The sequence below is a fragment of the Microcaecilia unicolor genome, chromosome 2, assembly GCF_901765095.1.
Source record: "Microcaecilia unicolor chromosome 2, aMicUni1.1, whole genome shotgun sequence".
Taxonomy (NCBI): Eukaryota; Metazoa; Chordata; class Amphibia; order Gymnophiona; family Siphonopidae; genus Microcaecilia; species Microcaecilia unicolor.
Genome location: NC_044032.1, coordinates 583821562 through 583965740, shown reverse-complemented (window position 1 = coordinate 583965740; position 144179 = coordinate 583821562). Strand labels below are relative to the sequence as shown.

The 144179-nt window shown below is 45.3% G+C and overlaps 1 protein-coding gene across 2 annotated transcripts; it reads right to left on the bottom strand.

Moving 5' to 3' along the window:
• Positions 1 to 44444: 44444 nt before the first annotated feature.
• Positions 44445 to 137197, bottom strand: AGA (aspartylglucosaminidase). Of its 2 annotated transcripts, XM_030192663.1 has the most exons (9): positions 137027 to 137197; positions 134749 to 134902; positions 117191 to 117303; positions 104422 to 104534; positions 97107 to 97224; positions 96933 to 97008; positions 93086 to 93193; positions 73271 to 73404; positions 44445 to 45263 (listed from the first exon to the last, which is right to left on the bottom strand). In XM_030192663.1, exons 1-9 carry the CDS (start codon positions 137166 to 137168, stop codon positions 45163 to 45165), a joined length of 1059 nt encoding a protein of 352 aa, XP_030048523.1. In that variant the 5' UTR covers positions 137169 to 137197; the 3' UTR covers positions 44445 to 45162. The 2 variants fall into 2 exon arrangements, with proteins under 2 accessions (XP_030048523.1, XP_030048524.1); XM_030192664.1 differs by lacking the exon at positions 93086 to 93193.
• Positions 137198 to 144179: the final 6982 nt, after the last annotated feature.

Sequence of the window (144179 nt, the reverse complement as noted above, 5' to 3'; positions counted from 1 at the left end):
GGGCCCCTTTACTAAGCAGCGGAAAAAGTGTCCTGCGTTATTATAAGCGGGTGTATTGGGTATGAACCGGGCCAGTTTTTACCGCATCTACAAAAAAGTGCTTTTTTTAATGGGACGGGAAAATGGCCTGTGGTAAAAATGAAACCTGTGTGCCCAAAACTGGTCTGAGCCCTTAACGCCACCCTCTGTTGTAGCAGTAAAGACTCACGTGGTACACTTGCGGTGACCGGTTGACGCACACAAAGTGCTGATTACCGCCAGAACTGGCGTGCGTAGGAGGAAATAAGTAAATAATTCATCCATTTGTTATGGGCACATGCCAAATCTGAAATTACCGCCAGGAGTCCGTGCTGGCCTGGCGGTAGTCTCATTTGGACGCGTGCTACATGCGCATAGAGCCTACCGCAGCTTAGTATTTGCTCTGCCCAGTATTTGCTCTGCCCAGCCTCCACCCAAGTTCTACCCACAGACCACCCCTGAACTAACTGGACAGTGCAGGGGTAGTTAGAGCTGATATTCAGGAAGAGTTGATAAGCAGGAAGAAACTATTTAACCGGGAAGGAGGCTATCCTGAAGGTTAAATCACTTTGAATATTAGGCAGAGTGTGTCTGTTTGCTGGACATATGTGTGCAACTTGCATTGATGCAAACGTAAATGTACACCTTGCCCACGCTCTGTGCAGCACCTGCCCATATATACACTCACCTTGCAGCTACTACTCTGATGCTAGTATACATTATCAATGTTTTATTTTATTGTTGTTTTATTGTTGTTTAATGCTTTTTTTATCATATTGTACCATGCTCTGAGTTATCAATAGAAAGGAGTGAATAAATTAGAACAAGTACATAAGTAATTGTGTAGCAAATCCTACTGTGTTACTTAAAGCCAGAGTATTTTCACTGCTATCAAGTGGCACAGTACACACCTATCACAGTATGAACTTCGTAACTTAGCATAATAAGCACTGTAGAATTACATTGGAGCTTTATTTAAAAACTCGGGGAGTAGTGGTTGATAGGTATCTGGCTTTTGATATACAAATAAAAGCCATTACCAAGAAGGTTTTGGGATTCTAAAAAACTGAGACCTATTAGACACTGCTTTCAACAGGATAACATTAGATTAATAGTTCAGTCTCTAATTTTATCAAAGATTTATCACTATAATATACTGTATGTGGGATGTGGTGCTGATGCACATTTTAAATAAAAAAACATTTTTATGAATACATTTCAATTTTTGGCAGCCAAATGGTGGAACCAAATACTTTTAAAACTCAAGTAATTGATGCACTATGAACTATTTTGGAAGTTGCTTAAATCCTTCTTATACATTAAGGACCCCTTTTACTAAACCACACTAGTAATTCCCAGCGTGGCAAATGCAACACAGCCCATTTCAATTGGCTTTGTCGCATTTGCCATGCAAGAATCACTAGTGCAGTTTAGTAAAAACAGTCCTAAATTTGTAATGTCTAATATGTAGTTTATGTCTGATTTAATTATTTCTGTATATCCCTGGGAGTTGCCCAGCCTCTTAACATTCTGACTGCATTGAATCTCTAAATAGGAAGCTTGCTGGTTATAAGAAATGATGTAATGGTAATGGTAATATCTTACTATTTGGTAATATTGAGTTATACAACATACAACAGAGAAACAGAAAATAATTAAATATGAGACTGAAGAAGGAATTTGGCATTTAAACCTTTTCATTGAACCACACATTCACTCTTTTGCTATGTAATTACAAATTGTAAGGGATTATGAAATGCCTATGGGAAATTGAATGGGCTTGTTCACATTCAGCGCACTGCTAATCCATAGTGCCACTTTGCAAAAAAGAGCCCTTTAATTGCTGCTACAGTGATGTGAGTACAATGAGGAAGCATATATTAATCAAAAATACTCTGCGTTTATATCACTTGAGGCTATGGCCCTAGCACATCTCAGAAGCTCAGACTTACCCAGGTTACTCCAAGCAAGTTTGAATAGATTGTAAGCACTGTTGAACAAGGATTGTGTTTTATGTATTTTGTGCTCAGCAGTGTATGTGTCTAGTAGCGCTATAGAAATGATTAGTAGTAGTAATACGTTTTGAAGTGGGAGGATTTCAAGGAGCACTCAGTGGTACATGGAAATGTGGATTAGTGTAAGTGAGTCATAGTTTCCTTTAAATTAGTATATACCTACAGCTTCAGCATCATGTAAAGAGCCCCTGCCCTAGGCAGAGTGCTTTCTATGAGGGATGGTAATCCATTATCCCATATACTCTATGGACATTAAAGATCTTACACTCTTTGCAAGAGTAGGAATGAAAATACTGATGTCATGGCTAAATTTTAGCACATGTTCCATAATCTGTCTTGCCAAAATTTCTTCTATAGAAATAAATTAATTAGACTCAGAAAAGACTTCAGCAGTTGTTTGATATATGTACCCCTTGGTGAGTTCTAAGGAAGTACTTCTATAAAGAGAGTACCAACATTTTGGCACCATGAACACAAGTATATGACCATGCTGATATTACGGCCAAACAATATTCTATAAAATAACATTGTGAGGGGGTTAATAGAACTCTGCCTGTCACCCTTAAGAACAGTCCCTTAGACAGCCTGATCCACCTTGAGAGCACTAGTTCCACCCAGGAAGAAGTGAGACGGGAGGAGGGGTGTAGCCTAAACCAGGAAGTATAGAAGAACAAGGAATCAAAGCCCCAGGGTTTGCCACCCCTACCTATGGTTAAAAATTGTGACTTGGCTGAGGTAAGTCGCTTTTGCTTCTTGTTTAAGACTTTCAAGCCTTGCTGTGAAGTCTGGCTGAAGCCAGACTCTAGTATGCGGAGAACCAAGAAAGTCTCACAAGCTGTATGTGGGGCAGGGCCGCACTATCAGCCACAGACTGTGTTCAGGACTTGCTAGCCTGAGGCCTGCTTAAGACTGCTCATTGAACTACAGAGGCATTCTGTCTTTTGTTCCTGGTCCTGTAACATAACAGGCCTCAGGATTCAATTAAAAATAAACACTTGTTTTCATTTATATCCCTTTGTCTGGCTGTGTTATTTCACGGGCCCACCCTCAACCCTCGCTCAGGGAGTCATAAGCATCTAAATGCGAAGGTATGTAGTTTGAAACTGGATGTATGCAAGGACTGATTCTGGGCAGAGTGTGGGCAGGACACATCAGATACACATGTAAAATTACAGAATACTATCATTTACACATATTTTTTTGAAACCTAAGCATGAACATTTACACCAGCTCTATGGCTAGTATAAGTGGTTGTGCCTAAATTATATGCTCTTCTTTGCACAGCTGTGCTAGTCTTCTATAAAGAAAAGTAGGCACCAACTTTCCCTTATAGAATAGGCTATAGATAGGCGCTGACAAGGATAAAGCTGAATTTTTTAACAAATATATTTCTTCTGTGCTTACAGATGTGGGGCCAGGAGTAGAACCACAGATGACAAACACAAAAGACTGAACAATTTTCAAAAAGACTGTGTTCATTAGGACTAGCTAAAGTGAAGGCAGACAAAGCGATGGGGCAAGATGGGATATATCCAAGAGTACTGAATGAACTTAGAGAAGTTCTGGTGGCTCCACTGTTTGACCTGTTCAATTATTCTTTAGCATCAGGAGTGGTTCTGGAGGACTAGAGAATGGTTTATGTGGTCCTTATCCACAAAAGTGGAAGCAATGAGGAGGTTGCACACTATAGTGAACTATAATGAACCATCATCAGCAACTTAAATTTGATTCTATCTTGCATGGTTAACCAGTTCAATTTCTGATAACAGGGCATGACAGTCCATATAATAAATGTACTGCTGAATTCATCACTACCTGCAATGCCTGTATATGTACAGCAGGCAGTCCCACATAACTGATACTGCAGTAGTCCAAACCAATCAAGACCAAACTCTGCAGCACCCTACAAAAATAATTCTGAGAAATTAGAGGGTGTAATTTACTAAGTAAACACAGCTAATAATATGATCTTTTCAGTACAGAACAAATTTGAGAGGAAAAGGACAGTGCAGTCAAATAGTACACCCAAATTTTTTTACAACAGAAGATACAGGAATCACAACATCAGATAGTACAATCTCAGATGGAAAAGACACTGCTGGTTCAGTAGTTACCAACAATATTTCTGTTTTCGATATATTAAGGGATAAACTATTCTGAAACATCCAGTGATGTATTCCTTCTAGAATTGCTTGTAACCGAGTAACCATAACAGGTGCCAGCTCTGTCAACAAGAGAAAGATTTGTATATCATCCGCATAAATGCAGTATGCCACTCCAAACTCCTTTAATGCCCTACAAACTGGGGTCATGTATACATTAAACAATATCCCTTGAGGCACTCCACATGTCACAGTTCTGATAGTAGACAATTCAGCTCCCACACATACTTGCAATCTCCTATCAGTAAAATGTGATTTGAACCAAGCCAATACAGATCCCGCAATGCCACAGTCCATTAAATGCTTTAACAAAATCCGATGGTTGAGGGTATCAAACACAGCTTTCTGGGCTTCTGTAGCTTGAGCTTTCTCTAGACACAGCCTAGTGGCACGTAGAGCTATCCTCAGCCACTTTTACATTTGAATGACATAGACCACCAGGTTCTGGCCTAGGATTTTAACCTGTTCTGAAGTCTTCTGGACCACATCCAAAATTCCCTTGGATTTCTATTCATAAAGCAACTCACATGCACAGAAATGCACCTTATATAGAAGGATGACCCTAGCAATAATACTGCAAGAGTACTGCTAGGCATTATCAGTGCAGTCCCAGAGTAGGAGCAGAAAGGGACCATTCTCACCCTGATCCATTAGATTACCAGGTAGAGAATGGCATGGAAAAATCATCCTGAACTTTTGTTTGACTAGATATTTGTTCAGGGCCCTTAGGCAGGGGTGGCCCTATCATTCAGCCACCTGAGGCAGGGGCCTCAGGCAGCATTCTTCTGAGGCAGCATTGCCTCCTGCCCTTATTTTTCTTTCTCATTTTTCCAAAGACAGCGGCAGTAACATAGTAATATAGTAAGAGATGGCAGAAAATGACCTGAATGGTCCATCCAGTCTGCCCAACAGTCACATTCATTCTCAATTCTAAATCAACAATGAACGTGATATTATATACTTGATCATAAGTACATAAGTACATAGTACATAAGTATTGCCATACTGGGAAAGACCAAAGGTCCATCATGCCCAGCATCCTGTTTCCAACAGTGGCCAATCCAGGTCACAAATACCTGTCAAGATCTCAAAAAGTACAAAACATTCTGTACTGCTAATACCAGAAATAGTGGATTCTCACCAAGTCCATTTAATAATGCTCTATGGACCTTTTCTTTAGGAAGCCGTCTAAACCTTTTTTAAACTCCGCTAAGTTAACCACCTCTACCACATTCTCTGGCAACGAATTCCAGAGTTTAATTAAACGTTGTGTGAAGAAATATTTTCTCCGATTCGTTTTATATTTACTACATTGTAGCTTCATCGGATGACCCCTAGTCCTAGTATTTTTGGAAAACGTAAACAGATGCTTCACATCTACCCGTTCCACTCCACTCATTATTTTATAGACCTCTATCATATCTACCCTCAGCCGCCTTTTCTCCAAGCTGAAGAGCACTAGCCGCTTTAGCCTTTCCTCATAGGGAAGTCGTCCCATCCCCTTTATCATTTTCGTCGCCCTTCTCTGCACCTTTTCTAATTCCACTATATCTTTTTTGAGATACGGCGACCAGAATTGAACACAATATTAGAGGTGCAGTCGCACCATGGAGCGATACAAAGGCATTATAACATCCTCATTTTTGTTTTCCATTCCATTCCTAATAATACCTAACATTCTATTTGTTTTCTTAGCCATGCTTTTGAATATGCTCTGTAATTTTGTTCTTTCTAATAGTCTCTACCATTTTGCCCGGCACAGACGTCAGACTCACTGGTCTATAATTTCCCGGAACTCTTCTGGAACCTTTCTTAAAAATCGTCGTTACATTGGCCACCCTCCAATCTTCCAGTACCATGCTCGATTTTAAGGATAAATTACATATTATTAACAATAACTCCGCAAGTTCATTTTTCAGTTCTATCAGTACTCTGGGATGAATACCATCCGGTCCAGGAGATTGCTACTCTTCAGTTAGTAGAACTGCCCCATTACATCCTCCAGGTTTACAGAGAATTCATTAAGTTTCTCCGACTTGTTAGCTTCGAATACCATTTCTGGCACCGGTATCCCACCCAAATCTTCCTTGGTGAAAACCGAAGCAAAGAATTCATTTTGCCAAAATGATTCAACACCAACCAGGGAGTTTAACAATAAAAAGAAAATATTTTTTTCACTAGTTGAATTATATTTAAATGTTAATGAAATTTTACCAACTTGCAAATTTAACATATGTATTTCAATTACAGGTTTGCAACACAAATTAGTTTAGTCTCTAGAAACATTGAGAGCATTTTCAGATAAGTATAAATATTAGTTACATAAATCATTTAAGCACATTCAATTTTACAAAACACTAGATTCTAAGTTTTTTTTCTCCTGTCTTTCAGATTTTAGGAGATCTTCAAGGATCTCAACATGTAAGTTTTCCTCTACTTTTTTTCCCTTTTAGTTAACTCTCACTTATTGTTCAGGTTTCCTTTACTATTTTCTGTTATGTCACTTAGCTGTTCTCTTTGTTTTCTCTCTGGCTCTCTTGAATGGTGGGAACCTTTTCTTTCAGGTGATGATCTCCAGCATCAACTTTCTTCCAGTCTTTTCCTAGTAACATGTTCTCACCAATAGAGCTCCCTCCCAACTGCCAGCCTGAGCTGTTTGTCACTTTCCTGAGAGTTCCATCAGCAAGTGGAACACTCAGCACATGCACACAGACTATTCAGTTTCACTGCACTGCTCACTGTCTCTACACCAGATCTAGAAGGAGCCAGGTAATCTTTTAAAATTTAACCATAGGGTTACATTAAGTTCCCAAAGCACAACGCAAAATAGTGTTCACTTACCAGAGAAATGTCCTCTTCTCTCAGAACTTCTCAGAAAGAAAGTTCAGTGGGACCTTTCCTCTTTATATAGTTTTGAATCTAAGGGGCCTTTTTTAAACAGGCTCTTTGAAGCTAACTCAGCAACCTATGCAAATATTCTACTTCCTCACACCTTAGTTAGCACCTAATGAGGTCGCTGGACTTGCTACCTTTCCAGCAGCCAAAGAACAGAAAATAACTGCCTTTTAGAACAAGAGTTTTTGGCTGTTAAGTTTCTACCTCTAGAAAAGGTTTCAGTTTAAAACTATGGGAAAAATGCCTATTTCTAGAGAAAATTTCAGTTTAAAACTCTGGGGAAAGGGCTGTACACTATCACGCTTATTTTCGAAAGAGGACGGCCATCTTTCGACACAAATCGGGAGATGGGGGTCCTTCTCGCAAGGTCGTCCAAATCGGCATAATCGAAAGCCGATTTTTTGACACCCTCGACTGCATTCCGTCGCGGGGACAACCAAAGTTCACGAGGGCGTGTCGGAAGGGTAGCGAAGGCGGGACTGGGGCGTGATTAGGAGATGGTCGTCCTCAGCCGATAATAGAAAAAAGAAAGGTGTCCCTGATGAGCACTTGGCCGACTTTACTTGGTCCATTTTTTTTCACGACCAAGCCTCAAAAAGGTACCCGAACTGACCAGATAACCACTGGAGGGAATCGAGGATGACCTCCCCTTACTCCCCCAGTAGTCAATAACCCCATCGCACCATAAAAAACAAGTTTAAAAATACTTTTTTGCCAGCCTCTATGCTAGCCTCAAATGCCATACTCAGGTCCATCGCAGCAGCATACAGGTCCCTGGAGCAGTTGTAGTGTGTGCAGTGTACTTCAGTCAGGCAGACCTGTGGGGGGGGGGGGGGAGTTGGGGGGCTCAGCATCCAAGGTAAGGGAGTTATGCATCTGGGAATAATTTCTGAAGTCCACTGCTGTGCCCCCTAGGGTACCCGGTTGGTGTCCTCGCATGTGAGGGGGACCAGTGCACTACAAATGCTGGCTCCTCCCATGACCAAAGGGCTTGGATTTGGACGTTTTTGAGATAGACGTCTTTGGTTTCCATTATCGCCAAAAATCAAGGACGACCATCTCTAAGGTTGACCTAAATGTCAAGATTTGGGCGTACTTGTCCGTATTATCGAAACGAAAGATGGGCGTCCATCTTGTTTCGATAATACGCGTTGCCCCGCCCCTTCGTGGCACCGTTCTTAGAGTTGGGTGCCCTTAGAGATGGTCGTCCCCATTCGAAAATGCCCCTTCATGGCAACTAATTAATAATGCTTGCTTTTCTCTCTCTCTCTCTTTTTATCCCCCCCTTAATACTAAACTAGGTCCTGTTTGCTTTTCCCTCCCTCTCTCTTTTTACTCCCCCTTAATACTAAACTAGATCCTGCAGTGCCTGCTAGAGTCTGTTAATGCTGTTGTACAAAGTTTTTAAAACTAAGGGGAAAAGACTATGGAGATTAGTTGATAAAATTTGCTTTGTTATATTTTGGTAGCCCAGCCCCCTCATTATGATGGCAATAGTAGGACGTGTCGTGGCTTTATAAATCAGTGCCAAATTGTTTTTGAGCTACAGACCCAGGATTTTCCTTTGGATCGAGCGAGGGTGGCGTACATCATCTCTCTGCTCTTGGGATCTGCCCTTGCCTGGGCCTCCCCTTTATGGGAGAAGAGGGACCCCATATTGGATAGTTTGACAGAATTCCTGAAACAATTTTGTCTTATTTTTGAAGAACCCGGGAAGGCTTCCTCGGCAGCAACCCAACTTCTGAATCTGCATCAGGGTCAGCTTTCCCTAGGCGACTACGCCATTCAATTCTGAACCTTGGCAGCAGAGCTGGGATGGGATAATCAAAGCCTGATTGCAGTATTCTGGCATGGGGTCTCTCCTGTCATCAAGGATTAACTCATGGGTCGGGAGCTACTCCCTAATTTGGATGACCTCATTCGTCTCTGCACCCAGGTGGACATCTGTTTCAGAGAACGTGCTTATGAGCATCTCGCCAGTCAGCACTTTGGATGGGCCGACTCAAAGATTCCACATAAGGCCCCATCTTCCCAATCTCAGGTGTTGCGAGAAGGGCCAGAGCCTATGCAAGTTAAACGTGTATCTACTTCGGCTCAGGAGAAGCAACGTAGACGCTCCAAGGGGCTATGCTTTTATTGTGGAGTCAAGGGACATTTTGTCCGTGGTTGCCCGAATAGGAGGAAATCAGGAAACAGCAGCCCTGATCCCGGCCAGGGAGACAGGATTTGGCTGGAAGTCTCTCTCTCTCTGGATGCAAGTTTTGGTTCCAGTTTTGTTGTCTGTTAAGGGGGCTCCCTGTCTTGAAGCTCTAGTGGATTCCGGTGCTGGGGGCAACTTCATTAGCGACAGTGCTTTTTTTGTATAAAAAAAGGTGCCGGTACTCATTATGGGCGGGGTCACCACATATGGCTCCACCCCTATGATAGCCATACCTACATTAGCCACACCCCTTATACCAGCTATGGCGCTTATAAACACTATACATAAATGTGCAAAAACACACTCAAAACATTACCGTACCATACCACCACTAACTTCTAAAGACTTTATTCATGAAAAGGCAGCACAGTAAATATTACACCAGGCCCTAAAACACCAATGCCACACCTAGTGAGCAAACAGAACAGGATTGCTGCAAGATCTCCAAACTAGTACAAAACAGAGACAGACCCTCAGCAAATATGAAACAAGGGACCACAGACCAGTAATAGAGACATGAAGGCAAAACAGTGAACTGGAAACCTCAAGAAGTCAGGTTTTGCATGGACAGCAATAGTAAAAAAAATGCAAGATATCAGAGATGGGCATTTCTAAAAGCTCCCAAAACTGTGCAAGGAAAGGCACTTGAACTCTACTGATAATAGTATAGTTAACCTCAATATTTAAAATGGAGGGAAAAAAAGACCTCAGTTGCAAGAGGACACTGTGGGGGTATTTTGCAAAGCTGCACTAGTGATTCCTGTGCAGTAAATGATAGGAAGTCTATAGGAACTGAATGGGCTTCCTCTTATTTACCGTGCAGGAATCACTAGTGCGGCTTTGTAAAAGAGGCCCCATATGATTAAGTGTTGCAAATCAGCTGTGGACATTTTTCATGGGTCAAAAACCTCCATTTAATATTTTGATGTTTTTATGTTATTTTTAAAATTATTTTGCTTTTTTGGCCTTTTCTTCAATGATATATACAAATATTTCCAAAAGCTGATATATTTCAATTAGTAAATTCAGAATAAAATATGTCTTTCTACCTTATTGTCTGTGCATTTTATTTTCCTAGTCACGCTGGTCCAGTGTATTTTCTGTTTTTGCAGGATCTTTCTTCTGTCTCCAATCCATGTACACCATCAGTCTTCCCTCTGTGTCCGTATTGGTCCCATCCAGCATCTCCATTTTGTGTCCCTGTCCCTATCCTCCATCATCCACATTCATCATCTGCCCTCTCAGGGTCTCTATCCTCCCATTACATTCAGCATTTTCCCTCTGTGTTTCTCTGTCTTGCCCTCTCCTGCATTTTATCCTGTTTGTTCCTCCCCACCCTACTCCACCTCACTGTGTCCAGCATTGCCCCTGTGTGTCCCTTCTCCTATGCTTTCTCCATGCCCTGCATCTCTCCTCTGTCTCCCTGATCCTCCACTCTCCCTCTCTTTCCTTCCTCCTGCAGTCCTACGCTAGGGCCTGTATGTCTTTCTCTCTCTCTTTCCCCCACCCCCATATCATGGTCCACTATCGCTCTCTCTTGGGTCTCCAATAAATCTCCCACTCTCTTCCACTCCTTCAATCCGATCTTTATCTCTCTCCCCCACCTCCTCCTCCCCCGCATCTATCCTGTCTTTCCCATATCCAGCACCTCTCTCTCCCTCCCTCCACAAATCCAACGTTGCTCCCCTTTCCTTTCACCCCAGCCTCTTGGTCCTGACTACCGGCGACTCTGATTCTTCTTCTCTTCCCTGTGGTCCGAAGATGCTACTAATTTATATATTTATTTCAGAACATTTATACCCCACCTTATACCACTTAAAGCAGCCTCAAAGTGGCTTACAATGAACTGTAAATCAAGTACAATGACAATAAAGAGGGCAGAAGAATCAGAGGGAGAAGAGAAGGGGAAAATGCACTGGAAGGCTGTGGTCAGGTCAGAGGAGGAAAGGGTACAATGAAAACAGAAAACAGATTAGATAAAAGAAACAAAAAGGAAGGGTGAGAGAGTCCAAAATGGGCCGTGAATATGATGGTAGGAAGGACTTCAGATGAGAATTGGAGGTCGAGGTGTAGGCCGAACCTCCCTTTGCTGCCTGCAGAGAGCACAGTGGATTGAATAATGAGTGAAATGATGATGAGATATGAGCAACCTAGCAGTGCTTGATTGAGGCTTCATTCACAAGGATGGCAGAGAAAACATCCTGTTGCTTTAAATCGCTGTCTTGTGCCTCCTGAAACTCAGTGCTGGATAGGTGATTCAATTGGACCCCTTGGCTGTGCGCTGTGGCTCTGTCAGGGATCATGCGGCCTGTCTCCTGCACCATCAACCGACACTCCACTTCCACTGTCAGGATCGCAGCTCCGCAGCCGACGGGGCACCACCTGCAGCATGGACAACCGGCCTTCCCACGACGACACTGCAGAGTTAAGCGCAACTCAGGAATCCCACGCTGTGCCCGACCACAACCGCCACCCAACTCCACCATCAACGTCTCTCTCCCGCATGAGTCCGCCGCTGTAAAGGCGACCCGCGGTCCTGCGGGCCTGATTTCCAGCACTACCGACATCGGCTGCTGTCAGTGACGCTCAACGACGCAGGAAACTGGCCGAAAGGCGACCAGCGCTCCGCGGCAGCCCACGAAGCGAAAGGTGAAGAGAGCAGACCAGATCACGGCCAGGCGACGGTCCGGTGCGGCGATGGCAGCAGAAGCCAACCGTGGCCATTTGTCTTGATAGTAGCGACACCGCAGTGATTAAGGCAGACAGCCTCTGTCTTCCCAGCGATGCCTCCGGGCTCCCGCCCACGCGGAACAGGAAGTTGCGTCAGAAGAGGGCTGGAGCCCGGAGGCATCGCTGGGAAAACAGAGGCTGCCTACCTTAATCGCTGCAGTGTCGCTACTGACGGTGATCAAGGCAACTTAATAGCACCATCGATCACGCTGAAGAGAGATGCCCGCTCCTGAAGGTAACAGCCTAGGACAGAGCCTGCAGGTCATGAGAGGGAAGGGAGAGACCGATCGCTGCAGTAAGAGCAGGTAGGCTTTCAAATTGGCGGTGCCTCAAAAAAAAGGTGCCGGTACGCCGTACCGTTGCGTACCGGCACAAAAAAAGTACTGATTAGCGAGAACCTGGTACAGAGCCATCAAATTCCTACAGAAGATCTACCTCATCCCATCTCTGTGTCAGCGGCATTGAGCATAGTTCAAGGAGTTTTATGGGCCAGAACCATGCCTATGATGATACAGGTTGGAGTTCTACATAAAGAAATTATCTCCTTTTATGTGCTCCCATCTGCTAGTGAGTCCATCTTTCTAGGATTACCATGGCTTAGCTTGCATAATCCCCACATCAACTGGGAGCAGGGTCAGTTGGCGGCGTGGGGAGCAGCCTGCCATAAAGCCTGTTTGGACAAGTTCTCTCAGGTTACTTCTCTTGGTTCAAGCAAATTTAATGTTACCAGCCATGTATAAGTCCTTTAAAGATGTTTTTTTCCAAACGACGAGTGGAGACCTTGCATCCTCACCACCCCTATGATTGTGCCACTGACCTACTACTGGGAGGTGAACCCCCTCGTGGCCAAGTGCATCCTCTGTCCCATCCTGAAACTGAAGCCATGACCCAGTATATACAGGACAACCTTGCTCAAGGGTTCATTCGTCCTTCAAAATTGCCAGCGGGCGCTGGGTTTTTCTTCATGGAGAAGAAAGATGGTGGGTTGTGCCCATGTATTGATTATAGAGGGCTCAATGCTATTATGTGGAAGGACAAGTATCCTTTACCCCTAATTGCTGAGATGTTTGACCGTCTTCAAGGAGCCCGGATATTCTCCAAATTGGATCTCAGAGGGGCCTATAACCTCGTTTGGATCCGAGAAGGTGATGAATGGAAGACCGCGTTTAACATCTGTGACGGGCACTCTGAGTACCTGGTGATGCCCTTTGGCCTGGCTAATGCGCCAGCGGTCTTCCAGTCCTTTATGAACAACATTTTCAGAGACCTCCCATATAAATTCGTAATGGTCTATTTAGATGATATCCTAATATTTTCTAGATCAGCGGAGGATCATTATGAACATGTGACGACTGTATTACAATGGCTAAGAGAGAACCAATTATACATGAAGCTAGAGAAATGTGAGTTTCATCGGTCTGAACTGCCTTTCCTTGGATATATTATTTTGAACCAAGAACTATGGATGGATCCCAGCAAGCTGACCGCAATTTTGCAATGGCAACAGCCCACTGGGCATAAGGCGCTGCAGCGCTTCCTGGGATTTGCATCTCTTCTCTCCCCCTGCACTCCCTCCTCTCCTCTACATGTCCTGCAATCTCTTCTTTCTCCCTCCCTTCCCTTCCCCTCTCCTCCTCTCCATGTCCATCAATCTCTTCTTTCCCCTGCCCTCCCCTCCTCTCCTCTCCATGTCCAGCGATCTCTTCTCTCCCCCTGCCCTGCCCTCCCCTCCCATCCATGTCCAGCAATTTTCCCTGCCCTCCTTCAGCTCCCCAACAGCCCTCCTTCTCTCCATTTCTTCCCCCTCTCCCAGCACGTTTAACCTTTTTATTTTTAGTGACAGTGATGGCAGTGAAGAAGAAAGCACTGCGGGCTCGCCTCCAGCTTCTCCCTTCCCACACACAGTGTCCTGCCTTCTGCAATGATGCATTTCCTGTTTCCGCGAGGGTGGGACACTGAGTGAGGGAAGGGAGAAGCTGGAGGCGAGCCCGCAGTGCTTTTTTCTTCATTACCATTGCTGCCACTGAAAATAAAAGATTAAACACGCCGGGGGGGGGGGGGGGGGGAGGAACGGAGAGGAGGGCTGTTGGTCAGGGAGCTGAGAGCTGAGGGTGGAACAGAGGGAGAGCTGCCTGCAGCATTGCACCAGCCCTGCATTTGAGGGGGCAATGCCCCCCTCGCCCCCCAAATTACGCCCATGGTCCTATAATGCCTAGTGTTCTTGAAAGCACATCTGACCACCATAGAGTGGTGGACAAGCTGTGCCTTTTCGAATGTGGGAGCCTTTTGGACTCTATATATGGAATCCACCTTCTTAGGAACTGACTTCACAGAAAGAGGGGTCTCCCAATTCTTCATCTGCCGTAAGATGTTATGCACTGGCACTGTCACGGTCTCTTTAGATGGATCCTCATAGTGAAGGACATCCAAAGTAGCAACCATGGGTTCATCCTCATATTTCAAATGAAATGGAAAGGACCTAGCCATTTCCTTCAAAAATCCAACAAAGAACAGTTCCTCTGGTGGGAGTGTTTCTCCTTTCCTGTGGTGAGGAGGGGTCTGAAGGCAGACCAAAGGAAGCCTTTTCTGAGACCCCTCTGGGTCCACATCAGGCACCTAGGAACAGACAGAGTCAGACTCAGCATACAGCTCTTCTGGAGGAGGCTGAGTCTGTGTCTGCCTCAAGTGACTAGATGGATGTCTATACTCAGGGCACAATGCTGAGAGGCAGGTCCTGACTTAGACATCGAGGGACCTTTCACCTCAAATTAGCTTGAGAGGAGAATTGCCTCTTCTGAGGCTGACACTGGCTCCCTTCTAGGCACCAGTGTCGACACACGGGCAACAGACAAGGCATGGGCCTCCAGGATCAGCTGGGGTGGAGCCATGGCTGGCAACAATGCTCTCGGAGCCTTGGCATAGCACCAGGCCAAGATCTAACCCAACTCCTCCCATGGCATGGCCCAGAACAGTTCCTCGGAGGTAGGCATCAGGGGCAGTCAGTAAAAATGCCAGTGCCAGATCGGAAGGTAGGTCAGGAGTCTGGCACATCGGTACCGACTCCACAGAGCGGGAGTGGCCCTCACGGCAATGATGCTTCTAGGGTATCAGGGATACCAATGACCTGGGGCTCCAGGCACCATGCTTCGAAGGGGACCAATGTCTGTACTTCCTCACCTTCACTCACTGCAGAATGGAGTCCCTCGCTGTCGTGTCGAGGACAATGTCGAATTCAGGTGTGTCCTCGGTGACAGATCTGATGCAGATCAGTCTGACAGGGCCATTCCGGCGCCCAAAGTCGAGAAAGGGGAATATCTCCTCAATGATGGTGCACCTCCAGGGTATGATGCAGTTCCTCCAGCCAGGGGGGACTAATGCCTCTGCTACCATTGTCGATCTGAGCGGATCGGCAACAAAAATCAATTGGATCATCATAGGACATCAGGATCAGAAACTGCACAATCTGTGAGTTGAAAGTCATATCTTTAACTTATTTTACCACTAAATTTCTGAAATCCTGCTGAATCTCCCTACTAAAACTTCCAAATGAAATTCACACAGGGGTGAGATACAGTCATTTGATTTGCATCTCTAGTGAACAGAAGTACCTTAATATTAGATACTAGACTTAAATATATTTTACCTTGTTTCAAGATTTAAAGGCACAGAATATAGATAGAATAAGAATAAGCATTTCTAAAGGGCTGACTCTTTACATACCTTCTAGAAAATCTCAACTTCCCGGGAAGCAAACTCTTCAAAGGGACTCAGAGCCAGATGCACTAACTTCACGGAAAGAGCCCTTCCCTTACCGATTCCTTAGCGAAAAACAGGCACGCATGAAGGAAATCGCATGCAAATGAGCTGCTCGCTGTTACCTCATTTGCACGTGATTTCCTTCCTAAGGAGGGGAAGCCAGTTGGCCAGCTGAGCATTCGCAGAGCAGCCAATCGTTATGCTGGCTGCTCTGCGCATGCTAGAGACGACTTCATACACGTCCTTCACACACACACAAAAAAAAGGACGTCCCTGACGAGCACTTGGATGTTTTTCCCTTCAGATTTTGTGATGGGCGTACTTCTTTTGAACGTGTTTTTCTTACGTGCCCGAAATGACCACGCCGGAGGGAATCGGGACGTGCGAGGACGTCCAAATCAATACTATTTGGACGTCCCTTTCGATTATGCCCCTCCAGGTTTTTCTCAGCCAATCACAGTGCGTTTAGCTGTCACTGATGTCAGCTAAATGCGCTGTGAGAGGGGCATAATCGAAAGGGACGTCTAAATAGTTTTGATTTGGGTGTCCTCGCACATCTTGATCCCCAATTCTTCTCTCCGGCGGTTTTCGGGCATGTAAGAAAAACATGTCCAAGAGAAGGACGCCCATCACAAAATCTGAATAAAGAAACAGTCCAAGTGTTTGTCATGGAAGTCCTTTTTTTTTTGAGTGAAGGACGTCCAAGTGTTAGGCCCTTGAAAGGATGTCCCTGACGAGAACTTTTCTTCCGATTTTTGCGATGGGTCTCCTCCTCTGCATGGGTCCCGCTCTCAGCAGCCCCAACAAGAGGTGCAGACCTTCCGGGGAGCTGCCATGACTCCTGCATTTTCTCCCACTCTGTGATAGGTCGCAGTTTTGCTAATGGTACATTCGGTGATAGACGTGTCTTGGGTGAGTAACCACAATATCATGCAGAAATGGTACAAGGTTGGCATAATATTTTTAAAAAAGGAGACACCAGACTCTTCTTTTTAAAAAATATTATGCCAACCTTTTACTGTTTGTAGATATGTAGGTCCTATGATCAAAGATCTCAAGGGGGGGTTCACAAAACTCCGGTGTTCCTGGCATCTGGGGTGGCATGGGTTTTTTGCAACTTCGGGGGGAGGCAGATTAAGGTGGTTGGGGATGAGGGGTGTGAGGGCCGTGGAACCTGCATGGCTCAGAATGTCTTGGGTTTCCAGGAGTTCTATACTGCTGTGTTCTGGAACTTACATGTTTGTCTATTTGGTGGCTGTGTGGCAGGGTATAGCTGAACAAGTAGTTGCTCACTCACCGGTGGGGGTGTGTGGGGGGGGGGGGCAACCATTTTATAGTACCAAACATTTATATGCACTAGGGTTTTCTAATGTGTATTGGCCATTCTGGTGGCAATTTTTACAGCATTGATTCTACCAAGCATTGACTTCATGATGAAAGATTTTCCTGCATTGCTGTTTCTTTATTAGATCCAGGTCCAAACATTTTAACATCATGTTTCTGTAATACTTCCAAAATTACAAGTTCCTCTTGGGAGAACTTGACATTTCGCTTTCTCCATGGTTCTTTTGACCTTCATCTCCAAACACATCAGTATTAATATACTGTCTTAACCCTTTGATATTTCCTCTCCACCTTCCTTTTTGATTGCTTTGCCAACAACTCTGTCCCCACCGTCCAATTAGCACTATGGTATGATGGGACTATTTATATTTTTGCACTCAGTTTGCATAGTGAATCAGTAATACTACACCTCTTCATTTATTTAACTGGCATGCAATATATGAAGTACAACTTAGTGGGTATGTGCATAGAGAAAAATATGCCAGTTCGTTGGGCCATTTTTCTACTATTTTTGGCGGTTTTGTCAGTTCCTTTCACACATTTGTATTAGTAAAAAAAAAATTATATGAAGTAGAACTTACATGGGATTTTATATTTATTAACTTTTAAATACAGTACACAGATATTCCTTACTCAGGAAAAATCAATTGCACTGTGAAAGAAACAAAAAGAAAGTAAATAAGCCATATAGAAAAGCAAAATAAATACATAAAAAAAATAAAGACAGTACATACTGTTTTTATCAATCAATCAAGAGGAGAAACATGCATAAAAGAACTTAAGAAGAATAGGCATACTGGGTCAGACCAATATCCTGCCTCCATCTAGACCACCTAGCCCAATAGCCTGCTTCCACCCCCTCAAGTGATCATCTCCATGGGCGTAGCTTTATATCCCATAACATTTTATAATGGTACCAGGTCACGGAAAACATCAGCTAAGAAAAGATCTAGGTGTCATCATGGACAATAATGTTGAAATCTGCTCAGTGTGTGGCAGCTAAAAAGTCATCAGAATGTTAATATTATTAGAAAAGGAATTTAAAAAATAAGATAAAGAATATTAGAGTGCCTCTGTATCACTCTATGATGTGACCTCACCTCCCTGTATCTCAAAAAAGAAATAGCTTGTAGAAGTCTGAGGAACTCAGCAGTAAGGAAGGTTGCCTGAATCTTCAGTTCTTCTACTGTAGTCCACTAATAGAATACAACAGGGACTGACAAATTCCAGACACCAGGACACTATCCTAATTACACTCAGCAGTAGCAGCTATGCTAAGGAGGTAAATAAATCCTAATAAATAAAAATTTTCCATACTTGTGTAGAGAGGTTTGGTAGCCGTGTTAGTCCACTCTTAAAGGTTATCAATAGAAATCAAACAAAATAAAACATGGAAAAGAAAATAAGATGATACCTTTTTTATTGGACATAACTTAATACATTTCTTGATTAGCTTTCGAAGGTTGCCCTTCTTCCTCAGATCAGAAATAAGCAAATAAGGTAGCAGATAGTATATATGAGAGAAACATCAAAGCATTACTTTGACTGTCTGACAGAGTGGGAGGATGGGGGTATGCATGGGACATCAAAGCATTTCATTGATATTCTAACAGAATGGGTGTTGGTAGGTGAGAGGAGGGTAATAAACAGAGAAATAAACAGAGAAATACAGCTTTATGTTTTATAATGAGTTAGAAAACCCAGATCCTTATTAAGTCCTGTTTGTTGGGTGTCAAAATATTCAATCATTCTTAGGTCTTACGTTCCTGTATTGTTTTAATACTGAAAGGTAATTTTAAAACAATACAGGAACGTAAGACCTTTGAAATAAGAATGTTTGAATATTTTGACACCCAACAAACAGGACTTAATAAGGATCTGGGTTTTCTAACTCATTATAAAACATAAAGCTGTATTTCTCTGTTTATTTCTCTATTTATTACCCTCCTCTCACCTACCAACACCCATTCTGTTAGAATATCAATGAAATGCTTTGATGTCCCCATGCATACCCCCACCCTCCCACTCTGTTAGACAGTCAAAGTAATGCTTTGATGTTTCTCTCATATATACTATCTGCTACCTCATTTGCTTATTTCCGATCTGAGGAAGAAGGGCAACCTTCGAAAGCTAATCAAGAAATGTATTATGTCCAATAAAAAAGGTATCATCTTATTTTCTTTTCCATACTTGTGGAAACCTAGTCCACCCACAGCTCAGAGTTCTACTGCTTGTAGACAGTCAACTGCCATCGTGACTCTTCTCCAAATGATCCTGAATTAGAACCTTTTAGCACATGCAAATCCATTTTATGTGTGGTAATTCATAGGTTACAATATATTACCCCTAATTCTACATAAAGCACTTAAAATTGAATGCCCAAATTGTGTGCACAGTTTAATTTTTTAACAAGCCAACTAGTGTCGATAATTTAGCACTAACTCTTATTGGCAATAATTGGAATTTACGCATACATCTTCATAGTAGTTATTCTATAAAGGTGTGTACATAAATATTTCCATGTGGATCCAAAAATGGGAGGTGGCCATGGGAGGGGCATGGGCGGGTCGAGTCTAGGATTTATGAACAGTGTTCTAGAATTTAGGTGCATGGATTTACACCAGGATTCACTTGGGGTAAATTCTCGTGCCCAAAACTGGGCACAGAACCCGGTGCTAAGTAGAGACCTGCATGGGAACGGGGTTCGCAGGAATCCCAGAGTCAACAGGAATCCCCTCCAGGGCTGCGGGTCTACCGCATAGATGGAAGCAGTTCTGTAGGGTTCCCATGGGGACGGAAGCAGTTCCTGCGAGGTTCCCATGGAAATGTAAGCTGCACCTGAACCAGCCTCTCACCCACCAAATAACAAGTTCTTTGAATGCCACCTCCTCCTTTCTTTAACAGTGCAGATGCAGAAAGTCATCCATTAACCCTCTCTGCTCCCAGGATGATGCACAGGCCTCAGCTCTGACAGGCACAAGCATCAGAGGTCACCTGATCTACTGGCTCATGCATGTGGCAACCTCTCAGCACACATTGCCAGCAAATCAGGGATGAGTCGTCCCTGTACGCACTGGAGTATTCCAAATTCCAGCTTCTGTTCCTTCCTTGCCTGCAGTGCTTGAATTATTTTGAGTGAATTTATCCCTCCCAATATTGGTGGTTCACCCACCAATACTTAGGAAGAAATAAATCACCCAAGGCTGCATCAGTTAGGAAATTAATTAGATACATTATTTCTTTTCAAGTATTAGTACAATTATCAGATCAGTGATATCTCACTGGGAGTACAGAACATTGCTATACAAAAGTACGCTATATCTGAGACTTCAAAGAATATATAAGCAATCAAATACTTTTATTTATTATTCTTCAAGTATATGTACAATTAATTGCTTATGGGAGTACAGTACCACAGCTACACATAGGTGTTCTCTGGGTCTGAGTCTCTAATGTTTTATTTTAGGGTCTTTTTTGCCCCCACCCCAAATTACCAGCTAAAGCCAATTTGCAGATATAAAAGACTCAAGGCTACTTATGAGAAAGCAATAGGATTACTTGCCAAAGCAGATACAATTGATTGGTTTCTCATGAGAGAGCAGCCCTGCTTGCACAAAGGTACTGGCTGTGACTGTCTCTCCATTGAAATAGGAAGTACACTCATTTTTATATGTCCATTCAGGATACAGGTAATATGACAGTAAGCATACCTCATTGGATCTATGCTAATATAATGGTTAACACTGATTGGCTATTATAATAATGTGGTTAGTATTTACTGGAAAAGCTAATAATGGACTAGCTCTTCCTGGAAGACTAAGTCATCTTCCTGAGGAGTTACCTTGTTCTATTTTTCACTAAAACATCTGTGACCACAATGTTGCTAAACAATGTTACTCTGTTTTTCCACCTACACCCGTTCCTCATTCTGCTGCATGAGAGTGTCACAACAGATCATGAGTTCTGCAGTCACACTAGGGTTCAGGTTACAGTCATGGACCTGTAAGGTTTTCTCTCATTTTAGATCATGAACCAAAGTCAGGCCTTGAATCAAAGCTCTTAGCTATGATGATAATATACATGCTGCAGCTCGAACCCAGAGAAAGACTGAGAGAGCCAACCAACACTTTTTTAGGTACCATTAAATTCTTGCAGGGACAGTTAAGATTCCAGCAGGGACAGTTTAGATTCCATTCCCCGTGCAACTTTCTAAAGCTAAACCCTAGTCTATAAATGGCGCCCAACTTGGAATGCCTTTTATAGAATAGCACTTAGCATGGATTTTTTTTACACAATTGAGTCCATTATATCTATTTGGCAGCACTACATTTTTAACGGACAGCTAACAAACTATTTTGTAGCAGTTTTCAACTAAAATGGGTTGTGCTTTGCTAACTTGATACATGAGCAGTTAATGTGAATGACCCCACATCACTGACACCACCACAACCCTGTTGTATTTCATGGGTGAGTCTGACGTCGGTGCCGGGCAAAATGGTAGAGACTAGGGACACAAACATACACTTATTCAGTATCATAATTCCTCATGTACAGCCAGAAACAACTTTTTTTTTTAGAATAGATAGTGTTCACATTGAGCTCCTTTTATTATTGTCCAGATAGATGAGATAAGAGTTTTCAGTTTTGGCACAGTATAAATCATCACAAGAACAAAATATTAAAAGAAAAATAGACTGCATTAGGGGCTTATAGTCCTAAGAAACAAGATGGCAAGCGATCCGCAAAATCCAACGTGGAGACAAACAAAGCAGATCAATCAGTGATATGGTTCAAAACTTTATTTTCAGAGATTCGCCCGGCACAGACTGGGTTTCGCCCACAAGGGCTGCGTCAGGGGCTAATAGTCCAAGCAGGACATGAGATTGAAACGTAAAAAACCAGCAGGGTGCTTTCCTCAATCAAGGTGAGGACATCAGCTCAATACACAGGGTAAGTCTGGTTGCATCTCTCAGGATATATACCCTGATCTGCATTTAAACAAGTAATTTCTAAAGGATTTCCCCAGTGATCATGAATAACTGAAGCTTTGGAATACAGGCTACAAAAGGGTTTTGTTTTGGGTTTTTCTTTTTAATTGCAGCTCTGATTATAAAAACAGGTAGGTACCAAACCAGATGGGATTAACTGAAGATGGACAGCCTTTACTGAATAAAGCTGTAATGAATCCCTCCACCTAATTTGTGACAGGGACCAGTAATACAACTAGATCAATGTGGATGCCCAATATAAAAATAAATACTGGGCTCATTCTGAAAACTTGGAGTTGCGTATATATGTGTTATGGCTGCTAGGATCCAGGTTTAGAAAGCACCTCTTCCCCTCCGTCCATGTCCGGCATTTCTCCTCTCTCCCCTCTATCAATCCATGTCCAGCTATTCTCTCTCGCCTACTCTCTTCTCCATTGATTTCCAGCATTTCTCCTCTCTCCCCTGCCCTCCCCTCCATGTCCAGAAATTCTTGCTTCCCTGCTCTCCCCTCCCATCCATGTCCAGTTATTCTCCTCTGACCCCTGTCTTCCCCTCCCATACATGTCCATTGTTTCTCCTCTGCCCCTTGTCCTCCCCTCCCATCCATGTCCATCAATTCTCTCCCCCTGACCCAGTCCCCACCTGCATACCCTCAGCTCCTTGGACAGCCCCCTTCTCTCTGCCACCCGGCCCCCTGCATTTTTAAAATCTCTGAATCGGCAGCGCAGCGCCTCACGTCTGCAAAACAAGCAGAATGCCTTGGGCCTTCCCTCACTGTGTCCTGCCCTCAAGGAAATAGGAAGTTACATCAGAGAAGGGCGGGACACAGTGAGGGAAGGCCCAAGTGCTGATTCAGAGGTTTTTAGTAAGCCACTGCTCGAAGTGCCGGTACACCGTACTGGTGCGTACTGGCACAAAAATAAGCACTGCCTCTGTATCAGGATTCTCTAAATGTTCCGTTTTGATAGTATCCTTCAAGGGCATCTCACTCCAAACTATGCGCTCGAGAGACTGTCAGCAATATTCAAGCAACTGCTGGAGTTTAACCTTTCCCAATTTCTTGAGCTGTTCAAGCTCCTCGCCAAAGGGTTGTCACCCCTAGGAAAGAGAGCTTGCAGAGACACGCCTTTAAGACAGAGTGTGATATCCAATATCAAAGCCACAACCATCTTTAGGACACTATTAGACGCAATAGTCTAAGAAGAGATGTATTTCAGGTCATACAGAGGATCAGCTAGGAATGCGGTACCCAACTCCAGTTGTGCCACCCCCTCCAAAGCCGAGAGCTAATGCACCCAAAAGAGGAGGGCCTGAGCAACACAGCCTGCACAGATTAAGACCTGAACCCCCACACGTGTTTCAGGAACTGCCTCACTTTCCTGTCATAAGCATCCTTCAAAGCAAAACCACCCTCTACTGGAATGATTGCCTTTTCGGTCACAACGGTGACCGCAGCATCTAACCTGGAGAAGTAGAATAACTTATTCAGTTCATACAGCCTAAGTGCCTCATCCCCTTGAAGGGGCTCTCTAGAGCCTTACACTCCACCAAGACCATCTATAACAGAACCCTGTGCAGGGGGAAAGCCTTGAGGGATTCCACTCTGGTGGATCCTCTTCTACCTCTATCCCTCTGCCTGTCGGCGTACCTCAGGGTTCTGTTCTTGGTCCCCTCCTCTTTTCTATCTACACTTCTTCCCTTGGTTCATTAATCTCATCCCATGGCTTTTCCTACCACCTCTATGCTGATGACTCCCAAATCTACCTTTCTACCCCTGATATCTCACCTTGCATCCAAACCAAAGTTTCAGCATGCTTGTCTGACATTGCTGCCTGGATGTCTCAACGCCACCTGAAATTAAATATGACCAAAACCGAGCTTCTCATTTTCCCCCCCAAACCCACCTCCCCGCTCCCCCCGTTTTCTATTTCTGTTGATGGCTCTCTCATTCTCCCTGTCTCCTCAGCTCGAAACCTTGGGGTCATCTTTGACTCTTCTCTCTCCTTCTCTGCTCATATCCAGCAGACCGCCAAGACCTGTCGTTTCTTTCTTTACAACATCCGTAAAATCCGCCCCTTTCTTTCCGAGCACTCTACCAAAACCCTCGTCCACACCCTTGTCACCTCTCATTTAGACTACTGCAATCTGCTTCTTGCTGGCCTCCCACTTAGTCACCTCTCCCCTCTCCAGTCGGTTCAAAACTCTGCTGCCCGTCTCATCTTCCGCCAGGGTCGCTTTACTCATACTACCCCCCTCCTCAAGACCCTTCACTGGCTCCCTATCCGTTTTCGCATCCTGTTCAAACTTCTTCTACTAACCTATAAATGTATTCACTCTGCTGCTCCCCAGTATCTCTCCACACTCGTCCTTCCCTACACCCCTTCCCGTGCACTCCGCTCCATGGATAAATCCTTCTTATCTGTTCCCTTCTCCACTACTGCCAACTCCAGACTTTGCGCCTTCTGTCTCGCTGCACCCTACACCTGGAATAAACTTCCTGAGCCCCTACGTCTTGCCCCATCCTTGGCCACCTTTAAATCTAGACTGAAAGCCCACCTCTTTAACATTGCTTTTGACTCGTAACCACTCGCCTCCACCTACCCTCCTCTCTTCCTTCCCAATCACATTAATTGATTTGATTTGCTTACTTTATTTATTTTTTGTCTATTAGATTGTAAGCTCTTTGAGCAGGGACTGTCTTTCTTCTATGTTTGTGCAGCGCTGCGTATGCCTTGTAGCGCTATAGAAATGCTAAATAGTAGTAGTAGTAGTAGTAGTAGGTTTGCTCCTGCCCTGAGATCTGCAGGGCCAAGGAAACTGAATCAATGAGATACTCAGTTCCACCAGTGCTACCAAGGGAAAAATCCTCCTCCATCTCATGGGACCAGGCCTCTGTACTAAGTTTATTCTCCTCTGAGGAGGGAGACTGTAAGAGATCCCACAATGTCAGGCCTGCAGAAGCCAGAAGTAGAATAGTGCTCCTGGCTCCTGCTCTGGAAATGTCGACACTGTGTTGGACACTTCTCTGCTGGCTCCCAAGGCTTCGGTGATGTAAGTTTTCCCTTTCAGAAGTCCTGACCCATGACTGACCAGCTCCAAGATGGAGCTAGTCTCCTTTCACACATCTCTCCCCCAAAGCTGCATTGCATGCTAGGCTCCACTATTAAACTTTTTTTTAAAAAACAACTTTATTCCACTAGACAAACTAGAGGGCTCTTTTACTAAGCTTTGTAAGCATCTACGTGTGCCAAAATGGAGTTACCGCCCGGCTACCGCGTGGCTCTTGGGGTAATTTCATTTTTGGTGTGTGTCCGATAAATAATTTTTATTTTCGGATGCGCGTATTGGATGCACATGAGTCTGGCTGGCAGTAAGGCCTCAGATCCAAAATGGATGCGCGCCAATTTTGATTTTGCCGCATGTCCATTTTTGGCAAAAATTTTAAAAAGGCATTTTTTGCAGGTGCGCTGAATAATGGATCTACGTGCACTCAAAACACATGCCTACACTACCGCAGGCCATTTTTCAGCACACCTTAGTAAAAGGGCCCATAGGAAAATATAGTGAAGCCTATAACCCACTCAATTTTTGTTAACTTTCTGTTTAGGCCTGGGGTGTGAGGGGAACCAAAAGTCTATAACCCCCCCCCCCCCCCCCCCACTAGCAGGGACCTCATGGGGACCTCTGCCAGCCCACCCACTCAGCAAGCTGGAGCCCATGGGCTGAAGCGCAGGGCAAAGAGACTCCAACACAATCTCCTGGCTCAACTGAAACCCAGCCCAGGTGGGGGGGGGGGGGGGGGGGGAGGGGGCAGGCTAGGGGATTAGGCTTATCTCACTTAGTCACACTGCACCAGCCAACCTCACCATCTGTTGGAGGTAAAGGATACTAGCCTGCACCTGATCTTATACCAGCAATGTCACTCAGTACTTCTACCTCCGTCTACTGGTCAAAAAGGAATGCAACGTATTACTTTGGACAATAAGTAACATTTTAATTTTCTAGCAAAGGAATGAAAAAAAGAAAACCCATAAGAGTATGCACCACACAAAACTGACCTTGCAGCCTTGATGAGGAGCTTTACTGTGAGGTATTCACAAATGCTTTGCATTAAATAGTTAATGATCTATTATTTAGTCATCAATTTGTAGGTGATAAATTCAAACAAAAAAGACTAAACAAGGCCATCATGAAGTCTAAAATAAACTTTTTTTTTAGAAAGAAGGTAGTGTGCTCCTGCAGAAAGTTATATTTAAAAACTTTTGTTTCTTAGAGAATTAACAAATAATGATTTTTTTTAAACAACCAAAGAAGCAGGGATGTTTGATTACTGAGCATGTTTTGCATGTTGTTTCACATTAACAACTTACTGCTGAAGAATCTCAACTGTCAGAAGCAAAGAAAGCTATAATAATGAGGAGGACCACTAGCTACAATATTCAAGTTGGAAGAAATGCTGAAGAAAAAACCCCAAAAAACATTTTTTCTATTTCAGCTGTTTAAGAGAGAGTATGTGTGTGACATGTTGCTAGCATAATGAAATATTAATTCTACTAAAAGCAAAATTAAAGGGTGAAAAACCCCCACAGCAAAACAAAAATATTCATACCGCCACTCCCATCAGAGAAAAGTGGAGTATTGAATCTTCACAGCTCATTAACCACACTTGCACATTTATATTCCCAACATCTTTTCCTGCCAAAAGGTCCCATAAGTCCTATCAGGAGATGTGTTTAGAGTGTGGCATAATTTTCTGCTGTCAACACAAGGACTGAAGCTTGTAGAGAAATGATTTAAAGCCTGCTTGAACTGTAGCTGTCAATGTACTTTAGTGACCTGAATAGTCTGTCTCATTATGTGTGGTTGCAGAAAACAGTTCTTGTTCACATTAAGTAATCAAGCCAAGAAAGAATGATTTCTTATTGCAGGGGCTAAGGGGTCATGTGCAAAATGCAGACTCTAATTGGTAGTTTGGAGATAAGTAATGTTGGCTCCACCAACTTTTGAACTACATCTATTTGCAGATTTACTGTACCCTTGCCCCTATTTGTTCTCATTTAATCCACCTTTCTATAAGGTCTTCCCTCCTTCTTCGAAATGTAACAACAAATTTATGTTGTGTCCCTTATTCTCCAGCCCTCAGCTGAGGTGCAGCCAAGCAGCAGTTGGAATATTTCAGCACATCAACAACAGGAGAACAATTCGTGGAGGGGCATAATTCCTGAGGATGTCCTCACAGGACGTACCGGCGAAGGGGCGTGGAAACCCGTATTATTGAATAGTGCTGGGCAGACTTATACGGTCTGTGCCAGAGCCGGTGGTGGAAGGCGGGGCTGGTGGTTGGGAGGAGGGGATAGTGCTTGCCAGACTTATACAGTCTGTGCCCTGAAAAAGACAGGTACAAATCAAGGTAAGGTATACACATGAGTTCATTTTGTTGGGCAGACTGGATGGACCGTGCGGGTCTTTTTCTGCCGTCATCTACTATGTTACTATGTTTTACAAGATGGGCAGCCATCTTTCGTTTCGATAATACGGTCAGGGACGCCCAAATCTCAACATTTAGGTCAACCTTAGAGATGGTCGTCTCTGTTTTTCGACGATAATGGAAACTGAGGACGCCCATCTCAGAAACAACCAAATCTAAGCCATTTGGTTGTGGGAGGAGCCAGCATTTGTAGTGCACTGGTCCCCCTCACATGCCAGGACACCAACTGGGCACCCTAGGGGGCACTGCAGTAGACTTCAGAAAAAGCTCCCAGGTGCATAGCTCCCTTACCTTTGGTGCTGAGCCCCCCAAAACCCACTCCCCACAACTGTACACCACTACCATAGCCCTAAAGGGTGAAGGGGGGCACCTATATGTGGGTACAATGGGTTTGTGGTGGGTTTTGAAGGGCTCACATGCATAGACTGGCAAAAAATGTTTTTATTTTTTTTTTTAGGGTGGGAGGGGGTTGGTGACCACTGGGGGAGTACAGGGAGGTCATCCCCAAATCCCTTCGGTGGTCATCTGGTCAGTTGGGCACCTTTTTGAGGCTTGGTCTGGAAAATAAATGGACCAAGTTGGCCAAATGCTCATCAGGGCCGCCCTTCTTTTCCCATTATCGGCCGAGGGCGCCATTGTGTTAACCATGCCCCCATCCTGCCTTCGCTACGCCTCCAACAGCCCCCTTAAAACTTTTACCGCTTCTGCGACGGACTGCAGTTGAGGGCGGCCAAAATCGGCTTTCAATTATGCCTATTTGGCCGCCCTTAGGAGAAGGGCACTCATCTCCCGATTTGTGTCGGAAGATGGGCGCCCTTCTCCTTCGAAAATAAGCAGGTTGGTGACATGCCACATGCTGTCCACATGTATGCCCCCTAACAGTTGCTGGTTACAGAATAGCATCTAGCTCTTGCATGTGTAAATTCCAGTTATTGGCACCAATGACGTGTAAGTGCTAGACTTCTGTAACATAGGCACTAGCTTATAGAATTGCCTTTTCAGCATTTTTAGTAGAAAGAATTTGCGTTTAGCTTCTGTTTGGATGCTGCTAAGAAATGACAAATCTATTTCAGACAAACTAAAGACAGATCCTGTTAAAAAAAAAAATGTCACGCCTCCTTGCCCTGCAACTGCTGCGATTCGAACGGGGTTTCCTGTGGACCCCAGAAGGGGCAATCCTGAGTAGCCCAGAGGGGAGCTCGAATCTGAGGAAAAATCTGCGGTTGCCGGAGAGATGGAGGTGAGCCTGGGTAAGATTTGGCTGAAGCTTGTAGAGATGGACAAAATACTGAAACAATCTTCTGAAGAGGTAAAGATTTTGAATGCAAATATACAGGAGGTGAAGAACTCCCATGAGTTGGTGAAACAAGATTTTTCTTTGAAAATTGAGGCCTTGCAGGGAGAGTTTAAACAAACTGAAGAATTTAAAATGGCTGTGATAAAGGATAATATGGATTTAAGAAGGAGGATAGAGCAAGTGGAGAACTATAATAGGAGATTAAATCTCCGAATATTGAATTTTCCTAGACTGTTGGGAGTTTCCCCGAATGACATGTTTTGTAGGTACTTAAAAGAAAATTTGAAATTTCCTCAAGAAGTGTTTCCACCGTTGAATAAAATTTATTATATATCATCTACAATGAAAAAAATAGACTCAGAGAAGTCAATAGACCTGCAAAATGTCACAGACATTTTGGAACAATCAATTGAAGATGTAACTGAAAGAGGGACTTTAATTTGTATTTCAGCAGGACTTAAATGCAATAATGCGTCTTTATTTTAAATCAACTGACCGTTTGTTTGCTGGTCAAAAAATGTGGCTTTACCCGGACGTGACTAAGTCCACTCAAGAAAGACAAAAAAAATTTCTCTCTATGAGACCAAAAGTTTTGGAATTGGGGGCTTCGTTCCTCCTGGCCTATCCTTGTAAATGTATTATTAGACTAAATCAGATAAAATATGTCTATTATTTGCCTAATCAGCTTCAGACCTTCCTAGACAGTAAACAATCTGTAGAGTAGAATAAAGAAGTAAGGAATGACGGAACCATAATTAAGGTTGTAATGATTTCTGTATATTATGTTAACTTCACTAGATTCCTACCCCCCCCCCCCCCCCCCCCCCCCCCCGTTCATATTGAGGTCTAAGGAAGCCATGTTATGTTTGTATAAGAAGAGAATTTTTTTCTTTGATTTCCTGATTTGTTAATTTCATTACTTAATGGCTGTATTATACTTTGCAGTATTATAATATTTGTATAAGTATTAAAATCTAATAAAAATTATATAACAAAAAAAATGTCCATTTTCAGGCTGACCAGTTAACGGATAAGCAAATTCATCACCTTGTGAAAATGACACGTGACTTCACCCTCCTGTTTTACAAGGCAATGATGGAAATTTGTTTCCTTTGCCTGGTTAGGTAAATAGTATAATGAAACAAGACATGATTTACTGAAAAAAGGTTACATCATTGGATGTTTTAGAACTGTTTGTCTTTAAATATGTCTAAAACGGAAATTTTGTTGGTGACAACTGACTCTGCAGTTTCTTTTCCATCTGATGTTGCAATTCCTGTATCTTCTGTTGTGAAAAATGTGGGTGTATTGTTTGATACTGCATTTTCTTTTTCATCTCAGATTTGCTCCAGTGGTGTTTATCAACAGGCAGGGGAGGGGCACCAGGAATGTGGGGATGGAAGTAGAGATTGCTCTGCTGGGCTACTGGGCAGAAAGCCGTCTTGTAGCCATATTGGCAAATCCACATTGTGAAGTGGAAAATGTTCAGTACACTTCCTCATTTGGAATTTTTCCTGTAGCTGGGTGAATGGGAGTCGAGCTCCATATCATTTCAGATGGTGATGGATCACTGGAATCCACTGGTCTTCGACTTGATGGCATCTCACCAAAATGTCAAGGTCTGGCAGTTCTTTAGTTGGGGAAGGAAAATTGGAACCCACGGGATCAATGCTGTGATTCAACCTTAGGCTCAGAAGAGTCTGTTGTATGTTTCCTTCCTGGCCTCTTGTCTGGAAGATTCTGCACAGGATAGTGATGAATCCATTTCTTATGATTCTAGTGGTATGCTAACCTGGTCAGATTGTTAGTGAGTGATCAGCTGAGATTTCCATGGGGGCCAAGGCTGCTTCATCGAGGTCCGGTTCCCATGGAGGAACCGTATCCCTTTTGACTTATGGCCGGGCCTTTAAAAGGTGTAGCAAAACCAAAAGGGAAGAACAAGATCTTCATAAAATAATCAATACAGCAAACAGTGAGGATAACCAGAATCCGATAAACCAGGACAGTAATACAAAATCACTTCTGGCAAGAAAATCTGTTTTATTAGATATCTGTCATAAAGTATAAAATCCTAATTATGTATCCATTGAGTGAAACAAGGGTGCATTCATGCATAAAGCAGAAAGAGGACTTGACACAGCCATATTTTGGCTTTCAGAGGTGTAGACCAATATGCAGGTGTTTCCAAGCTTCTGAAGGCATGCAGGAACTCTGGCTCTCTGGTTTATGTGTGATTCTGGCCGGATATTCATAATCTAGTATGAAAATCGAGAATTGTCCATGAGATGAGCAGATATCCATTCAATTTTGGCCGTTTTACAGAGAGGCCTGGAGATTGAGAAGGTGCAGTTATCTTCTCTGGCCTGTTACAAGGGTCAGGTTGATGGTTCATTTGGATGTAGTACTCTTTTTGAGGGGGTTGAAGTAGATTAACCCTCCTGCTCTGGGCGGTGGTCCCTCAGTGGGATCTTAATCTAGTTCTGAGCACTTTGGTGGGTCTGGCCTTTAAAGCAGACAACTTTTGAACACTTGTCCTTAAAATCTGTGCTTTTGCTGGCTGTCTGCACAATCAGGTCATGTCAGAGTTATAGGCCCTCGAGTGTGGAATCCCCTACCTCTCTATTTTGGCCAATTAATATTTCTGCTGTTCCTTCCTTTGTGCCCAAGGTTGTCTCTCAGTTCCAGCTTTATCACAATTTGTCTGCCAATCTTTTCTAGAGATGAGACCAGTGGTCATAGTGTTTTTCATGGCTCGGATGTACATAGCGCACTGCTTCAGTATTTATTTATGTATTTATTTATTGCATTTGTATCCCACATTTTCCCACCTTTTTGCGGGTTCAGTGTGTTAAAGGTTATGAATGCCTTTTCTAAATTGGTTCATTTTTTTGTGTTATGTATCAAGCTGCAGAAAGATCAGGAATCTTCTAAGTATTCATTTTGCCGGATCAAGGAGGATATTGGGGCAGTGTATTCATTGAACTGGAGAGCACTGCTAGAAGGGCTGTGGGCACACTAGCAGATGGCATCCTGGAAGATAGCTGCAGGGTGGTGGGTGGTTATTGCTGCATTTGTTTCTCATGAAACATCAGCTGTTTGAGTTAGGGAGGAGAGTGTTTTGGGAGGGCTATCTTCAAGGTTGCTCTGTCTTCCTCCCATCTTATAGCAAGATAAGGAAGATGGTATTTATTCTTACCTAATAATTTTCTTTTTTTGAGCCCTGCTAGAACAACTGGGAAAAATTGGGCATTTCTGGATTCCTCTCAGTTATTAGCATGCCAGGGATTCTGTCAGGACAATTGTTTCAACAGAGATTGCATTGGAACCCCTCTGGGTGTGTAAGGGGTGTATGCACGTATGTTGGGTGACATCATCAGACGAAAGCTAGCACAGATGTTACCAGAGTTCTGACTTTTTCAGAAACTTTTGGCAGCCCTGAACTGCACATGCACAGGTGCCTTCACACCCATCTCAGTTGTGTAAGACTGAGTCTTTACACGGAGCTAAGAAGATATTTTTTCAGTTCTTTTCAGAACTGTGTTTTGTGTGTGTCTTCCCTTTCTTGCAACCTTTGCAGCATGAGTATGCTGGACATTATTCTTTTGCCCCTTTTTTCTTTCTCCTAAATTAGTTTTTCTTTAGCTTTTTAGCTGGCATTTTTAAGATTCCTGTAATTTTAGCACAGCTTCATGGCCCGCCTAGGCCTGAGCTTCTCGATCAGAATACTTAAAAAAAAAAAAAAAAAAGCTGTTTGATTTCACTGCAGTTATTTTTGCCTCGATGTCCCTTAAAACTCCCAGTGGTTTTAAGAAGTGTTCTCAATATGGCAAAGTCATGTCTGCAACTGACCCTCAGAACTGGTGCTTGCCGTGACCCGATCGCAAGACCTCAAATTGTAAACTCTGTCCTAAAATTCAGAATTGGACCTTGACGTGTGAGAAATTTTTTGGCATTCCTGTCTGGTCCATCAGCATTGCAAGCATCTGTCCCCATAGCTGACAGAGCTGCATTGGACACTGGGGATGCACTGGCACTGAGGTCATCTCTGCCTGTGTCATTGGACCCGACATTGAGGACACAGTAGAATTCAACATCATACTTGCTGACATTCAAGGGAACCCAATGCATCGAGTGGAGGTGAAGAAGCACCAATATTGGATCTCTTTGAAGCACAGTGCCAGGAGCTCCAGGACACTGGCATCACTGGTTCCTGAGAAGTATCATCACTGAGAGGACTGCTTCCCCTTCATGGAGTTGGTGCCAATGCGACAGCTTCCTTGGAGTCAGGACCAGATCTTCAATTTGGCTCCATGAACTTTGCAGGCTGTCCCCAAACAATCTTCTCACTTTTTATGATGTGTGCCCCCAAGGAGCGGTTCTGTAGGCGAAACGTCCGTAGTCTGGAAAGTCAAACTTTAACACTGTTTATTTTGAGTCACCTTTGCTGTTTGTTGCATGTTCTTGAGTGTGCGAGGCCTTTTATTTTTCTTCTGTATATCTAGAGAGATACCGGTGCCAGAAATGGTATTCAGTGCTGACGAGTCAGAGAAACAGAAACAAATCTCTGTAAACATGGAAGACGTAATGGAGAAATTTGACAAATTGAAGAGTAGCAAATCACCTGAACCAGATGGTATACATCCCAGATTACTGATAGAGTTGAAAAATGAACTTGCAGAGCTATTGGTACATAAGTATTACCATACTGGGACAGACCAAGGATTCATCAAGTCCAGCATCCTGTTTTAACAGTGGCCAATCCAGGTCACATGTACCTGGCAAAGATCCCAAAAAAGTACAATATATTTTATGTTGCTTATCCTAGAAATAAACAGTGGATTTTCCCCAAGTCCATTTTAATAGTGGTATTGGAAGATCGGATGGTGGCCAATGTAACACCGATTTTTAAAAAGGGTTCCAGAGGTGATCCGGGAAATTATAGACCGGTGAGCCTGACATCAATGCCGGGCAAAATGGTAGAGACTATTATAAAGTACAGAATTACAGAGCATATACATAAGCATGTATTAATGTGACAAAGCCAACATAGATTCAGTCCAAGGGAAATCTTGCCTCACAAATCTATTACATTTCTTTGAAGAGATGAACAAACATGTGGATAAAGGTGAGCCGGTTGATATTGTGTATCTGGGTTTTCAAAAGGCATTTAACAAAGTACCTCATGATCGACTCCTGAGAAAATTAGAAAGTCATGGGATAGGAAGCAATGTCCTATTATGGATTAAAAACTGGTTAAAAGATAGAAAACAGAGAGTAGGGTTAAATGGTTAGTATTCTCAATGGAGAAGGGTGGATAGTGGGGTTCCGCAGGGGTCTGTGCTGGGACCGCAGCTTTTTAACATATTTATAAATGATCTAGAGATGGGAATAACTAGTGAGATAATTAAATTTGATGATGACACGTTATTCGAAGTTGTTAAATCGCAAGATGATTGTGAAAAATTGCAAGAGGTCCTTAGGAGACTGGGCATCCAAATGGCAGATTACTTTTAATGTGAACAAGTGCAAAGTGATGCATGTGGGAAAGAGCAACCCAAACCATAGTTAAGTGATGCAAGGTTCCACATTAGTTCCATGCCCAGGAAAAGTATCTAGGTGTCATAGTTGATGATACATTGAAACCCTCTGCTCAATATGCAGCGGCAGCTAAGAAAGCAAATAGAAAGTTAGGAATTATTAGGAAAGGAATGGAAAACAAAACTGAGAAATAATGCCTTTGTATTGCTCTATGGTTCGACCGCACCTCGAATACTGTGTGCAGTTCTGGTCACCGCATCTCGAAAAAGATATAGTGGAATTAGAAAAGTTACAGAGAAGGGTGATGAAAATGATAAAGAGAATGGGACAAGTTACTTATAAGGAAAGGGTAAAGCGGCTAGGGTTCTTCAGCTTGGAGAAGAGATGGCTGAGGGGAGATATGATAGAGGTTTATAAAGTACTGAGTAGAATGGAACAGATAGATGTGAATCGCTTGTTCATTTTTTCCAAAAATACTAGGACTAGGGGGTATGCAAAGAAGCTATTAATTAGTAAATTTAAAATATTGAGTAGAGAGTTGTGGTAGCCGTGTTAGTCCACTTTTAAAGGTAATCAATAGAAATAAAACTGCTCTGTCACCCTCCTGTCTCCATGCATATCTCACCTATCCACCCCCATCCTGTTAGACTGTCACTGAAATGCTTTGATGTTTCACTTATATATACTGTCATCTACCAACATTTGCTTATTTCCGATCTGATGAAGAAGGGCAACCTTCGAAAGCTAATCAAGAAATGTATTAAGTTATGTAAAATAAAAAAGGTATCATCTAATTTTCTTTTCTAAGTTTTATTTTGTTTTATTTCTATTGACTAAATTTAAAATGAATCAGAGAAAATATTTTTTTCATTCAATGAGTAATTAAACTCTGGAATTCGTTGCCAGTGAATGTGGTAAAAGCAGTTAGTTTAGCAGGGTTTAAAAAAAGTTTGCATAATTTCCTAAAAGCAAAGTCCATAAGCCATTATTAAGATGGATGGGAAAATCCACTGCATATTCTAGGATAAACAGTATAAAATCCGTTTTGCTGTTCTGGGATTTTGCCAGGTACTTGTGACCTGGATTGGCCACGGTTGGAAACAGGATACTGGGCTTGATGGACCTTTGTCTATTCCAATATGGCAATGCTTATGTTCTTATGTTTATAATCATAATCTCCCTTTACAGCCTTGGGCTTCTCTTACTAATCATAATGTTTGAACAAAAATAATATAATCCAGAATATCCCCTCAGTTTTGGGCTTTCATTTTTCTAAACTTTAAACAGAGGCACCATAATTTCCACAAGCTTTACATAACCCTCTTTCCCTGGCAACTTTATTCTCTCTTCCATATGATGAGGCAGCTTTCCAGTTCATTTTCACTCCCAGAAATGGCTCAATTTGTAGTCAACAGATAAATGCCTTTGTGCTACAGACCTAGCCTCTTGGTACCTTACTCCTGGACAAGCTTTCAGATGCCTGCTGTCCCAACACAATGTAGACTTCCTCCTCCCTCAGCCTTAAATACAAGCTGCCTGTATTCATAAACTTCTCAGACTACTCTTTTGTTGCTAGCAGGAAAGCAGAAGCACCCTGCTTCCCCTAGACTGTCTGGCTTTTGGGTACTTCTCTCCCCTCTTCCTGCCAGGTTCCACCCTTCCTCAAGGATGCTTGTCTCAAGCCTCTGTCTCACTGTCTGCTTCATAGGATGGAGCTTTCTCCCATACCTGGCCCCACAGAATGCCTACCATGGAGAGCCCCTTCCTGGGGAACCTTCCCAAATTTCTTCTCTCAGTGGCTTCTGGCTGCTTGTCCCTCTCCTGATCTCTGCCTTTCTCCTCTGTTTCCAATTTTTTCAGTTCCCTTCTCTCTGTTGCATACCTTCCTTAGCTCAAAAGGCTTCTTTTAAATACCTCCTGAGCAACTATGTATCAGCTAATTGGTGCAGGTGTCATGTGTTGTCGGGAAACTAGAGCTGTAGTAATTAATTGGGTGTTCCACAGGTTCCCCTCCATCTTGGCTTTGCTGCGTTCACAGCTCACTGCATTATGGGACTTGTATTCCACTCAGACAAACCTCCCATTTCCAGCTTCCTTTGTATTAAAGGGGGGGTTTGTGCTCTGAGGTCAGTTTCCCTTCTGTATGATGACAAGAGCACAGCAGTGCCTTGTCACAATAATTATCCTCTTTGGGGGTAATTCTATAAAAGGGCACCTACATTTATGCACCTACAGTATACCTACTTGGAACCTATTCTTTAAAGAAAATTAGGTGCCTATATTCTAAGAGTGCTAGAGCTGCCATAGAGCTGATGTAAATGACTGTGCCTAGATCACTAAGGAATGTGTAAAGATTGTACATTTCTATAAATTATATTCACTCTTCCCAAACTCTGCCCATGTGAACACCTACCTGCAAATACTGGGCTCTCTCATTTACAAAATGGCACATAGCTGGAATATTGGGATTTATGTTTGTACATAAATACCAGTCTTTATAGCTACTTATGTTATTGGCACCTCAATCTTGACACACTATTTATAGAATTAACTCCTTTGTGTCTGCCTACTTTTGAGAAGTGTATAACATTACTAGCATTTGGTTTTGCTACTAGCACTACAGCATGACTCTGTAACTCATTATCATCATAGCCGACTCTGCTCTATGCCAAGGTTAAAATATTTGTGTATGTAATGTCCCCCTCCTTCTTTAACTCATTTATAGTACTGTGTGGTACATTACAAATATTTACTAATTTGTTTCACTTCCTAGAAGCGATCTTATCATTATTCATATGTAATAAAAAGTACCTGTTCTAGAGTTCTGGGCAGGGCGTGGGGGGAGGTGGTGGTATTGGAGAGGACCAGAAAAAGGATATATCAGAATTAGAAAAGGTTCAAACGACAGATAAAAATGATAAAGGGGATGGAACTCCTCCCATATGAGAAAAGGCTAAAGAGGTTAAGGATCTTCAGCTTGGAAAAGAGACGGCTGCAGGGGGGTATGATTGAGATCTATAAAATCCTGAGTGGTGTAGAATAGGTAAATGTGAATTGATTTTTCACTCTTTCAAAAAGTACAAAGACTAGGGGACACTCAATGGAATTACATGGAAATACTTTTAAAACAAATAGGATGAAATATTTTTTCAGTAAACAATTAGTTAAGCTCTGGAACTCATTGCCGGAGGAAGTGGTAACAGCAGTTGGTGTATCTGGATTTCAAAATGGTATGGACAAGTTCCTGGAGGAAAAGTCCATAGTCTGTTATTGAGATAGACATGGGGAAAGCCACTGCTTTCCCTGGAAATGGAAGCATGGAATGTTGCTACTAATTGGGTTTCTTCCACCCAATTGTGATCTGGATTGGCCACTGTTAGAAGCAGGATATTGGGCTAGATGGACCAATGGTCTGACCCAGTATGGCATGTTCTTACGTTCACAGTATAGACCTAAAGGCCTTGCCATGGGAGCAGCTTTTGAATTACTGGTTGATAAATCTAAGAATGTGCTGAGTTAACAAGTCAAGGTTAAAAGCAGTGTCACCATGGAAAAAAGATAAATATAGACAAACTGGTTAAGATAAAAACATGTTTCTTCTATTTATACTGGAATAAAGTTGGACAGAAATGTGTCATAAATTAGGTGTTGGGGTTAAATTTCAAGTCATTCACAGTAATTTAAATGATAGTTTAATAGTCAACCAGCATATTTTGCTTGTTTTCTTATCTGACCAAGTGTTTGGTTGAAGTGTTTTATGACCCGAGTGTTGTATTCTTGGCCTATGATCTATTTAATGTGTCCATTTCTTTTAGTACACATCTACAGAATGTGCCGCATTTGATGTTACAAAAATGTCATTTTTTGTAAGCGCTTTTACAACTAATCGATAATGTTGAGAGAAAACTGGCTCAGTGTGAGGTTTGAGTGGCATCCAATATTCTTGTTCCAAACTTACAATGATAATTTTGTTTCAGTGTCGCAAGATGGGATCAGCTCTTTACAAGCACTACAAAGTGTACAAACACTCTAACTGTAGCCAGCGCAACATGAGGATCACTGTGTGCCGTTTAGGTGAAAACAGCAGGATGACATACTTCTGTTCCCAGTGTCAAAAGGACAAACCTCAGCTTGGTGATGTTAGGTAATTTATTTATTTATAAGGGCGCAATATACTGCCAAATAGATCCAAACAGGCAACTCTGTATACAAACTAGACCGTTAATTGTCTATTGTGAATGCAAATGTGCACTACTTTTCTCAAGGACAGTTGTGCATCTTAGATATTAGCTTGTGAAGATGAAATGGGAAGGGAGCAATGCAATTTTCTTTTCATCCTGCTAGATCAGTCCAGACTAATGGGTTGTTCCAGTTTACCAGCATATAGAGTCGGAGAAGCTGGATGCTACAGTAGATTGGTGCAGCATGTAACTAGCAAGTATTTCTTTGCCTTCAGCAAATTGTACAGATTTGACCGTTGCAGCAGGATTCTTTCTGTCGGGCGTTACTCCTCTGGGCACAGTCAATGACTTGTAGCCTAGTGATAGAATCCCTCGGCCGGTGATGGCTCCCAGGAATCGGTCCACAAATCTTTTCCACGATTGAGCCTGGAGAAACTTTGACTTCCTGTAGCTCTAAGCCTTAGCCCTTGGGCTTTCGGTAAGTTGAACACACCTAGCAGTGGTGTGTGTTGAGTTCCCTTCTTCCTCCAGGGTACTTCTGCAGTATAAAGTAAAAAGAGCATGTTAAACTGAGTTCCTTTACTGTCTGGCATTATCGTTAAAAATTTTAAAAAAAGCAGAGCAAGGAGCATCAAAGCTGGGCCTTGTGACTGGAGCAGGCATGCTCAGTGAGTGAATTCTTTTGCAAAGGTGACTTTGCAAGGATCCGAGGGTGAGGGTGAGCTGGCAATTGCATGCAATAGACAGTTGCAGTTCCACTTGACAGTCGTGGGGCTTGTGGATCAGCAGTGCCATCAATTTCTGCTCTGGGTGCAACAGAGACATTGCAGCTGTGTCAGATTCTGTCTCTAGGAAAGTGCTAGGATCACTGGATCTTGATGAGGATGCATCAGGGTTTTCTCTGTGTTCTGCAGTCCAGGCTATGACAGTTTTAATTTTACAGGAACAGTGACCATGTTGGTGGCTGTGTGATCTGCAGGGGAGCTTTCTTGGACCATCTTGAGGGTAGAGCCCCTTCTTGTCCTTGATGTAGGTTGAGGGACTCAAATGTATTTGGAGTTCTAAATTATTTCAGCCCTTTTTGTAGGTTTTAGGCAGGAGTTGCCAGAGCTGCAGAGTTTGGGATTTCAGGGCTTTGAAGTAGATCTGAGGATCCAGATTCCAGGACCAGCTCAAGGGCCTATAGAGAGGTCAGGCCAGCAGGAAAAATGACCCAGAGTCCCAAGTGACAGTGCTAAAGAGGTGTGGTCCTCTTTCTTAGCCTCCTCAGCTTTGGAGGAGGACTGGGGCCCTCTTAAGGCTCTCCTCAGAAGATGATGATGAGTCCTCAGTGATTTGGCTCTTTTGTTGAGAGGAGTTGCTGTCCTTGATCAATCTGGTGTAATGGCACTCCACATAGTATGCGTATATGGGAGGATGTCTCGGATGAGGGACCAAATTTTAGGGCTATGGAGGCCCTCTAAGGTGTTTCCACTTCAGAGTACTGTTGCAGATGGTGCTGGTGGAATGGGAGTCTCTAGACCTGATACTCCAGGGCACCAAATTAATGGGAAGGCTTTATTCTCTTCCTCACGATGATGTGGACAGGCTGTTTTGGATGCTCACACTGGATGCTCTGTTGATGACTGTGACCAAAAAGATCCCCATGGAAGGGTGATTGACTGAAGGAGTTGCATGACATTAAGGTGGAATTGCTCCTCAAGTAGGCACTCAGTTCTTGGGGTCCAAGTGGTATTTGTGGAAGTTGTCTGGCGCTGTGCTCAGCAGCTGCCAGTTTCCCAGGAGGTGGCTTGCATAGAGTCACGAGTAGCCTTTCTAGCTATTATGCTTTGACATGATTTGTATCAGCTCCTGAATAGTACTGTAGGGTAAGAGATAAGCAGGATTTACTACCTGTAGTTCAGGGTTATTGTTAATCCATGGGTTTGTCTGTGAAAGGCTAGTTTGTCTCAGGATTTGTGGTGCGTAGTGGTATAACTAGCTGCCAAGTATGTATTTTGCACAATATATTTTAGTTGTATAATCTCTCATACATATAGTTTTATTTATCTGGTTAGATAGATATCAGATGTCTTTATCTCTTAGTGATGATCTAGATTTTTGTAGTGCACATATATATTTTTGTAACTTGCTTTGCATTTCCATATTGGTATTTTTATATCTATAATAAATAATATATTCCCCTTTGTGGCATTTTACCTTTCAGTGGTAGTCAGTCTGGCAGAAACCTTAGGCCAAGTAAGAGGTACACTCATCCCCTAGGAACATGTCCAGAATTAGTAATTTTCTGCCAACCCAAGTACCTCAGCCTACAGAATAGGGGCTCATCCTTCTGTTTACATAATAGGGACCTCTCCTACTGTTGCCTACACCTGACACAGGCGTATACACACCAAAACATGGTCTGTGTCGGTTCTCCTTAATAAAGGCATCTTGTTTGTTCCAATCCTGAAGGCCCCTTTGTGCTTTTCTTTGTTCTTGTGGTTTGTGTACTTTTGACCCTGTCTTTTGTTACCTTGTAAACTGCTTTGACATTCTTTGCAATGAATGGCACTATAGTAAATTGCAACTAAACAAACAAAAAAAATATATATAAATATATAGTGGAGGAGTGGCCTAGTGGTTAGGGTGGTGGACTTTGGTCCTGGGGAACTGAGTTCGACTCCCACTTCAGGCAGCTCCTTGTGACTCTGGACAAGTCACTTAACCCTCCTTTGCCCCATGTAAGCCTGCCACGAGTGGGAAAGCGCAGGGTACAAATGTAACAAAAAAAAAAAAAAATGCATCCATACATTGCAATGCAGCCTCTCGTCCACCCAAGCTATGCTTCTAGGAATGCCTGTGAACCTTGCATAGAAGTATACAATCTTTTCAATGAAAATCTTTATTCATGAGTATTAAGCCACACAATTTTATAAAAGTCCTTTTACACATGGAAAAACCTTTACAAATTGCTACTTGGATAAAGGCTAATGAGAAACATGTTCCCTGTTTTCATCTGCTGGCAGGAGGGTATAAACCCAAGCATCTGGATTTGTTTTACAAGACAATAAGGAACACTTTGAATTTTATTCTAACAAAAATGTAGAAACTCTAATATAACTAAACACTGGTTAGTTTGGGAATTACACCATTTTGCCTTTCACCGGTCTATAATTTCCCAGATCACCAATGGAACCCTTTTTAAAAACTGGTGTTACATTGGCCACCCTTCAATATTTTGGTACCATGCTTGATTTTAAAGATAAATTACATATTACTATCAATAGCTGTGTGTGATGAAACAGTGGGTTTTCAAGCCTGTGAATTGTATTAAATAATTTCATGATGTGTATTTCCTAATCGGCCAGCAGATGGTGATTGTTTTCAGTTTTAAAGCTGTTGCAGAGAAGATTGTCATGATACTTTGAAAGTATCATGACAATGGTACTGCAAGTTCCGTTTTCACAAGGCTAAATTGAAAAAGAAAGGCAACACAGCTGAAATGGATCCCAGGCACTGCTAGACTGTTGAAGCAATACTAAGACCTTTATTTCCCAATTAATAAATGCTAGTAAGGCAGAAGTGCCACTTCTCCACTTCTTTTTTGTTACAAGGAGGTGGGAGTTGGAGGTGAGGGAAAGAAGGGAGAGGGATCTGGAATCACCAGGTTTACAATCAGCAGCTATCAAGAGGCCTGTTCAATTTCCCCAAGCTCAACTGAACTTAAAATTAAAAGTCCAGGAGCACTTCAAAAGTTTCTGTCACAGAGCTGCACAAGTATGTGACTACCACCTTCTGGCAGTAGAGAACACTTGTCACGAAACACCTACCCACCTGCCTGGGTTACCCTGCGACCACTTAGAAGGTCTATCCCCAGCACAGCTCAGGTCCGCCTGCACCTGTCGCTTGTGCTCTATACTAGTACCCTCCTCCCACCGAATGGGTCACAACCGCCTCTGGGCAACTCACCCCCTCTCAAGTTATCCTCAGTGATTTCTAGGTTACTGGACCCACACTCCCAGTGGTCCCACAGTTCCCAGGAAGCACTCACAGACCCAACACACAAACCACTAGGATTCTTTATCAGATAGACAGACAGAACGAATGAACAAACGTGTTTATTCTCAGAACTTGGAACAGTGGACAAAAAATGTGCAATTAGCAAACAGTAACAAGTAACTGAAAAATGGATCAATTATAAAACTATCTAAACATTTGCATACTTCCTAGAATGTATCTGGGGAGATCAGGACATATATAGCTGTTCATCAGTTATCAAATGTACTTGTTTTTTTACAGGGCTTCAGCAAAGAGCTAGCTCTCTCTCTTCTCCTGAGCTGACACTGAACTCAAAACCAGTAAAGTCCAAATGAAATAAATTCCTGGGCCAATCAGAGCCCAGTCAACAAGATTTCAAATATATACTGCTTCTTGTTTGTATCAAGCTAAAGAAAAAGCACTCAGGGGTTCGTTTACTAAAGCTTAGTTCGAGTTATCTGCAGCAGGGCCAATAGGAATAACATGGGCCCTGCTGCAGATAACTCGAGCTAAGCTTTAGTAAAAGACCCCCTCAGTTCTCTGTAACAGTTTTACATAAAAGAAACCCCACCTGCTGCCCAAATAGGAGAAATACACTTCGGAACATAATCAATGCAGGAAAATATCCACTACCTTTTACAGGCTTAAAATACACTGTTTCTTCACAATACTGAACAGATGCTGCTGCACAGTAACCTTTAAAGCCAGTGGTCTTCACTAATTCATATGAGGTGTGACACTGCTGACAAGTGTGTCAATTATATCCATTCCTACAAGGTCAGCTTCAAAACTTTTCACTGGGGGTAATCTCAATGAGGTGAGATTTCCAAACGTATTCTCTTCTTTTATTCAGATATGTCTTGTCCTTCAAGCATGCAGCTCGTCACCGCATCCACTTCCTGCTTTCTGTCATGAGCATGAGACGAGAGGCAGAGTAGTGAGGAATAAACAGAATGATGGGGGCCACCCCAGAGGTCTCAACTTGGCCTTGCACTGAAGGACACTGTTTTAAGCAGAGCTCTGCTGTACTCTTATCTCCACCAACTGGTGGATGGGCATAACCCAAAAGTCCGGACTGATCCTTTGCAAATGTTAATGGAAGCTCCCAATTCATGCAGACCTCTAAGGCAGCCAGAACTCTAAAGTCTCAATATGTATGTGATGATGATGTACATGAAAACTTTAGGTTTATTAGGGATCTGGCAATATATTTGGGAAGATGAAGCCAAAAGGATGGGCTCTGCCCTAACCAGGGAGAAAGCTGACAGCAAGTCAGTAACACAGTTTGGCATAATGGATCTCCAAAATATGCTGGCCAAATGAGTAAGTTAAGATACCCTGATAAATACTAAAATAGCCCAATTTAAACAAGGAAAATAAGGATCTAACTACTATGAAAGTTGTAAATGTGTATAAAAAGCATACTTTATATTATTTGCATTCAAATGCCACAACTTTGAAAAATAAAATTGGAGATTTATAATATATGGTGCTAAAAGAAGATCTAGATACATGTACACCGCTTTGATTTTGGCGGTTGAAAAGCAGTGTATCAATTTTATTAAGTATTAAACAGTAGGTATCTCATATACCTGCTGTAAGACAACAAATGGGACACTGTCATAACTGGGTACAAATTATAATAAAACAAGGTAGAGCATAAACCATTATTAAAATGGACTTGGGGAAAATCCACTGCTTATTTCTGGGATAAGCAGCATAAAATATTTTGTACTTTTTTGGGATCTTGCCAGGTATTTGTGACCTGGATTGGCCACTGTTGGAAACAGGATGCTGGGCTCAATGGACCTTTGGTCTGTCCCAGTATGGCAATACTTATGTAGTTAGCAAACTGGTAGAGAGGTAGTACCATCTATTATTATTATTATTAACATTTGTATAGCGCTACCAGACGCACGCAGCGCTGAACACCTATGCTAAGGATGGAATAAGTTAGAGGATACAGTTCCTGTTGGAACCAAAATGCAGTGTGGAATCTTTATGGATAGAAATTCCGTGTGTGATAGGGAGGAACATAAAGGGAGGGACACTATGAAATGCTAGCAGAAATTAGGAAGGTTAACAAATTTAGTAACACATTAATAATGGGAGATTTCAATTACCAAAAACCTACCACATACACATTAAAAAAAAAAAAAAAAAGAGGAGAAAAAATTAACTCAGGACAACAATGCTCAAAAATTCTCACTTGAATTTCAATGCATTGGATGAGAGCTGAATCTATCATTGGTCAAAAAAAAAAAAAATCCACAGGGGTGTTCTAACTTACAAGATTACTTGGGTCAAAATCAAAATCAGAGACCCTAAAACAGTTTGATATAGAGGCCCATAACTTGAGCAAATGCACTGTCCACCAGCAAATGGGCACAATGTTCATAGATAAAAACTAATCCACAAGAGCTTGAACCACAGCATTCTCTGCAGTAACCAGGTTGCTGGGAGTTTTTGCAATGGCATACCAAAGAAACATTTTGAAAAGTACTGTAAAACTATTTGTCCATTTTAGAAACTAAATGCAGTCCACTGCTTTCTCTAATGGTTGCTGCAGCAATGAATTATATACCATGTAATGAAACCGAGTAAATCCGGGAGCTTTACAGCAGGCAGCACCTGTGAGGAGAAAAAGGAGGCCAAGAATGAGTCAACTGATTAATAAGGCTTTTGGTCTATTCAGTAACCTCAAGATTATTAGTAATTCCACTAAGTACAATGACTGGGTGCTTCAGAGACACCACCTTATATGATTTATCCCTCCCATCCTCACTGTACCCTTTCTCTCCCTTCATTCCAAGAACTATGCAAATCTGTTCTTTATATGTGGATGGTTTATTGCTGCAGAATAAATTAGATACACAAGGAATTTTAACAAAAACATTGAACTCCACATCATATTAATCTTATCTACTATAGTCAGGGAATGGTCTATACACAATCACTATGGTTTCTTTCACACAAAACACAACATCCTACTCTATGGAATAGGGCGGTACAAGCCACCTTCATTTACCACTGCCAATGCAGTAGGATAGGATAAGCAGCTATGCAAGCTTTGCCCCCATATAGTTCAAGCTACTCTGATTGCCTGTTCATGAATTGCCACTTTAATCTGTGAAGCAGGTGTAGACCCCTCTTGCATTTAAGTCAACTTTAACAAGGGTCAGGAAGGCTATTTTCTTATTGTTCCTGCTCAATGTGAATTGAAAAATCAATTGTTATGTGCCACTGACAAGGTCATTCCCACCAAAGGCTACTTACAGAGCCAGTGGCACAAACATTTTACAAAGCGGCCTTTGGTGTCAGTGGCACATAATTGATTTTTCAGTTGTTCCCTCAATATCACCCTCTACTTTAAGCTAAAAATCATCTGTTGTCAAACATTTATGCAGCTTTATGAACAAGAAAAATTTGTCTGAGACAAATGATTTCTCTAGCTCTAAAATTTTAAAAATTGTGGAATCTATGAGATCAAACAGTTGAAACAAGTAACATAGTAACATAGTAACATAGTAGATGACGGCAGAAAAAGACCTGCACGGTCCATCTAGTCTGCCCACGATAAACTCATGTGTATACCTTACCTTGATTTGTACCTGTCTTTTTCAGGGCACAGACCATATAAGTCTGTGCAGCAGTATTTCCCGCCTCCCAACCACCAGTCCCGCCTCCCATCACCGGCTCCGGCACAGACCCCGTATAAGTCTGCCCTCCCCCATCCTAGCCTCTCAACCACCAACCCCTCTTCCCCCCGCCACCCAATTTCAGCTAAGCTTCTGTGGATCCATTCCTTCTGCACAGGATTCCTTTATGCCTGTCCCACGCATGCTTGAATTCCGTTACCGTTTTCATCTCCACCACCTCCCGCGGGAGGGCATTCCAAGCGTTCACCACCCTCTCCGTGAAGAAATACTTCCTGACATCTTTCCTGAGTCTGCCCCCCTTCAATCTCATTTCATGTCCTCTCGTACTACCGCCTTCCCCTCTCCGGAAAAGATTCGTTTGCGGATTAATACCTTTCAAATATTTGAACGTCTGTATCATATCACCCCTGTTCCTCCTTTCCTCCAGAGTATACATGTTCAGGTCAGCAAGTCTCTCTTCATACGTCTTGGAACGCAACTCCCATACCATCCTTGTAGCTTTTCTTTGTACCGCTTCCATTTTTTTAACATCCTTCCCAAGGTACGGCCTCCAAAACTGAACACAATACTCCAGGTGGGGCCTCACCAACGTCTTATACAGGGGCATTAAAACCTCCTTTTTTCTGCTGGTCACACCTCTCTCTATACAGCCTAGCAACCTTCTCGCTACGGCCACCGCCTTGTTGCACTGTTTCATAGGCTTTAGGTCCTCAGATACTATCACCCCAAGATCCCTCTCCCCGTCCGTGACTATCAGGCTCTCCCCACCTAACACATATGCCTCCCTTGGATTTCTACTCCCTAAGTGCATCACTTTGCATTTCTTCGCATTGAATTTTAATTGCCAAACGTTAGACCATTGTTCCAGCTTCTTCAGATCTTTTTTCATGTTTTCCACTCCCTCCGGGGTGTCCACTCTGTTGCAAATCTTGGTGTCATCCGCAAAAAGGCAAACTTTACCTTGTAACCCTTCGGCAATGTCACTCACAAATATATTGAACAGAATGGGCCCCAGCACCGATCCCTGAGGCACTCCACTACTCACCTTTCCCTCCTCCGAGCGAACTCCATTCACTACCACCCTCTGGCGTCTGCCCGTCAACCAGTTCCTAATCCAGTTCACCACTTCGGGTCCTATCTTCAGCCCTTCTAGTTTATTCAAGAGCCTCCTGTGGGGAACCGTGTCAAAAGCCTTGCTGAAATCTAAGTAGATGACGTCCATAGCACGTCCTTGATTTAATTCTCCCGTCACCCAGTCAAAGAATTCAATGAGATTCGTTTGGCATGACTTCCCTTTGGTGAAACCATGTTGTCTAGTCCAAGTAAGCTGTACTGACCAGTAGATCGTATCTTTGACCTGTCTTAATTTCACTAATACTACAGCCAGTGCAATGCCCAATGTCAGACTGCTCTGAAGCTATGCTAGAGACAACCAGGAGCTTTTTCATGCAGTAGCTGAAGAAGCTCAGATCTGAACAGGGCCAGAAACAGAGCATGACATACTACTAACTTAGGAAGTGTATTCCAGGCATATGGTGCAGCATAAGAAACTGAGTCTGGAGCCAGCAGAGGAACAGACAGGTACAGATAAGAGTGACTTACTTGAAAAATGAAAAGTTCCCAGGGAGGGGTGTAAGGAGAAATGAGAGGAGAGATACTGAGGAACTACAGAATGAATACACTTGTAAGTCAGTAAGAGAAATTTGAACTGTACATGGAAACAGATAGGGAGCCAATGCAGTGACTTGAGAAGAGGGGTTATGTGAGTATAGCGACACTGGCAAAAGATAAATCATGCAGTACAATTTTGAACAGACTGAAAGAGATGGTTTAGTGGGAAACCTGTGAGAAGCAGCTTGCAGTAGTCTCAGTGGAAGGTGATGAGAGCATGGATAGATGTTTTGGTTGTGTGTTCAGGAAGGAAGGGCTGATGTTTGGTGATGTTATGAAGGAAGAAATGACACATTTTAGCAGTCATGAATTTGTGAAGAGAAAGAGAATGAAGAGTCAAAGATGACCCAAGGTTACAAACTAAGTTAGGATAACAATGTTATCGACGACGACACCCAGATCCCTTTCTTGGTCCACGTTAGGAGTTACGGACCAAGAAAGGGATCTGGGTGTCGTCGTCGATAACACACTGAAACCTTCTGCTCAGTGTGCTGCTGCGGCTAAGAAAGCGAATAGAATGTTGGGTATTATCAGGAAAGGTATGGAAAACAGGTGTGAGGATGTTATAATGCCGCTGTATCGCTCCATGGTGCGACCGCACCTTGAGTATTGTGTTCAATTCTGGTCGCCGCATCTCAAGAAAGATATAGTAGAATTGGAAAAGGTGCAGCGAAGGGCGACTAAAATGATAGCGGGGATGGGACGACTTCCCTATGAAGAAAGACTAAGGAGGCTAGGGCTATACAGCTTGGAGAAGAGACGGCTGAGGGGAGACATGATAGAGGTATATAAAATAATGAGTGGAGTGAAACAGGTGGATGTGAAGCGTCTGTTCACGCTTTCCAAAAATACTAGGACTAGGGGGCATGCGATGAAACTACAGTGTAGTAAATTTAAAACAAATCGGAGAAATTTTTCTTCACCCAACGTGTAATTAAACTCTGGAATTCGTTGCCGGAGAAAGTGGTGAAGGCGGTTAGCTTAGCAGAGTTTAAAAAGGGGTTGGACGGTTTCCTGAAGGACAAGTCCATAAACCGCTACTAAACGGACTTGGAAAACTCCAAAATTCCAGGAATAACATGTTTAGAATGTTTGTACGTTTGGGAAGCTTGCCAGGTGCCCTTGGCTTGGATTGGCCGCTGTCGTGGACAGGATGCTGGGCTCGATGGACCCTTGGTCTTTTCCCAGTATGGCATTACTTATGTACTTATGTAATGTTATCCACAGAAATAGAGAATGGAGGAAGAAGAAAGGTAGGTTTAGGGTGGAAAAGATATATTCAGTCTTGGCCATGCTCAGTTTCAGATGGTGGTGGTGGGACATCCATGCAGCAATGTAGAGAAACAGGCCGAGACTTGGGCATGTATTCCTGGTGAAATTTCTGGTGTACAGGTAGATCTGGAAGTCATCAACATAAAGATGGAACTGAAAGCCATGAGAGGAGATCCAAGTACCAAGGATAAAAGTATAGAGAAAACAGTTTCCAAGAGAGAGTCCTGAGCACCAACTGATAGTGGGATAGCAGTGGAAGATGATCCATCAGAGTACACACGAAGTATGATGGGAGAGAGAAGACGACAAAGACAGAACAGAGCCCTGAAATCCAAGTGATGACAGTGTCAAAAGCAGCAGATAGGTCAGGAAGGATGATGATTGAGTAAGGGATCTTGTATCTGGCCAGGAACACATCACTAGAGACTATAGCAAGAACTGTTTCTTTAGAATATAAAGGGCAAAGGCCAGATTGTAATGGATCAAATGCATGTGGTCAAAGAAAGTCAAGACAGTGGCAGTGTAGAGCATATTCAAGTAGCTTGGATGCAAAAGAGAGGAAGAAAATAGAAGATAGCTATAAAGGCAGGTAGGGTCCAGTGAAGATTTTTTTGAGTGGTGGTATAAATCACACTAAGGGCCCTGTTTATTAAGGTGTGTTAGTTTAGGTTTTTAGTGCGCGCTAACCATGTAGGCACCCATAGGGATATTGTAGGCACATACTCGGTTAACGTGCCTATAACACTGCTTAGTAAACAGGGCCCTATGTTTGAAGGCAACAGGAACAACTGCAGTGAAAAGTGACAGACTGAGGATGCAACAAGATGGAAGTGAAGACAGTAGAGGAGATGGAGCTGAGTAGGTGGGTGAGAGTGTAATCAGGGAAACTGGTATTGAATTTGGAAGAGAAGATGTGCAGTGTCCTCCTTTGGGACTTTAGAAAAGGGAAAAAAAGGTGGCAGAGATTGAAGGAAGAACCTGAGAATGAAATAGGGGAAGGGGAGTTGGAGGTGACCAGGTAGAAAACTCAGAAAACCAAACATCAAGTCTAGAAGGATAATCACTAGCAATTTTTAGTAAAACTTTGGAAAGTAGGCCCACCACTGGCTTGTTTTTTGTGATTTAAAAATAAAATGATATAATTTTTGTCAATTTGCTCATGAGGCTCTAGGTTTGACTAATTGTGACAATCACAGATTTGATGCCAATCAAGACTCTTATTTACTTAGTCCTTTTTATAAAGCGAATGCTACATACCTGTAGAAGGTATTCTCCGAGGACAGCAGGCTGATTGTTCTCACTGATGGGTGACGTCCACGGCAGCCCCTCCAATCGGAAACTTCACTAGCAAAGGCCTTTGCTAGTCCTCGCGCGCCCATGCGCATGCGCGGCCGTCATCCCGCCCGAACCGGCTCGTGTTCGTCAGTCCCGTATGTAGCAAGACAAGGGAAGACACAACTCCAAAGGGGAGGCGGGCGGGTATGTGAGAACAATCAGCCTGCTGTCCTCGGAGAATACCTTCTACAGGTATGTAGCATTCGCTTTTTTCGAGGACAAGCAGGCTGCTTGTTCTCACTGATGGGGTATCCCTAGCCCCCAGGCTCACTCAAAACAACAAACATGGTCAATTGGGCCTCGCAACGGCGAGGACATAACTGAGATTGACCTAACAATTTATCCAACTAACTGAGAGTGTAGCCTGGAACAGAATAAACATGGGCCTAGGGGGGTGGAGTTGGATTCTAAACCCCGAACAGATTCTGAAGTGCTGACTGCCCGAACCGACTGTCGCGTTGGGTATCCTGCTGCAGGCAGTAATGAGATGTGAATGTGTGGACAGATGACCACGTCGCAGCTTTGCAGATCTCTTCAGTAGTGGCTGACTTCAAGTGGGCAACTGACGCAGCCATGGCTCTGACATTGTGAGCCGTGTCATGACCCTCAAGAGCCAGCCCAGCCTGGGCGTAAGTGAAGGAAATGCAATCTGCTAGCCAATTGGATATGGTGCGTTTCCCTACAGCCACTCCCCTCCTGTTGGGATCAAAAGAAACAATTGGGCGGACTGTCTGTTGGGCTGTGTCCGCTCCAGATAGAAGGCCAATGCTCTTTTGCAGTCCCAATGTGTGCAGCTGACGTTCAGCAGGGCAGGAATGAGGACGGGGAAAAAATGTTGGCAAGACAATTGACTGGTTCAGATGGAACTCAGACACTACCTTCGGCAAGAACTTAGGGTGAGTGCGGAGGACTACTCTATTATGATGAAATTTGGTGTAAGGGGCCTGGGCTACCAGAGCCTGAAGCTCACTGACTCTACGAGCTGAAGTAACTGCCACCAAGAAAATGACCTTCCAGGTCAAGTACTTCAGATGGCAGGAGTTCAGTGGCTCAAAAGGAGGTTTCATCAGCTGGGTGAGAACGACATTGAGATCCCATGACACTGTAGGAGGTTTGACGGGGGGCTTTGACAAAAGCAAACCTCTCATGAAGCGAACAACTAAAGGCTGTCCTGAGATCGGCTTACCCTCCACACGGTAATGGTATGCACTGATTGCACTAAGGTGAACCCTTACAGAGTTGGTCTTGAGACCAGACTCAGACAAGTGCAGAAGGTAGTCAAGCAGGGTCTGTGTAGGACAAGAGCGAGGATCTAGGGCCTTGCTGTCACACCAGACGGCAAACCTCCTCCATAAAAAGAAGTAACTCCTCTTAGTGGAATCTTTCCTGGAAGCAAGCAAGATGCAGGAGACACCCTCTGACAGACCCAAAGAGGCAAAGTCTACGCTCTCAACATCCAGGCCGTGAGAGCCAGAGACCAGAGGTTGGGATGCAGAAGCGCCCCTTCGTTCTGTGTGATGAGGGTCGGAAAACACTTCAATCTCCACGGTTCTTCGGAGGACAACTCCAGAAGAAGAGGGAACCAGATTTGACGCGGCCAAAATGGAGCAATCAGAATCATGGTGCCTTGGTCTTGCTTGAGTTTCAACAAAGTCTTCCCCACCAGAGGTATGGGAGGATAAGCATACAGCAGACCTTTCCCCCCAGTCCAGGAGGAAGGCATCCGATGCCAGTCTGCCGGGGGCCTGAAGTCTGGAACAGAACTGAGGGACTTTGTGGTTGGCTCGAGATGCAAAGAGATCTACCAAGAGCGTGCCCCACACCTGGAAGATCTGGCGCACTACTCGGGAGTTGAGCGACCACTCGTGAGGTTGCATAATCCTGCTCAACCTGTCGGCCAGACTATTGTTTACGCCTGCCAGATATGTGGCTTGGAGCAACATGCCGTGACGGCGAGCCCAGAGCCACATGCTGACGGCTTCCTGACACAGGGGGCGAGATCCGGTGCCCCCCTGCTTGTTGATGTAATACATGGCAACCTGGTTGTCTGTCTGAATTTGGATAATTTGGTGGGACAGCCGATCTCTGAAAGCCTTCAGAGCGTTCCAGACCGCTCGTAACTCCAGAAGATTGATCTGCAGATCGCGTTCCTGGAGGGACCAGCTTCCCTGGGTGTGAAGCCCATCGACATGAGCTCCCCACCCTAGGAGAGACGCATCCGTAGTCAGCACTTTTTGTGGTTGAGGAATTTGGAAAGGACGTCCCAGAGTCAAATTGGACCAAATCGCCCACCAATACAGGGATTTGAGAAAACTCGTGGACAGGTGAATCACGTCTTCTAGATCCCCAGCAGCCTGAAACCACTGGGAAGCTAGGGTCCATTGAGCAGATCGCATGTGAAGGCGGGCCATGGGAGTCACATGAACTGTGGAGGCCATGTGGCCCAACAATCTCAACATCTGCCGAGCTGTGATCTGCTGGGATGCTCACACCCGAGAGACGAGGGACAACAAGTTGTTGGCTCTCATCTCTGGGAGATAGGCACGAGCCGTCCGAGAACCCAGCAGAGCTCCTATGAATTTGAGTCTCTGTACTGGGAGAAGATGGGACTTTGGATAATTTATCACAAACCCCAGTAGCTCCAGGAGGCGAATAGTCATCTGCATGGACTGTAAAGCTCCTGCCTCGGATGTGTTCTTCACCAGCCAATCGTCGAGATAGGGGAACACGTGTACTCCCAGCCAGGCACTTCGTGAACACTCTGGGCGCAGAGGCGAGCCCAAAGGGTAGCACACAGTACTGGAAGTGATGTGTGCCCAGCTGAAATCGCAGATACTGCCTGTGAGCTGGCAGTATTGGGATGTGCGTGTAGGCGTCCTTCAAGTCCAGAGAGCATAGCCAGTCGTTTTTCTGAATCATGGGAAGAAGGGTGCCCAGGGAAAGCATCCTGAACTTTTCCTTGACTAGATATTTGTTCAGGGCCCTTAGGTCTAGGATGGGACGCATCCTCCCTGTTTTCTTTTCCACAAGGAAGTACCTGGAATAGAATCCCAGCCCTTCTTGCCCGGATGGCTGAGAAGGGCGGAGAGTTCCTCTGCAAGTACCTGCTTGTGCTGGAAGCTGTAGGATTGAGCTCCTGGTGGGCAATTTGGAGGTTTTGAGGCCAAATTTAGGGTGTATCCTTGCCGGACTATTTGAAGAACCCAACGGTCGGAGGTTATGAGAGGCCACCTTTGGTGAAAAACTTTCAACCTCCCCCCGACCGACAGATCGCCCGGCACTGATACGTTGATGTCGGCTATGCTCTGCTGGAGCCAGTCAAAAGCTCGCCCCATGCTTTTGCTGGGGAGCCGTGGGGCTTGCTGAGGAGCACGCTGCTGACGAGAGCGAGCGCGCTGGGGCTTAGCCTGGGCCGCAGGCTGTCGAGGAGGAGGATTGTACCTATGCTTACCAGAAGAGTAGGGAACAGTCTTCCTTCCCCCATAAAAACGTCTACCTGAGGAGGTAGATGCTGAAGGCTGCCGGCGGGAGTACTTGTCGAAAGCGGTATCCCGCTGGTGGAGCTGCTCTACCACCTGTTCGACTTTCTCTCCAAAAATGTTGTCCGCTCGGCAAGGGGAGTCCGCAATCCGCTGCTGGATTCTATTCTCCAGGTCGGAGGCACGCAGCCATGAGAGTCTGCGCATCACCACACCTTGAGCAGCGGCCCTGGACGCAACATCAAAGGTATCATATACCCCTCTGGCCAGGAATTTTCTGCACGCCTTCAGCTGCCTGACCACCTCCTGAAATGGCTTGGCTTGCTCAGGAGGGAGCTTGTCCACCAAGCCCGCCAACTGCCGCACATTGTTCCGCATATGGATGCTCGTGTAGAGCTGGTAGGACTGAATCTTGGCCACGAGCATAGAAGAATGGTAGGCCTTCCTCCCAAAGGAGTCTAAGGTTCTAGAGTCTTTGCCCGGGGGCGCCGAAGCATGCTCCCTATAACTCTTAGCCTTCTTCAGGGCGAGATCCACCACACCATAGTCATGCGGCAACTGAGTGCGCATCAGCTCTGGGTCCCCATGGATCCGGTACTGGGATTCGATCTTCTTGGGAATGTGGGGATTAGTTAAAGGCTTGGTCCAGTTCGCCAGCAATGTCTTTTTTAGGACATGATGCATGGGTACTGTGGACGCTTCCTTAGGTGGAGAAGGATAGTCCAAGAGCTCAAACATTTCAGCCCTGGGCTCATCCTCCACGACCACCGGGAAGGGGATGGCCGTAGACATCTCCTGGACAAAGGCCGCAAAAGACAGACTCTCGGGAGGAGAAAGCTGCCTTTCAGGGGAGGGAGTGGGATCAGAAGAAAGGCCATCAGACTCCTCGTCAGAGAAATATCTGATGTCCTCCTCCTCCTCCCACGAGGCCTCACCATCGGTATCAGACACAAGTTCATGAACCTGTGTCTGAAGCCTTGCCCGACTCGACTCCGTGGAAACACGGCCACGGTGAGAGCGTCGAGAGGTAGACTCCCTCGCCAGCACCGGCGAAGCTCCCTCCGCCGACGGGGAGTCTTCCTGGGAGGCGGCCGCAGTCGGTACCGCCGATGTCGGAGACCTCACCCCGGGCAAGGGGCCAGCCGGCGCCTCACTCGACGGTACTGGTGGCGCAAGCACCCCCGGTACCGGAGGGGAAGGGTGCAACAGCTCTCCCAGGATCTCCGGGAGAACGGCCCGGAGACTCTCGTGCAGAACGGCTGTGGAGAAAGACATGGAAGCCGATGCAGGCGTCGAGGTCAGAGTCTGTTCCGGGCGTGGAGGCTGGTCCGGGCTGTCCAAGGTGGAGCGCATCGACACATCCTGAACAGAGGGTGAGCGGTCCTCCCGGTGCCGATGCCTACTGGGTGCCGACTCCCTCGGCGACCCAGAACTCTCGGTACCAATGCGGGAAGGTGACCGGTGTCGATGCTTCTTTGATTTTTTCAAACGAAGCATGTCACCGGAGCTTCCCGGTACCGACGAGGAGGACGTAGAATCCAGCCGTCTCTTCCTCGGGGCCGAGGCCGAAGAAGGTCGGTCTCGGGGGGGCTGTACCGCAGGAGTCCTCAGGGTAGGGGGAGACCCACCCGAAGGCTCACCGCCACCAGCAGGGGAATGGACAGCCCTCACCTGCACTCCAGTCGAAGCACCACCGTCCGACGACATCAGCAACAGCGGAGGTCCCGGTACCACCGACGCAGCCTTCCGATGTCTCGGTACCAACGATGCAGAGGGTCGATACCTCGATGCCGTTGATGCCGAGGTCAAAGGTCTTGATGCTGTCGACGTCGATGCACTCGATGCCTCCGGTGCTGTTGTCGACGAAGAGCCTGAGAACAACACGTTCCCACTGGGCCAATCTCGCTACCTGAGTCCTCTTCTGTAAAAGAGCACAAAGACTGCAGGCCTGCGGGCGATGCCCAGCCCCCAGACATTTAAGACACGACGCGTGCCTATCAGTGAGCGAGATTACCCGGGCGCACTGGGTGCACTTCTTGAAGCCGCTGGAAGACTTCTATGACATGGGCTGAAAAATCACGCCGGTGAAATCAAAATTCGCGATGGTGACGAAGGGCACCAAAAATAAGGGAGAGGGAAAAACCCGTACTGAGGCCACAAAAAAGGCCTACCCCGAAAGCGAAAGGAAACTTATGTCGGGGAAACAAACTGGACACACGGGAAGGGACAAAGACCGAGGTCTTTCTTTTTTTTTTTTTTGCGAAATTGCGAAGACGCGCGAGGGTCAACTTGAGGGGTGCGAAACGGCGGTAAAACACGACCGTCCCCAGCGCGGACAAAAGAAGACTGACGAACACGAGCCGGTTCGTGCGGGAAGACGGCCGCGCATGCGCGGTGCGCATGGGCGCGCGAGGACTAGCAAAGGCCTTTGCTAGTGAAGTTTCCGATTGGAGGGGCTGCCGTGGACGTCACCCATCAGTGAGAACAAGCAGCCTGCTTGTCCTCGGAGAATAAGGAATAATCCATGACAAGTGATGGTCCTTTAAAGCAGTAGCAGTGTTCCTAAACTTTCTGAGATGCCCTGGAATACTGCTATTGATTTATTCAAGAGTTATTTTACTACTGTTTTGAAATATTCTCCAAGTTATTTCTCCTGTTAAGAAAATATGTTATATATGCCTATACCAGTACGAAAATCTCAAGTAGAATTAGAGGGTGGATGGAACCAGGGGATTCAGCTGGATGTAAATAATAACTCTGCCATTTTGGAAAACTCTGTCAAAATTCTCAGAAATACTTTGTTAGTTTCTCTGATCTTTGAGCAAGATTTAAATGCAATTTTGAGATTGTATTTTAGGCATGTAACAGAATTATTCCATGGTATAGTATCTGGATCTACCCTGATGTGATAAAATCCACTCAAAAAAGGAGAACATTTTTGGATATGAGGAAAGAGGCTAGAGACCTTGGTGCCACATTTTTATTGGTCTATATGTGTAAATGTATGATTAAATTTGGAGGAATTAAATAATGTCTTCTTTGTCCCAGAAGAGTTAAGGGCTTTTCTAGATATAAAGAAGATCCCTTTGAGCAATGGGCTTTTGGACTTACTAGTAGTTATAAGGGGGGGGGGGGGGGGGGGGGGTTAATCTGCTAAGCCTTAATGTTGGATGTCTTATATCCTTTGTTCTTCTTGTTGCTGTCTCCTGGCTATTGTGTCCTCCTCATTGTAGTGGTCTAAGATAATTTTATTTTTTGAATTATTATATACCGTACAAATGTTTTTCTTGTTCTGTTGCTTAAAACAAGGTATTATTCTTGTGATTGTATAATTGAAACTTATAAATAAACTAGTAAAAAAAGGCCCGTTTCTCACACAAATGAAACGGGCTCTAGCAAGGTTACCATAATCGCCACTACATGTTTTTAAGGGAACTGTTAGGAGAAATGTTCTGTCATGATAAGTAATAATTTGGAAGGGTGTATAATGAGTAATATGCTCCAGGGGTATGAGATACGGATTGTTTTATCTATGATTTTTTTTTATTTTAATCTTTCTTTTTTTGTGATTTTTATTTCTAGTATTTTTTAAAGATAAAGAGTACGCAGACTCCATCCATGTCCAGCATTTCTCCTCTCTTTCCTCTCTTCCATCCATGTGCATCTCCTTCCTGACTTCCCTCCCCTCCATCCTTCCATGTCCAGCAACTTTCCATTCTCCCCTGCCCTCTCCTCCATCCACCCATATCCAGCAAATTTCCTCTCTCCCCTGCCCCCATTCATCCATCCATGTCCAGCAATTCTCCTCTCTCCCCAGCCCTCCCCTCCATACATCCATGTCCAGAAACTCTCCATTCTCCCCTGCCCTCTCCTCCATCCACCCATGTCCAGCAACTCTCCATTCTCCTCTGCCCTCTCCTCCATCCATCCGTGTCCAGCAACTCTCCATTCTCCCCTGCCCTCTCCTCCATCCATCTCCAGCAAATTTGCTCTCTCCCCTGCCTCCTCCATCCATCTATGTCCAGCAACTCTCCATTCTCCCCTGCCCTCTCCTCCATCCATCCATATCCAGCAAATTTGCTCTCACCCCTGCCCTCCCCTCCTGTCCAGCGATCTCTTCTCTCCCCCTGCCCTCCTCTCCAAATCCAGCCATCTCTTCTCTCCCCATGCCCTCCCATCCATGTCGTGATTCTCCCTGCCCTCCCTCAGCTCCTTGACAGACCTCCTCTCCGTTCTCCTCCCCCCCACCCCCGGCACCCATTTAACCCTTTTACTTTCAGGCACAGCAATGGCAGTGGAGAACACAGCTTCTCCCTTCCCTCACACAGTGTCCCGCCTTCGCGGAAACAGGAAATGCATCACAAAAGGCGGGACACTGTGTGAGGGAAGGGAGAATCTGTTGTCCTCTTCACTGCCATCACTGCACCTGAAAGTAAAAGGGTTAAACACGCGCAAGGGGAGGAAGGAACAGAGAAGAGGGCTATCGATTGGGGAGCTGAGGGCGGGAAGGAGCGGAGGGACCGTCCGAGAGCTGCCTGGCTGCAGCGCTGCTGCGCCAGGCAGCCCTGCATTTGGGGGGGGGGGGGGGGGCAGCATCCAGGGGAAGGTCACGTTTGGGCTGGGGAGGCTTAGCCTCCCCAAGCCTCTTATATGGGGCACCTATGACTGTCCTCCCATCCCTGTCTATCAATTCTCCTCTGCCCTGCCCTCCCCTCAATGTCCCGCGATGCTCTCCTCCTATCATCATCTCGCTTCCAGCGTACCCTTCCCCCTCATTGTTCCGCCCTCTGACATCATTACGTTTTGACGTGAGGGCAGGGTAATGAGTGGGAATGGATGTTACGAACTCAGGCATCCAGACGTAGAATGTTGGAGGTGCAAATTATTATATAGGATAAATAAAACAGTGAGCAGTGTATAAGCACTAAGGGAAGTAAAATGATGTCCATTTAATTGATATATAGCATCACTAGGTACATCACCACATCATCCCAATATCTTATTTGGTATAAAATGCTTTTTATACTTACAAAAATTAATTAACAGTTTTATTGTGTTGTAAATATTAAGAGCTTGGCTGGCTTATGCCCTCACTTAACAGGTGTGGAAAAATAATTTAGGTGAGACTTACGAACCAAGGCAATTTTTTAGCACTAACTTTTTCCTTTTTAGTTTTGGGTAGAAGATGGAAAAGAGAAAAAGGGTTGCTGCTCTTCCATGATTTCTGTTTTTCTCTCTCCATTTCTTGGTCTCTTTCTACTTTTCTCCTTCAAGAACTGAGCAGGCAGGGGGCCATTCCAAGATGGCCGCTAACACCTAGACGAGCTGGGACCTCGCTCTCCTGTTAGTATGCCGAAAAGACGAGGGAAGACGTCAGTCCGTGCTTCCCTGACTTCTACCCCCTTACCTACGGGCCAGATGGACCGTTTTGTGAGGCCCCGAGGACAGGCTGAGGTTGTCGGGAGCGGTCCCGCTGGAGCCGTCGGCGGTGGTGAGGAGACTTCGACGACCCCCGGGCTTGATGTTACGCTGAGCCCCGACTCACGAGCGCCCCCTCCGCAGCCGCAGATGACCAGCTCTCCCTCGTCAGGATCAACGGGGCCCCTGCCGTACCATAGCGTAGAGGGCACGCCGTTGAGAGAAGCCCAGGAACAGCAAACGAGGGAAAATCAGCTGGATTCCTTTCTTGGGACCCAGCCAGTGACCAAAAAGGTACTTATTCCAGCGATGAAGAAAGCGGAGCAAAGACGGACAGAACTGTGCAAGGAACTGATAAGTGGAGAAATGCCCCTTATGCAGAAACCGGCAGAGGTAACGTTAGAAATTAAATCCCAGAGATATTCTAACTCTATACAAACTTCTACAGCTCAATATGTGGCATTTAATAAAAAGATAACAGAAGTGGAAAAAAGAATTGGAAAAACAGAAGAAGATATGAACTCTTTGATAACCCAAGTAGATTCTGTTGAAAAGAGTGTGACTAATTTACAAACGGATATGGTTAAAGATTTAGTGACATTAAGGAAGAAATCTGAAATGTATGAAAAATATGTAAGAAATTATAAGTTAAGGTTATTGAATTTCCCAAAAGTTAAAATGGTAACACCAATTGATATGTTAAAAAGATATCTTATTCAAGTTATGGGAATTCCTGAATCAGCTATGCCACCATTTACTCAGGTATATTATAATCCGCAAAAAGAAGAACAAAATGATTTAAATGTAACCGCTTTGCTGGAAACCTCTGAAACAGATCAAGCCAAACCGGCAACGTTGGTAGCCACTGTAGCATTATTGCCTGACAAACAGTGGCTCTTTGAGATGTTTCAAGAACAAGGATAAGTTATTCTTAGGACTGAAAATTAACTTGTTTCCTGACGTTTCACGAGAGACCCAGATAAGGCAGAAATAATTCCTTTTACTGAAACCGGCTGTTCTGCAGATGGGAAGTTCATTTTACCTAAGATTTCCTTCTAAATGTATCATTAGATACAATTCGCTTAAATATGTTTTTGTAGAACCTTCACAGTTGACATCATTTGTGGCCTCAAAAAGGGTTGAGATAGCTCAAAAATAGAAAATATTCTGTCCTTAGTTCTAGGTGTATATCCTTTAAATTTGAATTTTCTTTTTCGTTCCTCAATTTGTCTGCCTTGGAATCCAACATAATGTGGACTTGAGTATCATTAATGTGATATGTTATTTTTGTATAATTTTTCTTTGTTACTGTTTTTGATCAAGTGTTAATCCTTGAGAATGTAATATGAAAAGCAAAATTAAAAAAAAAAAAAAAAAAGAAGAGAGCAGGGAGCAATCTTGAGATGCAGCGCCTCTACTCAAGCATGGGTCAGTCATATACTTTTCTTGAGCCCAGGTGGCTCCACTTGGACCTGGGACAATCATACTGGCAGCAAATTTCTTTGAGATGGCTGCAGGCAGTGGTGTGCTGGAGCAGGCTTTCACAGGCTCTCAAGAGCCGGTTGTTAAGTTTTTTAAAGAATTTTGGGAGCCGGTTGTTAAAGTAGGGCCCTCCATGGCTACTTTAAGAACTGGCTCCCAAAATGTGGGCTTGGGCCCCCTGCTGAATTATCTTTTACTTTGCTGGTGGGGATGCTGAGCCCTGCCAGCCAAGTAAATAGATTACTGCTGCTCCCCGCTCCTTGTTTCCAGCTCTGGGCAGCAGGCTGGGACTTCTCGAGCATGTGAGAGAAGTTCCAGCATGCTGCTCAGAGCAAGACGTTGGGAGTGGTGGCAGTCCATTTATTGGCTGCCAACAAAGGTATGCCTAGCGTGCCCGCACGAAGGGAGGGAGGAGAGAGAGGCAAGTGTTGCTTCCCCCCCCCCCCCACCCCGGTCCTTCCAACTGCAGAGCTGGCTACGTCTGGAGAAAGAGCCTGTTGTTAAAAATTTACCACCACACCCCTGGCTGCAGACACCAATTTTAGGTGCCCAGGGGATTTGTACCTGGTAATTTTCTTATTTTTTTTGTTATATTATAATATAATAACCAAGTAAACACACTTGTACAGCAAAGTGAACTTCAGATTCAGTTTTTTTTTTTAAACAAGGAAAAAATGTAGGGATCCTTATACTAAGGTGTGCTAACAGATTTAGCACACGTTAAATTTGATTGCACAGCTTAGTAAAAAGATCCCTTAAAAAATTCCCAGGTACCAGATCTTGTCTCTGTGGTTCCACATACCATGATCATAACACTCAGGGACATCTCTCTCCCAACTGATTTTAAACATTCTAGGAGTAACAATAGACTCTACACTGTCCTTAGAACCCCAGGTTCATCTTCGGAGCTAAAGCTTAAAAAAAAAAAAAAAAAGAATTTCTGAAACCTCAAACAACTTCAAAGAATTTGAAAATATTTTAATCTGGAGCATTTTAGAATTGTTGTGTAAACGTGTCTACTAACTGAACTAGATTACTGCACTATAATTGATATAGGTTGTTCTGATAAACTGAGGAAACTAGTACAGACCCTACAAAATATCTCAGCTAGACTAATTTGCCATGCAAGAAAATGGAAACCGGTACATCCACTCCTGAAAACATTTCATTGGTTGCCTATTTAAATTACCATATATTCTTTAATATTTAGAATCAGATTATTTAAGTTTTAGAAGGAAATTACAAACTCATTTAAACATTTTTAGATTAATAATCTTTAATTACTTCTTATAGTATATTCTGATAAGTTGTATTTTCCCAGGACTTACCTAGTTAATATCTTATTGTAAACCGCATTGAATCACTTGGTTGGAACTTGTGGTATATAATCTATTGAATTGTATTTATCGGAATCCAGAAAGATGAGTACTGATGCTTGATATACAAATGGAGGGACAGCAGAGTATTTTAGTGAATCTGTATGCCTCTAATACAGGACAAGGGGTGGGGGGGAGGAGGAGGTGGAGGTTTGAGGGTATACGAGGAAAGTTGGTTGAATTTAGTAGGGGCTCAATTATAAAGGGGGGGGGGGGATTATAATCTTACCCTAAATCCTGGAAGAGAATCCAGGAGCAGCTATGAAGAAACTGTCACCTACTGGAGGATATAGATATTTTAAAGACATAGATTATCTCCATCAAAGGGATGATGCAAGACTTATGGGGTATTTTTGTACTAAAAATGTAGTCTTAGATGTTCAAAAATGTGGTACAGAACCAATTCTTTGGTCAGATCACTCTCCAATTTGGACTGAATTGAGATGGCGAGCATGAAAATTAAGGGATAGACACTGGAAACTAAACGATAGCCTCCTAGATGACTAGGAAGTATCTCAGCAGGTAGAGAATGAGATCCAAGAATACCTCCTACACAAGAAACATGGAGATGCAACACCAATCAACGTCTAGGAGGGCCTTAAGACTGTGCTGAGAGACAAGTCGATCAGCAAAGCAACATATAAAAAGAAGGCTGCAGCAGCATTGGAGAATAGATGAAACACCAGCAGAATACCCATAAAGGAACATTGGAGACAATTTTAGAAACTAGAAAACAACTGCAGGACTTTCAGACACATAGGCATAAATACCAGTTAAACATGGTTAAATAGAAGTATTTTGCTTTCAGTCACAAAACAGGCAAATTACTGGCTCATAAACTGAAAGTACAGGAAACACAAAACAATATCCTGCGAATTACAAAGAAGAATGGGTACTGACGGGAGAGGGGGGAGATTAAGGAAAGATTTAGAGCATATTTTAGAGCACTATACACCCCTGAATCTCATCCTGAGACATGATTTGGACACAGTGACCCTCCTGTGTCTCAGAGCTGAGCGAGCCCAAGGGATAGAGGTGGAGAATGCAATAAAGCATATGAAGATAAGTAGAACCCCTGAGTTCAATGGGTATACTGCTAAATTCTACAGTAAAATGTAAGCATCTACTCCTAGCCCCTCTTGAAGAGGGCTTTAACTCCTTTGGTCTTATAGAAGTACTGAGGTAGAGCCAGAGGCAAGGAATGTTAACTCAATCCAAAGGACCTCACAATGACAAATCAGCTCAAAGCAGAAAATTTTTTACTGCTCGGAGACTCCATTGTAAGACGCATTAACTTAGGAACACAGTTCAAGGGTCTCAATCTAGTGAAATGCCTTCCAGGATCCTCTGCTACCATTAGTACCAACTATTGAATTTGGTCTGAGAAAAGAGTAAAGATTCTAATAATGATACTGTAATCCAGCTGGGGACAAATGACCTGGCCAACAATAGAAAGTCTGGAGCACAGAAAGTGTTCCAGAAGCTTGGGGAGAGACTCAAATCTTTGGTTCGGACTGCAGCTTTTTCTGAAGTTATTCCTACAAATGGAAAGGGCGAGGAAAGACTATGTAAAAAAGAGGAGTTAAGTAAGTGGCTTGAAGCCTGGTGTAAAGAATGTGGTTTTAGATACATAGGAAGGTGGAGCAGTATGTGGAAAAATACCATACTGTAATGACGGGTTACATCTTTCTGTGACAGGAAAAAAGATCCTTGGGGAGAAATTCAGACAGTATGTTTCTAGACATCTAAACTAAAGGATGTAGGTGACAAAAGGAAGGGAATTCACAAAGTCACCCCCAGAAAAACATGATGGCATTGGAAAAGGTAATGTTAATATAGGAAACCATCTAAACTCACTTAACACATGGAAAGCAATGAACACAAATGCTCGTAGCCTAAGTAAAAAAGATTTGCAAGCTCTTATATTTGAGGAAGACTTGGATATTGTTGCCATTACACAGACATGGTTCAATAATTCCCATGAACTGGATGCGACCATACCAGGCTATAATCTTTTTAAGAAGGACAGGAGGGTCAAAAAGGTGGAGAAGTTGCACTCTATGTGAAAAATAATATGAGAGTAGCAGAAAACTTCACCCTATTCTGATAGTCATCTTTCTATAACTTTGTTCAGCTCTTTTCTACTCATCCATGAACTTGTTGTAACACCAATTGTACTTGTCTCCTGGAATGGCGTTGCCATAACAGGTTTTTGTAAGCCACATTGAGCCTGCAAATAGGTGGGAAAATGTGGGATACAAAGGCAATCAATCAATCAATAAATAAATAAAGGAAGAAGCTATATGGATCACCCTGAAAACAGAAGATGGAACGTACATCATCATAGGTGCTATCTACAGACCTCCAGCACAAATGGAGAAGCTAGACAAGGATCTGATCAAAGATATTCATAAGCTTCAAATGACAGGGAAGGTGCTGTTCCTGGGAGATTTCAACTTGCCTGATGTGAATTGGAATGTCTCCATCGGCAGAATCGGAAAGAAGCAGAGAGATCATGGATGCCTGTCAAAAGTGCTTTGCTCAAATGGTGACAGAACCCACAAGGGAAGGGGTGACTCTGGATCTTGTGCTCACAAATAGAGGAAGTGTTTCCAACGTCCGGGTGGGTGCCCACCTAGGTAATAGTGATCATAACACGATATGGTTTTATAAGAGCACAAGCAGAGTGCAGACACACAAAACTCAAAGTACTGGATTTCAAACATGCTGATTTTGGTAAAATGGGGAAATACCTGAAGAAGGAGCTGATAGCATGAGTAGGCACAAGAGAAGTGGAAGCCTGTGGTCCAAGCTGAAAGCTGCTATAAAGTGTGGCAATAGACCTTTATAAAAGGAAAGTAAACAAAAACCAAGAGAAACAGGAAGCCTATATGGTTCTCTAAACAAGTGGCCAAAAAAATAAGGGCAAAAGATGCTGCGTTCAAGAAATACAGAAGAATGCAACAAGAGGATCACGGAGCAGCTTAATGGATTAAACTCAAAGCCAAGAGGGAAATACGGATAGTGAAAGCACAGGCAGAAGAAAAGATGGGTAAACGTAAACAACGGTGACAAGACCTTTTTCAGATATGTTAGGGAAGGAGAAAAGCTAGGAATGGACTTGTAAGACTAAAAGATATCGAGAACAGCTACATGGAGAGTGATGAGGATAAAGTGAATGTGCTAAACAAATACTTCTCTTCAGTGTTCACAGAAGAAAATCCTGGAGAAGGACCATGGCCAAGGGTATAACTGGGAATGTAGTGGATATTGCACCATTCACAGAAGAAAACATTTATAAATAGCATGAAAATCTGGAAGTGATACATCCCAGGATACTGAGGGAACTCAGAGAAATCCTGGCAGGACCTATTAAGGATTTAATTTAATAGATCTTTACAGACAGGTGAGGTTCCGTGGAATTGGAGACAAGTGGATGTGGTCCCTCTTCACAAAAATCGGGAAACTACAGGCTAGTAAACCTCACGACAGTGGTAGGAAAAATCTGGGGTCGCTGCTGAAGAAAGATAGTTAACTTTTTCTAGAATCCAACAGGTTGCAGGATCTGAGGCAACATGGCTTTACCAACGCAGTATCTTTCCAAACGAATCTGACTGATTTCTTTCACTGGGTGATCAAAGAGCTGAATAAAGAACATGCACTAGATGTAATCTACTGGGATTTCAGCAAAGCCTTTGATACAGTTCCTCACAGAAGCTGAGAGGGCTGAACTTAGGACCCAAAGTGGTGAACTGGACTGGAAATTGGTTGACTGACAGGCAAAAGAGGGTGGTGGTAAATGGAATTTGCACGGAGGAAAGGAAGCTTAAGTAGTGAAGTGCTTCAGGAGTCAGTACTGGGGCCGATTCTGTTTAATGTATTTGTGAGAGACATTGCTGAAGAGTTATGTATAAATATAGTATAGCCTGCGGCCTACTACCCAGCTTGGGACCTGCTGGAAGAGCTTGGCCCAGCCTTAGAGGCTGCTGTGAAAGATAGGTCAAGTAAGATTTTAATTGAAATCAAGGGCCAGCTTTTAACAGAAGTTTCTAACTGGCACAATTGTCAGTTGCAGAAATAGCTCAGGTGCATGGGAAAAACAGAAGTAAGAAAGAACATTTGTGGTTAAAGACAGTTGGCCATCTGCCGGAAAAAGGTGGGGGAATTTTTCCAGAGTAAAAATATCAAAATCTGCGGTTAGTCTTGTGCCATCTGGGTAAAACAGTTTTTTTTTTTTTTTTTTTTTTGGGGGGGGGGGGGGGGGGGGGGGGGGGGGTAATAGAGCTCAATGTTAATCAAGGGAATATAAATGACTGACAGCTGATATGTACGGGAGAGTCGGAGGCAAGAGTTCGACCTGGGCCTCACTCTGCCGGAGAGGTTGGGGGGGGGGGGGTAATAGAGCTCAATGTTAATCAAGGGAATATAAATGACTGACAGCTGATATGTACGGGAGAGTCGGAGGCAAGAGTTCGACCTGGGCCTCACTCTGCCGGAGAGGTCGCCCCTGAGAATATATTTCTGTATTCTTATAATCAATGCTTCATATGTAACCTGGCTTTTGGTGAGTAATAAATAATCCTCTAAATGAATCTGTTTCTCTCCTCTAAATGAATCTGTTTCTCACTTTCTTTATTTCTATTTATAGGGAAAGTTCAACAATGCATGAGATCTGGTGTAGGTATGAAAACTACTACTACTAATCATCATTTCTATAGCGCTACTAGACGTACGTAGCGCTGTACACTTGAACATGAAGAGACAGTCCCTGCTCGACAGAGCTTACAATCTAATTAGGACAGACAAACAGGACAAACAAGAGATAATATTAAGGTGAGGATGATAAGGGTTCTGAACAAGTGAATAAGGGTTAGGAGTTAAAAGCAGCATCAAAAAGATGGGCTTTTAGCCTAGATTTGAAGACGGCTAGAGATGGAGCTTGACGTACCAGCTCAGGAAGTCTATGCCAGGCATATGGTGCAGCAAGGTAAAAGGAACAGAGTCTGGAGTTAGCAGTGGAGGAGAAGGGTGCAGATAAGAGAGATTTACCCAGTGAACGGAGTTCCCGGGGAGGAATGTAGGGAGAGATGAGAGTGGAGAGGTACTGAGGAGCTGCAGAGTGAATGTACTTATAGGTCAATAAGAGGAGTTTGAACTGTATGCGGGAACGGATAGGAAGCCAGTGAAGTGACTTGAGTAGAGGGCTAATATGAGCATAACGACCCTGGCGGAATATTAGTCGTGCAGCAGAATTTTGAACAGATTGAAGAGGAGAGAGATGGCTAAGTGGGAGACCTCTGAGAAGCAAGTTGCAATAGTCTAAGCAAGAGGTGATAAGAGCGTGGATGAGGGTTCTGGTAGTATGCTCAGAAAAAAGGGTAACTAGAACATAACTTGTGACAGGATTGTGAAAAATTACAGAAGGACCTTACGACACTGGGAGACTGGGCGGCTAAATAGCAGATGACGTTTAATGTCAGCAAGTGCAAGGTGATGCATGTGGGAAAAAAGAACCCGAATTATAGCTACGTTAGGAGTTACGGACCAAGAAAGGGATCTGGGTGTCATCGTCGTCGTCGATAATACACTGAAACCTTCTGCTCAGTGTGCTGCTGCGGCTAGGAAAGCGAATAGAATGTTGGCTATTATTAGGAAAGGTATGGAAAATAAGTGTGAGGATGTTATAATGCTGTTGTATCGCTCCATGGTGCGACCGCACCTTGAGTATTGTGCTCAATTCTGGTCGCCGCATCTCAAGAAAGATATAGTACACAGGGCCAGCCCTAGGGTTTCTAGCGCCCTCCTGCAGTCTATTAGTCGGCGCCCCTACCCATCCAGAGGCGGGATCACTATGGTTCCGCCCCCCCAGTAGACACACCCCTTTTACCAGCCATGGCATCATTGAAAATATTACATCAGTATAGAAGAAAAATAACTTAGCACAGAGACCAGGAATTAGGAGAACAGACAGTCTTGCCAACTCTGAAAAACAATGTGTTATCAAAATTTCAGAATCTAACAAACAGATCCCTATTCAGACACTTGGCTTTGCAGTCACACATGTAGAACAGAGATAGCCCCTCTTCAAATTCTTCAAAAATTAACCTGAAATCCAAAGAAGTTAGACTCTGCATACAGAACAATAGCCTAGCCTTCCCATCGAGCACAGCTTAGGATCTAGCTAGGACAGACTTAAATCAGCATAAACTAACATATTCTACAATCTGAGTTGGACAGACTAACAGGAGTTACTGAAGTGGGAATGAGAGATAGGTGATGGTTAGGAATTGAAAGCAGGCATCTAGCCCTCCTGTCCTGTGAGTTGCTGTGTTGGGGGTGGGGGTGGAAAAGGGTGGGTCAGGTGCAACACTGAACAGCAGTCTCTGACAAAACAAGGGTCCAGGCTCTGCTGTGCAGTCTCTGAGCCCGCTCTGGGCAGAGGTTAGCTGAGCTCCCACAAGTTATTTCGGAGCCAGATTCAGTTGGAGCAGTGACATCCTCTGACAAACACAAGGAGGATATTTCTCTGCTTGGGAGGGGGGAGGGGACAGGACAGAGAGCTGACAGCTTTGGAGCCAGACTGAGATGAGCAGCAGAGATTAGACACTGAAAAACAAAAGCCTCAGCAGAGCTTGATTGCTTGCAAAGCGGCGCCCTTGAAGGCAGGCGCCCCCCTGCAGTGCTAGGGTTGTTTGCTTTTGTGTTCATTTTTGAGTTTACCTTTGTATTATCGGTATGAAAAAGCCTTTAATAAACATATTAAAAAAAAAAAAAAACATTTCAGGGGATATTACCAAGATGTATCAATGTAATAATGTCCCACTCTTGAGGGAGGTGACACTAGAGTTGGACTAATGACATAGGCTGACCCTACTTAGAATAGTCTATTTTAAGAAGATGCTCTACCAAAATGTTTTTATCTGTTCCAAACTCTCTCAATTGAAGTCCCTTCTGCCTTTTTCAAGTGATTGCATAAAAAATTAAGGAGTTTTTATTTGGCAAGGACATCACCCTAGGACAGCTTGGCATACAATTTGTCTCCCTAACAATGAGGGGAATTTGGGATTGTCAGATTTGGAGCACTAATATGCTACAGCCAAGTTCTGGGCTCTGTTGGAATAATCTGCTCCAAATTTTAAGTCCTGGGCTATTTTAGAACATGGTCCAGAAGGGGGGATTAGGTTAGAGTGTTCTCCTGGTTCTCCTCCTATCTCTCCCACCGCACCTTCAAAGTTCACTCTCATGGATCTTCCTCCACCCCCATCCCCTTATCTGTTGGTGTTCCCCATGGATCGGTCCTTGGACCCCTTCTCTTCTCAATCTACACCTCTTCCCTGGGCTCCCTGATCTCATTTCATGGTTTCCAGTATCATCTCTATGCTGATGACACCCAACTGTATCTCTCCACACCAGACATCACCGCGGAGACCCAGGCAAAGGTATCGGCCTGCTTATCCGACATTGCTGCCTGGATGTCCAACCGCCACCTGAAACTGAACATGTCCAAGACCGAGCTTATCGTCTTTCCACCAAAACCCACTTCTCCTCTTCCTCCACTTTCTATCTCAGTTGATAACACTCTCATCCTCCCCGTCTCATCTGCCCGCAACCTCGGAGTCATCTTTGACTCCTCTCTCTCCTTCTCTGCGCATATCCAGCAGATAGCCAAGACCTGTCGCTTCTTCCTCTTTAACATCAGCAAAATTCGCCCTTTCCTCTCTAAACACACCACCCAAACTCTCGTCCACGCTCTCATTACCTCTCGCCTGGACTACTGCAACTTACTCCTCACCGGCCTCCCACTTAGCCATCTATCCCCCCTTCAATCTGTTCAGAACTCTGCTGCACGTCTCATATTCCGCCAGAACCGATATACTCATATCACCCCTCTCCTCAGGTCACTTCACTGGCTTCCGATCAGATACCGCATTCAATTCAAGCTTCTCCTTCTTACCTACAAATGCACTCAGTCAGCTGCCCCTCACTATCTTTCTACCCTCATCTCCCCTTACGTTCCCGCCCGTAACCTCCGTTCACAGGATAAATCCCTCCTCTCAGTACCCTTCTCCACCACCGCCAACTCCAGGCTCCGCTCATTCTGCCTCGCCTCACCCTATGCTTGGAACAACCTTCCTGAACCCTTACGCCAAGCCCCCTCCCTGCCCGTCTTCAAGTCTTTGCTTAAAGCCCACCTCTTCAATGCTGCATTCGGCACCTAACCCTTACGGTTCAGTGAATCCAGACTAGAGAGCTGCACGGCTTCCGTCCCCGCGGGAATCCCGCGGAACCCGCAGGATTCCTGCGGGGACGGAGGCAGTTCCTCTGGGGTTCCCGCAGGGATGGAACCAGTTCTGCGGGGTTCCCGCGGGGACGGAGGCAGTTCCTGCGGGGTTCCCGCGGGGATGGAACCAGTTCTGTGGGCTTCCCGTGGAAGTGTAAGCTGCACCTGCACCAGCCTCTCATCTACCAAATACCAATTTATTTGAGTGCTGTCTCCTCCTCCTCCTCCTCCTCTTCTTCCTTGCTTTAACAGCATAAATGTGGAAAGTCTTCCATTAAGGAGGTGGTAGAGTCACAAATGATGACGGAATTCAAAAAGGCGTGGGATGAACACAGAGGATCTCTAATTAGAAAATGGAAGTTATATAAAAGCTAACCTTAAATGGCTGCATGTGTGTGGCTATGTCAAGTGACACTTAGATGGCAACTCTGGCTGTGATGAACTAGAGCTGATACCTGGCAGACTTGTATGGTCTGTGTCTCATACATGGCAATCTGGTGTAGGATGGGCTGGAAAGGGCTTAGACAGCAACTTCAGTGGCTGGAACATGAGGACAGTGCTGGACAGACTTTTACGGTCTGTGTCCCACAAATGAGAACATGAATAGGCTGGAGTGGGCTTCGATGGCAACTCCAGCAGTTGGAACATAAGGATGGGGCCAGATAGACTTCTGTGGTCTTTGTTCCAGAAACACGAAAGAAAGACCATAATCAAGTATATAATATCACACTCGTTGATTTAATGATGAATTGATCATGAGTGTGACTATTGGGCAGAGTGGATGGACCGTTCAGGTCTATTTGCTGTCACTTACTATGTTACTATTAATCCTCTTTGCTCCCAGGCTGGTGCACAGACTTCAGCTCTGACACAGGCACGAGAATCAGATGTCACCTGACCTACTGGCGCGTGCATGTGGCGGCCTCTCAGCACTCACTGCCAGTGAATCAGAGACAAATCTTACATGTGCGCACCAGAGTTCCAAGTTCAAACTTCCGTTCCTTCCTTGCCTACAGTGCTGTGGCTCAAATCCAGAAAGAGACTGAGGGAGCTGACTGGAACTTTCTATGTACTATTAAATTCTTACCGGGATGGGTGGGGATGGGTTAAATTCTTACGGGGATGGGTGGGGATGGGTTAAATTCTTGTGGGGACGGGTTGGGATGATTTAAATTTTTGCGGGGATGGGTGGGGATGGGTAAGATTCCAGTGGGGATGGGTGGGGACGGGTAAGATTCCAGCAGGGACGGGCGGGGATGGGTAAGATTTTTGTCCCCGTGCAACTCTCTAATCCAGACTGCCCCAATTTGACTGCCCCTATCGGACCGACCGTTCACTTGTCTATTAGATTGTAAGCTCTTTGAGCAGGGACTGTCTCTCTTTGTTAAATTGTACAGCGCTGCGTAACCCTGGTAGCGCTCTAGAAATGTTAAGTAGTAGTAGAGTGTCTACTGTGGTTGGTAGAGGCCTATTATAGATCTATAGAAACCCTTTTGTAAGCAATACTTTGAGAATCTAGGTATAAGTTAGGAATAATTTGTTGGACCATAGGAAGTAATCATCATTGACCCCAATTTGCTTCACCCACGAGTTCACACCGGTTGGAGGTAGGGCTGGTAACCTTGAGGCAAGTGATGGATAGTTATTAAGTGGCCCCTTTATGAGATTTACAAACAAAATATAATCTGAGATTGGGGATATATTTCTGTACCTGCAACTGAAACATTATCTACAGAGAAGGACTTGGACAACAGGACTCCATTTGAAATGCATACCAAGACAGGTATTGGAAAAAGGTGGATACACCATGTCTATTTGCTTTTGAGTGGGGAGGGGCTTAGAGTAGCTGGCCTATAGCAAACAACGGGAACAGGGTATGGGGGGATAATGAGTGTGAAAAACTGGAAAGAAATTCATGAGTGGTTCTCATATAGCAAGTCATGCTACTGAGAATGCATACAAAAAGTGTTGAGTTGGTATTATACCCCTGACCAACTGCACAGATTAGGATCTGGAATGGGGCTGTGTTGGAGGAACTGTGGAAAGAGGGGATCATTTAAGCATATATGGTGCAACTGTGATAAAATTCAACCCCACTGGACTCGGATGATGGGACAATCAGGGGATTTAGTTTGGCAACCTGTGCCCTTGGCCATGGAGATTGCCTTGCTGAACAAAGAAACAGAGGGTATAAAAAGAGTGTGTGATAAACTGTTACTCCTTCGACTTACTGCTGACAGGATGGCCCTAGCAGAATTTTACTGAACTATGCCTTCTACACAGGGAATGTGCTCAAAACTTCAGCACTTTTGCTGGATGTATAGATTGACCTCACTGCGGAATAACACAAGGCATGTATATGAAAAGACATGGGCTCGATATCATGAGTGGGAATTGGGGAAGGAGAATATTGATCAATGAAGATTCCATAGGGTTGTTAAGGGTAGTGTGGTGGGATATTAGAAGGTTAGAAGGTAAAGAAGCTCAAGGGAATGGGGGGGGGGGGGGGGGGGAGGAGGAAGATGTGGGAAATTAGGGTAATTATTCTCATCTATTATGGACAGAGTTGATGATTGATGATGGTTTATATAATTGGAAATGTTACTTTAATAAAAAGTTAATACCAAAATTTTCAATTTATAAACAGAGAACTGAAAATAGTTACCATAGCTTCCAGTCGCGTTGGCACAGATAACAGCACCAAAGAACACTGGAATATGCTGCTGGATTCGAGAAATTACTTTCTGGCAAGCTGTAGTTGGATCTGTTCCCATTCTCATGTATTCCACTGCTTGGTAGCTGATTAAGAAATGATAAAATATTATCCTCACCCTCTAGTTAAAATGAAAACTGCAAGTTGGATATCATACTAGCAAAGTGACAAAAAACTCCTGAGATTCAATTAGTGAACAAACCATTTATAAAACATGTACAAGGCAAATCAAATGTTATGTTACACCAAACTTCTATTTCACAGATATCTTAACAGTTCTATGTGGAATAAACAAATTCAAGAAGATTAGATAAACAAACATTCTAGGAATTACAAGGTATCTGTCAAACACAATCTAATTTCCTAGTACTACATATTTATTTATTGCATTTGTATCCCACATTTTCCCACCTCTTTGCAGGCTCAAAGTGGCTTACAATACATCATGGATAGTGGAAATGAGAAGAGAGTAGACATTAGGTGTTACAGAAGGATTTTGGGTTGCATGGTAATGGAATACATGACAGTAATAAAACAGAAGGCATTAATTTACATTTCTGGATATATGTGAGAGATTCACATGCTTTGGTCTTTGTGGTACATCTTGTCAAAGAGATGGGTCTTTAGTACTTTACGGAAGTTGGTCAGTTCATAGGCGGTTGGAGGCCCAACTGTTTGGGGAGGCTAAAGGGGGCGGGGTTAGGGGTGGGGCCAGGGGTGGAGCTTAAATCCATAATTGTCTGATAACACACAGAAAATAAATAAAAATAAGTCACAATTAATACCTTTTATTAAATTTAGATATTAGATATGTATCATATGTCAAAGAATAAAGTGGTTGCTCAAAGCATATTCTAAGCACAATCGCTCAACTGCAAAACACTATGCACAACTTTGTGCAAAAACACACTCAGAACCTTACTGTACCATAAATATTACACTGGGCAGAACCTAATACACCAATATACCACCCATACAGAAAATGCAGACCGTCAACAATATGAAACAAGGGATCATATCATCACAATTCTCATGTAGAGCCACAAAACACCCTAATTCATGTTTAATGTGGGATAAAATGCCATAAATAAGTAAATAAATATAATCTTTTAATGTTGAGCACCTGATTCTCAAAGTGGACATATTCCAAACACTATAATGAAAATAAAATGATCTTTTCTACCTTTGTTGTCTGATTCTGCTGCTATCTGTTCTCAGTGCAGGTCAGGAAGTCATCCTCCTTAAATATCTCCCTGGCAACCCAGCCAACCCCCCCCCCCCCTCCCCCTGCTCTCCCAGCAGTAAGGTAAACAAACCATAAACCAATTTCTACAATTGGTTACACAAGGCTATAGGGCTTTCACTGCAGCTCCTGCTGTGAGGATGGAGGTAAATCAACAATTTAAACCTCTCAGAGCACAGCAAGGGAGGCTTAGCCTGTCCAAGCCTCTTATACCGGGCGCCTATGGGTCAGTTCATAGGTCGTTTTCAGGTTATGTGGCAATGCGTTCCAGAACTGCGCACTCATATAAGAAAAGGTTGATGCGTGCATTAATTTGTACTTTAGACTTTTACAGTTGGGGAAGTGAAGATTAAGGAATGTGCAAGAAGATTTTTTTTTAGCATTCCTGGATGGTAGGTCTATCAGGTCCGACATATTTGTGAAATAAAAATGTTTAAGGTTTTCTTAAACACTAAATAATCAGGAAGTAATCAAATCTGATATGGCAGGGCGTTCCAGACAAACTGCTTGATATCTGGGAGAGGAATTAAAACATCTTATGTGATTTTATCCTCTTTATCAATGGAAAGCACAACATCTGGTTATGAGCCTTGTGAAAAAGACCTTTTGAAGAAATGTAATCCAACTGTACAGATAATCAGGAGCATCACCACTCAATTTTAAAAACAATAGTACATAACTTAAATAAACCAAATGAGGGCCAGATGCACTAAACTTAACGAGCCAGCAACGTGGTTTTTAAACTGGTTCTAATTGGTTTAGCACGCAAGTACTAAACCGGGACATGCGCAAAAGGGTTCTCCAAGCCATTTTCCTGTCACAGTAGCAGCTAACGAAAACAAAATGCAAAGGTAAAATTATGTATCATACCTGATAATTTTCTTTCCATTAATCATAGCTGATCAATCCATAGACTGGTGGGTTGTGTCCATCTACCAGCAGGTGGAGATAGCAATCCTTTTGCCTCCCTATATGTGGTCATGTGCTGCCGGAAACTCCTCAGTATGTCGATATCAAAGCTCCATCCGCAGGACTCAGCACTTAGAGAATTACACCCACAAAGGGACACTCTGCCCAGCTCACCACCGCCGAAACGGGGGAGGGGAATTAACCCAGCTCATCCCCACACAAGTGGGGGAGGGGAATCCGTCCAGCTCATCCCCGCGGAGCGGGGGAGGGACACCACACCCGCCGATGCGGGGGGATCTGGCTTATCCTGCAACCGCAACCGCGGGAGGAGCTGACTGACCCTAACACCGCCGAAGCGGGAGGGGTACAAAGCTGCCCTACAGCCGCACGAAGCGGGAGGGAGTGCCGGCAGAATTTAAATCTCAATCCAGCCCCGTAAAACGGAGGGGAGAGGAATGCAGCAGCTCACTGTAACACAAACTCGTCTCAACTCTTGAAGAATCCAAGTGAAAAAATAACTTGAACACGAAGTCTTCCTGAACAGGAACTGAAGACTAAACTTGAATCTGAAATGCAACCAGAATATAAACAGTACAGATATCTGGGAGGGACTATGGATTGATCAGCTATGATTAATGGAAAGAAAATTATCAGGTATGATACATAATTTTACCTTCCATATCATCAAGCTGATCAATCCATAGACTGGTGGGATGTACCGAAGCAGTACTCACCCAGGGCGGGACATAGAAATCCCTGACCGCAACACTGAAGCTCCAAACTGGGCCTCCGCCCGAGCAGCCACAGTCAAGCGGTAATGCTTGGAGAAAGTATGGGCCGAAGCCCAAGTTGCCGCCTTGCATATCTCTTCCAAGGAGACGGAACCGGCCTCTGCCATCGAGGCCGCCTGAGCTCTTGTGGAGTGAGCCTTCAGCTGGATAGGCGGCACCTTCCCCGCGGCCACATAAGCCGCTGCAATGGCTTCCTTGACCCATCTTGCCACTGTAGGCTTAGCAGCCTGCAGACCCCTACGAGGACCTGCAAACAGGACAAACAGATGATCCGATTTCTGGAAATCATTGGTCACTTCCAAGTATCTGATGATGACTCGTCTCACATCCAGACATTTGAGAGCAGAGTATTCCTCTGGGTAGTCCTCCCTACGAAAGGAAGGGAGACAGAGCTGCTGATTCACATGGAAGCGAGAAACAATCTTGGGCAGGAAGGAAGGCACTGTGCGAATAGTCACTCCTGCCTCAGTGAACTGCAGAAAAGGCTCTCGACATGAGAGCGCCTGGAGCTCGGAAACTCTTCTGGCTGAAGTGATAGCCACCAAAAAGACTGCTTTCAACGTCAGGTCTTTCAGAGATGCCCTCGACAAGGGTTCAAAAGGCGGCTTCTGCAATGCTCTTAGCACCAGATTGAGATTCCATGCAGGCACCACAGAGTGCAGAGGAGGGCGCAGGTGATTAACTCCCTTGAGAAAGCGCACCACATCTGGCTGTGAAGCCAGGGAAACACCCTTCAGGCGGCCCCTGAAGCAAGTCAGAGCCGCTACCTGGACTTTAAGGGAACTGAGCGACAGGCCTTTCTCCAGACCTTCTTGCAGGAACGCCAACACTGAAGAAATTGGAGCAGTGAAGGGAGAAAGTGAGCCTGCTTCACACCACGCTGCAAAGGTACGCCAAACCCTGGCGTAAGCAGTAGAAGTAGAGCGCTTCCTCGCTCTCAGCATAGTGGCGATGACCTTGTCTGAGAAGCCCTTCTTTCTCAGACGCTGCCGCTCAATAGCCAGGCCGTAAGACCAAAGGGGAAGGGATCCTCCATCACCACGGGACCCTGATGTAACAGGCCCTGCTCCACAGGCAGTCGCAGAGGATCGTCGACTGAGAGCCTGATCAAGTCCGCATACCAGGGACGTCTGGGCCAGTCCGGACCCACCAGGATTATCCGGCCCGGATGCTTTGCCACCCGGTCTAGCACCCTGCCCAACATGGGCCAGGGCGGGAACACATAGAGAAGCTCTTGTGTCGGCCACTGTTGGAGAAGAGCATCTACTCCCAGGGATCGAGGGTCCCGTCCTCTGCTGAAAAAGCGCGGCACTTGGCAATTGGCCGATGACGCCATCACATCTAGGCTCGGCTGGCCCCAGCGCTTCGTGATGTCCAAGAACGCCTGAGCAGATAGCTGCCACTCTCCGGGCTCCAAGGTATGGCGACTGAGAAAGTCCGCCTTGACATTCATGACTCCGGCAATGTGGGCCGCTGACAGCTGTTCCAGGTTCGCTTCCGCCCACTGGCATAGATTCATGGCCTCCTTGGCTAGAGGGGTGCTCTTGGTACCTCCCTGGCGGTTGACATAGGCCACAGCAGTGGCATTGTCCGACAGGACCCGTACTGGCTTCAACGCCAGTACCGGGATGAACTCCAAAAGCGCCAACCGAATGGCTCTGAGTTCCAGGAGGTTGATGGACCACTTTGCCTCTGCAGGAGACCAGAGCCCCTGCGCTGTCCTTCCCAAGCAGTGGGCTCCCCAGCCCGTCAAAGAGGCGTCCGTCGTGACGACAATCCACTCTGGGGTCACCAGAGGCATTCCTGCAGACAACTTGTCTGTCTGCAGCCACCAGCTCAGCGCCTTGCGCACTTGCTGGGTCCAAGGGAAGGCGCACAGCAAAATCCTCCGACATCGGAGTCCAGCGCTGCAACAGAGAGTGTTGTAGTGGTCTCATATGAGCCCTGGCCCAGGGCACTACTTCCATCGTGGCCGTCATAGAGCCCAACAGCTGCACATAGTCCCAAGCCCGAAGAGGAGAGGCTACTCGGAACTGGTCCACCTGAGCCTGAAGTTTGACAATCCGATTGTCTGGCAGGAACACTCTGCCCACTTGGGTGTCGAATCGAACTCCCAGATACTCCAGGGACTGAGTCGGGCGCAGCTGGCTCTTCTCCCAGTTGATGATCCACCCCAGGGAGCTCAAAAGAGCAACCACCCGGTTCACAGCTTTGCCGCACTCTGCATAAGAGGGGGCTCGGATCAACCAGTCGTCCAGATAAGGATGGACTTGTACTCCTTCCTTTCGCAGGAAGGCCGCGATGACCACCATTACTTTGGAAAAGGTCCGCGGAGCAGTAGCCAACCCGAAAGGGAGGGCTCTGAACTGGAAGTGTCGTCCCAGGACTGCAAAACGCAGGAAGCGTTGATGAGGAGGCCAGATGGGAATATGCAGGTACGCTTCCTTGATGTCCAAGGAAGCCAAGAACTCTCCTGCCTTCACTGCCGCTATAACAGAGCGGAGAGTCTCCATGCGAAAGTGCCGCACTTTCAAGGCCCGATTGACCCCTTTGAGGTCGAGGATAGGCCGGACAGAACCTCCTTTCTTTGGTACCACAAAGTAAATGGAGTAACATCCCTTGCCAATCTGATTTTCTGGCACCGGAACGACCGCACCCAGGCGGATCAGGTTGTCCAAGGTCTGCTGCACTGCCACAGCTTTGACCGGAGACTTGCAGGGAGAGAGTACAAACCCGTCTCTTAAGGGTCGGCAGAACTCTAGCTTGTAGCCGTCTCTGATGACTTCCAGCACCCAAGCGTCTGAAGTTATTGTGGTCCACTCGCCCAGAAACGAGGACAGCCGTCCTCCAATCTGCACTGGGGCGTGGACCAAGGCCCCGTCATTGGGTACGAGACCCTGGGGGAGGTCCGGAGGGAGCACCTCCGGGACGGCGGTCTCTGCGAAAGGAATGCTGCTTGGGGGAGAAAGTCCTCTTGAAGGAAGAGGGGGCAGAGGAGCCCAACCTGCCCAGGCGGTACCGACGGGCTTCCTGAAACCGTCCTCTGGAGGTACCGGAACGAGTACTAGCCCGAGCCCTGACCTCTGGTAACTTCTTGCCCTTAGACGTGCCGAGATCGGTCACGATTTTGTCCAGCTCGACCCCAAAGAGCAGCTTGCCTTTAAAAGGCAATCTAGCCAGGCGAGATTTAGAGGCGTGGTCAGCAGACCAATGTTTCAGCCAAAGCCACCGCCGCGCAGAGACTGTCTGAGCCATGCCTTTAGCTGAGGCTCTCAAGACATCATACAGCAAGTCTGCCAAATAGGCTAAGCCCGATTCCAAGGCCGGCCAATCAGCCCTCAAGGAATGATCCGAGGGGGAAGCCCGCTGCACCATAGTCAGGCACGCCCTGGCCACATAGGAACCGCAAACCGAGGCCTGCAAACTTAAAGCAGTCGCCTCAAAGGACGACCTTAAGGCCGCCTCCAATCTTCTGTCTTGTGCGTCCTTTAGGGCCGTGCCACCTTCCACCGGCAAAGCCGTTTTCTTAGTCACCGCAGTGATTAAAGAATCCACGGTAGGCCACAGATAGGCCTCACGTTCACTTTCAGGCAAAGGATAGAGGCGGGACATAGGCCTAGCCACTTTGAGGCTCGCTTCCGGGACATCCCATTGAGCCGAAATTAAGGTGTGCATGGCAACATGCACGTGGAAGGTTCTAGGCGGGCGTTTCGTCCCCAGCATAATGGCAGAGCCAACAGGGGCTGAGGGAGAGACGTCCTCCGGAGAGGAAATCTTCAAAATGCCCATGGCCTGCACTAACAGGTTGGGCAAATCCTCTGAGCTAAAAAGCCGCGCTGCAGAGGGGTCATCCGCTCCAACCGAGCGGGGATCCGTCTCCTCCAAGGAATCCGCAAAGGACCGTTGGGAGAACTCAGATACGCTGCCCTCATCTACATCGGAGGAGACAAGGTCCTCCAAGGCCTGGGAATCAACCCGAGGGCGTTTACCTCCGGGGACCTCAACCTCTTTACCAAACGAGGGAGCAGGGGCAGCGTTTTGCATAAGGAAGGCCTGATGCAGCAGCAAAACAAACTCGGGGGAGAAACCCCCCAGACTGTGCACTTCCGCAGCCTGGGCTACAGCCCTAGACGCACCCTCAACCGGCGCTCGCAAGAGCGGGGGAGAGACATGCTGCGCATCCAAAATGGCGTCCGGTGCGACACTCCGCGAAGGAGCCGCGCGGGAAAAACGGCGCTTAACTTTAGCCGCTTTGGTGCCGTCGCCCAAATTAAGGGCGTCCATGGCATTAATGTCTCCCTCAAGGGCGGCCCACGAAGAAGCCGTCCGAGCCGCGTGGCCGGCCAAGATGGCGGAGGCGAGCAGCGGGGGATGGGCGTTTATGGCGGGAAAAACCGCCACGCCGGAGGAAGGACCGGGACACTCATCGGTCACGAAACTGTCACCCAACAAGGGCGAATCAGACTTTAAGACCCCCGCATCCCCTCTAGAAGCGCCTAAGCGATCCGGGGAGCGACTCTTTGCGCCCTCGCCCTCCGACGCCATATGCCACGTGGAGATCAATCGGGGAACCCCCTGCCCGCTATAAAAAGGTAAAAATTACCTGCTTTCCGCTCCGAGCTGTAACGACCTGGTGTCCCAGTGAGTAGCTGCAATAAACGTCGAAATAAACGCCTTTAAGGACGTTCAAAATTTTTTTTTTTTTTTTTTAACGGAGCCAGCGGGAGGGGGGAGAAAAGGAGGGACCTGGCGCCACCAGGTTTGCACTTGCTCAAGAAGAGCCCTCAATCCCAGGCACTCAACAAAACCTAAAAATTAGGCTTGGAGGCCTAGCCAGAGCTGCTGCTGTGTGTGACCACCACCTGCTGAGATAGAGAACATACTGAGGAGTTTCCGGCAGCACATGACCACATATAGGGAGGCAAAAGGATTGCTCTCTATCTCCACCTGCTGGTAGATGGACACAACCCACCAGTCTATGGATTGATCAGCTTGATGATATGGAATGAGCTAATTACTATTATAATGTGAATGCGATGTGATGCACTACCGTTTCCGACCCCATGCACTGTGGAAAACCTAACGGGAGGTCTACATCTCTCATTGGGGCTGCTGTGAGCGGGACCCATGCAGAGGACGACGCCCATCACAAAAATTGGAAGAAAAAAAAAACGTCCAAGTGCTTGTCATGGACGTCCTTTCAAGTGCCTAACACTTGGACGTCCTTCACTCAAAAAAAAAAAAAAAAAAAAAAGGACGTCCCTGACAAACACTTGGATGTTTTCTTTTCTTCAGATTTTGTAATGGGCGTCCTTCTCTTGGTGTCAGCTAAACGCGCTGTGATTAGCTGGAGGGGCATAATCGAAAGGGACGGCCAAATAGTTTTGATTTGGGCGTCCTCGCACGACCCGATCCCCGATTCTCTCCGGCGGTGGTCATTTCGGGCACATAAGAGAAACACGTCCAAGAGAAGGACGCCCATCACAAAATCTGAAGAAAAAAAACGTCCAAGTGCTCGCCAGGGACGTCCTTTTTTCTTTTTTTTGAGAGTGAAGACGTGTATGAAGCTGTCTTTGGCATGTGCAGAGCAGCCAGCATAGCGATTGGCTGCTCTGCGCCTGCTCAGCTGGCCGACAGGCTTCCCCTCCTTAGGAAGGAAATCGCATGCAAATGAGCTAACAGCGAGCAGCTCATTTGCATGCGATTTCCTTCATGCATTCCCGTTTTTTACCGATTCGCTAAGGGATCGGTAAGGGAAGGGCTCTTTCCGTGGAGTTGGTGCATCTGTTTCTGAGTACCATACTTTTTTTTTTTTTTTTTTTTTTTACAACATGCAAGGAAATTGGGACTGGCCATGGGGATTACAATATAAAACTACAGTTGAGAGTACTTCATGTTACTGATGCCTGAACCCAGGGTCTAGGATGTGTTTATTATATAACCACTGTTTACTATAGATCACCATACCCCACGGAATTATGAGCCCACAGAATTTTGAAGGCTCTCTCACAGCATGAGTTGCATAATGCCCACAATCATGTGATATTCTCGTGAGACTTTGGGCACTGCACAGTTCACTTTCAGAGAGCTGCAGACTGAAGGCAAACTATCAGGAAGAAGGGTTCTTGCAGGGTTAGTAGGTGAGGAGAGAGGAGTGCCTGGCTGGAGAGGCACAGTTGATTGTAGGGAAGGTATTAGTTGGAACAGACTTGTTAGGGGAGACAAGAGTGTTGAAGCAATGTAAGAAGATCTTTCACATGCTCTTCTTCAAATGTGGTATATATCATTCAATGAAAAAAGTATGACGAAGGGTGCAATATTGGAGAGACAAGGCAGATGCTAAAGACAAGGATCAATTTACACAGACATCATAGTAAACATCACAATGCCAACCGAGATGTCACCTCTGTGAAACAGCACTTTACAAAACCAGAACACTACATCAATGATTTTATGGTGAGAATACTAAAAGGAAATTTTAAGACAATCCAGGAACATAAGACCTTTGAAGTAAAAATGATGAAATATTTTGGCACCCACCAAACAAGGACAAAGATTTGGGTTTTCTATCCCATTATAAATCATAAAATTATACTGTTTTGTCACCTCTCTTATCACCCATTCAGCTCTGTTTCTCACCTAACCCACCCCACCGTCTTCCTGTGAGACTATCATTGGAATGCTTTTGTTTCTCACTTACATATTCTGATATTTGTCCACACTTGCTCATTTCTTATCTGAAGAAAAAAGGGTCACCTTATATAGACATCTCTGTGCATATGATAGCTGCTTGTTATGAAAAATGGAATCTGTGTATTCTTTAACCCCTGAGTGAAGCAAAGTTTGGCCAGCTTTGATTGATTGGGAGGTTGTGTGATAACAATAGCTGCCTGACAGGGAAACTGATAACAAGTGAAGACATCAGCAGAATTCCAGAAGGGTATAATGTGCAGCTGAGAGATAAGAATGGAATGTGAAAACTAGCATTTCTGAAGGAATGGAACTGAGAAAGTAAACAAGAAACGGAGGTAGGGTGTAGAAGAAAGTAATTAACTGCAGATTCAGCTGAACCCAGGAAAGGTGGGAGGGGTTCAGCAGACATGGAGTTTTGCACGTATACAGCTAGAAGTGAAAAAAAAAAGGGTATAAAAAATAAGGTTAAGGAAAGAGTAGTGGGGAACTTTAGTAAAGCCAATCAGTGACTTGCTGCAGACTTTGCTTTAGTTCCCCTCACAGGAAGGAAGAGACCCAATTGCTTTTTACAGAATATGTGTTTTATGAAATTGCAATGTAATTGGCTTTGTCTGATTGGTGTCTAAAATAAAAGTTTTTTTTTAATAAATTTCTTTTAAATAAATTCCTTTGATAATAGAACAGATAAGATTTAAAAGTAAACCCAGGGAGAAGCAACCCTGAAGGTTTAGCCCATACAGCCTTCCACTGATTATCCTTCCCATGAATTTGGGAAGAGGAGCTAAACACTTAGAAAGCTATTCAAAAAATGTATTTAAGTTAGTCCAATAAAAAAAAAAAAAGGTATCATCGTATTTTAGTTTCTCTGTTTTATTTTTATTACCCATGTCTACCTTAATAGCAAGATTATAAACTTTTCCTCCAGGAAATTGTCCAAAACTCTTTTTAAACCTTGATACACTAAATGCTGTTACCACATCCTCCACCAAGGAGCTCTGGAGCTTAACTATTCATTGAGTGAAAAATATTTTCTATTTGTTTCAGAGAAATTAGGTCTTACCTGATAATTTTCTTTAACAACATAAAGCGAATGCTACATACCTGTAGAAGGTATTCTCCGAGGACAGCAGGCTGATTGTTCTCACTGATGGGTGACGTCCTCGGCAGCCCCTCCAATCGGAATCTTCCTAGCAAAGACCTTTGCTAGCTCTCGCGTGCCCGCGAGCACCGCGCATGCGCGGCCGTCTTCCCGCCCGAAACCGGCTCGAGCCGGCCAGTCCAGTATGTAGCAAGACAATACATTTGAAGGGAAGACACAACTCCAAAGGGGAGGCGGGCGGGTTTGTGAGAACAATCAGCCTGCTGTCCTCGGAGAATACCTTCTACAGGTATGTAGCATTCGCTTTCTCCGAGGACAAGCAGGCTGCTTGTTCTCACTGATGGGGTATCCCTAGCCCCCAAGCTCACTCAAAACAACAACCATGGTCAATTGGGCCTCGCAACGGCGAGGACATAACTGAGATTGACCTAAAAAATTTACCAACTAACTGAGAGTGCAGCCTGGAACAGAACAAACCGGGCCCTCGGGGGGTGGAGTTGGATCCTAAAGCCCAAACAGGTTCTGAAGAACTGACTGCCCGAACCGACTGTCGCGTCGGGTATCCTGCTGCAGGCAGTAATGAGATGTGAATGTGTGGACAGATGACCACGTCGCAGCTTTGCAAATTTCTTCAATGGAGGCTGACTTCAAGTGGGCTACCGACGCAGCCATGGCTCTAACATTATGAGCCGTGACATGACCCTCAAGAGCCAGCCCCGCCTGGGCGTAAGTGAAGGAAATGCAATCTGCTAGCCAATTGGATAAGGTGCGTTTCCCTACAGCCACTCCCCTCCTATTGGGGTCAAAAGAAACAAACAATTGGGCGGACTGTCTGTGGGGCTGTGTCCGCTCCAGATAGAAGGCCAATGCTCTCTTGCAGTCCAATGTGTGCAGCTGACGTTCAGCAGGGCAGGAATGAGGACGGGGAAAGAATGTTGGCAAGACAATTGACTGGTTCAGATGGAACTCCGACACGACCTTTGGCAAGAACTTAGGGTGAGTGCGGAGGACTACTCTGTTATGATGAAATTTGGTGTAAGGGGCCTGGGCTACCAGGGCCTGAAGCTCACTGACTCTACGAGCTGAAGTAACTGCCACCAAGAAAATGACCTTCCAGGTCAAGTACTTCAGATGGCAGGAATTCAGTGGCTCAAAAGGAGGTTCCATCAGCTGGGTGAGAACAACATTGAGATCCCATGACACTGTAGGAGGCTTGACAGGGGGCTTTGACAAAAGCAAACCTCTCATGAAGCGAACAACTAAAGGCTGTCCTGAGATCGGCTTACCTTCCACATGGTAATGGTATGCACTGATTGCGCTAAGGTGAACTCTTACAGAGTTGGTCTTGAGACCAGACTCAGACAAGTGCAGAAGGTATTCAAGCAGGGTCTGTGTAGGACAAGAGCGAGGAGCTAGGGCCTTGCTGTCACACCAGACGACAAACCTCCTCCACAGAAAGAAGTAACTCCTCTTAGTGGAATCTTTCCTGGAAGCAAGCAAGACGCGGGAGACACCCTCTGACAGACCCAAAGAGGCAAAGTCTACGCTCTCAACATCCAGGCCGTGAGAGCCAGGGACCGGAGGCTGGGATGCAGAAGAGCCCCTTCGTCCTGCGTGATGAGGGTCGGAAAACACTCCAATCTCCACGGTTCTTCGGAGGATAACTCCAGAAGAAGAGGGAACCAGATCTGACGCGGCCAAAAAGGAGCAATCAGAATCATGGTGCCTCGGTCTTGCTTGAGTTTCAACAAAGTCTTTCCCACCAGAGGAATGGGAGGATAAGCATACAGCAGGCCCTCCCCCCAATCCAGGAGGAAGGCATCCGATGCTAGTCTGCCGGGGGCCTGAAGCCTGGAACAGAACTGAGGGACTTTGTGGTTCACTCGAGATGCGAAGAGATCCACCAAGGGGGTGCCCCACGCTTGGAAGATCTGGCGCACCACTCTGGAGTTGAGCGACCACTCGTGAGGTTGCATAATCCGGCTCAGTCTGTCTGCCAGACTGTTGTTTACGCCTGCCAGATATGTGGCTTGGAGTACCATGCCGAGACGGCGAGCCCAAAGCCACATGCTGACGGCTTCCTGACACAGGGGGCGAGATCCGGTGCCCCCCTGCTTGTTGACATAGTACATGGCAACCTGGTTGTCTGTCTGAATTTGGATAATTTGATGGGACAGCCGATCTCTGAAAGCCTTCAGAGCGTTCCAGATCGCTCGCAACTCCAGGAGATTGATCTGTAGACCGCGTTCCTGGAGGGACCAGCTTCCTTGGGTGTGAAGCCCATCGACATGAGCTCCCCATCCCAGGAGAGACGCATCCGTTGTCAGCACTTTTTGTGGCTGAGGAATTTGGAAAGGACGTCCCAGAGTCAAATTGGACCAGATTGTCCACCAATACAGGGATTCGAGAAAACTCGTGGACAGGTGGATCACGTCTTCTAGACCCCCAGCAGCCTGATACCACTGGGAGGCTAGGGTCCATTGAGCAGATCTCATGTGAAGACGGGCCATGGGAGTCACATGAACTGTGGAGGCCATGTGGCCCAGCAATCTCAACATCTGCCGAGCTGTGATCTGCTGGGACGCTCGCACCCGCGAGAAAAGGGACAACAAGTTGTTGGCTCTCGCCTCTGGGAGATAGGCACGAGTCGTCCGAGAATCCAGCAGAGCTCCTATGAATTCGAGTTTCTGCACTGGGAGAAGATGGGACTTTGGGTAATTTATCACAAACCCCAGTAGCTCCAGGAGGCGAATAGTCATCTGCATGGACTGCAGGGCTCCTGCCTCGGATGTGTTCTTCACCAGCCAATCGTCGAGATATGGGAACACGTGCACCCCCATCCTGCGAAGCGCCGCTGCTACCACAGCTAGGCACTTTGTGAACACCCTGGGCGCAGAGGCGAGCCCAAAGGGTAGCACACAGTACTGGAAGTGGCGTGTGCCCAACTGAAATCGCAGATACTGTCTGTGAGCTGGCAGTATCGGGATGTGTGTGTAGGCATCCTTCAAGTCCAGAGAGCATAGCCAATCGTTTTGCTGAATCATGGGGAGAAGGGTGCCCAGGGAAAGCATCCTGAACTTTTCTTTTACGAGATATCTGTTCAGGGCCCTTAGGTCTAGGATGGGACGCATCCCCCCTGTTTTCTTTTCCACAAGGAAGTACCTGGAATAGAATCCCAGCCCTTCTTGCCCGGATGGCACGGGCTCGACCGCATTGGCGCTGAGAAGGGCGGAGAGTTCCTCTGCAAGTACCTGCTTGTGCTGGAAGCTGTAAGACTGAGCTCCCGGTGGACAATTTGGAGGTTTGGAGGCCAAATTGAGGGTGTATCCTTGCCGGACTATTTGCAGAACCCACTGATCGGAGGTTATGAGAGGCCACCTTTGGTGAAAAGCTTTCAACCTCCCTCCGACTGGCAGGTCGCCCGACACTGACACTTGGATGTCGGCTATGCTCTGCTGGAGCCAGTCAAAAGCTCGCCCCTTGCTTTTGCTGGGGAGCCGCGGGGCCTTGCAGAGGCGCACGCTGCTGACGAGAGCGAGCGCGCTGGGGCTTAGCCTGGGCCGCAGGCTGTCGGGAAGGAGGATTGTACCTACGCTTACCAGAAGTATAGGGAACAGTCTTCCTTCCCCCGAAAAATCGTCTACCTGTAGAGGTAGAAGCTGAAGGCTGCCGGCGGGAGAACTTGTCGAATGCGGTGTCCCGCTGGTGGAGAGACTCTACCACCTGCTCGACTTTTTCTCCAAAAATGTTGTCCGCACGGCAAGGCGAGTCCGCAATCCGCTGCTGGATTCTGTTCTCCAGGTCGGCGGCACGCAGCCATGAGAGCCTGCGCATCACCACACCTTGAGCAGCGGCCCTGGACGCAACATCAAAAGTGTCATAAACTCCTCTGGCCAGGAATTTTCTGCACGCCTTCAGCTGCCTGACCACCTCCTGAAAAGGCTTGGCTTGCTCAGGGGGAAGAGCATCAACCAAGCCCGCCAACTGCCGCACATTGTTCCGCATGTGTATGCTCGTGTAGAGCTGGTAAGACTGAATTTTGGCCACGAGCATAGAGGAATGGTAGGCCTTCCTCCCAAAGGAGTCTAAGGTTCTAGAGTCTTTGCCCGGGGGCGCCGAAGCATGCTCCCTAGAACTCTTAGCCTTCTTTAGGGCCAGATCCACAACTCCAGAGTCGTGAGGCAACTGAGTGCGCATCAGCTCTGGGTCCCCATGGATCCGGTACTGGGACTCGATCTTCTTGGGGATGTGGGGATTAGTTAAAGGCTTGGTCCAGTTCGCCAGCAATGTCTTTTTGAGGACATGGTGCAGGGGAACAGTGGACGCTTCCTTAGGTGGAGAAGGATAGTCCAGGAGCTCAAACATTTCAGCCCTGGGCTCGTCCTCCACAACCACCGGGAAGGGGATGGCCGTAGACATCTCCCGGACAAAGGAAGCAAAAGACAGACTCTCGGGAGGAGAAAGCTGTCTTTCAGGAGAGGGAGTGGGATCAGAAGGTAGACCCTCAGACTCCTCGTCAGAGAAATATCTGGGGTCTTCTTCTTCCTCCCACGAGGCCTCACCCTCGGTGTCAGACACAAGTTCACGGACCTGCGTCTGCAACCGTGCCCGGCTCGACTCCGTGGAGCCACGTCCACGATGGGGGCGTCGAGAGGTAGACTCCCTCGCCCGCATCGGCGAAGCTCCCTCCGCCGACGTAGTCGGGGAGCCCTCCTGGGAGGTGGCCGCAGTCGGCACCGCACGCGGTACCGACGTCGGGGACCTCACCCCGGGCGATGGGCCAGCCGGCGCCACGCTCGACGGTACCGGAGGCGCAAGCACCGCCGGTACCGGAGGGGTAGGGCGCAACAGCTCTCCCAGAATCTCTGGGAGAACGGCCTGGAGGCTCTCGTTCAGAGCGGCTGCAGAGAAAGGCATGGAGGTCGATGCAGGCGTCGACGTCAGAACCTGTTCCGGGCGTGGAGGCTGTTCCGGGCTGTCCAGAGTGGAGCGCATCGACACCTCCTGAACAGAGGGTGAGCGGTCCTCTCGGTGCCGATGCCTGCTGGGTGCCGACTCCCTCGGCGACCCAGAGCTCTCGGTGCCGACGCGGGGAGGGGACCGGTGTCGATGCTTCTTCGACTTCTTCCGAAGCATGTCACCGGAGCTCCCCGGCACCGACGAGGAGGACGTAGAATCCAGCCGTCGCTTCCTCGGGGCCGAGGCCGAAGGAGGTCGGTCTCGGGGGGGCTGTACCGCAGGAGCCCTCAGGGTAGGAGGAGACCCACCCGAGGGCTCACCGCCACCAGCAGGGGAATGGACAGCCCTCACCTGCACTCCACACGATGCACCACCGTCCGACGACATCAGGAGACGAGGTCCCGGTACCACCGACGTCGATGCAGCTATCCGATGTCTCGGCGCCGATGCAGAGGGCCGATGCCTCGATGCACTCGATGCACTGGCAGCCAAGGAAGAAGGTCTGGACGCTGATGACGTCGATGCACACGATGACCCCGGTGCCGATGCCGACGAAGAGCCCGAGAACAAAACGTTCCACTGGGCCAATCTCGCTACTTGAGTCCGCCTTTGTAAGAGGGAACACAGACTACAGTTCTGGGGACGGTGCTCGGCCCCCAGACACTTAAGACACGAAGAGTGCCTATCAGTGAGCGAGATTACCCGGGCGCACTGGGTGCACTTCTTGAAGCCGCTGGAAGGCTTCGATGTCATGGGCGGAAAAATCACGCCGGCGAAGTCAAAATCCGAAATGACGAATTTGGAGCACCAAAACTTTAAGGGAGAAAAATCTCGACCGAGGCCGAAAAGAGGCCTACCCCGACAACGAAAGAAAACTTACCGGGGCAAAAACTGGAAATACGGGAAGAGGCAAAAGAAACCCAAGAGGGTTTCCGGAGCACTTTCCGAACGAAAAGAAACTTTTCCGAAGAAAAAACACGTCGATTAAATAACGGACGCGCGAGGTCGACTCTCCGGGGCTCACCACGGCAAAAAACACAGCCGTACCGAGTGCGGACGAAAGAAGACTGGCCGGCTCGAGCCGGTTTCGGGCGGGAAGACGGCCGCGCATGCGCGGTGCGTGCGGGCGCGCGAGAGCTAGCAAAGGTCTTTGCTAGGAAGATTCCGATTGGAGGGGCTGCCGAGGACGTCACCCATCAGTGAGAACAAGCAGCCTGCTTGTCCTCGGAGAAGAATAGCTATACAGGGTCAGACCATTGGTCCATCTAGCCCAGTATCCTGTTTCCAACAGTGGCCAATCCAGGTCACAAGTACCTGGCAAACACCCAATTAGTAACAACATTCCATGCTACAAATACCGGGGCAAGCAGCGGCTTCCCCCATATCTATCTCAATAACCGACTATGGGACTTTTCCTCCAGGAACTTGTCCAAACCCTTTTTAAATCCAGATACGCTAACCGCTGTTACACATCCTCTGGTAGTGAGTTCCAGAGCTTAACTATTCTTTGAATGAAAACATATTTCCTCCTATTTGTTTTAAATGTATTTCCATGTAATTTCATCAAGTGTCCCCTGATCCTTCTACTTTTTGAAAGAGTGAAAAATTGATTCACTTCCAACTGTTCTACACCACTCAGGATTTTATAGACCTCGATCATATCTCCCCTCAGCTGTCTCTTTTACAAGCTGAAGAGTCCTAACCTCTTTAGCCTTTGAGGAACAGCATAGCGGTGGTTAGTGCAATGGAATTTGTTCCTGGGGAACTGGGTTCAATTCTCACTGCAGCTCCATGTGACTCTGGGCAAGTCACTCAACCCTCCATTGCCCCAGGTACAAAATAAGTACCTGCATATAACACGTAAACCAGTTTTAATGTAACCACAGAAGAGGCGGTATATCAAATCCCATCCCTTTCTCTTTCCTCATATGGGAGGAGTTCCATCCCCTTTATTATTTCTTTCCGTTAGTCCTTCCCACTATTCCAGAACCTGTGGAATAGTTGTGTCCATCAACAGGTGGAGATAGAGAACTGAAAACTGAGCTGATATCTCTCTCTCTTGGCATCCAGTACAGCTCCTGAGTATTTACACAGACAAGCAGTAAGGAAAAACCCAGAACACAACAACTGTAAACAACTCACTAACACTAACCAGACAAGCAAACATGTGTGGACCTCTTATTTCTGGACAACATGTAGAGAACATGAGATATGCAGGAAGCACAATGCAAGGTGACAAGTCATTATTTGACCAATTAATTTGCCCCGACTAAACATCTCGGAAACCTCGAATGGGCCTCTGAAATAGTGGGAAGGACTAATGGAAAAAAAATCAGGTAAGATTTAACTTCTTCTATTATTACGCAGCTTCTCACTATCCAGAACCTGTGGGATGTTCAAAAGCAATCCCTAGAGTGAGTGGAATCCTGGTGCCGGCGCCCTGAGGACTGAAGCCCCAAAACTGGCTTCCGAGCAAGTGTACACACTTTACTGTTTGGCAAAGGTATTCAGCATCAACCACGTCACCACCTTGCAAATATCTGGAGACAAAAAGGTAGTCTCCTACCAGGATGTTACTGTACGTCTGCAAGGCCTAGAGAGCCTGCTTCCCCGCAAGCAAATAAGTTGACGCAATAAACTCCTTTAGCCATCTTGCAATTATGGGCTTGAAAGCCACGAGTCCAAGCCTCTGTTTACCAAAAAGCAGTCTGTCTGATTTGTGAAACTTATTAGTGACGTACAGATATCTAATGAGGACTCTATGCACATCAAGAAGATTCAAGGAAGAATACCGAGCCTCTTTGCACTCTCTGTGAAAAAGGACGGAAGCTCCATAGATTGGTTCAGATGAAATGCTGATACCGCTTTTGGTAGAAAGGAAGGAACTGTGCGCAGGAAGACCCCCACCTCCTAAAAGTGAAGAAAAGGATCATGACAGAAAAGCTCTGAAACACTACATGCCAACACAGCAGAACACCAAGAACGCTGTCTTTAGTATAAGATCTTTCAAGGTGGCCTTCTGGAGTGGCTAAAAAGGAAGATTCTGAAGAGCCTGAAGGACTAAATTAAGGTTCTACTTTGGTAATGGTTTATGAAAAGAAGGCTGCAAGTGGCCCGCTCCCTGCAAGAATCTTCTAGTCAGTCCCTGAAACAGGCCAAAGCTGCAAGCTGAACTTTTAGAGATCCCAACGCCAATCCTCTCTGAAGGCCTGCCTGGAGAAATGCTAGGATATGCGCAATCTGAGCAGAGAAGGGAGAAAGTGCGCACTCAGAAAAATCAGCCTTCGAACATCCTCCACACCCTTGCATATGCAATGGATGTAGAGCATTTCCAAGGTAGCAATGACTCATATTTGAATAACCTTTTCATCTCAACCAAGACCTTTCAATGGCCAAGCCACAAGACCAAAGAGGCATGGAACCTCAATGAGCACCAGACCTTGTTTCAGTAGGCAGTAACTATGGAAGACAGAGAGAACCCCCGTACAGCATTCGAATCAGGTCTGCATACCACAGCCTCCTTGGCCAATCCAGGGCTACGAGAATTATTTGACCCCAGTGCTATATGATCCTTTTCAACATTCGGCCTACCATGGGCGTAGATGTGACTCTGGACAGGGCTGCAGTAGGGCATTGATCCCCATCGAGCCCAGTTCTTTCTGATGGCTGAAGAACTTGGGCACCTTGGCATCAGTCCGCTATCAGATGAAACGCCTGGCTTGATAATTCCCATTCTCCCAGGTCCAAGGAGTGCCTGCTAAGAAAGTCTACTGTGTCATATTTCCCATCCCTTTCCTAATACTTCCTAGCATTCCGTTTGCTTTTTTGGCTGCCGCCACACAGTGAGCAGATTTCAGCGTATTGTCCATGACGGGTGGTGACTCCTTAAGTGGAACCTAGCATCAAGTAACTATGACTTTTTAGCTGCTAAAAAATAGTAACTCTCATAGGTCAAGGTTAAAAAGTTAAGTGCAAAAGGATGTGGTGACAAAAATACTTCAGTATTTAACTTAAATGAGAGATCCTATTAGATAATATCAATGGAGTTGCAAATAACATTCTAAGCACCATACCTGGGAAGAAAACGCATCATTACATCACCATCTCCTGTAGCTGCTGCACCGCCATAAGTGCTATCGGCATAAGCTCCAGCTCCGGCTATTGGGGAATCTCCTACACGACTATACAACAGATCAATTGTGGGGGTGGGGGGAGAGAGACAGATAACAGAACATTAAATTATTTGAGCCAAACTTTTAACAATATGATTTAACATCTAAGCAGAAATTTAGATTCATCCATTGCTGATTAACTATTTGGGTTCTACAGAATAAAACTTTCTAAAACCAAAGATCTTCATTTATAGAGAACTGGTGTGAGATGGGAGGAGAGGATGGCGATCAAATTACTACTACTGAGGAAAGGCTAAAGTGGCTAGGGCTCTTCAGCTTTGGAGAAAAGGTGGCTGAGGGGAGCTATGATAGAGGTCTATAAAATAATGAGTAGAGTTGAACGGGTAGATGTGAAGCGTCTATTTACGCTTTCCAAAAATACTAGGACTAGGGGGCATGCGATGAAGCTACAATGTAGTAAATTTAAAACGAATCGGAGAAAACTCTTCTTCACTCAACGTGTAATTAAACTCTGGAATTAGTTGCCAGAGAATGCAGTAAAGGCGGTTAGTTTAGCTGAGTTTTAAAAAGGTTTGGATGGCTTCCTAATGCAAAAGTCCATAGACTTGGGGAAAAACCACTATTTCTGGGAAAAGCAGTATAAAATGTTTTGCACTTTTTGGGGGATCTTGCCAGGTATATTGTGACCTGGATTGGCCACTGTTGAAAACAGGATGCTGGGCTTGATGGGCCTTTGGTCTTTCCCAGTATGGCAATACTTATGTACTTATTTCTATAACGCTACTAGACGAACGCAGCGCTGTATACTTGAACTTTAAGAGACAGTCCCTGCTCAAAACAGCTTACAATCTAATTAGGACAGATAAACAGGACAAATACGGGATAAGAGAATTACTAAGGTGGGGATGATAAAATAAGGGTACTGAACAAGTGAGTAAGGGTTAGGAGTTAAAAGCAGCATGTTATCTTTGTAGATTGAAATTTCATGTGTGAAGGTAAAGAGTATAATGGTACAGCTGTACTGCCATCTGCCGGGACAGACCAAACAGACGTATGAAAAAGTGTTTACATAAATTAGGAAAGCTGGCAAACTGGGCAACATTAATAATAGGTGATGTCAATTACCCCAATACTGACTGGATAAATGCTACATCAGGGATCGCTAGGGAGGTATAATTCTTAGATATAATAAATGACTGCTTCTTGAAGCAACTAGTCCAAGAAATGACAAGAAGGGGAGCCATTTTACACCTAGTCCTTAGTGGAATGCAGGGCATGGTATGAGAGGTAACGGTGTTGGATCCAAACCAGTGATCATAACATGATCAAATTTGAGCTGATATCTGGAGTGAAGTCACTAAAGAAATCTACTGTAGAAGCATTCAACTTTTGAAAGAGTGACTGACAAAATGAGGAAAATGGTTAAAAAGAAGTCGAAACAGTCAGCCGCAAAGGTTAGGACGTTGTTTAAAAATACAATTGAGGAAGCCCAGACTAGGTGTATTCCATGTACTAACAAAAGTGGAAAGAAGAGCAAACGACAGACGGCATGGTTAAAAGGTGAAGAGAAAGAGGCTATTAGAGCCAAAACAGCATCCCTTCAAAGAATGGAAAAAAGGATCAGAATAAAGAAAATAAGAACATAAGCAGTGTCAAGCTAGATGCATCGCACTGATAAAGAAGCTAAAAGATTATGAAGAAAAATTTGATATGGAGACAAAAACTCATAACACTACCTTTTTCAGGAACATCAGAAGAAAGCCTATGAAGGAATCCATGGGACCCTTAGATTATGACGGAGCAAAAAGGGGCACTAAGGGAGGGCAAGGCCATAGCATAGGAATTGAATGAATTCTTTGCTTCATTCTTTACGGAAGAAGATATAATAGATCTACCTGTACCAGAAATGGTTTTCAAGGGTGACGTTGCAGAGGAAATGGAAGAAATCTCTATGAATCTAGAACACGTACTGAGCCAAATTGACAAGTTAAAGAGTGATAAATCACCTGGACTGGATGGCATACACCCCAGAGTACTGAAAGAACTCAAACATTGAAGACTGGAGGGTGGCCAATGTAATGCCGATTTTTAAAAAGGGTTCCAGGGGTGATCCTGGAAATTACAGACCAGTAAGCATGACTTCAGTGTCAGGTAAAACAGTGGAAACTAATATAAATAATAAAATTACAGTACACATAGACAAACATGTTTTACTGGGACAGAGTCAGTATGGATTCAGCCAAGGGAAGTCTTGCCTCACCAATTTGCTACATTTCTTTGAAGGCGTGAATAAACATGTAGATAAAGATGAGCCAGTTGATGTAGTGTATCTAGATTTTCAGAAAGCTTTTGACAAAAGTACCTCATAAGAGACTCCTGAGAAAATTAAAAAGTCAAGGGATAGGAGGCAATGCCCTTCTGTGGATTAGGAATTGGTTATTGGACAGAAAACAGAGGGTAGGGTTAAATGGCCATTTTTATCAATGGAGGAGTGTGAATAGTGGAGTGCTGCAGGGATCTGTACTGGGACCGGTGCTATTTAGCATATTTATAAATGATCTGGAAAATGGGACGAGGAGTGAGGTGATTATATTTGTAGATGACTATTCAACGTTGTCAAAACGCACACAGATTGTGCAAACATTACAGGGAGACCTTCGGAAACTGGAAGACTGGGCATCCAAATGGCAAATGAAATTTAAGGTGGACAAATGCGAAGTCATACACATTGGGAAGAATAATGTGAATCATTGTTACTTGTTGCTAGGGTCCACTTTAGGAGTCAGCACTCAGAAAAAGATTGAGGTGTTATTGCAGACAATATGCTGAAATCTTCTGTCCAGTGTGAGGTAGCAGCCAAAAAAGCAAACAGGATGCAAGGAATTATTAGGAAAGGGATGCAAAAGATGATCAAGAATATTATAATGCTTCTGTATCACTCCATGGTGCGACCTTACTTTGAGTATATATTCAATTCTGGTCGCAGTATCTCAAAGATATAGAGGAATTAGAAAAGCTTCAAAGAAGAGCAACCAAAACTTTAAAAGGGGATGAAACTCTTCCCGTATGAGGAAAGGCTAAAGAGACAGCTGAGGGGGGATATGAGTGAGGTCTATAAAATCCTGAGTGGTGTAGAATGGGTAGAAGTGAATCAAATTTTCAATCTTTCAAAAAGTACAAAGACCAGGGGACATTCAATGAAAATACATGGAAATACTTTAAAAAAATGAGAAAATATTTTTTTCACTCAAAGAATATCTCTAGAACTTGCTGACGGAGAATGTGGTAACAGCGGTTAGCGTATGTGGGTTTAAAAAAGGTTTGGATAAGTTCCTGGAGGAAAAGTCCATATAGTCTGTTATTGAGATGGACATGGGGGAAGCTGCTTGCCCCAGGATTGGTAGCATGGAATGGTTTCTGCCAGGTACTTGTGACCTGGATTGGTCACTGTTGGAAGCAGGATACTGGGCTACATGGACCATTGGTTTGACTCAGTATGGCTATTCTTTATGAGCAAGTTTTCTGGGTCAGGTCTCTAAATGTCTTTATTCAGTAAATAAATGATGTACCTTCCTAATAATTTAAAGAACATAAGCTACTGCTGCTCTTACCCCCACAGGATTTAAAAGAGCTATACAAAGCAAACTTGATCATCACAAAGGACAGAAAATAAAAGCACTTACAAATATAACTTGGAGAATCCATTTCTACTCAGAACTTTTTTTTTTTTAAATCATATATGTAATTGTAAATTAAAAAAAAAAAAAAAAAAAAACCAAAACCTTACCCCGGGATTTTGTGTGTGGCACCATTAGTAGATGTTCCAGCAGCAATGTTTCCATCCTCATCAATTACAATCATGCCTACACATTTGAAAAAATAAATAAAATAAAATCAATTTAAAAGGAATAAATTATATAGACCACTTCAGCAAGAATCAATTGCATAAATCTCCCTTTACCAATTGTATCATGGCTGTTAACATTGAGAACTTTTGGTGGGATATTCCATTTTCCTTCATATAATTGTTTTGCTCGTCTGTACGGTCCACAGAATTTGGAAGCATCTGGTACCACATTCTGCAATTAATACGTAATAGCCATTAGTACAGTGTTGCATTGAAATTGACTAAAATTTTGAATGATCTAATTTCATACGGAATTTAAGAGGAAAGTTGCTGTGTGGTAATGAGCATTTTCAGATCTCAGATTATAAGGGACACCACTAGACAACATAACTTAAAGCTTATCTAGAACCAAATGGTCTGGACTATAAGTATCAATTTTTGAACAGTTATAAAAAGAAATATATATATATATCATATGTAAAAAAGAATAGCAGCTACGATTAAGAAAATGTTCATGCACAAAATGTCCTGGCATAGGTAAACTATTATTCAATCCAATAACAATAATCTTACTCCAACAAAAAGCTAACATAATTATCTGATATGCAAGGATTATCACACATGCATAAAAACACATACTTGCAGTAAAACAAAATCACAACTTTCTATTCAGCATATAATCACTTAGCACACCTTTTACTAAGCTGCATTAAGTATCTTAGTAAATAGTAGATGCAGTAGATATTAGCATGGACCTATGATAATAGCAACCGTGGATTGAAACCGGACAGTGTGATAAAACTGTGCTAGCTGCATAATATGGTAGGGGCAGGGTGGGCTTGTGGGTGTGACAGCTAGCACATGGGTCAATGCCACTCATTGTTATGACTGCCAACCAACCACATAGCTGTGTTACTGCACTTAACCTCAAAAGGTGGCAATAAGCTAAAAGCCCACCTTTTTGATGCTGCTTTTAACTCCTAACCCTTATTCACGTGTTCAGAACCCTTATTTTATCATCCTCACCTTAATATTCCCTTATCTCTTGTTTCTCCTGTTTGTCTGTCCTAATTAGATTGTAAGCTCTGTCGAGTAGGGTCTGTCTCTTCATGTCCAGTGTACAGCGCTGCATACGTCTAGTAGCGCTATAGAAATGATAAGTAGTAGTAGTAATAAGTGCAGTCATGCTACCAGCAGGTCAGTAACATAGTTGCTATCCTGTTAAAAAGATGAAGCAGCCACAGCTGTAATTCTCCCCTTCCAATACACCAAATCACATATACTCTTTCCCTCTCAACAGGTCCCGACTCTCCCTCCAGCCAAGGACTCACCCAGAGGCTCCCAGGTAGTCTAATTTGGAACAGGATGGTATTGTTCCCCTCCCCTCATCTGGCTCCAGGTGTCAAAATGGCGCCAATGACTCCTAGCAGTAGTCTTGTAATACTTCTTATATGGAAGGATGACCCCCTAGCCACAGTATCGCAAGACTACTGCTAAAAGTCACTGGTTGTATTTTGAATCCAGAATCAGACGAGGCAGGAGAATGGGGAACTGCTTCCATCCTGTCCCACTAGACTACCAAGGAATCCCTGGTGAGCCCCAGAGATGGCGAGAGGATGGAGGTGCATATATGCCAGTTGTCTGTGTGGGGTCTGCCTTGTGCAGTGAATGCAGATCACACACTGAGCATGCCCCGTTTACCACATGGGCTTTATATTTAATTGCACCTTAACTTTTGCAGTTAAAGATGTGCTAAGTGCAAAAACTTACTGTACTTTAGTAAAATGGCTCTTTATTTTTTTATTTTTACTTAAATGCTGCCTGATCCTGTTAGTGCTATAGAAAAAGGGGAAAAAAGACCAAACGTCAGCCAGCGTGGCTAAATAGTAAGGTAAAGGAAGTCATTAGAACCAAAAAACAATCATTCAGAAAGTGGAGAAGAGAACCGACAAAGTAACAAGATGAAACATAAGGAATGCCAAGCCAAATGCAAAGCGGAGATAAGGAGGGCAAAAAAGGACTTTGAAAAAAAGTTAGCGTTAGAAGCGAAAATACATAGTTAAAAATTTTTTAGATACGTTAAAAGCAGGAAGCTGGCTAAAGAATCGGTTGGGCCGCTGGACGAAAATGGTGTTAAAGGGGCAATCAGGGAAGACAAAGCTGTAGCGGAGAAATTAAATGAATTATTTGCTTCGGTCTTCACCGAGGAGGATTTGGGAGGGACACCGGTGCCGGAAAGCGTATTTGAAGCAGGAGAGTCGGACAAACTAAACAAATTCTCTGTAAACTAGGAGGATGTAATGGGTCAGTTCTGCAAACTGAAGAGTAGTAAATCACCAGGACCTGATGGTAATCATCCCAGAGTATTAATAGAACTGAAAAATGAACTTGTAGAGGTACTATTAGTAAAATGCAATCTATCCCTAAAATCGAGTGCGGTACCGGAAGACTGGAGAGTAGCCAATGTTACGCCGATTTTTAAGAAAGGTTCCAGAGGAGATCCGGGAAATTATAGACCGGTGAGTCTGACGTCGGGACCGGGCAAAATGGTAGAGGCTATTGTTAAGAATTACAGAGCACATACAAAAACATGGGATGATGAGACAAAGTCAGCACGGATTTAGTGAAAGGAAGTCTTGCCTCACCAATCTACTGCATTTTTTGGAGGGGGTGAACAAACATGTGGACAATGGGGAACCAGTGGATATTGTGTATCTGGATTTTCAAAAGGCGTTTGATAAACTGGAGAGTCATGGGATTGGAGGTAGGGTATTACTATGGATTAAGAACTGGTTGAAAGATAGGAAGCAAAGAGTAGGGTTGAATGGTCAGTATTCTCAGTGGAGAAGGGTAGTTAGTGGGGTCCTGCAGGGGTCTGTGCTGGGACTGCTGTTTTTTTTTAACATATTTATAAATGACCTAGAGATTGGAGTAACTAGTGAGGTAATTAAATTTGCAGATGACACAAAGTTATTCAGGGTCGTCAAGTCACAGGAGGAGTGTGAAAGATTACAGGAGGAACTCGTGAGACTGGGGGATTGGGCGTCCAAAGTGGCAGATGAAGTTCAATGTTGACAAGTGCAAAGTGATGCATGTGGGTAAGAGGAACCTGAATTACAGCTATGTCATGCAAGGTTCCGCATTAGGAGTCACGGACCTAGAAAGGGATCTGGGAGTCATTGTTGATAAGACGTTGAAAAATTCTGCTCAGTGTGCTGCGGCGGCCAAGAAAGCGCACAGAATGTTGAGTATTATTAGGAAAGGGATGGAAAACAAACACGAGGATGTTATAATGCCGTTGTATCGCTCCATGGTGCGACCGCACCTCGAGTAGTGTGTCCAATTCTGGTCGCCACATCTCAAAAAAGATATAAAGGAATTGGAGAAGGTGCAGAGAAGGGCGACGAAAATGATAAAGAGAATGGAACGACTTCCCTATGAGGAAAGGCTGAGAAGGTTAGGGCTCTTCAACTTGGAGAAAAGACGGCTGAGGGGTGATATGATAAAAGTCTACAAGATAATGAGCAGACAGATGTGAAGCGTTTGTTTACACTTTCAAACAACAACAAAACCAGGGGACACAAGATGAAGCTAGAATATGGTAGATTTTAAAACAAATAGGAGAAAGTTTTTCTTTACTCAGCATGTAGTTAGACTCTGGAACTCGTTGCCAGAGAATGTAGTGACAGCAGCTGGCCTTACGGAATTTAAAGGGGGTTTGGACAGATTCCTGAGGGGAAAAGTCCACTGAACATTATTATTATTTTTTTTTTTGGGGGGGGGCGGGGAGGTTGCCAGGTTCTAGAAGCCTGGATTGGCCGCTGTCAGAGACAGGATGCTGGGCTTGATGGACCCTTGATCTTTTCCCAGTATGGCGGTGCTGATGTACTTATGCTTATGTACTTATATGTACTTATGCAGAATAACACGATAGTGTTTCATTATGCGCTGCTTCAATGAAGTAGCCTAACACAACACATGGGGCCCTGTTTACTAAGGCGCATTAGCATTTTTAATGCACCTACAAATAGCGCGTGCTCTAACCGTGTAGGCACCTATAGGGATATTGTAGGCGCGTACACAGTTAACTCGTCTCTAATGCGGCTTAGTAAACAGGGCCCATGATCTTTAAAAAGGCTCTCTGTGAAAAGAAGGAAACATGATTTAAAATGGCAACTAGGAAAACACTGGCGGGCCAACAGGGAACAATATAGCATGCGACATCGTTTCTGTGTGAATGTAAATTCAGTGTGGTCAAAATTAAATGGTAATGGGGCCTTTTACTAAGTCGTGTAAGCATCTATGCACGCCAAATGCATGCCAAAATACAGTTACTGCCAGACTACAGCATGGCTCATGGTAATTTCATTTTTGGCGTGTGTCCGATACGCGCGTCCGTAAAATATTTTTTTATTTTCAGGCACATGTAATGGACGCACGCCAAATGGCATTTGACACGCGTAGGTCATTACCACATGGATTCTTTACCGCTAGGTCAATGGCTGACGATAAGGTCTCAGACCCAAAATGGACACATGCCAATTTTGATTTTGCCGCACGTCCATTTCCAGCAAAAAAAAAAAAAAAAAAAGGGCCCTTTTTCACAAGTGCACTAAAAAATGGATCGGAACGCACCCAAAACCTGCGCCTACACTACCGCAAGCCATATTTCAGCTTGCATTTGTAAAAGGACCCCATAGTTTGTTGCATTTATGCCTTTAGGCATGACAGAACAAAGTATAAATACAAAACCCTTCTTTAAAATTCAAGATCCAAATGGTTTGAAAATACTTCGAATGCGTCTGCACATTACAGAAGTAAAAAAGGGATCAGTAACTGCTGAGATTCCCTATTCAATGATGCAACAGTACAGCTTTGAATCTTTCAAGTTTTCAAAACTACAACCTGCCTGGTTTTATTCTTTATCCTTTGCATCATATATTTCACCTGGAATATAACACATCTAGACCTAGTCCTTAGTGGAGCACATGATCTGGTGCAGGAGGTAATGGTGCCGGGGCCGCTTGATAACAGTGATCATAATATGTCAAATTTGATATTAGCTTTGAAGTATACATAGGAAATCAAATATGTTAGCGTTTAACCTTAAAAAAAGAGACTATGATAAAATGAGAAGAACGGTGAAAAGAAAACTTAGAGGAGCGACTGCGAGGGTCAAAAATTTACATCAGGCATGGATGCTGTTCAAACACCATCCTGGAAGCCCAGCAAAATATATTCCGCTTATTAAAAAAGGAGGACGGAAGACCAAACGATAGCCGGCGTGGTTAAAAAGTGAGGTGAAGGAAGCTATTAGAGCTAAAAGAAAATCCTTCAGAAAATGAAAGAAGGAACAGACTGAAAATAATAAGAAACGGAATAAGGAAAGTCAAGTCAAATGCAAAGCACTGATAAGGAAAGCTAAGAGGGACTTCAAAAAAAAGATTGCGTTGGAGGCAAAAACACATAGTAAAAAAACTTTTTAGGTATATTAAAAGCAGGAAGCTGGCAAAAGAATCGGTTGGACCGCTAGATGACCGAGTAAAAGGGGCAATCAGGGAAGACAAAACCGTTGCGGAGAGATTAAATGAATTCTTTCCTTCGGTCTTCACCAAGGAAGATTTGGGTGGGATACCGGTGCTGGAAATGGTATTTGAAGCTGACGAGTCGGAGAAACTTAATAAATTCTCTGTAATCCTGGAGATGTAATGGGGCAGTTCTACAAACTGAAGCGTAGCAAATCTCCTGGACCGGATGGTATTCATCCCAGAGTACTGATAGAACTGAAAAATGAGCCTGCGGAGCTATTGCTAGAAATATGTAATTTATCCTTAAAATCGAGCATGGTACCGGAAGATTGGAGAGTGGCCAATGTAACGCCGATTTTTAAAAAAGGTTCCAGAGAAGATCCGGGAAATTATAGATCGGTGAGTCTGACGTCGGTGCCGGGCAAAATGGTAGAGACTATTATTATGAACAAAATTATAGAGCATATTCAAAAGCATGGACTAATGAGACAAAGCCAACATGGATTTAGTGAAGGGAAATCTTGCCTCACCAATCTATTACATTTCTTTGAAGGGTGAACAAACATGTGGATAAAGGTGAGCTGGTTGATATTGTGTATCTGGATTTTCAGAAGGCGTTTGACAAAGTACCTCATGAAAGACTCCAGAGGAAATTGGAGAGTCATGGGATAGGAGGTAGTGCTCTATTGTGGATTAAAAACTGGTTAAAAAGATAGATAACAGAGAGTAGGGTTAAATGGTCAGTATTCTCAATGGAGAAGGGTAGTTAGTGGGGTTCCCCAGGGCTCTGTGCTGGGACCGCTGCTTTTTAACATATTTATAAATGACCTAGAGATGGGAGTAACTAGTGAGGTAATTAAATTTGCTGATGACACAAAGTTATTCAAAGTCGTTAAATCGCGGGAGGATTGTAAAAAATTACAAGAGGACCTTATGAGACTGGGAGACTGGGCGTCTAAATGGCAGATGACGTTTAATGTGAGCAAGTGCAAAGTGATGCATGTGGGAAAGAGGAACCCAAATTATAGCTACGTCATGCAAGGTTCCACGTTAGGAGTCACGGACCAAGAAAGGGATCTAGGTGTCGTCGATGATACGTTGAAACCTTCTGCTCAGTGTGCTGCTGCAGCTAAGAAAGCAAATAGAATGTTCGGTATTATTAGGAAAGGAATGAAAAACAAAAATGAGGATGTTATAATGCCGTTGTATCGTTCCATGGTGCGACCACACCTCGAATACTGTGTTCAATTCTGGTTGCCGCATCTCAAAAAGATATAGTGGAATTAGAAAAGGTGCAGAGAAGGGCGACGAAAATGATAAAGCGGATGGGATGACTTCCCTATGAGGAAAGGCTAAAGCGGCTAGGGCTCTTCAGCTTGGAGAAAAGGCGGCTGAGGGGAGATATGATAGAGGTCTATAAAATAATGAGTGGAGTTGAACGGGTAGATGTGAAGCGTCTGTTCACACTTTCCAAAAATACCAGAACTAGGGGGCTTGCAATGAAGCTACAATGTAGTAAATTTAAAACGAATTGGAGAAAATTTTTCTTCACTCAACGTGCAATTAAAATCTGGAATTCGTTGCCAGAGAATGTGGTAAAGGCGGTTAGCTTAGCGGAGTTTTAAAAAAGGTTTGGACGGCTTCTTAAAGGAAAAGTCCATAGACTGTTATTAAATGGACTGGGGAAAATCCACTACCGTACTTCTGGGATAAGCAGTATAAAATGTTTTGTACATTTTTGGGATCTTGCCAGGTATTTGTGACCTGGATTGGCCACTGTTGGAAACAGGATGCTGGGCTCGATGGATCTTTGGTCTTTCCCAGTATGGCAATACTTATGTACTTATGTGACTGCATTTTTCTCTCTGTTAATCAAAGAAATAAAAAACTGACCAACATACCTTCCGGAAATTTGGCTGACAGTTTTGATTTAACCATGTGGAATGTATTGAAAGAGACTTGCTTGTAGTTAAATCTTCAGCAGGAAATCCCATATTCTGAGCAAACAGAGATGCTAAAAGGAAAGACAAATCTTTAAAAGCAAAAGCACTAGAAAATATAATTGATATTAAGCAAAATAATTAAGATTCCTATGTACTAGTCCAATTTCTATATCCTTCTTGCGTATTCATGTTTATAGCCTTTAAAAGGTTTTATGCCTGCTACTATAAATCTAAATGTATGGTAATGTTGTTGTGCTGGTATACACGTAATCATATCATCATCAGTCCTAACAAACATTAACGAGACCCTTGAAAACAAAATTAAAATAAATAAATGTGTGTTAACAAAATATCACTTGGATCCTGAGAGTAAGGTGGGTCCCCATGTCTCAGGGGGAATTATTTGGGAGGAGTAGAGAGATTAGATGAGACTCCTGCTAAACCTGCAGGAGGAGCCTTTCCCAGCCAAAGTGAGAAATAGAATAAAGCCAAGGAATAAACCACCCCGGAACTGGTCACAGGAGACATGAGAGTCCTGCACCAGTGTGGACACTGAAAGGAGCAGTGGGAGTTTGGGATTTGGACTGGGAAATCTCTTTTGGGGCAGTGGCTCCAAAGAACTTCAAAGACAGAGTGGAATGGAATGGAAACAGAGAGCCTCTATTCTTACAAATGAACAGAATTACTAATGCGGAGTTTGGATTTGTACAAAATGTAAATAATCTGAGCCCTTCTGTAAGTGTTCTCTGGATGTTCGACAAGTTAACATTTTCAGTAAAAGTAAGCAGTTCAGTACAGACTCCTTAGTGTGGTGTATGTTTACAGAAAATTGTAGTGTCTCTCCAGGAAATGACTCCTGTCCCAGCTCACACCTGAACAAAGTGTGATTATGAGCCCAGCCCTCTCATGCTGTGACACATTGATGGGGGGGGGGGGGGGGGGGGGGGGGGAACAGTGCCTGGAGGAACTTCTGATTGGAAGTGGGTTACACAAGAAAGCGAAGTTACCTACCTGTAGCAGGTATTCTCTGAAAACAGCAGGCCAATTAATTCTCACTTGTGAGGTGACATCATCCACAGAGCCTGGTGCAGAAACACTGCCCAGTGTACTTTCCTTTTAAGATCTTAAGGTAACATGGATGTCTTCCTGCCCAACTCGTGAGCGCGAGACCAGCAGTACTATAATATGGCTAAAAAATAAGTTCAACTCCTAGGGGAGGTGGGAGGGTATGTGAGAATAATTTGCCTGCTGTCCTTGGAGAATACCTGCTACAGGTAAGTTAAGTTAGGACAAGCAAGCCATATTAATCTCACACGAGGGAATCCCTAGCTACCAGGCTCACCGAAAACAACACGAGGACCATAGGGACTCACAACAGTGAGGCAAAGGTGGTCAATTCACCTGAAACTATATACACACTAGTTGTGAAGGTGCAGCCAGGAACAGAACAAAAGGGACCTAGGAGGGTGCCGTTGGATTCCAGACCCCAAACAAATTCTGCAGGACTATCTGACCAAACCGGCTGCCACTTGGGTGTTTTGCTCAAGGCAATAGTGGAATGTGAATGTGTGGACTAAAGACCACATTGCAGTTTTGCACTCTCTTAAATGGAGGCTGATCTCAAGTGGGCTACCGATGCAGCCATAGCTGTTAACATTATAAGCCATAACATGGACCTGCAGAGTCAGCCCAGCCTGGGCATAAGCAAAAGAGATGCAGTCTGCTAGCCAACTGGAAAGAGTGTGATTACTGATGGCTATCCCCATCTTGTTGGGATCAAAAGATAGAAAAGGTTAAGTAGACTGTCTTACAGGGCCTAGTCCGCTCCAGGTAAAAGGCCAGAGCTTACTTGTAGTCCAAGATGTGCAGTACAATTTTGCCAGGATGGGCATGAGGTCTGGGGAAGAATGTGAACCCTGCGAGCTGAAGTCGCTGCCACCAAAACCAAGACTTTCTGTGGCTCGAAAGGAGCTTTCACCAGCTGAGTAAGGATGATATTGAGGTCCCACGACACAGGCGGAGATTTGATAGGGTGCTTTGTCAAAGCAAACCTCACATGAATGTTGACAAGACGACTGACTGGTTAAGGAGGAACTCTGACACCACCTTAGGAAGGAATTTAGGGTGGGTGCGGAGAGCCACTCTATTATGTTAAAATTTCATGTAAGGTAGAACCGCTACTAGGGCCTGAAGGTCACCGACCCTGTGAGCTGAAGTGATTGCCACCAAAACCAAGACCTTCCGTGGCTCGAAAGGAGCTTTCATCAGCTGGGTAAGGATGACGTTGAGGTACCAAGACACAGGCGGAGATCTGATAGAGGGCTTTGTCAAAAGCAAATCTTGCATGAATTGAACTAGAGGCTGTCCAGAGATGGGCTTACCTTCTACACGATTACCACTAATTGCACTGAGGGGAACTCTTATAATTAGTCTTGAGACCAGACTCAGAGGTGTAGAAGGTATTCAAGCAGGTTCTGTGTAGGGCAAGAAAGAAGATAGAGATTCAAGGGTGCAAATTCTACACTCTCAACATCGAGGCCATGAGGGCTAAAGACTGAATTTTGGGATGGAGAAGAGACCCCTCGTTCTGAGTGATGAGGGTCTGAAAACACTCCTATCTCAATGGTTCTCCAGTGGATCACTGCGGAAGTGGAAACCATATCTGCCTGGGCCAATACAGGGCAATCAGGATTATGGTTCCACACTGTTGATAGAGTTTCAGCCGGGTCTTCCCTACGATAGGAATAGGAAGATATGTATACAGAAGACCTGTCCCCCAGTAAAGGAGAAGAGCATCTGATGCTAGTCTGTTGTGTGACCTGAGCCCGGAACAGTACTGAGGGACTCTGTTATTTTAATGAGAGGAAAAGAGATCCACCGAGTGAGTGTCCCACTCTCGGAAAATCTCATGGGCAACATTCATGCTGAGAGACCAGTCATGAGGTTGCATTGCCCTGCTCAGTCTATCAGCCTGGCTGTTGAATTTTCCTGCCAGGCACATGGCTCTGAGAACTATCCTGTTCTGCATGGCCCAGTTCCATATCCCAATGGCCTCCTGACAGAGGGAAAGATCCCATGCCCCCCTGCTTGTTGACATAATGCATCACAACCAATTAGTACAATTTGGTTCAGCAATCAATCTCTGAAAGCCTTTAGAGCATTCTAAATTGCCCGGAGATCCAGGAGGTTGATCTGACCTGGAATGTAAAGCCCATCTAAATGAGCTCCCCAGTTGGATACAGCCATCGTCAGCACCTTCTGGGATGGAGGAATTTGGGATGGTAGTCCCAAGGTCAAATTGGACTGAATTGTCCACCCGAGGATGGATTGAGCCAGCTCTGGGGTTATCTGGATGACATCCGCTAAGTTCCCCACAGTCTGAGACCAACGGACAGCTAGGATTCACTGGGCAGATCTAATATGGAGACATGTCATGGGAGTGACATGCACAGCGGAGGGAATGTGGCTCAACATCTGCCGAGCCACGACCTGCTGGCTGCTGCGAACCTGAGTGGCAATTGCAATTTGTCCGTGCCGGAGGAAGAAAGGCTCGCACTTGAATCATGTCTTGCAGGATTCATACAAAGGGACTTGGGTTGATAAACTTTAGTAGTTTCAGCGCCCTCCTTCAATGTGCTCTTCACCAACCAATCGTAGGTAGGAAAACATACGACTCCCAGAATGTGCAGCGAGCAATGCTGCGACTACCACTAGACACTTGGTACTGAATGCTGTACTGAAAAGGAATGGGTTCTCACCCAGAATCGGAGATACATCCTGTGGCCTGGAAGTATCGGGATACGAGTATAAGCATCCTTTAAATCCAGACAGCAAAGCCAGTCTTGTTCCTAAATCATGGGAAGAAGGGACCTAGGGAAACTATCCTGAACTTTTATTTGACTAAATGTTTGTTCAGAGCCCTCAGATCTAGGATGGGATGCATCCTGCCCGTCTTCTTTGGCACAGGAAGCACCTGGAATAGAATCCCTTCCCTTCTTCCCCTGGTGGAACAGGCTTGACCACATGAATCTTTAGAAGGGCAGAGAGTTCCTCTAGAAGTACTTCCCTGTGAGGAGAGCTGAGCCAAGTTGCTTTTGGTGGACAATTTGGTGGTTTCTTTCGCCAATGCAGAGATTAACTGAGACAGACTTTTTGAAGAACCCACCGATTACAGGGCAATTTTGCTTGAAATAAAACTCAGTCTCCCTCCTACCGGAAGGTTGTCCAGCACAGTCACTTTGATGGTGGCTATGCTCCCTTGGAGCCAGTCAAAAGCTCATCCCCTTCTTTGACTGGGGAGCCGATTGAGCCTTTTGTGTATGCTGTTGACGAGAACGAGTGTGCTGGAGTTGAATAAGTTGAATAAAGCAAGAAGTGTAGCGATGCCTTTGAGAATAGTAGGGACCTCGCTTTGACTTGCCAGAAAATCTCCTGGAGAAGGAGCATAGGTGTCTGCTTGGAGAGGGTATCAATGGTATCAGAGTGTGCTTTCTGATAAGAACAGTGACCTCTTCCACCTTTTCCCCCCAAAGGCTCTCACCAAGTAGTTTCCGCCAACTTCTGCTGATCCGCCAGGTCCAAGTCAGAGACATGCAGCCATGGAAGTCTACACATCACTATACTTTGAGCAGAGATCCTGGACACTATGTCAAAAGTGCCCCGGCCAGCTATTTACGATAGGCCTTCTGCTTTCTGGCCAACTTGCGAAGTGACATGGCCTGCTCCAAAGGGAGAGCATCCGCCAAGTCCGACAGACTGTGCACCGAAGACTGCAAATAAAGGTTTGTGTAGAGCTGGTATGATTGAATATGAGAAATGAGTATTGAGGCCCAATACATCTTACACTCAAACGAATCCAGTGTCTGGGCTTCCTCGCCTGAGGGAGCCGAGGCAAAGTTGAATCCATACCCCTCCTTTGTGTCAGGTCCAGTACTGACTGGTCCCGGGTGCCCTGCACAGTGGCTGTCAACGAGGCAGGTGGAGACCCACTCGATGCATATTCACTCCCAATGTCAGACATGGGTTTGGTAGCCATAGGGATCGATGCTTCCAAAACTGGTGCAGACACCGAGGCAGATACTGATGCAGTCGTTGATGATTTGGACCTGGTTACAAAAATTTTCTCTTTTTACACCTCTCTGGACTTCTGGGTTCTTTTCTGCATAAGCAAACAAAGAACACAGTTTAGATCATAGTAACATAGTAGATGAAGGCAGATAAAGACCTGTATGGTCCATCTAGTTTGCCAAACAAGATATGGTCTGGCCCCCAACACTGGATACACCAGGAATGGGTGTCAGCCCTAAAGATGTTCTGACTGCACTGGGTACAGCGTTTAAAGCCACTGGGAACTTTAGATGACATGGAAGGGAAAATAGCCAAAGCAAAATCAAATGGCTCAATGATGAGGATAAAAAGGGGCACAGCTCACCTTGCCAAAGCGTAATATCCTGAAAGCTTTAATTTCCAAGAAGTATAACCTCCGCACACCAGCACACACCTAAAGTCTCTTTCTTTTCTGAATTTTACTTTATTGAATAATAAATGTAGCAAATTTACTCACAGTTAGTAGAATCTCAGAAGTTGCTGCCCCAAAGCAAAAGACTTCATAGTTCTGAAAGCTGAATCGGAGGGTGGAGGTGAAAATTTGAAGAGAAGGAAGCTTTCTTGCAGAGATGGGAGAGTGGTCAGGTAGATGAAAGCAGTTCAGAGATGGGGTGCCTGGTTTGTGCAATATCTTGAGAAAAAGAATGAATGAGGTAAAAAGACGAGTTCGCTGCAGGGGAGCAGAAACATGTGCTGTCTGAAGTTAGATGGAGAATGTCTGAGCTCATGGGTCACAGGGGTCGAGAAGAGCACCCACACCCAGGGGAGAGAGAAAGAAGGACCAATTAGGACAGAGCCTGAAATCAAGTAGCAGAGGTGGTCCTGGAGGGCAGTCCTTGATTAGTGAGAAAGGTCATGCCCTAGCTAACCCATCAGGACAAAGATAGTAGGAATAATCAAGAAATAACAGTAGGTAGACAAAGGAGCCAAGCTTGGCCGAGAAAGGGAGGAGGTCTTTGTAGGAGAAAACACCACTAGTAACGAGCTTTATACAAACAAGCAGGGGTGACTGCAGTACATGTTGGACTACATTTCACACAAAGTATTGCTCATATGTCTTTACGGTGAATGACTGAAGCAGTGAAAATCCCCAGGAGTGAGAATAACAATAAAAGGCATCAACACACTTTAGGGTTACACTATAAAGACTAGTATAAGGCTGCCGGGGCAGAACACACCTGAAAAATAACTGATAGAACCCAGCCAATGCTCAAGCCTTTGAAGCTGAAAAAAATAAAGGAAATCTAAAAGAGGAGAAAATGGCTCTAAGAAAATTATGAGTAATACTGTTATAAACAACTACAATTGAAGGAAAAAAGGGGAAAAAACCTGTGAGGGAAGGCACCTAAAGAGCTATCAACCAAAACACTGAAGAGAAGACAAAGACCACAATCTCTCGTCACCGCGGATGAAAACAGACTGCTAGTTCTGCACTTGCAAATTGGGCAGGAAAGCACCCACACATACGCGATGGGAGTACTGCCTTAAGATTTTTTTTTTTAATTTAAATACCAGAAAATGTTTGAAATTATAGTTTTGTGGGTGTCTCACCTTGTAATTCTAAGATTACACAACCGGAATCATTTCTAATAAATCAACAGGGAACCTCAAACCTCCTAATAGGGAACATACTGCAAAAATTGCACCATCCACTATTATCTCAAGGAGTAGGATACTATCACTGGTTCCAGTGAGGAGAATAAGAGAGAAAAAAAAAAACACAAACGCAAAAACTCATGTATGCATGAGAAAAACGGATGGTATAAAAACTCTCCTTCACTAATTATAGAAATTAACAAGATGAAACACCTCCCTTCAAAACCACCAAACCGGTAATAAACCCGGTAAATCTTAAATAACCCCAAACACAAACATCAATTTTCTGCAAGACATTATTTGTCTGTTGTAGGAAAGTTTATCCCAACTGGGAGACTAAGTCCCAGAAAGATTCTAAAGTTACCTCTGTCGGTTTAGCCAATATCCCAGGGGGCACAGTCGCCAAACATTCAGGCTTCCTCTCTTGGTCCATGCCTCGTTGACCCGCTTCTAGTGTAACAGGGTCGCCCACTCTGGGGGGTTCCAGCTGTCCCCCTGGCTCCCTCTCATCCTGATTTCTCTGAGCTTCACTCGAACCTGGGCCCAAACCGCTCCGTGGTTGCGGCCTAGTCGATCCCAGGGAGGGAGAACTAGTAGTACTCTGTGGTTGCAGGTGCAGAGATCTCAGATCGGGGGTCAGCACGACATCAAGTTCTGGGGATGCTGAGAGTTCCTCCAGCAAGCCAGCATCCCCTAAGGAACCGCTCCCGATCTCCAGTCCCTGTCCCGATGTCCTCACAAAATGATCCATCGGACTGACAGGTAATGGGGCAGGCAGCAGGGAAGCTCGGGCTGCTGCCTTACCTCGTCTTTTCGGCATTTGGGTGAGTAGGAAACAAGGACTACAATGTTCCTAGGTGCGTGAAGACATCTTGGAATCTTCACACCTTCTTTCTATTGGGTAAAGATCTTTTTTTTTTTTTTTAATAATAATACATTTATTAAGAACACCATACGAAACACACAGGCAGAGTGCCAACAAATATTCGCATAACATTGCAACAATCAATGTAACAGAAAGCAAATATCCCAACCCACCCCTGAAAAACCCCATCTCTCACCTCCTCTCCCAAGTACCAAACACCCAAAAGATTAGCGCTTATACACAGCTAGGCCCCACAAGGTAAAAAATATGGTATACTACTTTAGTCCGTAAAGCCCCGCTATTGAATATAAGGTCTCTAGATGGCAGAAAATCGGCCCAGGGCGTCATGCTTAAGGGGTATCAATTCTGATATCAAATACACACGGAGCAACTTAGATAAGAGTAAGTGACAAGAAGCCAAAGGCGAGCCACAGACACCACCAGCTGAGAAGAATCCTCTGACAATCCAACAGCTGGATTATTTAATAAATAGGCAGAAATAGCACTGGGGGGGGGGGGGGGGGGAACGGTATAGATCGGTGATGGCGAACCTAGGGCACGCAGAGCCCTCTCCATTGGCACGCGCGCCATCGCTGGTCCGCCCGCTGTCCCTCCCTCCCAGCACCAGTTCGGCATCCCTCCCGCCCTCCCTCCAACCAAAGAAGCATCAGGCCGTCCTCCCGCCCTCCCAGCACCAGGAACCCCCCTCCTCCTTTGAAATTTAAAAAGCGTACCATCCTACTCCTCGGGGTTAAGGCGGTGTGCATCGGCAGCGGCATCAAAACGCGTGTTCTTCGTGCGGCGCGCCTTCGGCCTTCCTTTCTGTTTCTCAAGCTCTAGTCCCGCCTATGGGAACTAACGGGTCAACCAACCCACGAACAAAATTATAGAAAAGATTGGAAAATCCATTCAAGCCTGGTGCCTTATGAGACGGAAGGTACACCACAGCATCACATCCCGTCAGCCATAATAGGAGCCGGCAGCTGATCACTGGCAATTTGAGAGAAAGGTGAGCCAAGTAGAACTCAGTCTCCTCTGGTGAGACAGGTGTACCTGCCAAATACAAATGAGATTAGTAGGACACACCAATAGCCCAATCTCCCTGATCTTTAACCCGCACTAATTCCAAGCTTCCTGCTTATGTAGCTTATTGGCCAATAGGCACCCCGCTTTGTCACCCCCTTCAAAAAACTCCTGCCATGCCAGCTGAAGTGAAATATCATCCAAATCTAATTCTTGCAATGCATGCCAACAGGATACCAGAGCACTAACAACTGAAGACTGCACCAGACATGCCCGATTTATCGGTTCCAGACGGCATAACTGCCTCTGTAATGCCAATCTACGCTCACGATGAACCCGAGATCTATAAGCCCCCCAAGAGATACAAACCCCTGTCAAATACCTTAAAACCTTCCCACAAGGAGACCAGACCTATCTCACCAACAGTGTTAAAAGCAAAGTATTCCCAAAAGTCCGCCTGTAGTAAAGGGAAAAGCTGAGTATCAGACAACAGTTGGTCATTTAAGCATCAGATCCTCTGCCCGGGCCAAGAACCAGGCTGCAAAATATGCAAAGAGACTGGAGAATGATCGGACCAAATCAGAGATTCAATTTCTATCCTTGAGACCCAGAAACATAAGCCACCCTTCAGCATCCACATATCAATACGCGCATGAGTCATGATAGGCAGAGTAAAACAAACAAGCCCTATCCCAGGGATGTTATAAACGCCACATATCCTCCAACCCCAAATGAACCATGAAACCTCGTAATTGCGCCCGGTACTGTTTAGCGTATTGAATGTGAGCTGTATTATCTAAATAAGGGTTACAAGTGAGATTAAAGTCACCTCCCAAAATCAAAAATCCTTCCCAGAAATTCAAAATTTTTGGCTCCAACAGTGAAAAACACACTTTCTAATTGGAGTTTGGAGCATATATATTAATCAAAGTATAAAGCTGGCTATTCAATTCAGCCATCAAAAACACATAACGGCCTTCAGGATCCCGTATCACACAGGTGACTGTTTTATGAATCAAAATACCCAACCCACCCCATTTCTATTAGGCGCTTGAAATATCAAAGGGTAATGAGGGTAAAATAGCAAAGAAACCCTAGAGGGCAGCATATGAGTTTCCAGCACAAAAACCAACTCCACATCCATACAACATACTTCCTTGAAGAGCAGATGTAGTTTTTGGGGAAAATTGAGTCCTTTAACATTATAAGTCAACAACCGAAGAGAAGATATGACAAGTCAAAGAGAAAAGAAACCAAAACAATAGTGAACATCTGCAAGCAGACATACCACTGCCAACTAACACCCCTACAGAACCAAACTTCCAAAAAACCCAATGAAAGGCCACACCTAAACATAAAAACCCATGACCTAAATCCCATCCCCACCCACCCAAAGGAAAAGGCCCATAGGAAACTTAAAGGGTCTCGTAAAAGAGGAAGGACACAGCGCGAGACAACAGAGCTACCCCTCCCACAGAAACAAGCACAGAATGATAATATTCACACACATTTTCAATACATTGAATTAGTCATGTAACCATATCAAGAGCAGCAATATCAACAATGATATGAAAGTGAGACATTCAAAATGAAATAAAACTCAGTCAGGAGGTCTTCCAGACTTGGATACTCGCTGCCACCCCTGCCTCCGAGGTGACCTCTGATGGAATTAGGATGTCGAATGAAGAGAGCCATCCCTCGACAGCAAGCCAGTGGCTATCAAATTCTCTTTCACTGTGGCCACCGAGGTGGCTGTACAAGACTTGCCGCCCACTGAAAATGCCCATTCAATAGGACATATCCACTGGTAGCGAGCATGATGTTCCCAAAATAGCTGTGTCCATACTCGGTATTCTCGCCTAAGTACCAGGGCTGCTGGAGCCACATCTGGATACACTTCGATCTCAGCATCTTCCCAGCAAAGAGAGCCACCCTTGCGACACAGGGCGCACAGTACATCTTCTTGGTCCCCATACTTATGAAAGCATGCTACTACATCCCAGTGCCGATTGCAACCCAATGCACTCTGTCCAAGAGTGGAGGTAATGGTGTGGCAGTCCCCTAAGCCAGTGGTGTACAACAGTGACCAGGACAGTACTACCTCCTGCACTCAAGCATCCACTACCGTCTCTGGGACTCTGTGGAGGCAAATGTTACACCTCCGAGATCTGTTTTCCAAGTCCTTGATCTTCAGGATGGCCTCGTCATGAGGTTGTTCCAAAGCAGACAGCTTTGAGTGAAGACTTTCAAGATCGTCCCCATGTGCCACTAATTGGACTTCTGCCTCCTCCATGCGGTGACCAATGTCAACAATGTGACATCCAAAGAGCTCTGCAACTCAAACCTCACAGAGGTGAGGTCTGAATTAAATTACTGGGATCACGCATGCATTTCGGTGCAGAATAAGGAGATCTCACCTTCCTCATGCAGAATGGAGCTCACAGCAGGAACATCTCCTGCCGCCATCTTGGCCTCATGGTGCGGCTTAAACAGAGGGAGCAGAAATGCAGTTGTTTCAAACACTATCTGACCACGCCAGGCTGACATTGAAGCGTGAAGACACAGCACTTCACTTCGCAAAGATAATCCCCCCCCCCCCCCCCCCCCGGGAGGAGTTAAGACTTATGTGAACAAGCTGATTAATCAGGGAGCCCCAGAGCTCTTACCTCACACTGCCATTTAGGTGCGTGACATCACTTCCCCTCCAGTGCTGCCTTAAGATATTAAAGGGAAAGTAGTATTTTTAACCGGGCTCCATGGATGGTATCACCCCCATATGCGAGATTAATATGGCCTACTTGACCTTGAAGATTAACACCTATATTACAAAAAATAACTAAAAAAATTAATCTTCTGTGCTCAGAAATCAAAAGTGTCAAATGTCAGCTTGGGGAACTGTGACAGACAAAAATAGAAAAAGTACATAAAGTACAAGAAAAAATGCATTTGTTTCTCTTTTTCCAGTTTTTTATTTCTCAGTCTAGCTAGCTTATTTTAACTTAGATCTGTATTTTCTGGTTTCTAATTTGTGGCCCCTTATTTTGTATTAAGTGAGGGTATTTCCACGTCTTGCGTGTGTGACTGAGGTAAATTAATCAGTTAATGTGTAGTACCTGGGTAGGGAACTTTGATTTGTTCATCTGGACTGACAGATATCAGTGAAGGTGTGAAGGTAAGAGAAAAGGAATGAAAGATAGGGAGGAGTTGATTTTTCAGCAAAACCAGGGAGGTACACCACCCTGTCCGGTTCACAAACCTACTGGACAGGGTGTTGTTCCTCCCTGGTTTTGCTGAAAAATCAGTTCCCCTGAAGACGCCACTAGTCTGGCGAAACATGGCCCATGTAGGGAACTAAAATCTATGAACAGTGATTCTTTTGATCTTATGTCTTGCATGGAGTGATTTTTTTGAAAAAAGTATTGCAGTGGACAAGAACTTTGCAGGAAGAAGATCTTTGGTTCTGCACAATCTCTACCTAAGCTAAGTAGCTGTTATTCAATATATTTTTTTTGAACATTAGTTTTTTAACATCATTTTCTGGATATTGTCCATTAATTAAATATTGTGATCAGGATGGAGGTAGGATGTGCTATGATGTAAATGTGGTGTCCCTGCAAAGCTTGGGCTTTTAGTCCACAGCAATACACCAAAAAAACTGAGCACAACAAATAAATATTTATACAATTTTATTGAGCTTTTTACAAAAAGTAATTATTTATACAATATGAGTAAATGAGAATATTTCTAATACTTTAAAGTTCTAATTAGGGTTTCTGTTATAGTTTGCTAATTTTGAAATTTGAAACCGATTTTTGTTGGATACCCAGAATTGCGTTTGATATTAATACAGATTTAACACAGGAGCCCTTAGCACCTCCTAAAAAGGAAGCAGTAAGCGCTCCTGCATACGTTTTTTTCAGTGGCTGCGTGCTAATGCTAACTTTAGTGCACAGCCAAAACATGAAATAATAGAAAAAAGGCCAAATTTAGTCACATTAGAAATGGGCTTAGCATGCAGAAAAGTTCCACATTAGGACATACTACACCCATTTCTTAGTATATCACAAGGCCCCAACATTTAGGGAGAATATCAATTTCAGGACTTGATAAAGTATAAAAAGCACTTTTAAAACATACCAGATTCTCCCACCAAAAACGTGTGCTTGGTATGTTCCATCACAGCTCGCGCCACGCCAATAGCATTTTTAATGCGCCTGAGGTTTGCTACTGCCCCAACTTCTATTGTGTTACTGAAAAACAAAATCCTGCAACATGACCAATCCTGAAACATGCTTTTATTTATCTTTTTTATTATGTATGTTTACTTCTTATGTTTTGATACTCGGAAATTCTGGGCTATAAATCTTTTAAATAAATGCAAACAACTCCATGACATGTGCCTACATATGTGTACTCCAATGTAGATACAACTTTATGCATGTAAGTGCGTATTTTATACATGCCTACGCTTAAGTACACCCCAACATCTGCAAAAGCACATAGGCTACTGTCAGCACACATATACGCCTGTGCAATTTTATAGTAGCCATTTTTCACGTGGATAAAGCAAAGTTGCTCATCTGTAGCAGGTGCTCCCCAAGGACAGCAGGCCAGTCACATGTGGATGATGTCATCCAAACGGAGCCCGGTGTGGATGCTGGCTAGCGTATAGATGTTTCAAGAAAATTCTAGCAGTGTCCCACCACGCATGAGTGTGTGCCTTCCTGCCTGACGTGTGAGCACAGGTCCCTCAGTTAGGTAATATAGCTAAAGGAATACAACTCCTAGGGAAAACGAGAGGTGTGTGAGAATGCCCAGCCTGCTGTCCTCAAAGAACATCTGTTACAGGTAACTACGCTTTCTCCAAGGCCAAGCAGGTATTCTCACATGTGGAAATCCTTAGCTACTAGGCTCACCAAGAATGCTAGGACAATAGGGACTCAAAATGAATTAACCTGAAACTATATACATTCTAGCTGTGAAGGCACAACCTGGAACATAACAAAACTGGTCCCAGGAGGGTGGAATTGGATTCTAGACACCAAACAAATTCTGCAGGACTGTCTTAACTAAACAGGCTGTCACATCAGGTATCTTGTTTAAGACAGTAGCGAGATGTGAATGTGTGGACTGAAGACCATGTCGCAGCCTTGCAAACCTCCTCTATGGAGGGCCAACCTCAAGTGGGCTACTGACATAGCTATGGCTCTGACTTTATGAGCCTTGACATGACCCTTGTTATGTTCCAGTCTGGGCATAAGTGATGGAGATGCAAATACTAGCCAACTGGAACATGTGCCTTTGCTGATAGCTACCCTATCCTGTTTGGGTCAAAAGAAACAAAAAGCTGGGTGGACTGTCTATGGGCTTTAGTCCATTCTAGATAGAAAGCTAAGGCTCGCTTGCAGTCTAATGTATGCTGTACAGTCACAAGGATAGGCATGTGGTTTGGGAAAAAATGTTAGCAGAACAACTGACTGGTTAGATGGAACTCCAAGACCACCTTAGGAAGGAACTTAGGGTGTATGCGAAGAACTACTCTATTATAGTGAAACTTAATGTAAGGTGGATCAGCTACTAGGGCCTGAAGCTCACCGACTCTGCAAGCTGAAATGACCGCAACCAAAGCAACAACTTTCCAGGTCAGATACTTCAGAAAACAGAAATTAAGTGGCTCAAAAATTTCATCAGCTGGTTGAGAACAATGCTGACATCCCATGACACAGTAGGAGGTTTGATGGGTAGGGCTTTGTTAACAACAAACCTCTCATAAAACCAACAACTAGAGCCTGTACAGAGATGGGCTTACTTCTTACACTGAGATGAACCCTTACAGACATGTTTTTCAAATCAGACTCAGAGAGGTGCAGGGGGTATTCAAGCAGTTTTTGTATATGACAAGTACGAAGATCTAGGGCTTTGCCCTTACACCAGATAGCAAATCTCTTCCACTTAAAAAAAAATAACACCTCTTAGGGTAGTCTTTCCTGGAAGCAAGAGTCTGGAGACACCCTCAAACAGATTCAAGGACGCAAACTCTACACTCTCAACATCCAGGCCGTGAGGACCATGGACCGGAGACTGAGATGCAGAAGGAAACCCTCTTTCTGCGTGATGAGGGTTAAAAACACTCCAATCACCACAGTTCTTCGATGGACAACTCCAGAGGAAGAGGAAACCAGACCTGCCTCAGCTCATAAAGGGCGATTAGGATCATAGCTCCCCAAACTTGCTTGAGTTTCAGCTAAATCTTCTCTATGAGAGGTACTGGAGGATACCCATACAGATGACTTGTCCCCCAATATAGGAGAAAGGCATCTGATGCCAATCTGCCATGTGACCTAAGCCTGGAACAGAACTGAGGGACTCTGTTCTTGAGATAAGTGGCAAAAAGATCCATTGAGGGGGTGCCCCACTCTTGGAAAATGTGCGGGCTAGGCCTATATTGAGACACCACTCGTGAGGTTGCATTACACTGCTCAATCTTTCTGCCAGGCTCTTGTCCTTTCCCATTTGGTATGTGATTCCCATAAAGGAAGATCCACTGCAACATCCCTATCACTTCCTGACAAAAGGGGCACGAGTCTACACCTCCCTGCTTGTTCACACAGTACACTGTAACCTGATTGTCAGTTTGGATGAGAAAATTTTGGTTCTGCAGCCGATCTCTGAAAGCCTATAGAGCGTTCCAAACGGCCCTCAGCTCGAGGTTGATATGGAGATCTGTTTCCTGGAGAGACCATGTCTCTTGGGTGTGAAGCCCATCGACATGAGCTCCCCATCCCAGGATGGATGCATCCGTCGTCAACACCTTCTGAGAAGGCAGAATTTGGAATGATAGTCCCATTGTAAAATCTGACTGACCTGCTAATCAGAGAAGAAAATGACCCAGCTCTGGAGGGACCTGGATGACATTTGCTAGGTTCCCAGCTGCCTGAGACCACTGGGAAGCTAGGATCCACTGGGCCTCTCTCAAATGGAGACGAGTGATGGGAGTGACATGCACTGTGAAGACCATTAGGCATATTTTCAAAGCACTTTGGGAGGCTAAGTTCCATAGGTTTCTATGGAACTTTGGGAGGCTAAGTGCTTTGAAAATGAGCTTGCATGTGGCCTAACAATCTCAATTATCTGCTGAGCTTCAGACTTGCGAGGTGATTGCTACTAAGGGATACGCTCTCAGTTGAGGCAGAAAAGCCCAAGCTTGCATTGTATCGAGCACAGCTCCTATGTACTCCAATTGCTGTACTGGGGGAAGTTGGGACTTGGGGTAGTTTATGATGAACCCTAGTAGCTCCAACATCCAAATATTTATCTGCATTGATTCTTGTGCCCCCTCCTGCGATGTACTCTTGACCAGCCAATCATCTAGGTAGGGAAATACATAAACTTCCAGTCTGCGTGGCAATGCTGTAACTACTGCTATACATTTGGGAGCTGAAGAGAGACCGAAAGGCAGAACGCGATACTGTTAGTGGTGTTTCCCTACACGGAATCCGAGATACTTCCTGTGACTGGGAACAAATAGATACATGGATAGAGGCATCAAGTCCAGAGAGCATAGCCAATCATTTTCCTGAATCATGGAAAGAAGGGTGCCCAGGGAAATCATCCTGAACTTTTCTTTGACCAGGAATTTGTTCAGGGCCCTTAGGTCTAGGATTGAACGGAATCCCCCCCTCCCCCTGTTTTCTTGAGCACAAGTACCTGGAATAGAATCCCTTCCCTTCTTCCCTGGTGGCACAGTTTGACCGCATTGGCCTGTAGAAGGGCAGAGATTTCCTCTACAAGTGCCTGCTTGTGCTGAGGGCAATTTGGTGAATGAAGTGCATAACCAAGACAGACTATTTGAAAAACCCATCAGTTGGAGGTTACAAGGGGCCACTTCCACCTTTGATGGTAAAAACTGAGCCTCCCCCACCCAAAGGTCATTTGGGATGGTTACTTAGACTGCGACTATGCTCTCCTGGAGCCAGTCAAAAGAGAATGATGAGGGCAAAAGCACTGGGAATGGGGCTGCTGGGCAGAGCGAGAAGGTGGTGGAAATCTAAGCCTTTGAGAGTAGGAAGAGAGTCCACGAGACTAAGCATACTGCGTAGCAAAGACTTCAAGTAGATGCTCATGTAGATCTGGTAGGAATGGATGCAGGCAATAAGCATCGAAGCCTGATAAACTGTCCTCCCAAATGAGTCTAGTGTCTGATCCTCTCTACCTGAACAGAGGCATGAATCCCGAACTCCTAGCTCATTTGAGGGCAGATTCAACTGCCAAAGAGTGGTGAGGCAGCCTTCCGTATCCACATTCCTAGGTACAACCTGCACTGAGAGAAGAGATTCCCAGTTTTTCATCAGTGCATCTTTAAGGATAGGGTGTAATGGAACCCGTGACCCCTTCCTTAAGAGGTGATTCATAACCCAGAATAGACATCTCTGCCCTGGGTTCCTCCATCTCCAACTTAAGAGGGGTGATCAAAGCCATTTTCTTCACAAAACCTGTGAGAGACTGACCTTCCGGTGGAGATTTACATCTCTCTCTGGGGAGGGATCAGAAGGGATCCCCATAAGACTCCTCCTTTGAGAAATAATGAGGGTCCTCTTCCGGGTCCCATGAGAAGTCCCATTCAGACTCCTCACCTTACTCAGATTGAACAGAATGAGTCTGTGCCTGCTCCAGCACAGTGGTACTACGCCCATGCCCTGGCAGGTGTCAAGGTACAGTCCCACCCTCAGACCCCAGAGAAGCTTCCTCACCTGATGTTGAGAGTGATACTGTACGGGTGATGTCAACACCCGTCGGGATGCTGGCATCAAAGCCCGCTCCACAGGCAAGCTAAGAGCCTCAAGAAGAAGCTGGGGCTGAGCTGCAGCTAGCGCAAGTGCCCTCAATGCATGAGTAGTGTGCAGCTGTAGCATCTATGCCAACTCCTCCATCAGCATGGCTCAGTACTGCTCATTGAAGGTAGGCATCGGCAAAGATTGAGGTGCCAGGACAGGGACAGCCTGCGAAGGAGCCGAGACAAAGACAACCTGCAAAGGAGCTGGTGCCGAACTGGAAGCGGAAACCCAGCTGCCCAGAGAATGGCGCATTGGCACCTCCATTAAGGATGGGGAGTGCTTCTCTCAGTGCTGACTCTGCCAATGCCTCGGTGCTCCTGGCACCATTCATCAAAGAGGACCAATGCTTGTGCTTCTTGGGTTTCCCCTGATGCTAAGCATCGCAGTTCTTTGGTACAGACATAGAACCCATATATGTCCTCGGTATCAGGTCCGAGGCTGACCAGTACTTGGGTTATCAATGCCCAATGTTGAGGGAAGTGGACATCTCTTCAATGCCAGTGAACTCCCAGTGGTAGGTGATATCTGGACAGCCATCAAGGTCGATGCTTCTGGTGCCAAAAAGTCTCTCTTGCTGTACCTGACGTGTCCTCAACTGACTTTTCAAATAGGAAGAATGGGGTTAGGGTCATGGTTAGGCCCAAGGTTTAAGAATTGCAGCCAAATTAAAATTCTTAAATTTTGGACTACAAAAAGGGGTAGAGCCCAAATCAAGGTCAATGCTCAGACCTAAGTGGGTCTATTCAGCAGTGAAAAAGAAAGAAAACTTGAAGGGCCAAAAAAATAACTAAGAACTAAAAGGGAAAATAATTTTAAAAAAATATCTGCACTGGAAGGTAATGCAAAAGCAGATAAAAAAAGGAATTAAGGGGAGACCGCGAGGGCATGTCCTCCCTGTTCTGCATCAACATCTATACGCTAGCCAGCATCCCACCGGGCTCCGTCAGATGACGTCACCCACATGTGAGAATACAACTGGCCCTGCCTGTCTTCGGAGATAAAAATAAAATTAAAGAAAAACAAATTTCCCACTCAGTGACTACAGGAGATCTTTATATAGTGAAGTTACTTACCTGTAGCAGGTATTCTCCAAGGACAATAGGGCTTATTCTCATAAGAGGGTAATACGGCGCTGCGTTGCCCAGTCCGGCCTTTATAGCAAGCCATAAGAGCTTTTGTGGAATGCGAGATATGCTCCACTGCGCATGCGCGGCTACCGCAGTTACATACCACAACAACAAAAAATTAAATTGGAGACAAGTCATAGGGGAGGTGGGAGAGTTTATAAGAATATAAGTCTTGCTGTCCTTGGAGAATACCTGCTACAGGTAAGTAACTGCTTTCTGTGAGGACAAGCAAGGCATTAATTTTCCCAAGTGGGGTTATCCCTAGCATCCAGAAACAACAAACATTGATCAATTGGACCTCGCAACAGCGAGAATATAACTCAGATCAACCTCAACTTATATACAAACTGAGTGAGAGTGCAGCCTGGAACAGAATAAAACAGGTCTAGGAGGGTGCAGTTGGATTCTAAACCCCAAAGAGATTCTGCAACATTATCTGCCTGAACAGACGCATCAGGTATCCTGCTCAAGGCAGTAATGAGATGTGAATGTGTGGACTGAAGACTACATTGAAGCCTTACAAATTTCTTTAAAAGAGACAGACCACAAGTGGGCTACCGAAGCAGCCATGACTCTGACATATTAGCCTTGACATGACCCTTCAGTGTCAGCCCAGCCTGGGCATAAGTGAAAGAAATGCAATCTGCCAGCCAATTAGAGACTGTATGTTTCCCGATGGCAAACCCCATCCGGTTGGGATCAAAAAGTTGGGCGGACTGTCCATGGGGCCTTGTCCACTCCACATAGCAGGCCAATACTCGCTTGCAGTCCAAGGTGTGCAAGGTGCTCTCACCAGGATGGGTATGAGGTCAGAGGATGAGTGTTGGCAAGACAACTAACTGGTTCAGATGGCACTCCGACACATTTGGCAGGAACCTAGGGTGCATGCGGAGGACTACTCTGTTGTGATGAAACTTGGTATAAGGTACATCCACCACTGAGGCCTGAAGCTCACAGACTATCAGCTGAAGTAACAGCCACCAAGAAAATGACCTTCCAGGTCAAGTACTTCAGATGGAAGGAATTCAGTGCCTCAAAAGGAGCTTTCATCAGCTGGGTGAGAACAACACTGAGGTCCCATGATACAGGCGGAGGTTTGACAAGGGGCTTTGACAAAAGAAAACCTCTCATGAAGCGAAGAACTAGAGGCTGTCCAGAGATGGGCTTATTCTCTACACGCTGATAAGCACTAACTGCACTGCGGTAAACCTTTACGGAGTCTTGAGACCAGACTTGGAAAGGTGCAGACGGTATTCAAGCAGGAACTATGTAGGACAGTAAACAGGATCTAGGGCCTTGCCTCACACCAGATGGCAAACTTCTCCACTTGAAAGAACACCACCTCTTAGTGGAATCTTTCCTGGAAGCCAGGAAGACTCTGGAGACACCGGGAGACACCCTCTGACAGACCAAGAGAAGCAAATTCTAGGCTCTCAACATTCAGGCCATAAGGGCCAGAGACTGAAGGTTGGGATGTAGAAGAGATCCCTCATTCTGCGTGATGAGGGTAAGAAAACACTTCAAACGCCATGGTTCTTTGAAGGATAACTCCAGAAAAAGATGGAACCAGATCTGCTGAGGCCAGTAAGGCATGATTAAGATCATGGTCCCATGGTCTTGCTTGAGTTTCAGCACAGTCTTTCCCACAACAGGAATGGGAGGATAAGCATACAGAAGACTTGACCCCCAAATGCAGGAGGAAGGCATCCAACGCTAATCTGTCATTGGCCTGAAGCCTGGAGCAGAACTGAGAGACTCTGTGATTCAGTTGAGTGGCAAAGAGATCCGCCGAGGTGCCCCACTCTTGGAAGATCTTGCGGGCAATGCCTATATTGAGACACCACTCGTGAGGTTACATAACCCTGCTCAATCTGTCAGTCAGACTGTTTTTGTCTGCCAGATAAGTGGCTCAGACGAACGTCATGTTTCTGAGCCCTGTGCCACATCCGGACGGCCTCCTGACACAGAGGGCATAAGACGGTGCCCCCTGCTTGTTGGTGTAATGCACTGCAACCTGGTTGTCTGCTTGAATGAGCACAATTTGGATGGACAGCCGATATCTGAAAGCCTTTAGAGCGTTCCAGGTCACACGAAGCTCCAGAAGATTGATCTGAAGACCTGTTTCCTGGAGGGACCATGCTCCCTGAGTGTGAAGCCCATGTACATGAGCTCCCCAACCGAGAGATGCATCCGTCGTCAGCACATTTTGTGGCTAAAGAATTTCGAATGGAAGTCCCAGGGTCAAACTGGATCAAACAGTCCACGAGAGCAGAGAATGAACAAGGTCTGGAGACACTCGGATGACATCTTCCAGGTCTCCTGTAGCCTAGCCCCACTGGGAGGCTAGGGTCCATTGGGCTGATCTCATTTGAAGGCATGTCATAGGTGTTACATGTGGCCCATGTATAATTATAGTGGGTAGATTAAACACCCAACAACCTCAACATCTGCTGAGCTGTGACCTGCTGAGAGGCTCAAACCTGAGAGGCCAATGCGACTAAAGTGTCTGCCCTCGGCCCTGAGAGAAAGGCTAGAATCTTCTGCATATCGAGCAGGTCAAAGATGTAACTTGAGGTAGTTTATAACAAACCCTAGAACTTCTAGCACCCAAATAGTTCTCTGCATGGACTCCCAAGGACCATCCTCTGACATGCTCTTCACCAGCTAATCATAGTAACATAGTAGATGACGGCAGAAAAGACCTGCATGGTCCATCCACTCTGCCCAACAAGATAAACTCATATGAGCTTTTTGTATATACCTTACCTTGATTTGTATCTGCCATTTTCAGGGCACAGACCGTAGAAGTCTGCCCAGCACTAGCCCCGCCTCCCACCACCGGCTCTGCCACTCAATCTCCGCTAAGCTTCTGAGGATCCATTCCTTCTGAACAGGATTCCTTTATGTTTATCCCACGCATGTTTGAATTCCATTACAGTTTTCATCTCCACCACCTCCCGCTGGAGGGCATTCCAAGTATTCACCACTCTCTCTGTGAAAAAATACTTCCTGACATTTTTCTTGAGTCAGCCCCCCCTTCAATCTCATTTCTTGTCCTCTAGTTCTACCGCCTTCCCATCTATAGAAAAGGTTTGTTTGCGGATTAATACCTTTCAAATATTTGAACGTCTGTATCATATCACCCGTTTCTCCTTTCCTCCAGGGTATACATGTTCAGGTCAGCAAGTCTCTCCTCATAATGTCTTGTAACGCAAATCCTATACCATTCTTGTAGCTTTTCTTTGCACCGCTTCAATTCTTTTTACATGCTTAGCAAGATACGGCCTCCAGAACTGAACACAATACTCCAGGTGGGGCCTCACCAACGACTTATACAGGGGCATTAAAACCTCTTTTCTTCTGCTGGTCACACCTCTCGCTATACAGCCTAGCAACCTTCTAGCTACGGCCACCGCCTTGTCAAACTGTTTCGTCGCCTTCAGATCCTCAGATACTATCACCCCAAGATCCCTCTCCTCGTCCGTACATATCAGACACTCACCGCCTAACACATACGTCTCCCATGGATTTCTACTCCCCAAGTGCATCACTTTGCATTTCTTCACATTCAATTTTAATTGCCAAACCTTAGACCATTCTTCTAGCTTCCGCAGATCCTTTTTCATGTTTTCCACTCCCTCCCAGGTGTCCACTCTATTACAAATCTTAGTATCATCCGCAAAAAGGCAAACTTTACCTTCTAACACTTCTGCAATGTCACTCACAAATCCCAGCACTGATCCGAGGCACTCCACTAGTCACCTTTCCCTCATCCGAGCGAATTCCATTAACCACCACCCTCTGGCGTCTGTCCGTCAACCAGTTCCTAATCCAATTCACCACGTCGGGTCCTATCTTCAGCCTGTCAAGTTTATTCAAGAGCCTCCTGTGGGGAACCGTGTCAAAAGCTTTGCTGAAATCTAAGTAGATTACGTCTATAGCACGTCTCTGATTCAATTCTCCGGTCACCCAGTCAAAGAATTCAATGAGATTCGTTTGGCACAATTTACCTTTGGTAAAACCATGTTGTCTCGGATCTTGCAACTTATTGGCTTCCAGGAAATTCACTATCCTTTCCTTCAGCATCGCTTCCATTACTTTTCCAAAAACCGAAGTGAGGCTTACCGGCCTGTAGTTTCCAGCTTCTTCTCTATCACCACTTTTGTGAATAGGGACTACGTCCTCCATTCTCCAATCCAACGGAACCTCTCCAGTCTCCAAGGATTTATTAAACAAATCTTTAAGAGGACCCGCCAGAACCTCTCTGAGCTCCCTCAATATCCTGGGGTGGATCCCGTCCAGTCCCACGGCTTTGTCCACCTTTAGATTTTCAAGTTGTTCATACACACTCTCTTCCGTGAACGGTGCTCTATCCACTCCATTCTCATTCCTGCTTTTGCCAGTCAATCGCGGTCCTTCTCCAGGATTTTCTTCTGTGAAAACAGAACAAAAGTATCTATTTAGCAAATTTGCTTTTTCTTCATCATTATCTACATAGCGGTTCGCAGCATCTTTCAGTCTCACAATTCCCCTTTTAGTCTTCCTCCTTTCACTAATATACCTGAAGAAATTTTTGTCACCCCTCCTTACATTTCTAGCCATTTGTTCTTCCGCTTTCGCCAAACGTATCTCTCTCTTGGCTCCTTTCAGTTTCATCCGGTATTCCTCTGAGTGTTCCTCTTTTTGAGTTTTTCTGTATTTCAGGAACACCAACTCTAGCCTTTATTTTCTCAGCCATCTCCTTGGAGAACCATATCGGCTTCCTTTTTCTCTTGCTTTTATTTACTCTCCTTACATAAAGGTTTGTGGCCCTATTTATAGCTTCTTACAGCCTGGACCACTGTCCTTCCACTTCCCGTTCACCCTCCAGTCCATCAGCTCCTTCTTTAGATATCCCCCCATTTTACTAAAGTCAGCATGCTTGAAATCCAGGACTTTGAGTTTTGAGTGGCCGCCCTCCACTTTAGCTGTCATATCAAACCAAACCGTTTGATGGTCACTGCTGCCCAGGTGGGCAACCCCTCGGACAATTGACACACTATCCCCATTTAAGAGCACCAGATCCAGCGTCTCTCCCTCCCTTGTGGGTTCCGTCACCATTTGTCTGAGCAGAGCACTTTGAAAAGCATCCACGATTTCTCTACTTCTTTCCGATTCCGCAGATGGAACCTTCCAATCTACATCCGGCAGATTGAAATCTCCCAGCAACAGCACTTCTCTCTTCTTTCCCAACTTTTGAATATCTGCGATCAGATCTTTATCTAGTTCTTCCAATTGTGTCGGGGGTCTGTAGATAACACCTACATGGACAGAGGTTCTATCATCTCTTTTTAAGGTGATCCATATTGCTTCTTCCTTTCCCCAGGTCCCTGTCATTTCAGTCGCTGCGATATCATTTCTCACAAACAGAGCTACACCTCCACCTTTACGACCATCTCTATCCTTCCTAAATAGATTATAGCCTGGTATGTTTGCATACCAATCATGGGAACCATTGAGCCACGTTTCCATGATTGCAACAAAGTCTGCCTCCAACATCAGGGCTTGAAGGTAATGAACTTTATTGCTTAGACTGCGAGCATTTGTGGTTATCGCTTTCCATCTGCATTTCCTGCTATGTATTTCAACATTTGTGATTTGGGGGTGTCTTTTCTCTTTGGGTACCTTCATATCTTTTTGTTCCAGCTTCATTGCTTTTTCTTCCGCCTCAGTTCTATTTTCAGGAACATCACAGTACTGTAATGGAGCAAAAGAATTTTGTAGGGGCGACACTTGTGAGGCCGGATGCTTCTGAGTCATATAACAAAGTCTGCCTGAGCCTACTGTGAACCATCTATTCTTAGGTGGTTTTATCCTTTGAGGCAGTGGTGAGAATTTGGTATGATTCTATGCAGTATGATTTTGTGCAGTCCTAGAAGCTGCTTTAAGTGCATTCAATTTTTGCTTTACTTTACTTTGCTGAGCTCCTGTTTTAAACTAGTGAGCTGAAGACAGATAGGACAAGCTTTAAGTCTCCAGATGATTGGCCTTGAAACTAATCGTAGATGTAAGGGAACACATGGACTCCCAGTTTGTGTAGCGACGCTGCAACTACAGCTAGACATTTGGTAAAGACCCTGGGAGCTGACACAAGGCCAAAAAGGCAACACACGGTACTGGTAGTGATATGTTCCCAACCAAAATTGAAGATACTTCCAGCCCCCCAGAAGTATCGGGATGCGAGTATATGCATCCTTTAAGCATAGCCAATTGTTTTCCTGAACTATGGGGAGAAGGGTGCCCAGGGAAACCATCCTGAACTTTTCTTTGATCGGGAATCTGTTCAGGGCCCTTAGGTCTAGGATGGGACATATCCCCCCACCCCACCCCCATCTTCTTTTGCATGAGGAAGCATCTGGAATAGAATTCCTGCCCTTCTTTCCCTGGTGGAACGGGTTCAACCGAGAGGGCCTGTAGAAGGGCAGAGAGTTCCTCTGCAAGTACCTGCTTGTGCTGAGAGCTGAAGTAATGAGCTCTCGGTGAGCAATTTGGAGGTTTTTGAAACCAATTTAGTGCATATCCGAGACAGACTAATTGGATAATCCACTGGTCGGAGGTGATAAGGGGCCTCCTTTCGTGGATAAACTTCAGCCTCCCCAACCAGCAGGTCAATCAATACAGACACTTTGACAACGGCTATGCTCTGCTGAAGCCAGTCAAAAGCTCACCACTTGTTTAGACTGGGGAGCAACAGGGACCTTAGGTGCATGCTGTTGACGAGAACAAGCTTGCTGGGGTTGAGCCAAAGCAGGCTGGCAAGAGGAAGCGAGAGGAAGTGACCTGAGGCTTGATAAGGAAACAGAACATCTGTGTGGAGACTCTATGATGACAATATTATACTATAACGTAGGCTGAATATAAGCTGCACTTAATTGTACAGGAGCAGTTGAAGTTGAACCCTTTGTACCGAAGATGACGGATGAACCTCTGTGCAGTCTGTGCCAAGTTGAAACCTAACAGTATGCTGAACCTTTACTAAGGTGATGTGCTTATTCTCTACTTTAGAGGACAGCTTAGATAGAGCCTTTTCTAAGATCTAAGTGGCTGCATTTGAAATGACCGACCTTTTAGGTCAAGATGTCGCCTTCAAAAGCTGTCCTGAAACAAAAGAACTGTGGTTCTGCAACTTGTCTTTTGAATTCACTGTACAGAGCTTATACCAGCAGAAGAGGATCTTTTGGAATGCTCAGAACCTGAGACTTTTTTCTTTTTTTTAATGGATTTCAAAGCTCTGGATCTTTCTGCACTATGGGCATGACTTGAAGCCAGGTTTAGTATGTGCCATGTTGTATAAATTGGAAAGTTCAAACTAATGAGAGCTTTTCTTGTTGGTGGTGGATTTTATTTTATTATACTAAACCTGAAGAAAGACAACGTTGGAAAACGAACAAGGAGAGATTTGTATTTGGCAGAGTGTAAAAAAACAAAACACTGGGGGTCTGAGACCAATGCATGCGAGAGAAACCATGCATGAACAGAACATTATGCTGTTTCTGATCTGTAGGAGAGGTGTTGCTTCCAGTATTGTGTGGTGTCACCCACCTGTGTGCTCGAATCATCCTGCTGTCTATTAAACACCTGTTAACAGGTAAATTTTTGCTCATGTATGATTGAGGTTTTTTCCTTAGTACTCCATTAAGTCCTTAAATAAGGCTACTTGGGGAATTCATTTTAAATCTTATACATTAATACATTTTTGAAAGATTAATTGGGAAGGGAGTCTAAGAAGCATTGAATATTTTATCTTTGTGAAAGCTCTCTTGCTGGTGATTTTTCCACAAACTGCAGGAGAAGGAGGCATGCAACAGTTGAATCCACTGTAAATAAGTGTTGCTGTACTACCACTTTAAGGAGTTCATCTTTAAGCAGAATGTAATCATGGAACAGGTCTTCCAGAGCTCAGAATTAGTGGACAGTATCCATCACATAGTGGTTTCCTCAGTCCCCTTATTTTTGTCTTTGCTTGTTTTTTTCCTGCGCTGCCAAATTGATATAGAAAAAGAACTACATTGGCTACCAATCAAAGAACGTATCACTTTCAAAATTTGCTCGACTGTTCACAAAATAATTTACGACGAGGCACCGGGATACATGACAGATCTCATAGACTTGCCAACCAGAAATACCACAAAATCATCTAAATCTCCACTACCCAAGCAACAAAGGACTCAAATACAAATCTACCTATGCATCCAGTTTTTCATACTTAAGCGCACAACTGTGGAACGCACTGCCAAAAGCAGTAAAAACTACGCTCGACCACCTACATTTCCGGAAAGCACTAAAGACAGACCTGTTCAAAAGAGTATACCCCACCGACCCAACATAAAATACCTGGACACCTGCAACAAAATGGAGTGGAGGAGTGGCCTAGTGGTTAGGGTGGTGGACTTTGGTCCTGGGGAACTGAGGAACTGAGTTCAATTCCCACTTCAGGCACAGGCAGCTCCTTGTGACTCTGGGCAAGTCACTTAACCCTCCATTTCCCAAAGCGCGGGGTACAAATGTAACAAAAAAAAAAAAATAAGTATCTCCATCTCTGTGAGTAGTAGGCACCCCTCTTCAACTTGCCAAAAGACCTCTTAGCTGAGGAGGCTTGGGCAGAAGACACCCGGCAGGAGAAGAGATGGTATCAGTATGCTTTTTGATTTCATCAGTGACCTCCTCAACCTTTTCTCCAAAAAGGTTATCCCCCAACATGGGGCATCCACCAACCTCTTCTAAACCAACTGTTCTAAGTCAGAAACATGCAGCCATGAGAGTCTGCACATTGCCCTTGGCCTGGATTGGCCGCTGTCGTGGACAGGATGCTGGGCTCGATGGACCCTTGGTCTTTTCCCAGTATGGCATTACTTATGTACTTATGCTATAATTTGAGCAGAGATCCTGGAAGCCACATGAAAAGTGTCATAGGCACCCCTGGCCAAGAATTTAACACGCCTTCTGCTGCTTGGCCAACTGGCACACTGAGTGGGCCAGCTCCGGTGAGAATCTGCCAAGTCCATGAATTGGGCACAGAGTCCCACATACCAGCTTGTAAGGAGCTGGTATGATTGTATACGGGACACGAGCATTGAGGCCTGGAACATCTTCCTCCCAAAAGAGCCCAAGGTCCTAGCTTCACTGCTTGGAGGTGCCAAGGCATAGTCTCTAGAACCTCTGGCTCTTTTGAGAGCAGATTTCACAATCATGGAATTGTGAGGCAACTGAGGCCTATCACAATCACATATACTGTCGATCTGGTACTGGGTGTCAATTTTCTTTGGCATGACAGAGACAGACAGAGGGGACTCCCTGTTCCAATCGAGGACCTGCTCAAGTACCGCATGGAGAGGAACAGTCACAGCCTCCCTAGGAGGAGACATGTAGTCTAGGACCTTCAGCATCTTAGCCATGGGCTCATCCTCCACTTCCAAACAAAATGGAATAGACTCAGCCATTTCCTTTACAAAAGGCTCTCTGGAGGAGACTTTCTCCTTTCAATTGAAGGAGAGGGTTAGAGGGAATACCATAGGACTCATCTGAGAAGTACCATGGATCCTCCTCTGACTCCCATGAGCATTCCTCATCAATGTCACTCAGAAAATCCCCGTGGGAGGGCTGAGACAGAGCCTGCCTCGACTTTGAGGAGCTATGTCCCCAAGAGAGGCGTTGAGTAGGCTTCCACCTCAACTCCGGTGAAGCTTCCTCCACCAAAGTCGAGGGGGTACCAGCTTGTTTGGCAATCGACATTGTGGCCGCACCATGTGCTGAGAGCCAGGCAGGGTCGCAGTGGGCTGGATGGTAGGCACAAGCGCTGACACCAATGCACAAAACTGCGAGATGCCATCCAGCAGCTCAGGGAGCAAGGCCCGGATACACTCATTGAGGGCCGACAGCGGGAAAGACTGGGCTGTCGGCTCCGAGACAGGCTGCAGAACAGAAGGGGCCAAGTCAGGAGTCAAATCCTGGCTGTCTGGAGACAGGTGAACCAGCACCTCCTGGATAGAGGGGGAACAATCCTCCTGGTGCCGATGCTTCTCGGTGTCGAGTCCCTTGATGCCTCAGAGCTCCAGGCACCATATAACAAGGACAACCGATGCTTCTTGGCCTTCGCCCAAAGCTTGGTGTCTAGACTCCTTGGTGCCGACGAGGATGACATCGAACCCTCAAGTCACCTCGTGGTCGGGTCTGATGCTGGCCAGTCCCAGGGGCCCTGTCCAGCAGTCGACAGAGGTAAAAAAAGAATTACGGTAGCAGTGCACGAGAATTAAAACCCTGCTTGTCCTTGGAGAAAATGACCTACACGTATATTTTCTGGGAAAGTTAGTAAAGCCCTTAGTTAACAGATGTGATTTTCTACGTTAGCTGAATTTGACTAAGTTAAGCAGGCATAAAAGACACACATTTAGATATTTTTGTTATTCAATGATTCCAGTGGTGAATATATTATATATATATTTTACATACACTTAATTAAAAAGTGGAAAAGAATACCTAAGAATCATATTTTTGTAATTTTTTATACAGCAGGAGAAAATCTAAGTAGCCTCCATAGGTTACTTAGCCAAATGACAACCAACTGCAGTCCTGCCCACTTTCATTGACAGGGAGCCCAGAGCATGACAACATGGAGATAGTAACATAGTACCATACTAGATGACGGCAGAAAAAAGACCTGCACGGTCCATCCAGTCTGCCCAACAAGACAACTCATGTGTGCTACTTTTTGTGTATACCCTACTTTGATTTGTATCTATGCTCTTCAGGGCACAGACCGTATAAGTCTGCCCAGCACTATGCCCACCTCCCAACCACCGGCTCTGGCACACACCGTATAAGTCTGCCCAGCACTATCCCTGCCTCCCAACCTCCAGTCCCGCCTCCCACCACCGGCTCTGGCACAGACCGTATAAGTCTGCCCAGCACTATCCCCGCCTCCCACTACTGGCTCTGCTATCCAATCTTGGTTAAGCTCCTGAGGATCCATTCCTTCTGAACAGGATTCCTTTATGTTTATCCCACGCATGTTTGAATTCCGTTACCGTTTTCATCTCCACCACCTCCCGGGGGAGGGCATTCCAAGCATCCACCACTCTCCGAGTGAAGAAATACTTCCTCGAGATCGTCCTCATTCTTAAATCCTCTCCTTTCTAGGCCACCAAATATAGGGCTCCTTTTCCAAAGCTGCACTACCAATTAGTGGCGTTCAATTCCCATGGACTTCTTTGCATTCAGCGCACCGCTAATGGTAGCACAGCTTTGTAAAAGGAGCCCATATTAGAAGTCCTTTAACTGAATGGACAAGTATCAATTCTCTCCAGGGACAGCCAAGATGTGGTGTTAAGCAATGGCTGGGAATTCCTCAGTTGTTACTGTCCTAAGAAAGAAGTAGTAAGTCCAGGACTTGCTGAGTATTCTATATAGAAACATGCACTTCTATTGCTTCTGAGATATCCAGGCAATCCAACTGTCTCTTATCACCACTTTACTATATAATCTTGTTTTGAATCTTCTGAAATTGGAGTGCTCTCATCTGAGTCACTATATGATGATTTACTGGTAGTTTCTGAAACCAGCGTGGGTCCCAGCCTAAATATTTCAGACAAACCACAAACACCTGTGCACTTAAAGCATGATAATACAGCTTCTACTAGCACAGAACTGTAAAGCTGGCATGGAAATGAACTACACAAATCAGCATTCCTTTTCTTACCCATTCATTATCATAGCATCCAAAGTTGTTTCTCCAAGTTCATCGGGGCTTCCGCCAAACCCCACACTGCCGTCACACTGTGCAGTCTCACACTCTGAGCAGCCCTTCTCAACAGCATCCAGTGCAGACCCACCAGACTGCAGAATGCTCCATGCTGTATGCAACACAGTGGGGAATGCATAATTTATATCACTTATATACCATGAAATCAAAGTGTGCAAATAACAATAAAATATGATTTTATATGTTAGCCACTATCTCAAAAAATAAAATTATGGAGATTTTAGAGGCAAGACCAATGATCAACATAAGCTAAAACTTGTCAGTTAAAATCAAATTGTTTTTATTTTCCTATGATATGAAATATTAGGTCAATTTTCTAAAATATAGATAAACAAGGATAACAAACAACAGTTAAAAAAAAATATAGAATTCTGTGGATTCTTCTTATTCATTATACATTTTTTCACAATGATTATTTTGCCTCTCTAATCTTATTACTCTAACATAAACAACCCCTTTCCTCCAATGTAATCTATGATTTATTCATATAATCGGACCGCCTCATTTCTTGCTTTGACTTGAGCAAATTAACGCCCAACAGTTAAACACAAACATAATATGACACATTTTATTGGACTAATTCTACATGATCAAAATGAAGGCTATTTAGGACCACTAAGATCTATTGGTGCTCCTTTTACAAAGCCATGCTAGCAATTTCAAGCAGCAAATGCAATGAAGCCCATAGGAACTGAATGGGCATCCTCACATTTGCCATTCTAGATTGCTAGCGCGGCTCTGTAAAAAGTCCTTTGATTGTAGGCATTCTCTGGGATGCTACTGTGATAAACAATGTATTAAAATTTAATTAGATAACAGAAGGAATATAATATATAGCATCCTTTCAGTTTTCAGATTTTAAATGACAGTGCATGTAATCAGAACACACAAGGCTGGCCCAAGGGTATCTGGCACCCTAGGTGAACCTTCATCTCTCCATCCCACCCCAAAAGGCATCTGACCTTACCCATCCCCCAAGCAGTGCAGCATCTCCCCTTGCCCATCATAGTCCTGTAGTCCAGCATATTCACTTTCCGTCTCCTCCCCCAATCCAGTATCTTTCCCTTCCCTCCAACTCCCCAAAGTTTACCATTTTCCCTTGCCATCCAACCCACATCATAGTCCAGTACCTTCCCCTGCCTTCCAATCCCCCCAACAGTACAGCACATTCCCTTTCATTCCATCCCCCCTAATAGACCATCAACTTCCCTTGCCCTCTAACCCCCCCCCCAGTCCAGCACCTTCCCTTGCACTCCAACCAACCCCTCCCCCCAATGGTAGTTAGGTGGGGGGGGGGGCGATGCTCTCCCCCCCCCCCCCCGATAGTCCAGCTACTCCCCTTCTTGGCCTGTTAAAAAGGAAAGAGATGCGGGGGGGGGGGGGGGTGGAGGGCATCTCCCCTTTCCTATCCCCAACCCCTTTGGCTTTGCGCCAAAGCTGCAGCCGCGCCGCCACCACGCTCCCTCTCCCGCGCCAAAGAGACAAGTGAATTCAGCACTAGTGCAGGTTCTTACCACAAGGCTGTCCCCTACAATGCAAGTCTTCCAACTGGGAAGGAAGAGAGGAGACAGCAGCGCTCCAACATGAACCAGTGGTTAAACGCCCTGCACTTGCACAGAATTCACTTGTCTTTTCGATCAGGAAACAAGTAGGGCAGCAGCAAGAGGATAAGAAATGCTGCACTCCTGCTGCGTCTGGCAGGGCCAGTCCTGTGAATACAGTAAAAGCCGCTAAGAGGACTGCTGGCTACTAAGAGAAATAGCAATCCTGAACTATGGGGGAAAAAAGTTCCTTCTAAACGGAAGTAGAATCTCACTAGCTTGAAATTCTAGTTCAAAGATCAAGGAATGAAATTTCTTGTCAGGGTGCCTGTCATATAGGGGGGGGGGGGGGGGGGGGGGGGAACGGACGGACGCGGTGGTGTAATCAGTTGTAGAGTATGGAAATCAATGAGACTTCAACATGATACAATAAAAAGCGTGCTTTACAGTCAGCAATATCACAGCCCCTTCAAGTTTCGCTTTGTACAAAAAGCAAGCGCAGCATCGAGGTATTTTAATTTAGTCCATCCAATAGGCAGACCCATTAATAAAAGGACAATAAACAACTGCAGTCCAAGGCAGACTCGCAATCCTGGTTTGTTTTGTATCTTTCACAGGTTAAAAAGAAAGCAAACGATTTCCCATGTTCCCCATATACCACAAGTAGGCAGCACCTTTTGCTGTTGCCCTCCCGAACACTGAGCCCCATGTATTCATGACCAAGGGTCCAGCGGAGGAGACACTCAAGACATCCAAGAGCAGCAGCAGTGCAAAAAAGAGACCGAAACTTCTACAAACAATTCCCTCGCGCCCCATGATGACAACTCCGCAAACTACCACATCTAGCTGATGCCTCAGCGGCCTACTACTCTACCACTTTCTCGTAGTAGCCACGTGACAACAAACAACCAAGCCCATTCCACCTAACACGTTCGACTTGGTTACGTTGCAGAGCAAGAAGGTTAGATTGAGAACAGGAGACAGACGGTACGATCTTTACCAAAGAGGTTTGATTGAGAAAGAAAACAGTACGAGCCTATCTAGCCCATTATATGAGTTGGAGTCACGAGTACACCCAAAATAATAGCAAACGTTATTGAAAGCAAATAGTAAAAGATTATTAAAAATAATGGACTGCCTATGCGTGTTCATCTGTAAAACGGCAATAGCTGTTCCAGTTGGGTAGGCAGTACCTTAAATGGTGGAGGACAAAAGATTTTATTTTTACTTGTTTGACAACTTTTAAAAATGTATTTGAAATCATCCCATATCTTCTAATATAATAATTCGCACCGCCAGCGTTCTGAAGCTGACTGCGTGGCAGCATGGCCAGTGGCGTAGCAAGGGTGGGGCGGTGGGGGCGGTCCGCCCCGGGTGTCAGCAGAGAGCAGGGCCGTGCCAATGCGGTAAGCCAGGTAAGCAATGCAGGGGGGCGCCTGCCTTCGAGGGGCGCTGCTGCCCTGCGGTCCCTGCCTTCCACTCACTTGCAAAATCTTTTAGCTGAAGTTGCGATCGCCCCTGCCCTAAAACCGGAAGTGAAAGCAACAGCATTATTCACTGAGGCAGGCAGGCTCTTCAAGTTATTTTAAAGAATGCAACCAAATTGCTATATATGCTGTGGTTTGTGGCTAATTCCTCACTCAGGGTGAGCTTCAGAGCTTGAACCGCAAAGACAACCTGAAATTTTAAAAGTGCTAAAAATAAGTTTTAAAAGTATTTGTATTAAATCTAATTGCAGAATTCAGGTGCTGGGACTCTGTACTTGGTTGTCATATGCTCAGATTTGTTTAAATCGTATGCAAATTAGTCCGTTTTTGGGAGGTTCTCATTTGCATATTTATGAATAAAAAATGATGGAAGTGTTTACAGCCTTAATGTTAGGGCATGGCTCTGATCAAAAGTGTGAAGTTTGGTCCAAAAACGAAGGGTTTATCTAGTGTTTTTCACTAAAAATTCCCATTACAGTGTCTGTATGTTAATCTGCATTCAAATAGAGCTCTCTGATTGGATGATCAGCTTTTGTTAGAAATCTGCCCGGAAGGGAACAGAGTGAGACAGCAACTGACTGTCGGTTTGGCCAAGAGAGACATGCAGCTGTGAGTTCCTGTGTGTGTTGACTGAAATTATAAAAGACTGCCAGATTATGTGGTAAATGAGAAAATATGAATGAAAAGAGGTTGGTGGAGATTGAAGTTTGAGATTTCTCTAGTGAAAAAGGATCTGAATATTTCAGGATTACTTGAAGTTTATGAAGAATAGAAAAGGGTGAATTTCAGTTTGAGTGTTTAAATCCTATAAGCTATATAAAGGCTAGGTAGATTTAAGTGACTGTAAGCAAGGAAACCTTAATATTTAATCTGAAATAAATATTTGATCTGAGATAGTTGATCAGAGACAAATGTTTGATCTGAATTATATCCTTTGGTGCAAAGGAGATTAGAAAAAGAATCTTTGGAAACTAAGAGGACTTTGCTCACATTTTGAATTAGCATTCCTATTTTGAGTTGGAAATCTTTGAAGTGTTATGAAAATACATTTTGCTTTAATGAAATTGCTAAACTTTAGAGTCAGAGCCTTATCAATGAGGGATACATACAGTGCTATTTTTTTCCTGATGTCCAGCTTACTTGCCTGCTCCCTTCTGTTCCTGCTTTGCTAGACGGAGGGGGTGGGGGCGCCAACTGATAGTCTGCAGGGGGGCACCAGAGACCCTAGGCACGGCCCTGGCAGAGAGGGGGGTGCTCCACCGCTCCCGCTGCTTGCTCCTCTGGCATCCCCTCCCCCAGTGTTGCCAGGTGGAAAATTTTTTTCCCACCCAATCCAGCGTAAAAACAGCCCAAAACCCGCCCAAACTCAAACCCCGCCCCTGACATCCCCACCCCCGCCCCCGCCGTCATCAACCCCGGCCCCGCCCAAAACGTCACTAACCCCGCCCAAAACGTCACTAACCCCGCCCCCCGCGGCCGAAAAAACCGCCCGAAAAACCGCGGAAAAGAAAAAAAAGAAGCCCAAAAAACCGCGACCCGCCGCGGGCAAAAATTTCCCGCGGCGGGTCGCGGAAAACCACCCAATTGGGCGGTAAAACCGCCCACCTGGCAACACTGCCCTCCCCCCACTGTTGCCAGGTGGAAAATTTTTTTCCCACCCAATCCAGCCTAAAAACAGCCCAAAACCCGCCCAAACTCAAACCCCGCCCCTGACACCCCCACCCCCGCGTCATCACCCCGCCCCCGCCGTCATCGGCCCCGCCTCCCCCGTCATCGGCCCCGCCTCCCCGTCATCAGCCCCGCCCAAAACGTCACTAACCCCGCCCAAAACGTCACTAACCCCGCCCCCCGCGGCCGAAAAAACCGCCCTGAAGCCCAAAAAGCAGCCCAAAAAACCGCAACCCGCTGCGGGCAAAAATAACCCGCGGCGGGTCGCGGAAAACCGCCCAATTGGGCGGGAAAACCGCCCACCTGGCAACACTGCCTCCTCCCGCACCAGCCCTTTAAACAGAAATCTCCGACGCCGTAGCGAAGCGCAGCACCTCGTGTCTGCAACTGCAAGCAAAAGAAATGGATCGTCTCTCATTGGGCCTTCCCTCACCTGTCCCGCCCTCCTCTGACGCAACTTCCTATTTCCGCAAGAGAGGGACAGTGAGGGAAGGCCCAATGAGAGACGATCCATTTCTTTTACATGCAGACACGAGGTGCTGCGCTTCTCTATCGCGTCGGAGATTTCTTTTTAAAGACCGGGTGGCAGAGAGAAGACAAGGCAGGGTGAGGGTGGGAGGGACTCGGATGGCAGAAGGGACTGGGTGGGGGACAGATGGGGTGAGGGTGGGGGGGGACTCGGATGGCAGAAGGGACTGGGTGGGGGACAGATGGGGTGAGGGTGAGGGGGACTTGGATGGCAGAAGGGACTGGGTGGGGGACAGATAGGGTGAGGGTGGGGGGGACTCGGATGGCAGAAGGGACTGGGTGGGGGGCAGATGGGATGAGAGGGACTCGGATAGCAAAAAGGACTGGGTGGGGGACAGATGGGGTGAGGGTGGGGGGACTCGGATGGCAGAAGGGACTGGGTGGGGGACAGATGGGGTGAGGGTGGGGGGGACTCGGATGGCAGAAGGGACTGGGTGGGGGACAGATGGGGTGAGGGTGGGGGACTCGGATGGCAGAAGGGACTGGGTGGGGGGCAGATGGGGTGAGAGGGACTCAGATGGCAGAAGGGACTGGGTGGGGGACAGATGGGGTGAGAGGGACTCAGATGGCAGAAGGGACTGGGTGGGGGGACTCGGATGGCAGAAGGGACTGGGTGGGGGGCAGATGGGGTGAGAGGGACTCAGATGGCAGAAGGAACTGGGTGGGAGGACTCGGATGGCAGAAGAGACTGGGTGGGGGGACAGATGGGAGAAGGGGCATGGAGCTGGATCTGGGGTCTGAAAAGTGGGCAGGAGGGAGAATGGGGTCATGCCTGGGGCAGGGGTAGGTGGGAGAATCAATGGATCTGGAACTAGGGGCAGCCGCAGGTGGGATAATGGGGCTGAAACTGGGAGCCGAAAAGAGGGGACAGTGAGAGAGGGGGAATAGATCCTGGATGGAAGGGGGAGTGAGAGGGAGGGCAGACCCTGAATGGATGGGAAAGGGAGGGCAAATGGTGGATCGAAGGAGCAGAGAGAAAGGGCAGACAGTGGATAGAAGGGAGTGAAAGAGCAGACAGTGGATGGAAGGGGGCAGAGATAGAGGGCAGATGCTAGATGGAAAGGAGAGAGAGAGGGCAGATGCTAGAAGGAAAGGAGAGAGAGAGAGCGGGCAGACAGACAGTGGATGGAAGGGGCAGGGAGAGAGGGCAGACATTGTTTGGAGGGGACAGGAGAGACAGAGAGCAGACACAGGATGGCAGGGAGAGAGAGAAGGCAGATGCTGGATGGAAGGAATACAGGAAAGCAGAAACCAGAGACGACAAACTGTAAATAATATATATATATATATATATATTTTTTTTTTTTTTTTTTTGCTTTAGGATAAAGTAGTATTGTAGCTGTGTTAATAAATGCTTATAAATAGAACATGGAAATAAGGTAAGCTTTATTGGACTAATTTTAATACATTTTGACTAACGTTTGGAGAACAAAACCCCCTTCCTCAGGTCACGATAGGATACTGTAACAGCACTATACTGTATTGATCTGAGGAAGGAGGTTTTGGCCTCTGAAAGCTAAATGTATTAGTCCAATAAAGTGATATTATTTTATTTTCTATTTTTGTTTTATTTCTATTTGTTAATTTGTAAAGTGATTGATATTTGTTAGTTTTTTCAAATTTACATCTGCTGTCTTTATATTTCACACAGTACTTGGGGACAGTTTCTGTGGTGTTGCATTGTATGCAGAGTCTGGCATCTTGGGGGTTCAGTTTAATTTTTGTCTAAATAGAAAGTTTATGATTACTTATTCTATAGTGGTTTAAGGTGTATCTGAGTTTGTGAAAAAGACATGGCTCTCAGTTGGCATTGACTGTGCAGGATCGACGATCTGTACTATTCTGTCTGGTTTCATTTTACAGTAGGTGAATTGATGTTCCAGGGCTCACTGTAGTGTTTAAAATGCTTTCCTTTTCCTTATGTGACTCGTAGAAATTACTGCTTATGGTATGGTAAAATTGTTCTAGAGATCCTGAGTGTTTTGTATTCTTGGTATGCCTAGTACTGGATTTTGGAGGGGGGGGGGGGTGTTAAAAAATGACCGGCCCCGGGTGTCAACTACCCTAGCTACGCCACTGAGCATGGCATTGAAGCCGTGTAGTGATTGTAGTGTTCGTAATCGCACTCCCGATCACTGCCCCGCCCTCGAGGGAACTCTGTTGGCAGGGAAAGAAATGCGACGTCAGAAGGAGAAGGGACCAACCATAGGCAATCGCTCTCAGTGCGCACCACCATCTCCATCCCCTCCCAGTTCAGCAGTCCCGCCCCCCCCCCCACGACCCCCTCCCCCTTCCCTTCGAGTTGCAGGACCCACCCCTCTCCTCCCCTTCGAGTTGCAGGTCCCCCCCTCTCCTCCGAGTTCCACACCACCGCGCCTCCCTCCCTCTCTCTCTCTCTGCCCTCTGACTGCAAGCACGGCCTGTCCCCGAACAGCCCCTCACCTTCCTAAGTGCCGGCTGTAATTTAAAAAATCTTACCTCGGGGTCCCGAGACCAGAGGCAGAGCTGAGACGCATGCATAGGCAGTCTGAAGCGCTGCTCGCCTTGACTGCTCACGCCGGACCCCGAGGTAAGATTTTTTAAATTACATCCGGCACTTAGGAAGGCAAGGGGATGCCGGAGGACAGGTCGTGCTTGCAGTCAGAGGGCAGAGAGAGATAGGGAGGAAGGCGCGGGGGTCTGGAACTCGGAGGAGAGTGGGGGCGTGGAACTCGAAGGGGGGACGGGACGGTGGGTCCTGCAACTCGAAGGGGGGGGGGTCCTACAACTTGAAGGGGAGGGGGGACCTGAAACTCAAAGGGGGGGAAGGGGGACCTGGAACTCAAAGGGGAGCGGGAAGGGGGACCTGGAACTCGAAGGGGAGGGGGTCCTGGAACTCGAAGGGGAGGGAGGCAGGTAGGGGGGCTGGAACTCGGAGGAGAGAGACAGGGAGGGAGCCCTGGAACCTTGCTAGCGCCCGTTTCATTTCTGTTCGAAACGGGCCTCTTTTACTAGTCCTATTTAATAAAAAGCACCTCCAACGTTTTGAAGCTGACTCCGTGGCAGTGAAGCTTTGAAGGGTTCGTGCTCCTGCTGTATCCATCTCCTGTATTGACGTCACAAACTTCCGGGTTCGTCAGAAACAGCACTGACCAACCACAGGATAGCAGCACGAGGCACAACCTCAACGTCTATAGCCTTCCTTTCCAGTTCGTTCCCTCAGAGTCAGGCCCTCGCGGAAAGAGGAAATGACATCAGAAGGCGGGACTCTGAGGGAACGAAGTCGAAGGGAAGGCTACAAATGGGCAGGGCTTTCAAAGACGAGGCCGCTTCGAAGGAGGTAAACGGGAGCGAGGAGACTCGATGGGTGGCTGGAGGGGGGGCAGGGGAGAGAGGAGAATCTCTGGGTGGCTAGAGGGGGAGCAGGGGGGAGAGAGGAGAATCGCTGGGTGCCTGGAGGGGGGACAGGGGAGAGAGGAGAATCGCTGGGTGGCTGGAGGGGGGGCAGGGGAGAGAGGAGAATCGCTGGGTGGCTGGAGGGGGCAGGGGAGATAGGGCAATCGCTGGGTGGCTGGAGGGGGCAGGGGAGAGAGAAGAATCACTGGGTGGCTGAAGGGGGAGCAGGGGACAGAGGAGACTCGCTGGGTGGCTGGGGGGCAAGGGAGAGAGGAGAATCGCTGGGTGGCTACGGGGGGCAGGGGACAGAGGAGAATCGCTGGGTGGCTGGAGGGGGAGCAGGGGAGAGAGGAGAATCGCTGGGTGCCTGGGGGGGGCAGGGGAGAGAGGAGAATCGCAGGGTGGCTGGAGGGGGGGCAGGGGAGAGAGGAGAATCGCTGGGTGGCTGGAGGGGGCAGGGGAGATAGGGCAATCACTGGGTGGCTGGAGGGGGGCAGGGGAGAGAGGAGAATCGCTGGGTGGCTGGAGGGGGAGCAGGGGAGAGAGGAGAATCACTGGGTGGCTGGATGGGAGGCACACTCACACCCAGCAGTCTTGCTCTCTCTCTCTCTCTCACACAAACACACTCGCACATTCACTCTCTCACACACACAGTCACTCTCATACACTCTCTCTCAAACATACACACTCCAAGAAAAACCTTGCTAGCACCCGTTTCATTTGTGTTAGAAACAGGCCTGTTTTACTAGTGTAGATATAAATATCATGA

Bases quoted from the DNA above. Each gene is read 5' to 3' on its own strand.
- AGA (XM_030192663.1), bottom strand. From the start codon at position 137,168: ATGGGGCGCGAGGGAATTGTTTGTAGAAGTTTCGGTCTCTTTTTTGCA. The intron at 97,225-104,421 runs GTATGTTGGTCA...TATTAATTGCAG, and splicing joins GTCAGCCAAATTTCCGGAAG to AATGTGGTACCAGATGCTTC. The intron at 45,264-73,270 runs GTAACTATTTTC...TTCTCCTCACAG, and splicing joins CAACGCGACTGGAAGCTATG to GTGCTGCCTGCTGTAAAGCT.